This window comes from Dermochelys coriacea, chromosome 2 (genome assembly GCF_009764565.3).
Source record: "Dermochelys coriacea isolate rDerCor1 chromosome 2, rDerCor1.pri.v4, whole genome shotgun sequence".
NCBI classification, from domain to species: domain Eukaryota; kingdom Metazoa; phylum Chordata; order Testudines; family Dermochelyidae; genus Dermochelys; species Dermochelys coriacea.
Window position 1 is genome coordinate 230,760,235 of NC_050069.1, and position 144,179 is coordinate 230,904,413.

The 144,179-nt window shown below is 42.7% G+C and overlaps 1 protein-coding gene, 1 long non-coding RNA gene and 1 pseudogene across 3 annotated transcripts; 1 reads left to right on the forward strand and 2 right to left on the reverse strand.

Moving 5' to 3' along the window:
• Positions 1–15,437: 15,437 nt before the first annotated feature.
• On the forward strand, positions 15,438–16,849 carry LOC119851308 (annotated as a pseudogene).
• Positions 16,850–17,323: 474 nt separating this feature from the next.
• Positions 17,324–72,782, reverse strand: ST8SIA6 (ST8 alpha-N-acetyl-neuraminide alpha-2,8-sialyltransferase 6). 2 transcript variants are annotated; one of them, XM_038390941.2, is made up of 9 exons: positions 72,604–72,782; positions 72,086–72,193; positions 48,122–48,217; positions 41,472–41,558; positions 35,121–35,265; positions 29,921–30,033; positions 27,701–27,793; positions 24,984–25,456; positions 17,324–20,973 (listed from the first exon to the last, which is right to left on the reverse strand). In XM_038390941.2, the coding sequence occupies exons 1-8, from the start codon at positions 72,696–72,698 to the stop codon at positions 24,988–24,990; spliced, it is 1,206 nt and encodes a 401-aa protein (XP_038246869.1). In that variant the 5' UTR covers positions 72,699–72,782; the 3' UTR covers positions 17,324–20,973; positions 24,984–24,987. The 2 variants fall into 2 exon arrangements, with proteins under 2 accessions (XP_038246869.1, XP_038246876.1); XM_038390948.2 differs by lacking the exons at positions 41,472–41,558; positions 48,122–48,217; positions 72,086–72,193; positions 72,604–72,782 and adding an exon at positions 36,681–37,218.
• Positions 30,089–33,455, reverse strand: LOC122459017. Its single transcript, XR_006279428.1, has 2 exons — positions 32,798–33,455; positions 30,089–31,586 (listed from the first exon to the last, which is right to left on the reverse strand). It is a non-coding gene; the product is annotated as an uncharacterized LOC122459017 (long non-coding RNA).
• Positions 72,783–144,179: the final 71,397 nt, after the last annotated feature.

The window sequence follows — 144,179 nt, forward strand, 5'->3', positions numbered from 1 at the left end:
AACCCTGTTATGGTCTTGGCTTTCACAACATCCTCTGGCAAGGAGTACCACAGGTTGAATGTGCATTGTGTGAAAAAATACTTCTTTTTGTTTGTTTAAATCTGCTGCCTATTCATTTAATTTGGTGACCCCTAGTTCTTGTGTTATGAGAAGGAGTAAATAACACTTCCTTATTTACTTTCTCTACACCAGTTATGATTTTATGGCTCTATAAATATTTCCTTTCCACTCTTCCTACAACATTTTTTCTTCACTGATAACACATCTCTCCATCTTCATTCCCCACCACTATTTCATATGGACTCCCATGATGATTCCTCTCTGGTTTGTTTTATCACCAGTTTCTCTCCTGAATAGAAACTAGCTTACACAGCATAGACATCTTTCCCTCATGATCTCCATGCATAGATAGGAATACTATTTACATGTTTAACTCATACTGGACTGCCTTGGAAACTTCCATATGCATTCTTCATAGCAGTTATTGCTTACATCAGGGTCTCTCTCTTGTATAGTTGGGCACTTAAAGCCATGCACTCTCCTAGTCCATGAAACATCCAAACTGCAGTTCACTGATAGATTACACAGCAATTAATACCCACTCAGAACCAACTCTCTCTGTGTCTGGGGTCACCCTGCTAGCTCTCTCTCAGCTGATCTCTTGTCCTCTGGCTTTGTATGCAATAGCCTCAGCAAATCGCCCAGCTCCTCCAAAGCACATTCAGCACAATCAGCATAGTTACCTTGAGGCACACCTCAGTTCACACCCTAGGGAGTCACTTCACTTTAATGGATGGCAGTTTAGATGAATTTAGAAACAGCTATAAATTAATGTTTGCTGAGTTTCTATTTCAGAAATTTTTTTTTACTTTGGAAATTATCTATATTACAGTAAAACCTACAGGCCCTAACAAAGGCAGGTTACCTCATACAATGGGACCCGTTAAAAGACATAGTAAGAGATGAGATAGACAAAGGCTAGGAGGGAAAAGAGAGGAAATGACTTGCCGAGGGTCACAGAGTGGGTCAGTGATAGGACTAGACCCAGCTCTTCTGACTCCCGGTCCAATGACATGTCCCCAAGACCACTTGGGCTTCCTTTAAAGCCCCCTTTATTATTCAATGGTAATTACTGTACATTTGATGAAGAACAGTTTAGTTTTTACAATAATTCAATCTGGGACCACTGCAACCCATCCCTTCCACTTCAGGTTGTTGATAATGCCACAGCTAATCTTTCTACAATCCTTCTTGTACTATCCATCTACAATTTATTAAGCTAGGATGTTTAATTTTTAAAAAAATACTTCTCACTCCTGAAAGAAATGGAGATGGTAGTTATTGAGGGTCTTCTTTTGGAACTCTGCTATTCCCTGTGTCCCAGAGCCCAGGCTATAAGACATTATCGTTGTTTGCCTTGGTAATGTACTTATTGACCGGGTGGCGCACAATGATTGCTGTGCTGAGTGCCAGAGAATAAGAATTGGCATCTGGAATAGGGTTTTTCACCTGCAATGTGTGCACTGCAGCTATACAAACAGGGGAAGGAACAAATGGGGCTGAAAACACTGAGAAGACATATTCCAGTCCCCTGCACTGCACAGGGGTTGAATTTATTAATGATGAAGTGGGCAACTTCAGAAGCATTGAAGTTATATCCCATAGGAAGCTCAATTGTAAAGGGTGCTTCTTTGATAGGTCCAGAATGTGGAATCCAGTTCTACTTCAAAGACTTTGTGTTATCAAAAATGGAATGCAAACCATTTCCCATCCTAAACCAGTAACAGAACATAAATACGTACGTCTGGATACCACCAGCAAAGACACTGGGAAGGTAAGTGCTATGTGGTTATGACATGGTGAGGGAATACAAAAATAATTTCTGAGCAGGCTTCCAGATAGCTCTCACTGTAAGACTAGTAGCAAGTCAGGTACAGCTACACTTTGAACTGGAGGTGTGATTTCCAGTTCAGGTAGACTTACCTGCATTAGCTCTGATCTAGCTAGCACACTGTAGCCACTGCAGCGAGAGAGGCTAGCCATCCCCAGCTACCTACCTACTAGCCCAGACAGGCTCATACTAGGGGCCCCTCTTTCCTCCCACCGCATGTGCCACCACAGGTACATTTCTATTCTTAGAGTGCTAGCTTGATGAGTTACTACAGCTCCACTTCAGAATGTACACACACCCTTTGGGGCACGGTGCCCCTCTATATTTGTTTCCTCATATGGCTTTTCTATGGTGGAGGAGGTAATCAAGTGATGTGCCTGTGATCACACTGTGCTATTCCTTCTCCTTGTTTCCGAATGCTAAACTATATGAAAGAAAGCTTGAAATATATCAATATTTTCCTGCCATATCATCTCCAGCTAAACAATTTATGTCATTGCCACAGGGGTGTTTTATGAATGGGAGGGGAGGGGTTCCCATGACAATATGTTATAATGATGTGGACCATGCTATAAAATGTTGGTGAATAGCTTATTTTTGCACCATTGCACAGCAGAGCCTAACTGCATGAAATTCAGCGTCATTCACTGTATGCATCAGCTCCTCTCTCACAGCACTAAAGAGGCAGGTCTCATTATCTATTTTTTTAATCTCATCTCATTTATTATGTACTTTTGTACAATGGCTTGGGTGAAAGCAGAAGCCGGACTAGCTGAAGAGCTTACATCCCATGTAATCACCAGGGCATGGTGCGGCGGGAGGCTGTAGAGAAAGACAAAGAAGTCATGTCGGAAAGATAAGAGAGAATGGCTTGATCAAAAGGAGAGAGAAGCTGAAGCAGCATCTGTGAGAGGTGGCTCTAAGAAACTGTTTCAAGTGTGTATGCAATTGCTGTTACAGTGGTATCGTAAAATCGAAGGAGGAAAATTAACAGAAGCAGAACGCAAGGAATGATGATGAGAACATTTGAATGAAGTACTCAACGAACTAAAGGCAGCAATTCCATTTAATAGATACAAAGAAAGTGAAAAATTAAATGCTTCACTGTTAGAAATTTCAGAAGCAGAACTAGAGAAAGCAATTAAGCAGTTAAAAAATGGCAAAGTATCCAGCCTGATGTCTCTCTGTCACTGCGGCAAGGGCCACGCATAGGGCTGCTTATGCTAACCCTGTGCCACCACTCCCCTGAGGAAATGCCCCCTAGGGTAGTTGCTATGCTTTATGCTGCCAGCACAGCATAAAGTGGCTGAAATAGGGAACGTTATCTGCCCCCTTCACTTCTGAATTCAAGGTGGTTTTTGTTTTGATTTTTGTCTTTTGACACTATCAGCCCATTTCCACTGTTACCTTTTCTTTTTGTGAATACAGACGAACACGGCTGCTACTCTGAAACTTGTCATGAAACTATGAAAGCTTCTTGAGGAGCCAACTTGTTGTCTGTTTCAGGCACAGTCCGCTTAGTCTCCTTCCTTCAGTGCTTATGGCACCTTAGAGACTAACAAATTTATTTGAGCATAAGCTTTCGTGAGCTACAGCTCACTTCATCGCATGCATTTGGTAGAAAATACAGCGGGGAGATTTTTATATTATATATATATATACACACACACACACACACACACACACACACACACAGAACATGAAACAATGGGCTTTATCATACACACTGTAAGGAGAGTGATCACTTAAGATGAGCCATCACCAGAAGCAGGGGGGGGGGAAAGGAGGAAAACCTTTCATGGTGACAAGCAAGGTAGGCTATTTCCAGCAGTTAACAAGAACATCTGAGGAACAGTGGGGGGTGGGGGCAGAAATAACATGGGGAAATAGTTTTACTTTGTGTAATGACCCATCCACTCCCAGTCTCTATTCAAGCCTAAGTTAATTGTATCCAGTTTGCAAATTAATTCCAATTCAGCAGTCTCTCCTTGGAGTCTGTTTTTGAAGTTATTTTTGTTGAAGAAGGATAGCCACCCTCAGGTCTGTAATCGAGTGACCGGAGAGATTGAAGTGTTCTCCAACTGGTTTTTGAATGTTATAATTCTTGACGTCTGATTTGTGTCCATTCATTCTTTTACGTAGAGACTGTCCAGTTTGGCCAATGTACATGGCAGAGGGGCATTGCTGGCACATGATGGCATATATCACATTGGTAGATGCGCAGGTGAACAAGCCTCTGATAGTATGGCTGATTTGATTAGGCCCTATGATGGTATCCCCTGAATAGATATGTGGACAGAGTTGGCAACGGGCTTTGTTGCAAGGATAGGTTCCTAGTGATACCCACCTGCTGAAGTGAAGAAACAGATTGACAGAGCCAGAAGAGTACCCAGAAGTCACCTACTACAAGACAGGCCCAACAAAGAAAATAACAGAACGCCACTAGCCATCACCTTCAGCCCAACTAAAACCTCTCCAACGCATTCTCAGGGATCTACAACCTATCCTGAAGGACAACCCATCACTCTCACAGATCTTGGGAGACAGGCTAGTCCTTGCTTACAGACAGCCCCACAATCTGAAGCGAATACTCACCAGCAACCACATACCACACAACAGAACCACTAATCCAGGAACCTATCCTTGCAACAAAGCCCGTTGCCAACTCTGTCCATATATATATTCCGGGGACATCATCATAGGGCCTAATCACATTAGCCACACTATCAGAGGCTCGTTCACCTGTGCATCTACCAATGTGATATATGCCAGCAATGCCCCTCTACCATGTACATTGGTCAAACTGGACAGTCTCTACATAAAAGAATAAATGGACACAAATCAGACATCAAGAATTATAACATTCAAAAACCAGTCGGAGAACACTTCAATCTCTCCTGTCACTCGACTACAGACCTGAGGGTGGCTATCCTTCAACAAAAAAGCTTCAAAAACAGACTCCAAGGAGAGACTGCTGAATTGGAATTAATTTGCAAACTGGATACAATTAATTTAGGCTTGAATAGAGACTGGGAATGGATGAGTCATTACACAAAGTAAAACTATTTCCCCATGTTATTTCTGCCCCCCACCCCACCCCACCCCACCCCCCACTGTTCCTCAGATGTTCTTGTTAACTGCTGGAAATAGCCTACCTTGCTTGTCACCATGAAAGGTTTTCCTCCTTTCTCCCCCTGCTGCTGGTGATGGCTCATCTTAAGTGATCACTCTCCTTACAGTGTGTATGATAAAACCCATTGTTTCATGTTCTCTGTGTGTGCGTATTTAGATCTCCCCACTGTATTTTCCACCAAATGCATCCGATGAAGTGAGCTGTAGCTCACGAAAGGTTATGCTCAAATAAATTTGTTAGTCTCTAAGGTGCCATAAGTACTCCTTTTCTTTTTGCAAATACAGACTAAGATGGCTGCTATTCTGAAACCTTCCTCCAGTGCTTAATTTTTGCCAGGATTGAGCCCCGGCACCTCTGGGCTTGGCAGTTCATTGTCCCGGCACCTCTGGACTTGCTGCATCATGTATGAATATAAAATAAATTGCCTGAGCCCCAGCACCTCTTTCATTACAAATTAAGCACTGACTTCCTTCCCCTTACACTGGACACTTCATCAGTGAGCAGTTCTCACAATCAGTGCAAATGTAGGGTAGATAAGCACTCCTATCATACTGCTTTCTATAGCTTTGAGCCTGTCCTTTGCATTACCATTGTTATGCTCACTTGCCAGGTTTTACTACCAAAGCCTCCAAAATAATCCCAGTTGTGCTGTTATCTCTCTTTTTTTTGGTGCGGGGGTGGGAGGGGAGGGAAAGGGGTCACTTACAGAGGTAGACCAAAGGGCCACAGAAAATTTACCTCAATTACAACATAGCAGTCAATTGCTTCTTTAAAAACCTGCAAATAACTTTAAAAGCCCCCCAGAATCTTGCAGCGCTAGCAATGATTTTCTTTTCTCTCTCTCTCTCACTAGGTAGACTCTCTTCAACGCTGTGCTAAAGATAACATTTTATGCTAGCTTCCACAAATCAAGGGCTGTAGGCGCCAGTGCCTTGCCCTAATTTTGGCACTTTCACCTGTGCACAGTGAGTGTAGAACATCACCACCTGTTACAGAGAGTGAATACTGCTGGTGTGGCATTTTACACTGCCTTGTGCTCAGGTGCAAGTGATTTAGCTGTAAAGCTGTAGAAAACGAGGCCTTCAGAATCAAGTAGCTACAACAAAGAGCCACAACATAAATTATCTGCTGAATCAACACTTCCCCCTGCTAATACAATAATAATACCTGGTTTTTATGTTGTACTTTTCATCAGTAGATTACAGAACAAAATTGCTACTGTCCCTAGTGACCATTTTCCCTACCTTGTGCCTCATAAAATTTCTCTTAGGTCAGTACATTTTAATTCATTTCACTAAATGCCCCTCTTTACCATTTGTCTGTATTGACAACAGGTGAACAGCAGCAAATGCCTCTGAAAAGGAACAGTAGAAAAACACCACAGCCATCATGCAATTTAGTACCAGGAGATTTTAGCGGGGAAAGCTTTTCACTCTATGCATATGTGATACCGAAGTTCTGATGGAGACTTCAGTCCTGCAATTAGCTCTTTCTGCATACGGCCTCATTGACTCCAACAGAGGCCCATACAGGCACAGGGATCTAGCCATACAGAACTCGTTGCACGATTGGCACCTCAGGCCCAGAGCTGCAAAGGGACTTAGACGTGGCAATGCTGAATTTTGCAAAGTCTAACTCTTAGGCACCATGAAAATCACTGGAATCCATAAAGCCTGTGTTAGGCCCCTTGATTCCCTATACAATGCATGGGGAAAGCAGGCACCTAAGACGGTGATCCACAAAAGACAACTGATAGGTGGAGAGCTGCCTATGCTAGCCAGAGGAAGATGGCAATGGAAGATGTGTGTCCTAAGCTATACCTTTTTCAGAAAGTGAGGCATCTAAATCTGGGCTGTAGGGAGGTGCCTGTCTTTGTTAGTGAGCCACAACCATGGAACCCCTCTCCTGGAGTTGTGTGTTTCAGGCTCCTAAGCCATTTCTTGCAGACGTGATTTAGACACTTGGCTACCACAACACAAAGCTTGAGGGAGAAGAAGGCAACTTCCTTATTTATATACCTTAGTCCAGTGCCTATGATCTAGGACACCATGAGTCTATTCCCCCTTGTGCCTGGGAAGGGTAAAGGTTTTGAAGAGGGGTTTCCTACTTCTCTGATGAGAGTAACTGACACTGAACTATGGGCTATTCTAACATGGGGCTCTGTGTTGAACTATTAGTTGGGCCATAGAACGAGTGAGAACCTCTCCACAACCCAGTGATTAGGGCACTCACCTGAGGGGTGGGAGATCCCTGCTCAAATCTTTTCTTCTCCTCAGGCAGAGGGAGTAAATTAACCTGGGCCTCCTACATGCTGTGTCAGTGCCCTAACCACTGACTTAAAAATGATGAGAGAGGCAACCTCTTCCATCAGTTCCCCACCCACAATCATTTTGTGTGGAGCTAGGTGTACTCAGAGCACGTCTACCCGATCAGCCCCGTAGGCAGTAACGGATTTACCATGGCGCCAATGGCTCCATAGCGCTGGGCCCAAGCTCGGAAGAGGCCCCATAACACTCACTTCCTCCCTTCTTGCAGGGCTGCAGAAGTGGAGGTTCTGAGAGTGAGGAGCCTTGGAGCAGCAGGGATCCAGCGTGAGAGCTGAGAACCCATGGGGCCCTGGGAGCTGTAGTTCCTTGGCCAGCTCCCTGCCTATAGAGCCGGCCCTGGAGCAGGGAAGGAACTAGGTTTCCCAGCATTGCCTTGGCAGCGATCAATGGGAAAGGGAGTGGGGAAGCTGAGACCCTATTTGCTGCAGCTTGCCGTGGATGCAAAGCTGGCTGCTAGAAGGGGGTGGCACTGTGAATGGGGAACAAGTATGCCCAAGGAGTAGAAGGCTTTGGCCCAGATATCACCCTCAGAAGACTTCCCCAGACTGGATTAGGGATGCTGGTGTGACCTTGCCTGGCAGCCCCCAAAGAAGGAATTAAATGGACAGTGCACCTCTCTATCTGAAGCCCAGCAAGGGAGGTATGTGGATCCCACCAGAAGTTAAAATGAAAAGTAAGAGAGAGGAGGCTCTACTAGAGGACTTGGGCAGCTTTAGATACAGAACCAGGCACATAGAAGGATTTCCACGTCTGAGCCATGGAAGCAGAAATTGGCTTTTCCTTTCCAGGTTTATCTAATATTCAGAAAGGGAATCTAGCACCTGCCTTCCAGATTGAAACATCCTCAAAATTCAGGAGTGCTCAAATTCAATTTAGGCTGCTGCTATTTCATTTCTCCCAAATCAAATATACCAAATCCACTGTAATTTGCTGTAGAAAAAGTAGGATAAAATTGAGCAACAAATGCTGGCATTGTCCCAGTGCTAACTAGGGCTGAAATTGCTATTTTCAACAGCCATTACCTTTTTTTTAAGTTTTGCTTGTTTAAAAAGAAGACAATAATATTGCACTGGCAAATTCCCCACAGAAAAAAAGAGTGGAACAAAAGAATAACAAAGACTTTTCCTCATTTATGTAGGACAGTCTTATAATATGGATCCAGATATCCTCCAATCACACAAGCTGAAACTTGTTCCACTTTACTGCAGTTTTGTAACCATGCGAGAACCAGTCCTGTCTGTGTTCTGTGCACATCCAAAATTCCTACTGAATTCAGAAGTGCCTTGCTTTTGTAACCATACTACCCGATATTTTCAGCCTTTGTAAGCAAAGCAGGTTTACATTTAATAAGTGGGTGGGAAGCGTCTCAGAAAAAGTTAGGTACTGTAGGAAGTGTTGCTTATTCACTAGGCAATGTGAGACCTTCTCACAACAGTAAACCAATGCAGCATAGAATGCACTTTGCTCCTAGAGTCTAGAATGGGGTCCTCTGCTTCTATACACAGCCCATTAAAGACAATGAAAAGACTCCCACTCACTTCAACAGGCTTTGGACAGAACTGGTTATACACGGGGTAACTCCACTGTCTTCATAGGGTCCTGGTCCCACAGCAGGGAGGGCCATGTGAGCTGTTTAGGCAAATTACACCGTTTTTGCTTGTTTGTTGCCTAAAGATGTTTTGAAATACCTGGAAAAGAAAGAGGAAAGTATGATAATAATAAAGTTATTCCATTTGAAACCCTTATCTCATATGCACCTAATACCCAGGATTTCTCTTACTTTGCTAGATAAGTGACAATATGAATCAGTTTAGTGTCCCTGATAGGAAGAAAGCACAAAGACAGTGGTGCACATTCAGACCTAAGTTACTGTGAGTGTAATGGGAATACTTGCAAGGATCTGCCCCAAGTGAAATTTGAACTGTAAAGCCATAGAACTTTCAGGGAGGTATCACGGTTCTGTCACGTGGTTAAACACTTTCAGACCCATTTACAGGCTCCAGACTGAACAACATTTTAATTTTGGCAAAATTCTACCATCCATTATCCAGGTGGCTCAGTCGAGTGCTTTCTGTGCTACTCTGTTCCATACAGGTTCTTAGAGCATGTTCATCACCATAGTATCTGAGATAATGTGAGACCTTAATGTTCATATTCTTTTTCCTCATTCTTTCCAGTCACAGACTAAACAAAATAGCAGTGTGCTGGTTTCTATAGTTAAGACTAATTTCACACAAAGAAGGGACACCAACTTTTCTTCTTTTTTAAACAGGAGCTTAGATTCTGAGGGAATCACAAACTTTGTGGGAAAACTTGTTGACATACCTACTCTTACTTCTCTCTGAGGAGACTACAGAGACCTACTGCCCCTAGATTAACAATCCATCAGGTTTCATTACCAATAAGGGAGTGTTTTCAAAGATAGGTTTTAGTTAGCAAGCAGGATTATATGTGAAAATATGCCTTAAGGTCACAGCAGCTGAGAAACTGGCATTTGCATTTCTGAATATTTGGCAATGCTTTGACATCAGCATAGCAAATAGCATACCCCATGGTGCTCTTAGATTTCAAAATTAGTGTATGATATCTCAAGTCAAATGGCATCTCATCAGATAAACACTTCAGCTTGCTTAAGTGCCCTAAAACATTCTACAGAACTTTCTTTTTGATGCAGAAATGCATATCTGATTAGCAACGCCACATATAATTGGGACCTATTATTCTCTTTATTTCTCATGTATGCATCTTCAGTTGTTTGCATAACAGAGAAAAGAAATGGTTTGTTTTTAAACATTGTCAGAAACTGACAAAAATGTATCCTTTTCTTCCTAATTCTCTAGTCTGATTCAAATATGTTTTGGCAATTGCAGTTCAGTCCCTAAGAGGCTCTAGAGCAGTGGTTCTCAAATTGTTTTCATGGACCACTTGAAAATTGCTGAGGGTCTTGGGGGACCACTTAATGATCTTTCCAAATTTGTTTGTACCGTTAGCTAACTATTGTAAAGCACTTTGGATAACAGAACTATATAAAAAACCCACAATAATTAACCTTCTTTGTTCTAAAAATATAAAGCACACAACTCATATTTTAATATCAGTAGTCTTACCTTTCTAATGCGATGGATGTGGCCTCTCTCCCCTGCCATGGCAGCCCCCGAGCTGGGCTGGGAAGAAGCGGGGGGTCTCTCCCTCTCTCCCCCACTGTGGCAGCCCCCGAGCTGGAGTGGAAGGGAATATTTCCCCCACCACAGCAGTCACATTGCTGAGGCTGGGAAGGAGGGCCATCTTTCCTTGGCAGCTGCAGCCCTAGAGCTGAGGAAAGTCACCTCTTTCTCTGGCCATGGCAGCCCTGCATGTCGCAAATTCCCCCACTCCCTCTACTCCCCCCACTGGCCCCTCCCACCTACACCCTATTCTCACCAAGGCCACCACTTCACCTTCCATGTGTGTCTTCTCCAGGATCCAGGCACCTAATTTGTGGAGCCAGGCCTGCACAGCTTCACTAATTAACTGGGTGGCCCTTCATTGTCTTGTGTGCAGCCACCTCAGAGGACCACCTCGGACCACTATCTTCGGACCACCTGAATGGAGCTCCATCTGCAGACTACAGTTTGAGAACTTCTGCTCTAGAGGATAAAAGTTCACATCACAAAAGCCACACCCACGACACGTATATATTTGACCTGATTTTATAAAACAGTCAGATTCTATTTGAAAGGTTTCAGAGTAGCAGCCGTTAGTCTGTATTCGCAAAAAGAAAAGGAGTACTTGTGGCACCTTAGAGACTAACAAATTTATTTGAGCATAAGCTTTCGTGAGCTACAGCTCACTTCATCGGGAGCTGTAGCTCACGAAAGCTTATGCTCAAATAAATTTGTTAGTCTCTAAGGTGCCACAAATACTCCTTTTCTTTATTCTATTTGAAGAATCTCACAAATAGGTAGCATAGAAGCTAAATCACCTGCTGTTCTCTTAGACTGAAAGACAAGGAGTGTAAACTTTCCCTCTGAAATTCATCCACTTGATGATTGTTTTCTTGTATGTGCCAACTTAGAACTATTGTACCCTAGATTTCTATATGATCAAAAATGACTTTAATAAAGAAGCCATACTATTGTCTTACAGTACTTACTATGTGGGAACAAATGATACGGCTAGATTCTCGCTGGAAAGTATTAAGGGAGACTATGCTAGGCTGGGGAAGACGCTTAAGGAAATTGAGGCTCAGGTGATCTTTAGCGGGATCCTTCCTGTTCCTAGAGAAGGGCAACAAAGGTCTGACAAGATTATGACTGTCAACAGATGGCTTAGGCAGTGGTGCTATAAGGAGGGCTTTGGGATGTATGACCACTGGGAGGCATTCACGGACAGAGGTCAGTTCTCTCGGGATGGACTTCATCTCAGTAGGGAAGGAAATAGACTTCTAGGATCGAGGCTGGCACAACTGATAAAGAGAGCTTTAAACTAGGAATTGGGGGGAGATGGATGGGAGATGTCCAGAAAATCTCCACGCCAGATTTTAGCATTGAGAGGGAAGAAGATGAAGTAAGAATAGATACAGCCGTGGGTAGGAGAATGTATATAAGGAGTGAGGGTGGTGTGGATACTAGTCTAATAGGTTATACTGGATGTAGAATGACTGTGCCTAATAGGGTACAAAATGTGAGCGAGGCCAAACAGCAAAAATTAAGATGTTTGTACACCAATGCGAGGAGTCTAGGTAACAAAATGGAGGAACTAGAGCTACTGGTGCAGGAAGTGAAACCAGATATCATAGGGATAACAGAAACATGGTGGAATAGTAGTCATGACTGGACTACAGGTATTGAAGGGTATGTGCTCTTTAGGAAAGACAGAAACAAAGGTAAAGGGGGTGGAGTAGCATTGTATATCAATGATGAGGTAGAATGTAAAGAAATAAGAAGCGATGCAATGGATAAGACAGAGTCTGTCTGGGCAAAAATTACATTGGGGAAGAAAACTAGTAAAGCCTCTCCTACGATAGTGCTTGGGGTGTGCTATAGACCTCCGGGATCTAATTTGGATATGGATAGAGCCCTTTTTAATGTCTTTAATAAAGTAAATACTAATGGAAACTGCGTGATCATGGGAGACTTTAACTTCCCAGATATAGACTGGAGGACCAGTGCTAGTAATAATAATAGGGCTCAGATTTTCCTAGATGCGATAGCTGATGGATTCCTTCATCAAGTAGTTGCTGAACCGACTAGAGGGGATGCCATTTTAGATTTAATTTTGGTGAGTAGCGAGGACCTCATAGAAGAAATGGTTGTAGGGGACAATCTTGGCTCAAGTGATCATGAGCTAATTCAGTTCAAACTAAATGGAAGGATTAACAAAAATAAATCTGCAACTAGGGTTTTTGATTTCAAAAGGGCTGACTTTCAAAAATTAAGGAAATTAGTTAGGGAAGTGGATTGGACTGAAGAACTTATGGATCTAAAGGTAGAGGAGGCCTGGGATTACTTTAAATCAAAACTGCAGAAGCTATCGGAAGCCTGTATCCCAAGAAAGGGGAAAAAATTCATAGGAAGGAGTTGTAGACCAAGCTGGATGAGCAAGCATCTTAGAGAGGTGATTAAGAAGAAGCAGAAAGCATACAGGGAGTGGAAGATGGGAGGGATCAGCAAGGAAAGCTACCTAATTGAGGTCAGAACATGTTGGGATCAAGTGAGACAAGCTAAAAGTCGAGTAGAGTTGGACCTTGCAAAGGGAATTAAAACCAATAGTAAAAGGTTCTATAGCCATATAAATAAGAAGAAAACTAAGAAGGAAGAAGTGGGGCCGCTTAACACTGAGGATGGAGTGGAGGTTAAAGATAATCTAGGCATGGCCCAATATCTAAACAAATACTTTGCCTCAGTCTTTAATAAGGCTAAAGAGGATCTTGGGGATAATGGTAGCATGACAAATGGGAAGGAGGATATAGAGGTAGATATTACCATATCAGAGGTAGAAGCGAAACTGAAACAGCTTAATGGGACTAAATCAGGAGGCCCAGATAATCTTCATCCAAGAATATTAAAGGAATTGGCACCTAAAATTGCAAGCCCATTAGCAAGAATTTTTAATGAATCTGTAAACTCAGGAATAGTACCGAATGATTGGAGAATTGCTAATATAGTTCCTATTTTTAAGAAAGGAAAAAAAAGTGATCCGGGTAACTACAGGCCAGTTAGTTTGACATCTGTAGTATGCAAGGTCCTGGAAAAAATTTTGAAGGAGAAATTAGTTAAGGACATTGAAGTCAATGTTAAATGGGACAAAATACAACATGGTTTTACAAAAGGTAGATCGTGCCAAACCAACCTAATCTCCTTTTTTGAAAAAGTAACAGATTTTTTAGATAAAGGAAATGCAGTGGATCTAATTTACCTAGATTTCAGTAAGGCATTTGATACCGTGCCACATGGGGAATTATTAGTTAAATTGGAGAAGATGGGGATCAATATGAACATCAAAAGGTGGATAAGGAATTGGTTAAAGGGGAGACTGCAACGGGTCCTACTGAAAGGCGAACTGTCAGGTTGGAGGGAGGTTACCAGTGGAGTTCCTCAGGGATCGGTTTTGGGACCAATCTTATTTAATCTTTTTATTACTGACCTTGGCACAAAAAGTGGGAGTGTGCTAATAAAGTTTGCAGATGATACAAAGCTGGGAGGTATTGCCAATTCGGAGAAGGATCGGGATATTATACAGGAGGATCTGGATGACCTTGTAAACTGGAGTAATAGTAATAGGATGAAATTTAATAGTGAGAAGTGTAAGGTTATGCATTTAGGGATTAATAAAGGGAATTTTAGCTATAAGTTGGGGACGCATCAATTAGAAGTAACGGAAGAGGAGAAGGACCTTGGAGTATTGGTTGATCATAGGATGACTATGAGCTGCCAATGTGATATGGCTGTGAAAAAAGCTAATGCGGTTTTGGGATGCATCAGGAGAGGCCTTTCCAGTAGGGATAAGGAGGTTTTAGTACCGTTATACAAGGCACTGGTGAGACCTCACCTAGAATACTGTGTGCAGTTCTGGTCTCCCATGTTTAAAAAGGATGAATTCAAACTGGAGCAGGTACAGAGAAGGGCTACTAGGATGATCCGAGGAATGGAAAACTTGTCTCATGAAAGGAGACTTAAGGAGCTTGGCTTGTTTAGCCTAACTAAAAGAAGGTTGAGGGGAGATATGATTGCTCTCTATAAATATATCAGAGGGATAAATACAGGAGAGGGAGAGGAATTATTTCAGCTCAGCACCAATGTGGACACAAGAACAAATGGGTATAAACTGGCCACCAGGAAGTTTAGACTTGAAATCAGACGAAGGTTTTTAACCATCAGAGGAGTGAAGTTTTGGAATAACCTTCCAAGGGAAGCAGTGGGGGCAAAAGATCTATCTGGCTTTAAGATTCTACTCGATAAGTTTATGGAGGAGATGGTATGATGGGATTTTGGTAAGTAATTGATCTTTAAATATTCAGGGTAAATAGGCCAAATCCCCTGAGATGGGATATTAGATGGATGGGATCTGAGTTACTATAGAAAATTCTTTCCTGGGTATCTGGCTGGTGAATCTTGCCCATATGCTCAGGGTTTAGCTGATTGCCATATTTGGGGTCGGGAAGGAATTTTCCTCCAGGGCAGATTGGAGAGGCCCTGGAGGTTTGTCGCCTTCCTCTGTAGCATGGGGCATGGTTGACTTGAGGGAGGCTTCTCTGCTCCTTGAAGTCTTTGAACCATGATTTAAGGACTTCAATAGCTCAGACATGGGTGAGGTTTTTCATAGGAGTGGGTGGGTGAGATTCTGTGGCCTGCGCTGTGCAGGAGGTCGGACTAGATGATCAGAATGGTCCCTTCTAACCTTAGTATCTAAACCTTCAAACCAGGAGTTTGTCATATTTTCATTTAATTGCTGTTTTGAAAATGTTTAACTTTTCATTTTTTGAAAAGAGAAAAGCAGCAATGATTGATTTTTAAAAAATCTTTGCTTTCTTTTAACCAATCCACTAAAATAAAAAAAAGGCATTTCCAAGTTGTTCAAAACAATGAAGCAAAGAAACAAAGGGTATCCCCACACAGGAATGGAAAATATTTGCTTGTGGTCTGCAATTGCTGGTATTTATGGAACAGAATATATTTATATTTATTTATTGACTTGAAGTACAGTCCAATTTTCCCCCATTTCTAGCTCTATTTGAGAACCTCTGTAAATATACAGACCATTGATAACCTTGCAGTAGAGGTAAGTCTAGGGCATTATTAACCTACTGCACTAGAAGCAATGGGATTCACAGGACCACTGAAATATAACAAATGGAAGATTAAGATAGCAGCTCTGCACATATACACTTGCTGTGTGGAGAGAACTGACTATGAGGAATTCTCTCACAGGTGCCATACGCCCGATACATTGAACTCATGGTTTCTAGTAGCCCCACTTCATGTCTGTATATGTCTGGTACGAATGAAACAGGAGGGTGAAGCTGGGAAATACATGTGTCGCTATATAGTTCCTTCTATGTGGGAAGATGTTGAATAGCGTGGTAAGGTGATGGGGATTGATTCTGTTACTCTAAAAGACAGTGAGAAGCCTGACAAAATTTCTAGGCAGCTATATTTTGGTATGATGAGGGGATTTTGTCTGATGACCATGTACTGGCAGCAGCCCTTTGGAGAAACCTTTTCAATAAGCACCGAGGACCCAAGGCAGCTGGAACTGCTAGTGGAGAATGTGTGCAAGCAGATGCAGTACCTGGATGCTATAAATGGAGAGGATCCGCTACTGACTGGTGAAGTGGCTTGGCGCCCTCTTGTGGAGAGTAATGCCCAAAGCATCCTGAAGCCAACTTCCCCAGGGTATAATGATGAAGGACTCAGACCTTCAGCCAATGAACAAGGTGTTAAAAATCAGCTTGTTCCTAAAAGTGAGGTTCTTATTCTGTGGGGTACCCAAGTAGGGAAGGAATAAATATTTGCTGTTGAAAGAATATATTTAAATAAATAGCCTTTTTGTATTGATTTACAGGTTGGTAAACCTGACAGCAGTACTCTTGAATATTCTATCTGGGATTAGATGCTGCTAGTTCATTTGAGGAATGCCTGGCTGTTGCAGAAGTATAAAGTTGACCCTGTAGGTAGGTTCTGAGAGACAGTGTCCATCTTTTGAAAACCAAATATCTTACTGAAAGTGATAGCTACCTCAAGAACTGGGTTCTCTGCTCTTTAACTGGCAAGAGGGGAGCTGCTTCACACAGATCTGACATTACTCTTTCTGCTCCATGAAAAGTTGCTAAGCACAAGGTCGAGGTCTGCATGTTCTCAACATTGATATATCTCTAGCCTGGCTTTGGGGGACAGTCTATTTTTGCATTAAAATGCTTGGGAACTGGCTGAGAAGATCTTGAAATGATTTTCGATTTAGCCCAGGTTAGGGTCAGACTCTGACTGGCCCTTTGCACAGATGCACAAGGAGAGGTAGGTGCAAGGAGCTGGAGCCAGGGCCAGGCATGTCCACAGTCCTTGCTAACCTCCTTATGGGTACCAGCCATCAAGAGGGAGGGGACAGGACCATGGTAGGACTACGGCTGAAAGTCACTTTAGAGTCCTTATTGTTTCAAAATAGCTGTATCTTCCTGAAATGCTTATATTCTTTCTAGAGCTGTGCTCTAATGATTGCTGCAGTAGAGTAACATCTCAATGGTCTATTTGTGTTCTTTAGGGGATAAAACTATGCTCTACCCGGAAGAAGAGGTTCAAGACCTTTTCTAGTTAACATTTTAACTAGTTAAGCAGGCGACAGTTACCCCAACAGAATTAGTCAATGAAAACCTGCACCAAATAAATCAACAGAAAGTAGGGCTTTATTGCACAAACTAAAGGCCAACATGGGGTTTCTAGTTCAATGACTGTTTTTTTTAATAGATACGTCTTAAGGATAAGAAAAGAAGCACACAGGTATGTCTAACAAGTCTTTATTTCCAAACAGAAATTGCAAAAATATTCCATTACAGAACAATATGGAACTGGTGCAGTGTCCTAAGAATGCATCATAACTGTGAAACCAATGTGTTTTTGACATAAAATCATTAGACACTTAAAAACATAAAACAAAGTATAAATTAAAATCAACTGACTGATGTCTCAACAATACAACTTCACCTCAGTTTCCTGTTATAAAAGCAAGTGGTGATGCACACGTACAGTAGAGGGGCATTGCATGCCTCCTCCTAAATGCTAGACAGTTATACATTATACTGTACCATCCTAATATGCGAGAACAGACAATAACAAGTGTAGATCTTAAAGCATAAGAATGTGCAATGATAGATTTTTAAGAGACCTTTTTGGAAATAACATTAGCAGAGCCTACACTATCAGCATCATTTTTTCTGGTGAAATGCACAGTCCTAACCGCTCAAAGGATGTGTAATAACTAGTGTGATATTCACATATAAAAAAAATAAAAGTGAACCCAAACAATACACATTTTGGAGACATTGAAACTTCAGGCAAGGGACACAAGTTTTAAACCTTTCTGAGACCATAGTTATGTGTTATGATGCATGGAATTATCTTGAAAATGAAAATGTATGTTCACTTGTAAACTGAAATTAAGGGAGAGTGGTAAATGGGGAGATTCTAAACTACATGACAGTCTGTGCATCACATGGACTAAAACAAAAGTAGAGATGGTCTGTAAAGAAGCTTAACTCCTAAATCTGCTTCAACCAGTATCTGAATTTGCAACCATGATTTTGTACTTATCAGTTTTGCAATTGTCTACAGGCACAATTAATCTCACCAAGATGTCTAACTGATATGTACAATCAGGTAGCTGGATTTCAAAGAGCTAGATTCTGGAACTGGATCTACCCTATACACCCCTGCACCTGTGTCTATCACCTTGGATTCCACAGTGTGTGAATTCAGGAGTGCAGGGGTGCACTCGGGTGATTCAGTTGCAGATCAGGATGTTAGGTGACATTATTTGAATTCACAAACTATCCTTGCAAATGGGAGGCTAGGTTTTAAAATCTGTCCCTTAGTATGTCTGTAAGCGTTTTGTATTGGGTTATTCTGTAATAAACTGGGGGAGTCACAGGAAAGGCAAATTTGGGGGGGAAAACCCAAAGTTTTTTCCAATGGAATAATTCCTATAAATAAAAAGGCAAATGGAAGAAAGATTCTCTCACTTCTGAAACCACCAGGATAAAGAAGTCTCTTGGTGTAACATGGGTCTTTATTTGGTCTGACTTTTCTAGAGGAAGTAAATCCAGGAAGCAATTGTTCAGAATGACAGGTGAAGAATTACTTCATTAATGGAGAATTCAATGCGATAGTCTCAAAATTCTGCCATTGGGATGCATCACTTTTTTTTCCCCTTCTATTTCTGGAAAAATATTTTGTAACTTCTCGGTCTCATTCTAATAGAATTTAATTTAAATTAGGTATTTGATGTAATTAACATTAAGAATATAAATATAAGGGCCAAATATGAAGCAGTTATAAAAATGCATATATAAAATGTGTAAATTACAAAGATATTAAATATACTTCAATTTCACAGGAGTATAGGAATATTTCTATAACAGATAAAATTTAAAGAAAAAATAATAATTTTTTTACACTTTATTTAAACAGTCTTTTCCCCAATACTTTGCTCTCAGTTAAGCTCAATGATTGGAATATTTAATGTTTAATCTAATGTAGAATGAAGAATTAGTGTTATCTGGTCAAAGATGATATTTAGTAAACAAATATCTGAGATTTAGCAGAATATGTACAAAGGATAAAAAAATTATATATTTGGCTTGATCATTGAATAGACTTTCCACGAGATCATGGAGATTCTGCTGCTAGCAGAAACGAGTTATTAGAATTTTGTCCTATTCTATATTACAATCTGTGAGTAATAATGTGCAAAGGAACATCACTTCCTGTAAATCAAAAGCACAGGAGCAAAGACTCAGTTCAACTCCCACTAAAGTATCTAGGGCTCTTTCCAGTGGGGCCAACTTTGCCTCTGCTCTGGCCCCTATAATCTCCACTGGTGTTTAGGGACCATACAGGAGCCACAAGGGGCCAGAGGAGAACTGCTTCATCACAAGACTGGTATGGGGCTGTCCATACACAACCCCACCCCCATTCCAATCCCTGGCATAGGGCATGTGGCTTGGGGCAGGACACTGGAAGAGCTCTACTGGTGAGTCTTAATGGAATGCCTCAGATGTCCTAACTCCTTGGAAGATTTTATGCCTGAATGTCAGTGAGTTGCAGGAAGAAATGCCAAGGGTGACTGAGGTTTTGCAGTTGGTTTCTTTGGCTGACAGGTCCATTTTGTATGCGGACCGGGATGCACGTCTGGGGTGGAGGAGAAATGCCCATAGTGGTGTGCACTACCAGGGTTCTGGGAGGCACAGCATAGAATCTAGCCCATTGTCCTTAGCAGAAGTTGAACTGAACCAAGAAGAGAATACAATTAACTAAATTGGTTTAAAAAAAACAAACAAACCCCCACAACCACCATAGGCCACTGATCTTGCAAACACTTACACACATGCAAACAAGTAGTCCCATTACATCCATGAGTTTACTCACAGTGCACAAAATTAAACACATGGGTAAGGGCTTATCTACTTGGGGAAACTGACTAGTGGTATAACACCCTAGTGTGGGTATAACGCCAACAGATGCCCGTTGTCAGCGGGCAGAATCGAACGGAGGACCTCTGGAGCTCAGTGCACGAGCCTCTACGGCTCAAGCTAAAAGCCAACTGGCTGTTAGCTAAGGCTATAGAGCAGTCAGTCAGTCACAGTCTCTCTCTCCCCCCACCCCCCACTAGAGGGGACAGAACACCACACCCAGAAGGCGCGTAGGTTACATACTTCCCTTAGCTGAGGAAGCACGTCCTGAGCTTCAGACTCTTCTTCCGAGTTGAAATCCCGGAGAAGTCCCACTTGCAACACCGACACACCCTGGTTGTCGGCGGGCAGGATTGAACCTAGCATGAGCCTCTACTGCATGAGCTAAGCGCCAACTGCCTGTTAGTTAAGACTGTAGAGCAGACTCATTTTCTCTCTCTTTAAGTGGTCTCTGTGCCAGTAGAGGGCACGGGCACTCTATTGCAGAAAAAAGTCATTTTGATTGTGGAATAATTACTCTACTTAGTGGAGGAATTTGCAGGATCAAGGCCTTCAGTAGAAAAAGTTAATTGCCAAATGTAAACATCAGACCACAGAGCTAATAAATACACACTTTTGTCCACATTGTGTGAAATGAACAAAAATGTCAAAACATTTCAAAATTATAATAATTTGACAAGCAAAAATTACAAAATGTCACATAGTGGCACCATCTTAAGATTGTGCTTTGTTCAATTTAACAAATAGTCCAAAGATTTTCCAGATAAATTTTGTTTGCATAAACAATTTTGATCACAAGAAGTTCAAAAACATAGCAATCACTATGTCAAAAATCATTCATTTTTCTCCTTAAGTGTAAAATATTCCCAAATTATAATAGTGCATTATAATCACAAATCATCATATCAAATCCAATACCAAACTTCTGATATACACACAAATTTTCTCCTTTGGCATCACCACCCTGGAATTAAAACAAAAAACAACAAATGTTACTGTTTCTTGTACATAAGTAAACGTAAGTAAGTAAAGTAAGAAAGTAAACGTAAATAAAAGTAAACATCTATTCTGAGCTTGCTAATTAGACAAGAACAATTTATCTTCACCGGCATTATCATTCCCATTGCAGCCCAGATCCAGCATAGCACTTCAGCACATGCTTACCTTTAAGTGTGTGAGTAGTCCCACTGAGTTCACAGAGTTGACTCGTGAGCTGAAAGTTAAGTACATGCTGAAGTATGCTGGATCAGGACTTATATGCAGTACTATAGCAATGGCAGCTGCTGCTAAAGTTGCATGGCTCCCTAAGTTGCTACATAGTCTTCTCTAGCTTGGCTGGAAAGTCACATTATTGCTTGCCTTTTTATCAAAACTAGCTGCCTTTGGACCATCTGACTACAGCTGAAAAGCCCAACCCCAATTATTAGGCTCCACAATCACCACTGACCTCAAATATTCAAACTGAGGCTCAGATGAAGGCATATTCAGCTGTACCTTTCTGTCTGGCCCTACCTACTGAGGCTTTGCTAGTATCAATGATACCCATCCCCATCCTCACCAAGGAGCAGCTCAACTCCATCACTTTGCTCAGCCCCTCCTCTGATGGGTAGCCCAGTAATATTAACCTGCTTAGCCACCTCTCCTCCTCTTACCTCTGAGGTGGCTCAGTCCTCCCTGCTTCATTCCTGCTCAGCCACCTACCCCAGTGAGCAGCAGCTTAATGCTAGGTCAGACACCCCTCAGTCTGGAGCCAGTCTCCTTGTCTCTTTCTGGCAAGCAGAACATCTGGCATGTTTGCTTATCCAGATACTTGAATGAGGCTTCTGAACAATAGGATTTTTGCCAGACTAATTAATTTATCATTTGACTTTTTTTCTTGAAGCCAATTCTTCTTCCTGCTATTTCTATGCATGGAAAGGGGCTATTTTTCTCCTCTGGAGCCTATGTTTATTTGAATCCTCCAGGCTAATCTGGTTTAACCAATGAGCAAACAAGACTCTGCTCAACCACAGAGCCATAGCAAAAATGACTTAGTTATTTAATACAAAATAATCTAGATCAACTTTTTTGATACCAGGGACCAGCTCACTGCCTTCCTCAACTGTTTCAGGGAGATGTCAGGGACTGGTGCCGATCCATGGGCCAGTCATTGAGAAACACTTCTAGATCATTCTTTTAATGAAATTCCAGGATTCTGCTGGATCTCTCATTTTCTCTCTGTGAGAAAGTCTGCACGTATTCTAGTGCAAATACGTGTGTGCCTAAGGACGTGCATGCATGAGGATGTATTTAAGTAGATGGAGCTCCCATACTGCTCTGAACTGATTCTACACATACTAGTCATCAGCTGGTGGAAAATGGTGCTATTCCATTGACATCAGTGGATCTGCGTCAGATTACATGGCTGGAAGATTTAGCCCACAGTATGAAATGCAATCTTCCCCTCTTCCTGGGGTTTGCCTTTATGGGTGACTCAAGTTGCAATGGAAACGTAAGCCTCAGGCTAAGCTTTCTTCCTGACTACTCCTTGGGTTTCCTTGACAACACATCAGTAGCCCAAACCATAGTTTCCTCTCTCTAATTTCCTTCCCTTATCGCCAGGGTGGGTTAACAAACCACACCTGCTACAAGGATTTATCAGGAATCAGTTACCATCTCCCTGCAGGGTTCGAACCTCTGCTAAAAGGGTGGGTCAACAGGAGAATCCTGCCACTTTGCTACAGTATATGAGAGCATTGCTCAATTGAGGTCAACAAAACACAGTGCTCATTTACAGCTGCAGAGAGAGAACACTGTGGGCAAGATTATGACTGAAACCTCTGTGGGTGCCCCAAGGGGGAAGAGAGTCTAAGGAACCTGCCCCAGTTGCACACACATTCAGGGAACAGACCCAGACCTAATCCTTGTGCTTGCCAGAATGGAATATTTTTAAAAAAATTATGAAACATCTGATTTTTACAAGATCATTTTTCAATGAAAAAGCTTCATTAAAAATTTCAACCGTCTCTATAGTATATCTTAATAAAACATTTCACTTCTTTGTTGTTAAAGGATTAAATTCTTTCCTTTTGGAAATACAAGCCATTAAGTCAAAATTTCAGTGTTAGGGCAGTGCAATTTACTCCTCAGATTGTTTTTTTTTGCAGTTTACCGTGCAAATCTGGCCACAGAAATGGTTTTCAGATCCTCAATCTATCAAGCATTGACAGTGTTTAATTCAGCCATACATACGCTTTAGCTTTTTCGTGACTCCTATGTGCTCCATTCTGATGAAAAATTCATAAATGGCTTTCTATTCATTTTCCTAGCTGGCATAGTTACTATAATTAAAGTTATACGACATAGTTATCATGATGAATATTATATGAAGTGCAAACAGGGGAAACCGCAAGATGTAAAAAGCATAGCAACTGTATGTGTGATTACAAAATACATTATGTATTTCTCAACATTCCCTATATTCCATTCCTTTTTACAAGTTAAAAAGTATAACCTAGTAATGCGTGTGCACACGTGCACGCACGTGTAAGTGTGTACCTTCCCATCCCCCCATTCTATTAGGTATTGTAATGTTATGTATAAGCAATCCTCATTCTGTTTTATACTTTTGAACATGGGAAGATCTGAAACCACTGGAAGAAAATTGTGCTTATTTGGCTTGGCCCAGAAGTCTGAAAGTTTAAAAGGTAGCAATCTTATCGTTATGAAGCAACTGTGAAATATATATTTGAAAGTGCGTTTTCTAAATAGCACTGAAAACCATTTTGAAATAAATTTCACAGTCTAGACAGAAGAAAAAGTATTTCTTAGCTTTTGAACTTTCAGATTGCTGGGCAGTTTTCTTTTATACAACTTGAAAAATACTGGAGAAAGATTATATCAGTCCAATTAGAATACTATATTCAGGTCTCATTGTAAACCTATTTATTGGTGTTTGGACTCCCATCTTTTGGAGAGTCAAAGTCCTAGTGACTAGGAGTCATTTTGGAGAGTCATAGTGAGCAACAGTACTAGATGTTGAGCTGGAAATTTTGATGTAGCTGAAGGATATTGGCAGGTTGTGTTTTGTCAACAGGTCAAAAGAATCTCACAACCAAATCTTTCCACAGTCAACTGTAATTTGCACTCAGTAAATTGGCTCAAGATCTGGGGCCAAGTTCTGTGCTGCATCTCTTAGGATGCAGAACAAAGACGCAGCCCAGGCAAAGAGGGTGCAGTGCTTCATGCCTCTATGATTCTGGGATGCTCTGTGGGCCAGTGCAATCCCCAAAGTAAATTACAGCAGTCCCAAGAGCTGCTGTAACCTATGGCAGCTTCTCCACTTTCGTCAACCGGCTGCTCTGCAGATCAGAACTGTAGCAACACAGAGTACTGAACTCGCTCCCTCTCCTTGTGCCAACCTGGCATAGCCACTCTGCAGGGACATGTAAGTGGGGGGCAAAAGGTTCCATACGCTGCCTTTTCTCTGGGTGAATTTCTCCATGGACTGCTTGGCCCTTTTTATGGTCCCGTACACTGTTGGAACAGTGTAGAAAGGTTTAGGCAGCACCAGAATCTTACCTCTTCTCTCTTTCAAGTGGTAGAATGTGTTGGTCTTCAATAAAATAGCCCACTTTTAGTCAAAACAGGACACCTTGAGGAATCCATCACAAAACACAAAAGACTGGCGGGCACACATTTGGGGCAATAGAACGCTATTGATAGACTGAGTTGTGGCAATCGTGGATGGTGCTGCCAATCGTTCATGTATGCAGCAATGCACCCTTCAGAAGTTGACAATGTGGAAGAAAAAGTTGGAGTTGACCCAAACCTTTGGTACTGTACATGTAGGCAGAGCAGTCATTTCTCGCTCTAACTCTCATAAACTCTTTGGGAATAATGTGCATATATGGGGAACACCACCTGGTTGCAGAAAAGGCAGTTTTGCCCTGAAACTTAAACGGAAGCGTTTTATCTTTGAGGAATCTGATGTACCTTTTTAGTCTGAGTCACATTTACCAAACTGCAGCTTCACAATGCCCTTCCCATGAAGTTGGAGAATCTGGTTGTATTCTTTGGGCATCGCGTGGAAACCCGGCTTGGGCAGTTGGTTGTCATAATAGTGGTGACTGATTGGCATCTCCTCTGTGGTTTTAGAGAAAGGCCAGAAGCCATACAACTTCACGTTCTCACACAGTTCAATAGCAGCACTAGCAATCATAAAACCAGAAGATAATCTGTATGCTTTCACGCCCTTAGTTCTCCAGAACTGGGCTAGACTTTTCAGGTACCTGGGATGAAAAAATATCGCCCTCTGCTTTGCTCTGAACTCTTGTAGAGTGTGGTATACTTTGAAAGAAGCAGCTGTGTTGCTTTTGAAGGAAAACGCTGGCAATAAAAGGAAAGCATTTCCATAACTTGCAATGTTCTCCAGAAATGTCACCTTCTTTTCATTCAGTTTGTTGTATCTGTCAAATAAAATGCCTAGTGAACTTAATCAGTTTTAGAGGGAAAAATGCTTGAATTCAATATTCAACAATTTATTATTGCAGGCCAGATTTTCACAACTGCTTGAGCACGTAATCTGTGAGCACTATTACTGCCATTTAATCTGTACATGTAGTAACTGTAAATGATACGATCACAGTTTTGCATGTGCTGTTATGAAAATCTGGCTTTATATGAATTATTTAATCACCACAAATTCACTATGCAATTTACTTAATTTCACAGGAGTTGCCATACCAAATCAGACCTGTGGTCCACCTAGTCGAGAATCATGTCTTCAAAAGGAAGGTGCGAGAAACCGCACACATTTAAAAATGTGCACATTAGCATATACCTAAAAATCTTTATGCAAAGTAGTTACTACAAATGTGTGGTAGCTGCTTTACAAATGTAGGCTGCAACCATGCAAAGACTTGTGCATGTGCCTAACTTTAAGTATGTGAATAGTCCTCGGAGTTAAAGTTAAGCACACACTTAAGTCTTTGCAGAATCAGAACCGTAGCTGCTTTTTAAATACTACTGGACTGATTTTCCAAGCTGATGACACCCAAAGCTCTCACTGACTTGGCACTTCTGAAGATCAGACCATACTTCTAATGAATTGCCAGATCTCATGTCAAACTGTTGAGCTCTCCAAAATTCTGCAATATAAGAAAAATGGTCAAAGTGATTTTGCTTTGGGACTTTGTTTCAGCCCTGCAATAGTTTTTACATCTGTACTGTAAATGCCTTGAAAACACAGTTCATAACAGAATGGCTGATATAATTCAACTACAGCGTTGTGAGAAGAACCCCACACTTAGCTTGCTAATTAGAAGTGATTAAAATTAGAGCAGTTCTCTAGACAATCCTTTCCCTCTCCTCCTTCTAAGGCACTTACAGCTTTCCCTGAAAAATAAAATTGAAATGGCCAAATCCCAAAGTCCTGACTCATTTTTATTGAGTCCTTATGAAGGTTGATGCTGTTAACTTCAGTCGAGATTCGCTTGAATAAAAACCAGAGTAAAAACTTAGTGGAACATCGTGATTAAGCCCAAGAGCAATAAATAGCTTTGATAGCCACCAGTGAAACTACCTTCTTATGCCAAACCTCTGCTTTTGCTTTTACTTGCAACCCCATTGAAGTCAATGGGCAAAATTCACTGCTGGTATAAGCCATTAATACATCTCCATTTACATCAGTAAGGGTTGCAAGTGCATCAAAACGGAATTTATTCCAAAGACTCCGGCTATCTCCTTGATTCAATGACAAACTTCTTTTAGAGAGACAAGATAGGGAGGTAATAGCTTTTACTGGACCAACTTCTGATGTTGAGAGACACAGAAACTGGTCCAATAAAAGATATTACCTCACCCACTTTCTCTCTTTCAAATATCCAGGGACCAACATGGCTACAACAAAACTTCAGTTTTCTGTGTATTCAATTGTTTTCACCTCACTTTTAAGCTAGAGTCAATTTTGTCTGATTGGTCTGTTTGAGGAATACAGAGAAGACAAACTGTAAGATGCTGTAAGATTATTAAGCAATAAATATCAACATACCACACAGATTCATTTGGCAGATAAGCACTAGCTAGAACAGCTAATGGCCCAATGTGAAACTGAAGGTTATACAATAATTAGCAAGTTTTAATCAGACTTTTGTTGTTGTTTTCTTCCCAAGAAGGGGAAGCAAGCAAAATACTTTGGAGGGAAAAAAAAAAAAAAAAAAGGGAGATCTACTTTTGGTTGGATTCTTTAGTGTTCAGACAATGCATTATAGAAATTTAGGCCCCAATTCAGGAAAGCACTTGAGCACATGCTTAATGATAAATCCCATAGATGGACCCTAAATGATAGTCAATAAGCAATAAGCTCAGTTTTTTGCTTAAGGGCTTTCCTAAATCATGGCTATAATGCCAGCTTTAGAGAATGAATTTGAGATGAGAAATGCTGCTACTGCTCCTGGTTAGGAACATGTGGTGGGTGCAAACAGAGGCACTGCTAATCTCTGTATTGTTGACTAATTTCTGTCCAAAAGGACTTGTTTAATGGGCTTCCATTCACTTGTATGGTTTTTAGCTGGGAATTAAGGATCACTAATGAAGTAATCAGAATGCATTGCCCACTGCAATAGCTTCCCAAAGGGTTTAATAACAAAATCTAAAGCATGTCAAACAATTAAACAACATTACACAGGAACAAAAATTGTGGTGATACTTACTTCTGTGCTATGATACTTGGATTAACAGTCACGAGATTTGTTTTATTGCCAACATCTTTGCTAACACTTCCTGTGGTTGGGGGAAGGTTACACCTGAGATTTAGAAACAGTTATTTAAACAGAACCCCAGCACAAATGCCCTGCTGTTATTCTATGCAAATTCCTCGACTGCATCATAACATTTACATAATCACCTCCCTCTAAGCACCCGATAAATAAATAAATATTAATGAACCCTCACTACATTCCTGAAAATAAGTATTTAACCGGTTTTACAGACGAGTACACTGAGGTACAGAGTGTCACATTTTCTCCAAATCACACAAGTCAGTAGCCAAGCTAACAACAACCCAGGAAGTCCCACCTCCCAGTTCCCCTGCTCTAACCACTACACTATATCCTGCCACTATTTCCTTCCAAGATAAAGTAATGCAGCTCCTCTAAAGATTTTCTGTAGTTTTCTGACTAAAAACAGTGTGATTAATACTAAAGATGCAATTGGCATAGTGATATTATTGCCTGCATCAAAGATGAAAATGGAAAAAGGTGTCCAACTACTAATGCATTCCAACTACTGATTCAGTAGTAAATACTCAATTTCTATTAAAGGTAAAGAAGAAAAAGTTTTAGTCTGAATTATGTTTACCAACACTTATGTTCTTTAAAAACCTGCTACATTTAGGTTTAGCACTTCTATTCAAGCCAATCATCTAAATTAGACACGGGAAGGCTTCTCTTTTGTCTTATTTACAAGCACAGATGTAAGTCAAAAATAAGAAAGGTGACAAAATCCAGTGGAGATGGGTGTGGGCTAAGAGGCCTGCCTGCAAGGTTGTCGCTCGTTCACATATTAGAAAGTTTCTGGTGGAGAACAAAGTGGGAATTTTACTTCCACAACCTGGAGTGAGACTCAAAAGGAATCTCTGCCACCCAAGCTCAGACCCACAGTGTCAGGTGGGCTCGAGAGCCCAAGCTGCCACCCAAGCTGCAACATCCACACTGCTATTTTTTGTGTACTAGCTCAAGCCTCACTAGCCCAGGTCTGTCTACCCAGGCTGGGAGGCTTGCTCTCAGCTGCAGAACAGACATACCCTTAGGTACCTCAGGAGGCAGTTAGGTGCCTATAGGGATTTTCAAAAGTGCAGAGGTGCCCAACTCCTATCTTTAGGCACCTAAACACCTTTAAAAACTTTTCCCCTAAGCCTTGCTCCACTCAGCATTGCAAGGCCTAAAAACCTAAGCCCAAGGCCCCAATCCTGCAAAACATGTAACCATATGCTTGACTTTATGCCTGTGAGTAGTCCCCTGAATGTCAATTGGTAACATTTGTAAAAGTACCCAAAAAGTGACTTAGGCTCCTAAAACCAGTTTTCAAAGGTAGTTGAAAATGCCAATAAGGGCCTAGGGGATTTTCAAAAGTGCTCAAGAAGGTTAAGGTGCCTGGCATGAAGACTAAGGCAAGGGCAAGCATGTAATGTTTAATGCTAGCTTGGGTCACAATAAAAAAAAAAAAAATCTCTTCTCCTGATCAAAAGAAAAATACCCCTCAACCCTAAAAATACCCCTCAACCCTCAACTCCCAAACTAGAACACATCCAGGTTCATAGACTCAGATTTTAATGGCAGAAGGGACCATCGTGATCATCTAGTCTGACCTGCACATTGCAGGCCACAGAACTTCACCCACCCACTCCTGTAATAGATCCCTGACCTCAGGCCAAGTCACTGAAGACATCAAATCATGATTTAAAGACTTCAAGTTACAGAGAATCCATCATTTCCATGACCTGTGCCCCATGCTGCAGAGGAAGGTGAAAACCCCCCAGGATCTCTACCAATTTGATCCAGGGAAAAATTCCTTCCCCACCTCAAATGTGGTGATAAGTTAAATCTGAGCTTGCGGGCAAGATCCAGTAGTCAGACACTTGGGAAAGAATTGCTGGCATTCCCTGAAATCACAGGAGTGTGAATATATGTGCGCTTTTCTCTGCTTCTGTAAATTTCATTACTCTGAGTGCGTATAAGAAGAGAGCAGAGCAGAACATGATGCGTGGCTATTGTGTTGAAGAATGGGGCAGACAGGCTGAGAGGATGGGGAGACGGGGATGGTGGGCATGTGCACGCCCACTAACCATAGCACTTTGGTTTACTTTTTGGCCTACCAATCTTGACAGAGTCCCTTCAAGCACTCTAATCCCAATAGCGTTTGGCAGCTCTTACCTAAATACAAAGTCAGACTGATCGATTTCAGCTCCGCAACTGGAGTTTTTCAGAATGCCCCCATTTCCAACCACTGCACAGTGCTTAAAAGGATAGTCCAAAAGGGGTGGGGACTGAAAAGAACAAAAAGAGCATGAACAGAGTTTAGGGTGGGGTTTTTTTGGGGGGGGCAGTTCTAGTGATATGGAATCAGAACGAGAACTACTTGCAGGCTAACGCCAGTAAATTGCAGAGAACGCACACAGAATGCGGCACACGTCTGCCACAGTCAGAGGTAACAGAGGTGGAATGAGCAAGAATGGACTGAGCTGCTATCTTTGCTTTTAATAGTTTGGGGACGTCACTTTGCATTGTTAAAATTGAAAAAAAAATATAAATAACTTGCTTTGTTTCTTTTCTCAGAACATATTTGATATACATTTACCATATAACACTCCTGTTATGGACAGTATCCCCTAAGGGACACAGGGTATGTCTACACTGCAATGTAAGCCCAGGTTTAGCGGGACTCAGGGTTAGTGGGACTCGAGTCTACTGACCTGTTAAGGAATCCTGGGTTTAAGCATCTACACTGTTTTTAAACACTATGTTAAGACTTTTCTAACCCATGCTTCAACCTGGGGCTCTGGCATCCACACAGCTACACACAGACCTGAGCCAAACCAACCATATCCCAGAGTCACAAGTGCTGCTTTAGCCCTCTGACTGTGATGGACTGTGGGGGGGGGAAACTTTACTGCCCACCCTTCCTATTACAGGAAGTCTGAACAGCCCGAGCCTGCCGAGCAATCATTGTGGTTTGTGCATTCCTAATGACTGGAGCCAATGGCATGGAGGAGACACCTTCTGAAGAACTTCTCTTGCTTGTACTTTCACTTTTGTGCCAGGCAAAGCATCCATGAGGCACTGGTGGACATTTCAGCAGCATTTTCTGTCCCACCAAAGGTACCGAACGGATTTCCTGATGAAGTAGCAGGAGGAGTACCCTGGCATCGCAGACTCACACTGGCTGCTGCTGCTTGGTACAACTGGCATAGCCACTGATGCCCCATATGTAGACCAGAGCTTCTGGCACAGGGCCACGAGCACACTGTCATAAGACCTGGGAGGATCAGCAGTGGGTCCAAAACTTTTGCACGAAGCAAGCGACATTTCTGGAGCTTTGTGAACACCTTACCCCAACCCTCCCATGTAAAGAGACACAACTGAAGTCATCCTTGCTGGTCCAGAAGCAGGTTTCTATAACTGTCTGGAAGCTGGCTATTCCAGACTGCTACAGGTCCGTTGCCAACCAGTTTAGGGTTGGAAAGTTGGCTGTGGGTAAAGTGGTAGCAGAGATATCTGAGGCAATCAGGTGTGGGGCTCTTTGGTGGAGGAGAGAGTTTCAGCGAGGAAGCAGACACTTGCAAAGCAGTTCCTGGAATAGGAGCAGCAGCTAAGGGAGGACAGAGCTCAGAGAATGGTTTCAGCAATTCCTCCTGCCTTTTAGCATGCCGTTGCTCCAGGCTTTCATCCCTCTTTTTCTGGTACTGGACCTGCTGGTCTGCTGTGTCAAGAACATTGATCATAACTTATCATGGAAATGGTCTGTTTGGAATGGCCCGTGAGGGTATATCGGGCCATGGATCAATTCCTGATGAACAGCAGGCAGTAGAGGTGGAGTGGCCTGAAATAGGACAAGAAACAGAGGGTTAGTGTCTAAAGTAGCTCAGTGGAGGAGCACAGAATTAATTCTTGTGGAATCACAAGGACATAAAACAATACATTTTGAAACTGAACCGACATGTATCGTGAAGGGGATGCTTCAGTCCACATTCCCTCTGGCCACAGCCTGGTTATTTGCAGTTACAGCAGCATGGTTAAAATTACAACCAGTTTTCTGTTTTATAAACATTTTAATAACTAAGTGGCATAGGGAGCACGTATGTGGGGGAGGATAGTGCCCTTGCTGCAAAAGGCTTCCCCCATCATTTCAGGCCTTTCACACTTTGGAGGACATAAAACTCTTCTTGTGGTGCCCTATTGCCAAAGGGAGACGTTATTCCAAGCTGCTGGTGGGAAACCTGCAGTGTATGCAGCAGAAGTAGTCAAATCTATAGTGACAGAACAGCACATCTGTGAGTGGAGTGGGCTACTCAGCTACTGAGGTGGCCCTGGCAAATATACCCTTCCCATAGTGTAACTGCATATCTGGAGTTCCTGCTTCAGGAAAAAAAAGTTTTCAGCTATCAGTAACCAGGACTGGGTCTGAATCCATTAACAGGATGCTGTGTTAACTCACACATTGCTGTACCCGGTTATTGCTGCATGCAAGCATGCAGAACTCCACAGCCTTCTGCCTCCCTGCACCTACCACATTCTGGACAAAAACTGACACCCCACTTGTACTTGGGAGAAATAATTTGGTGACCCACTGACTGCATTGACTACCTATGACTGAAATGGACTAGATTTGGAAATGGAAAACTATTTTCTCTCTCTCTCTCTCTCTCTCTCCCTCCCTCTCCCACACACACTTTTCACTGTTTCCAGGTGGCTCCATAGAGCAAGGAGAAGCGATTACAGAATGGCAAATTTCAAGCCCTTACTACTGAAAGGAAAAACATCATGACCCTGACAAACATCTGTGACTACAGTGAAAATACCCTTTACAGCTGTTTATGATTGACTGTTCGAAATTCCCAGTCGCCATTTTGAACTCCACCTGATTGGAGGGGCGGGGGAGAGAGAAAGGGGACACCAAGGTGCTGTGATACAATCCACCATTAGCGAACACACACACTGGTAGCCAGGGCTGATCATAACTTGTGCATTGCTTCTAGAGCAGAAATCCCTCCCAATACTGTAATAAACTGTAAATCAGAGTCATAAACTTACCAGGCTCCAGGGTGGCTTCTCTCTCCACCAGGTTTGCTGTAGACTCAGCAGTGGGCTGTTCTCAGAGAGGGAGAAATCCAACAGCTCTTCTGAGTAGGGACCTTGAATTTGCCATTGATCCTGATGCACAGCCTCCTCTGGGATTGGTTTCATAAACAAGAACAGTCACTTTATGCACCTCTCTTGAAGCCTGCTGCTGGCTCTCATCAGTCCCCATCCTGGATTCAGGGGCCAGCTGGGTACCATCCCAGCTCACCAGGTTATCATCATGCATGGTTGGCTCCATGCTGGGTGCAGTGCCCCGCACACGGTCAAACTCCTCATAAGACATCCATGATGTTGGCAAGTTGCTCGAGATGTGGTTCTTGTCTCTGGTCTTCCAGTACTTGCTCTTCAGACTCTTACTATGCTCCCTGCACTGAGCACCCATCTAAAGCTGCCAGCTTTTTTAAAAGCTATCTACTGGTACACATGGTCATTCCTGGTACATTTGCTGAAGTTTACCGTTTTATTGGTCTTGCACCAGAGATTCACCAAAATTGGGCTGTGCTCCCATGACCATGAAGAAGCACGATTTACAAAAGTCTTGCCCTGCTCAGTCTCCATTGCAAACCCAGGAGGCTCTCTGATAGTGTGCTGGGAGCTTGGTGTTCAGAATAGAAGGGGTTAATGCTGAACTCAGCTGCTACCGTACGCCAAGCGGGGCAACTTTCATTTTCAATAGCGTCGACTGGAAATTGTTGAGATAGCAAGGACTAAGGAGGTTGGTCCATAGAATTGTGGGACACTTCTGGCAGACTCCCAGGACAAGACTGAAGCAAGGCTGCATCTACATTGTAAAGCAATAGAGCTTGAACCTCGAGTCCTGGCTTGACTTGTGCTCACACTCTGCAGCCCTGAGGGTCCTGGGACCCTAGGTCCATGCAATTGCAGTGTAGATGCAAGGGTGGTGTGTTACATTTGATCCTGAGCTTAAGCATGGAATTATACCCTTAGTGGGACCATATATCTAGGGAAACCTCCAGGAACTGCTACTGCCAGGGGGAAACTCAGGTGCCTAATGTTATCCTTCCCCTTTTCTGAGACTGGCTATGTGTGCTGGGAGGGAGAAGGAGAGAAACAATAGAGGGTGCCATACAGGAAAGCAAGAAAGTATGTGAAAGCTGGTAAATGCCAGTCCCTACAGAAGTTTTTCTCAAGAGAACACAATAAAAAGGCTTTGTCTGGAGAACAAAGGCACCTCTTTGATGTTGGAGAAAGAATTTGTTTTTTTGTCACTTGGTTTCACTGCAGAAACACATCGTATTTGCAGGAGACGGACCTGAGGCTAAACTAGTCTGGCTGGGATAGCAAGTGCATGTATATCTCTGGTATCTGCGGATATGTAGAAGGCCCGATTATCCTCTCACTTACCTGTTTTACACCACTGTAACTATCTACTTTAATGAAATTACTCCTGATTTACATCAGTGCGAGAGGAGGATCAGGTCCATAGTACTTGAGCATACATAAGAAGCTGAAGAGGTGTCAAGAGGAACCATTTGTCAGATACACTCAGGAAGGGAGAGGCACATGTGATCCAAAGGGCAATGTTCCTTTCTGTGCTCCATCCACAGAGGATGAGAGTCTCCAACAGTCTCTTTAGCTCAACCTGTAACATAGTCATGTTTTCAGTTCTAGAGAGGTCTGGTTCAGTTCCTGAGATCCATCACACAGTAACCAGGATTAGCATGGAATAAAAGAATATAAACCATCTATTGAAGACTGAAACTTTTCATAATCACCTGAAACTAGGTGTGAAAAGAGCAATGTTAATTTGCACAATGGCCTTCAGTCCATAGACCTGATCTGTTGCCCCTGGACTGGAAGTACTGCCGAGGCACATCTGGCTGCTGAGAGAGGTTGCAGTTTGCAGCATTCTGCAGTAACCCCTGTGGCTGAGCTGCCAGCGGGAGTTCATGGATACTAAAGGTACGTCTACACTGCATCTGGCAGCGAGCCTCCCAAGCCAGGTCCACTAGCGGGACTTGTGCAACTGAGTGGGCTTGAGAGCCCATGCTCCAGCCCAAGCTACAACCTCTACGCAGCTATTTTTAATGCACTGGTGCAAGCCCTGCTAGTACAAACCTGAGCTGTGGACCTGAGCTGTGAGGCTCTCTTCCCGGTTCAGCGTAGGCATATCCTAATAGGAGTTCCAGCCAGCCCCTCACCTTTGCACAAGAAAGTTAACAAGAAATAAGGAGAGAGTGTGTGTGGTGGGTCCATCCTCTGAAGAGCAAAATAAAACAGCTCTAGTTCTGAAAGATAAAGAAACTGTTCTTACCTCAGGCAGCATCCTAAAAATGTCCTCTGTGATGAGGAGAGTCTTTTTATTGTCCACCTCATAACTCATGTTACTTCCCAGTGCAGTATTGTTTTGAGAAGCAATAAAGTTGTGAACAGCATCACAGCAGGAAGCTAGTTCTAACCTGGAAAAGACCAGTGTAGCTAATGAATGATAAGGAGGTGGCAGAGAACTAGAAAAATAAAGTCTGTTTTTAATTAATTTAGTTACCAATAAAGCTGCGTGAACCTTTCAGAACGACTTCCTCCCCCCCGCCCCGACTTGCTTTATAACCAGTACAAAACAGCTCAGCTTTGTCAAGAAAGATTTTATGATTTGTGGCAAATCCAGGAACCCCTTCTTTTTCCTTGTTTTTCCACTCCCCCCCACCCTCCAGGAAAATAGGCCACAATCACCCTTATTATTGTTATAAATTAGTACTACAGAAGCACTGCGGCCCCATCAGAGACCATGGCCCCACTGTGCAAGGTGCTGTACAAACATATAATAAGAGTTAGTCCCTGCCCTGAAGAGTTAATCAGATTTCAGCAAAAATGTAAGAGGTGGGTGTAACAATCAGAAGGGATGGAGAGAGGATGTGGGAACAGCGAAAGGAAACACCTGGTTATGTAGCTCAGCTATTAGAACAGCTAGATGGTTGAGTCAATTAATTAATGATTAATGTCTTCCATCACTCAGCACAGTTCTGCTGTGCAAGATTTGGCAGATGTTAAATAAATAAATAAGATAGATATCTTCCGTGTTTGGTGAGAGAGAGAGAGAGAGAGAGAAAAGACAACACAGTCTGCAAAAAACATCTCATCAATAGGGCAGCCTCCATTTAAATGCCTTCTAGAAGGATGGTCTCTTGATTGTCCAACTCGTAACTCAGTTTATTTCTTCAAGGGGTGTGTGTAAATGCTAAGCAGTATTATTTTGAAAAGCAGTAAAGTTGTGAACAGCACCATCAGGACTCTGAAATCTGCCATTGATCCTGCTGCCCTTTGTCTTATTCTGGGATCCGATACACCTCACAATGCACCATGTCCATGATACTGGGGAATCATTTTGGCCCAGAACTTCAAAAGATACTTCAGAGCCTAATTCCCACCGAGGTTCTGGGCCTTTATCTTTAAAACCCTTTTACCTCACGCTTCCAGATTGTCAGCCTGTGGTCAGCATTGATATCCTTGGAATGTCAGACTGAAGGATTAGCGGATGCTGCACCTGGACACAATATGGGCTTCTCCCAAGCAGTAGAGGCAGCATTGATGTTTGTCGCTGATTGAGAAGGAACTTGGGCAGGAAGCACAGATTTTAAAGCCTGGGATCTTCAGCACAGTCCCATACCCCATGCATGAGTACGGGGGAGAGGGGGCGTTTATAAGTAAACAGATTCCCCCAGAAGTCCCAAATCAACTCTAAATAATTACTAAAATGAATAAAAAGCTATGTAAAAACAGTAAAACAGCTAAATACTATATAAAAAAAACTAACTATACACAATTACACTCTTTTTAAAAGGTGCATCACACGCAAGAGAACACGAATAGTTCTGACCTGGATCATGCAGGAGTGAAAAGGAACTGGAGATGTGGTCGGTCTGCTCCACCCTTTATTGCCTTGGACGAAACCATGAGGCGAGACAAGGGCGCATTCATTAATCAGCGGACACTACTTTCAAGTTCTCCAGCTCTGGACGCATGGTGCGCATGCGTCAATCTTCAGTGGAATACTATAGGGATCAGCACTCAAAGAAGAATTAGGTGAACAGTTCTCTGGTGTGCTCTTAGAGCACCACTACCCTTACTCAGAGCAGATAGTATGGTTACAAAACAGTCTGATATTGTCTAAAAAAAAAAAAAAAGTTTTTAATCCTAGTGTAAAGAATGTCTACAAGACCTTGTGCGCTGCTTAAGCCTGACTCAGCCCCTACTTCTATGGTCTAAGCAGTGAAAGGGGCTTTATTGGCCTCTCTGCAACGGGGTGATTTGTTTTTTTGAAGACAGTTTTTAATTGGAAATTTGAAACACTTGTCTAGAGTTGGACCATTGGATCAATATAATTAACTGTATTCTCTAAGAGAAATTATGAACACAATTAAATATTTTGGTGCTTTTAAATATATATATATATATATATATATATATATATATATATATATATATATATATAAAATTTGTATTTTTAAATTGAAAGACCAGCTGATATATTTACTTTTAAAAGTCTGATTTTTCTTAATTTATCTGAATTGTTGCTAACTGCTGACCCCCAGCAAAATGATGGTTGCAGTTGTCTACAACCTACCTGGATGCAGATTATCTTTCTGTGGAGAAAGCAGGATGTGAGGAGGCAATGCCCTCACAAACAGAGCTGTAGCTCAGGGAAGGACAGGGTCCTGATGAGGAACAAGAAGAATGAAAGTTGCAAGGAAGAGAGCCACATGTAGGGAAAGATATGGAAAGGAGGGCCAAAGGCCCAGAGTGGGTGCACAAAAATGGTGGAGAAGGCTGAAGTAGCTGTGAGGGAGAAGACATATGAGAACTCCATGGAAGGAAAAGTCTCTCAGTGGCAAAGCTGAAGGATACAGCGACCAATATGGAGACGAACCAGTGTGCAGTTAGCACTCAGATTCTGGGGAAAAAAGGATATTGGGAGAGTCTGCAAGGCAAAAGCTACATGAAAAGTTGTTAGCAACAGAGCAAGCATTACAAGTAGCCATAGAGACATGCAATTTCAGAAGGAGAAACTCAGAAACAACATGGAAGAGAGGGGTAAACTATTTCTCATGGTAGGTGATATGGAGCAAGGATGACCTGTGGAGCCAGCTCCAGCAACTCCAGAGGAGAAGGCATCCTCTGAGGGATGTGGTCTTTAAGGGGAGGGTGTGTGACTGGGTGTCCATCCCACTCAAGGCCTAAAGGGGTATATTAGGCCAGTTAACCTGTAGGTTGCATCTGGAGTGCTAAGGCCTGACTGCTGATGAAGGATAAAGGTCTGCAGCTTGAATTCCATTGACACAAATGAATAAAGCCTAAAATCATTAAAGCAAAGAAATTGTGAAGCTGCATCTTGCTCAAAAGAAATGTGTAGGTATTAAAAACCAATTATAGCTGTGGAGGTACCCAGCTGGGTTCTGTAGCTTGTTGTACGAACAATATACCTGTTACATGAAAAATCTTTGAAGAATGTTAATGCAGTAGTTAATATTCAGGTTACCTAGGGAACCTGAGACTAAAAACTCTAGATAGAGAAGCTGAGGGGCAGAAGCAATCCACCCTACAGTAGTTTCCAAACTTTAGGAATGAGCCTTCTGGGAAAAAAGCAAGGCTCTTTCACCCATCTCTTTTTAATGTTCGCTGATTCACTGTAATATCCAAGAAGAGTGAAGTCTTGGTTTGGTTAGAACAAGCGTAGATTGATGTAAATCTGTAAAAGGAGGAAGAATTCAGGTGGGCTTTAAAGCAGAGAGGTTAAGAGTTAGGCTAGTGAAGTTGCCATGCTTATGTTTTGATTGGTGATAAAGAACAAGGGGAATAAGGCTGAATCTTGAGACGAATGGTCTCATGGGAAAATATTTCTGATAAAAATTCATATGTAGTACTAAGTTCAGACACACTTTTCCTTACTTCCTCAGTCACTTGTCATCTGCATTCCGTTCAGCTGTGGTAAAACTGTATCACAAGATACTACAGCTCCTGGTATCTCTCTGCCATAGTGAGCTGGAGGACAGAATAAGAAGTAGGAACAGCTGTGGGGATGGATGATATACCCAAGCATGTGAAACAGTATGTCCCCCATTGGATGCACAAAGGCAATAACCAGAAGACAAGTGCCAGGTGTGCCGTGCACCCCAGTGGACAGTTTGAAGTTGGTGTAAGTGTTGTTAGCACAGTGTAGACAGACACCCTGAAATGGAGAGAAAGAACATGACACTTATTTACTTATGAGGCATGGGCAAAAATTCATCATACAAAGGTAGGTAGGAGTGGGTGTGTGTGTGATGTCCCCAAATTCTGTGAAAAGTCTGAATACCAGACTGCAACTCCCTTCCTATCCAACATTACACAATGTGGTGCTATTCCTCCCCTTCCTGGCTCAAAAAACATTTCACCAATCTCTTTGAGCTCTGTTCCCCAAACAACTCTGCCAGTACATCAATCATTTCTAAGCTGCTATTCTAGTTCCAGGTCTCTCTCTCAGTGATTGATAAATATACCAAAAAGTGTGTGGCAGGTTTTTAAGGTGCACACATTTAGTTAGGAAGCACTGTACTGAATCTTAAAGGAAAACATATTTCCTTTGATGTGCTAAGAGATCAGCACTTCTGCAAGACTCTGAAGTGCTGGAAGAGCAGGATATCTATAAAATTTTAATATCCAGCTTCTTGAAAAGAACAGGAAGGAGAAGAGATTGAGATAAAAAGAGAGGGAGTTACTTGAACACATACACCCCATGCATGATAATCATCCAGCCACCAAAACTTATAGGTCAGTGATCACATTTTATTTTGTGTGTGTATATTATGTATAAATTAGATAGGGGGAAGGGAACTTATTTCCTAAACTTTTAGGAATTAATACAACTGTTACAGTAAAAGTCAATGGGCCCAAATTTCAATAAGCCTACTCTAACTTAGCACTAGGGTAGAAGGCCATATAATTACCTTAAGTTTCCTAGAAGACTAGTGCATCCCAGAGTTTGCACCTCTGAATACTTCTGCCCTGATCTTTGCAAGCATGACAAAACTTGTGAGCCTTTGCTGCTCATTGTACATATTTCTGGTCAGGAGAGGAAAAAAAAAAAAAGACTACTATAGCAACAGTGAGAATGCTCATAGACTCCTCTTATGCTGTAACAAGACGACTGGATAGAAGGTAGCATGCTAGATTCTTCTGGAACTTATTCCATTTAAGGGCTAGAACAGGTGTGGAATGGGAGGTTCTGGTGGAGACAAGCCTGGAACAAGTCAGCCTGGAACAGGGAGAGGTTGCTCTGGGGATACATCTGTCTCACTAGCAGGGCAGAAATAGCTTGTAGAGTGGCAATTGGGCTGCTCTGAAGCGGCTCTCTAGGTAGTAGGCCATAAGAGAAAAGCATCAGAGCACAGTAGCCCTGACTCAGGCTGGGGAAACAGCAGATCACCACAGCCTCCCCTCCAGCTTGTTCTGCAGGCATATTATCCCTGTCCACCCTGAGTTATGACTGAAAGGATCTGAAATTAGCATGGCTGATTTTGCCTAGAGATGTGAACTTACATAGCTCCTTATTATGCTCTAACGCCTTTGCGCCTGAGGGGCCTGATTCAAACCCAACTAGAATCAATATAAAGACTTCATCGGACTTCAGTGGTCTTTGGTCAGGGCCTTAGCACCGTACACTGAATTGGCTCAGCTACAGGAACAGTGTTGGTTAGTTAACCAATGCTTCACGATCAGCCATGAGAGCATACCATTTCAAATTCTCCACAAAAGGATGTTTCTACCCCACACACCCAACAATTTTTCCTTAGCATGATGCAAATCGACTTTAGTCAAACTGGATATTAAAATCCCAGAGCTACCTAATTCTAGACAGCTGTAAGGTCAAATTTTTAATCATCTTGCCATATTATTGTAGAATAATGTGATTCAAGAGAGTTTTTCCTTCTTGAAAAATCAGTATTAGCAGAATGAAGTTGTGCTTCACTAAACCTGAAGTTGAGCATTTCTAACTGCAAGATCTTTGGGGCAGGGATTGTTACCCACTGGCCCTGATTCAGGAGAACACTTGAGCACATGCTTACTTACATGCAGTCTTGAACAGGGATGGATTTAGGCATGGGTTTATTTGGACTCTGGCTACAATGGGAACCCTAATCTAGCATCAATCCTGATGGGGACCCTCCAAGCATTTCTACAATAGAAACTATAAATAATAGTCTAGAACCTTGAATTAAGAAACATATTGCACATTTACAAAGCCTCTCAGATACCAGAGTGGCTGGCACATTAGAGATGTCTAAATAGATATCACTATGCGACCTCTTTTCATTTAAAATTGTCAATTTTCTTTATGGAGCTGGGAATTCTTTATTTGGCTAATTCTATAGATTATCCAATTGTTCACTCCCAAAATGTAGAGAAAATTAGAGAAACTAGATGTATTTAGCTCTTAGAATGTGCTCAGTGCAATACATAACACAGAAATAAAGACAGTCCAAGCTCCAGAGAGATAACAGAATCTTACAACCATGTACTACATACAAGAGGCACTGGTTTATTTGGTATCAATTTCCTGGGGAAGATCTGCACCACACATTTATAAAGCAAACCCTCAGATTGCTTTTTTAAATTAATAAAATTAAATTACCTAAATTTTGTATATTCTTCTGGTCTTCTTTTCCATGTGCAGTTCTGTATTTTTGTCACTATCTGAAGATAATAATCTTCAGAATACCTTTAAAAAAAAAGTATCAGAGGCTAGAATATATATAATATGTATTTAGTTACAGCTATAAATCACTCAATTTCTCAAACATTCAAGTGATATTTGTATTAATTTTTATGGTGCATATAAAAAAAATAAATCCCTTTGAGTTTCCATGACCCATTTTATCTCTTGGTAATACTATTATCCTCATTTAATTATTGTGGCCTATTAAACCATCTTCTTTTACCTCTTTGATACATTATTGAACTTCTATTTTCAGAATTTTTCAGTATACCTACAGGTTTAGAACTTGCATATTTTAGGTTCATTGGATCAATCAAATGATCTCAACTCAGCAGTCCAAATTAATATATAAATTTCTGCCTGCGTTATGCCTGAAAGCCTCTTTTTCTTGTATTCAAATGCTTTAAAATTTAATGATATTTTCAGACATAGCTGTTGCAAACCAAGTAGCCACCTTGCAATTCTCCTTTTATTCACTTCATAGATTCTTCCAAGATTAATTTTATTATCCAAGACTATCAATATTTAAACATGAAAGTTTGTTTGTAAAAATCTTTTAAGTAAAAATATCAAATCTGTATTGTATACACCACAGAATCAACACTACCAGGGCATATGGAACCAGAGGTTTTTGCATACGGTAAGGAATCTTTTAAAGAGATTTAAGTTAGTTCACAGATGAAATACTGCAGAACATTTTATCAAAAGAAAGGAGAAATTTTCTTCTGTTATGGATCTCTACTAGGACAGATTCCATTTGTGCTTTTTTTAAATGTACCTGGAACCTAATGGAGTTGTGTATATTTATTCCCTAAAAACAAATCTGATTTATGGTTTGTGGTTTTTTGGTTTGTTATGTGACTACTAATTTTACAGGACTTATCTCCAGAAAACCTGTACCCAGTGTTTTTAGTGAAAAGGATTATTTCTGGAATCACAAAGGGCAATTAGAGTGCCACGGTTTTTATATGCAAATGTTTCTGAAAATTGCATCTTTCCTTTTGTTTGCTTGAGAAAGGAACAGAAGTTGTTTACTGTGTAATGTTAACTTTCTGGTCAGGTTTGCCAGACTTCTAATTACTACCTATTTGCAAATGGAAAAAGAAAATGCAATCATTTAGGGCCCAATCTAAAGACCCACTGAGGTTTGACTTCATTAGGCTTTGGATCAGGTCTTTAAACATACACAGTGTAGCACACATGGTCTTGAAAAAAACATTTAAGTGCAATGAAACATGACATGTTTACCAGAGCCCCAGCTTATTAACAACCTCTAAGGAAGCCAATCATTTTTACTTAGCTGATTTTAGGAAAGCATCAGTTGCATAAAATGGCCTTAAGTACTGAAATCATATCTAATGCTACATTATGCTGCTTAAAAGGGAAGCAAAGGTAGATGTTTCTGTGTAGAAACTCTGCGTGCTAGCTTTGTTTTGGTTTTTTGTGCTGAAATCTATCAATAAATAACTTTATTAAGGAGACTAGGACCTAAAGAGAAATTGTATAACTTAAGGGAAAGACTACAAATACGACAGAAAAAAAAATTACTTGGGGCAATGTTATTGTGTAGGGAAAAACCTGTGAGAATCTGAAAGCAAATTCTTGCCTAAGGACAACTAGATGAAGATCACAGTCTTCAGTGAAAAAGAGCACTATTGTCAACTTGGGAAGAAATGTCATGGATTGACAATATTAGAGAGCTCAGAGAGCCATTAGGTATGCTGAGGAAAAATCAAAGCGATCACCACAATGCCAGTTCTAAGGCCTCATGAAGGACTTAACATAGGACTAGAAGGAAACTCCTGGGTCACAGAGTCCAGTGTCCTGCTGTCGCAGACAACCCGGTCATATAAACCCATTCGTATCAAGCTCCATCTTAAAACCAGTTAAGGTTTCTTGCCTCCACTATATGCATTTAGCTGTCCTTATAAAATGAAAGAGGCTTCTTAACTATATATTAATGAGTTATGTGCCTCTGTCTGGAAAAACACACCCCACAATATGCAGTCTTGCTGTGTTACTTACTGCCTTCTGCTGGATGGGATCAGCCCTGCTCCAGTACTTACAATCTCACTCACTACTGGCTGATTTACAGAGCACAATACAAGTTAAATGGTAAATGAAGACTTGTGTTAATGAAACTCTATGCATAGATGCCGTTTAGTAGACATTGTGCCTGTATATGCAGCCATGGATTGCTACAGCTCTCCTTTGCCAACTACTGGTACAGTGCCATCAGTATAAAACAGTTTATAGGCCCACAGGGCAGGATCTGACAAAGCCTACAGTGTCATGATTCAGACACCATTTTACCTGCATTCATTTTAACACTTTCTTTTCAGCTGCAAAAGCCTCTCTGAACACAGGCAATATTCAAATAGTTTTTTCTTTGGTTGGTTGGTTTTTGTGTTTTTAAAGAACAAACATGAAGCTCTTGGATTTGCTGCTGCTGGTTTCACAGCCTGGAAAACTTTTCTGTCAGTCAGAAAGCCTATCTGACCATCACCTGTTAAAGCGGCCACAAGGACTCATTTCTCAAATGGAGTGAATCCAAGATGGTGATAAAGGTTTCATTTCAAAGCTCTGACAGAACTGTGTAGATTCTGGCATCAAGTGATGGCCCAGGATATATTACCTCTTGCAGCGTCTGACAGTTGGCAGCACGTGGCCAATGATGCCAAAAGGGTTAGTATTTGGCTACAAAGGTGGGACAAGCTTGGGTAAGTTGGGCTATGGCAGAACGTGGACAGGGCAATAACTATTGCTCTTAGAACAGTGGGTCACACTTCCCCCTCCTGCTTTGGAGGGTCTATCACCGACATCCCAACCACTGCAATGACATGCCATCCTAGGAAACTCACTTGTGTTAACTGATCCCTCCCAACCAGGCAAGTGATTTTTCCCCCCTACGATGCCTCTCACTCACGTGCACGGGGCCCTAAAGGGCTTCAATTACTGGGGAATGGCCAGGATGCAATGTCTATTAGTACACAAGGTGGGGATGTTGGCAGACTATAAGTCTCCTGCACTGCAGCCTACAAGCTCTGGTGCACTAGTGGAAGGGCCACAGCCAGGAGTGGGTGATGAGAGCCCACAGGGAGAAGTTAGAGAAGGGAGACAGAAGTAAACTCCCCCTATGACATGCTGAAGCTAAGCACCTGCTTTCAGAAAGCATTCTTGCCAAATGAACTGGCCTAACGAGGGGCTGTGAAAGAGGAGGCTCTTCTAACCTGACAGTAATCTTGTGGGAAAGAAGCAGAGGGAAATGCAAGACAAGGGAAGGCAGCCTTGTGCCTTTTGATATTACAAAGCTGCCAAAAGAACTATCATTTTTTTGTTAAATCTTAGGAAGTGCCCTCAGGGCTTGCTGTAGAATAAAGATGGAAATCTTCCAGGAAACCCAGCCCTTCAGGCCATCCATCACCACCAAGGCATGCTTGGTACAATAAATACCTTAGTACTTACCTAGCATTTTTTATTTTCAAATCATTGGACAAATATTAAACTAGTTAATTTATCCTGGTATGTATCAGATTAGGAGGCTGAATTGTCCAGATTATTACTGAAGGCACTTTGGAATGGCAGTACAAATCACTGTTTACACATACTCCTTGCCAGAGTTAGATTCGAAGGGCAGTCAGCTATGAAAATTGAATTGCAGCACTCATGGAGCAATGCAATGCCTTGTTCCACAAACCCAGCTCCTCTTCCCACCTCCCCAGTTCATTATCTGCCTCCCCCAATCTGCACAGCTCCTCTTTCCTCAGCCACAGTGGTAGAATCAGCAAGTGGGAGGCATTAGCACTCTCCCAAGCTTTGTCTATAAACCAAGCCCCGAACACTTGAAATGCTGAAACAAGTCACTACTCCAAGTAGGTCATCCAGATCATCATCCAATGATCCCTCTTTCTGAGTGCTTTGATTGGCAAGCGTAAGGGGTAACAATGTTGACAGTTATATTGTGGTCACTAGGTTTCAGAGTTAACACATGTGAGGTGACTAATAAGGCCACTTTACACCTCACTTGGTGCTATCAGTTTAGGTGGACTGCAGACACAGCCCGATGTCACTGTATTGGTTTACACCCAGCTCACATTCTGAAGAATACCTATACAATCATTAGGGCTAGTGACCAGACCCTTTATAAATAATAAATAAAAATAATAATTAAAAAAAAGATATTCTGAAGCACAACAGGCAGGAAAAAAAAAACTCCAGAAAGAACTACTACCTGCTGAGTCAGCTACATCTATTCAGCTGTGGCTTCACTACTCTCCTTTCCGATTACCACTAGCTGGAAGGTAAGGTAGTACCAACACTTTAGTGCTTCTCCATCCACTAGAGAGGATGAATAGGCCTGGGAATACTCATCTGGTGGGAAGGAGCATCAGTGGGAGGAAACAAAGAGGAGTGCAGTTTTGAGAAAAGGACAACAACAAATAGGGTAGGTGATCATGAAATGATGAGTTCATGAGTCTAAGGAATGGTAGGAGGGAGAACAAAATAAAGACAATGGATTTCAAGAAGGCTGACTTTAACAAACTCAGGGAGTTGGTAGGCAAGATCCCATGAGAAGCAAGTCTAAGGGGAAAAACAATAGAAGAGACATTATTAAAGGCACAAGAGCAAACTATCCCACGTCGTAGAAAAGATAGGAAGTATGGCAAGAGACCACCCTGGCTTAACCAGGAGATCTTCAATGATCTAAAAATAGAGTCCTACAAAATGTGGAAACTAGGTCAAATTACAAAGGATGAATATAAACAACTAACACAAGTACGTAGGGACAAAATTAGAAAGGTCAAGGCACAAAATGAGAGTGAACTAGCTAGAGACAAAGGGTAACAAGAAAACATTCTACAAATACATTAGAAGCAAGAGGAAGACCAAGGACAGGATAGGCCCATTACTCAATGAGGGGGGAAAACAAACAAACAAACAAACAAACCAACGGCTTAATGACTTCTTTGTTTCGGTTTTTACCAAGAAGGTTGGTGGTGATTGGACGTCTAACATAGGGACTGCCAGTGAAAATGAGGTAGGATCAGAAGAGGTTAAAATAGGGAAAGAATAAATTAAAACTTACTTGGACAAATTAGATATCTTCAAGTCACCAGGGCCTGATGAAATGCATCCTTTTTAAGAGCAGGTTAGACAAACACCTGTCAGGAATGGTCTGGATAATTAGTCCTGCCTTAAGTGCAGGGGACTGGGCTAGATTACTTAGAGATCTCTTCCAGTTCTATGATGCTATGGTGAATCAAGAGAAGAGAAAGCCAGCGCAGCAATAGGAATGGGTGAAATGGTGGGAAGAGATGACCAAGTGCAGGGGAGTAGAGTGACCAAAAAAGTGGTAGAAGAAAGACTGAAAAGTCAGAGAAAATCTTGAAGTTTAAGACAGATAGGGGAAAAAGGAGGTTCAATCAGAAGAGGGGGGGGAAAGGCCTTGACTAGTGGGAGAGGTAGAATTAAAAAAACCTAGATGCAACCATTTAAAAATAAATTAAAATTTGACTGACGGAAAACACGGAAACTGAAAAAAACCAGGAAAAAGCAGCATCAAAATTTGGACAAGAAAAGTGTGGGATAGAGGCCAAAAAAAGAAAAAAATATATTTTAAAACTGATTTAATGGTGGTTTCCAATGAAGCAAAGTTTAAACATTTCCTGGCCTTTGACTGGGCATAGACTGATAATGTATTATTTTATCAAGTTTATATTTTCATATCATTTGTCCTCCATGAACAAATAAAAGGCCACGGCCATGATCTTGCAGATATTTAAGCATATGCTTTCATAGTATGTAATAGTATGGCAAGTGGGAGGGGGTGGAGAGATGGCATATTCAAAATTAATAGGTTACTTCATTTCCTGCACAGACAGGGGCAGAGGGGCCAAGAGGAACCTGAGCCAGGTTGATGTCAGAATCTATACTCCAGAGTCTACAGTGTCTACACTAGGAAAATACATAAAGGTTTTTTTTTTTGCACTGGTGCAGTTTCACCAGTGGCAGCCAATGATGAAAGCTGTAATGTAGAGGAGATGCTGGTGTCTGTCTATACAATGTACCATGGTGTCTGTCTATACAATGGAACAACTAGTCTCCTATGGGCAATACTACAGTCACTATAGGTAATTTAGTTTTTATACTAGCTCATTTCTAGACCTTTTCTGAAGAGAATCCACTTGTTGTGATTGTGTATTGGTTTGTAAGAATGTGAATCAGGAAAGAAAACCCCAAAGGAAAATGTGCTTCTCAGATTCTGTCAAGCAGATTTAAAACAAACAAAACAAACAAAACAAACCCTAGATTGAAGAAGAAATAGAAGTCTCCCTCTCGTTTTTAACTGTGAATGAGAAATCTTGTTTTACTAGTTTTTGTTTTCTTTAATTTAGACCAAAAATAAATCCAGTGGATGCTAAAAACAGCCAAACACTAGTTGCACATTTTCAGTTTGCGGTTTTATGGTTTTGCATTACTGTCAATGAGAATTATGTGCAAAAGATGAGCAGACGCTTCTTCTTCTATTTAAACCAAACATAGCAGAGAGCAAACCAAATACCTACCTTTTCTTCTTGATAGATGAAGACCAAATGTAGTCCTGCATCTCCTTACATTTTGAAGCCAGCTGAAGTTGGTAAACTGCATTTTTGTGAGTTGTTCTGTTGGGGGCGGGGGGAGAGAAGATGAAAATCTTCAAAAGACAGAAAACACTCTTAGCAACCCCACAGTTAATTTGCTGTGACAATGAGATTAATAACTGCCACAGATTCTGGAAAAAACATTACCAATGAAGTCTGAATAACTTTTATTGTGAGGTTTCTCTGCAGAAGGGGAGGTGGTTGTTCTCACCAGCAACAAATATGATTTAACATAATCTCAGATCATATCAATTGCCTTGTGCCAATTCCAATGTAAATCAGAAATGCAATTAAGAAAATAAATGGGACTCTGAAGCAGCTTGAACATTACATTTTGAAGATAAATATTTATTGTAAAAATATTTTAATATAACAGAGGGTGGTTTTGCAGGGCTGTTGCTAAAATGCTATACTCAGGAATAGCCTACAATGCAAAGAAAACTGGGTAACTCGGGGAGGCTACGTAACTGGATGTGAAAACTTTCATCTGTAGGTTGCTAGTTTTAATCTAGTGACCCAAGATTAGTATTTCCCCCTTGTTTTCCTCTTTGTTTTATAGGGCAAGATGACGTATAAAGAAAATGTAGTCACATGAACAACATTTAGTCACCTTAAATAACGGTTCTCCCTCCCCTCTGCCCCTGAACGTCTAAGTATGCCTCTTGCTCCCATGTTCCTGATAGACGGACCCGTTGGTTATTAAGCCTCTTTGGGTACGGCTACACTGTGTTTTAACATCCACGGCAGTGAGTCTCGGACATAGATGCTAGAACTAGGGCTGCTGGGGATTCATCACCATCCTTGGCTTGAAGTGGTTTCCATCACATACAGCGTTTACAGTTTTATTCAATGACTTTCAGCACCCCCACTATAAAAATCGTTCCAGCACCTATGGTCTCAGAGTCCGGCCTTTCAGATTCAGACTATGGCACTAGAAACAGCTGCACAGACGTTCGGACTCAGGATCTGAAAAATCACCCCTGGCTTCAGGGCCCAAGTTCCAGCCCGTGCCTGAAGGTCTACACAAGCTTCCTTCAGGGCCATAGCTGTACACCTGGGCTCTGAAACTCGCGGTTGTGGGTTTTCAAATGCAGTATAGACATACCCTTTGAGAAAAGTATCTTCTATTTCTCTTAGCTTCACTCTGGTATCCACGTTTTATATCAAACAGTATCCTCCTCTCTTGCAACATTTTTCTTCCCTCCGACGTGGAGGTTTTTTGCTCCACTGACCATAACTTCTCATTCTCTGCACCTACTCTTCCTCTTTACTGATTCAGTTCATACACTCAACGGACCAACATTAACTGAATGGGCTTTTGTAGCCAAACACTTCAAAACTGACTCTGTAAATTCACCTTCTGGCTAAATTATCCCCTTTAACGATACTAAATACATTTGCTAGATATAGGAGAAGATATTCTTATTCCAGCATAGAAAACCAACCTAAACAAAAATGACTCTTCTTAAAGAGTTCCCTTCTGTCACAGGAAAGGCCAAGACCCTGTCTCAATAGGCAACTGGAAGGAGAAAGGATCCTCTGTGCTTATTTCAGAGTAGCAGCCGTGTTAGTCTGTATTCGCAAAAAGAAAAGCAGTACTTGTGGCACCTTAGAGACTAACAAATTTATTAGAGCATAAGCTTTCGTGAGCTACAGCTCACTTCATCGGATGCATTTCGAACCGATGAAGTGAGCTGTAGCTCACGAAAGCTTATGCTCTAATAAATTTGTTAGTCTCTAAGGTGCCACAAGTACTGCTTTTCTCTGTGCTTATTGATACTGTATGAATTAATTAGATGAACACCCTTTTTAACAATCAGATAGTGTGGGCCAGATCCTTAGTTGTAAATCTGGCCCTTTGAATGCCCAATTTGTTCACCCCTACACCAAAACTCACACTGTGCAAGAGTGGCTTCATTTCTGGAGACTGTAGCTCTGACACTCGGAGCATACTTGCACAAATCATGGTTAAAAGGTGTGTAGCTTGTGCACAGATGCGGTGTCATTTGTTCATGACTGCTTATGTGCGGGTGCTCTCCTGAGCAACCCAATCCAGCTCTCAGAGTCACGGCAGCCAGGCCACTGCAGTGCATATGTACTCATATTCCAGTGATTAGGATGTCAAGGGCTTCGTACATTTCAGCCTCAAGGCTGATGAACCAGGAGCGCTGATGCTGTTCCTGCACCTGTGTCACCATCACTGGGATGTGCAGGGGCCCAATCCTGTCCTTGGGTGCACACCAGGCTCACAATGAAGTCCCTGGGAGGCCTGCGCCCACATATCAAAGTAGAATTTGGCATACAAATACTGAATTAGGGGCCAATCCTGCAGTTCGTATTCAGGCAGAACTTACTCAAGTAAGAATCACAGATCAGCCCTTACCAGACTAAGCAGGAGCAAAACAAACAAACAGTAACAACATTTTGGTACTAGGCTATGACAAGCACTTCTATGGCCAGGCAGTAGGACAGAGAGGGAGTAAGAAGCCTTTCCTCCTCCAGTAGGACAGGGCACATAAGGGCTGGGCAGAATTGCAACTGTTTGCCTGGAGACCACAGGAACAACTCACCAAGAAAGCTGCTGTGGTGGGGAGAGGGAGCATACGGCATCCCTAAGAGGGAAGTCACAGACTGCACTTCCCCCTGGACAGAGAGAGCGTTCCCCCAGGAGTACATCCAGGGTTCTCCTTGGGGAGCTGCAGCTCTGCACACACCTTTATTGGGGACTATGGCAAAATTCCACAATCTAGCTCTTAGATGTCCTGTATAGCTAACCCCCCCCCCCCCCGCAAAAAAAACCCAAAACCCACGACAGACAGACAGACAACAGCTGGTATTACTTGTTATCAGCTCAGTGGCTGATTTTGGATACGGTTTCTTAGGTTAATACTTCTTTTGGAAGAGTGGCATACAAATATAAGGGCAGCAGGTTTTCAGGGCACTGAACTCAGTACAGTATGTATATAATTGATGATAAATGTTCTGTCAATACAGTTCACACACACAGGTTTATGAGTGGGTTGAAGGTACAAAGAACTAAAGGAGGTCCCTTTTTTCCTGGCTCTCATAAGAGCTCTGCACACATGTGCTTCAGCAGATTTTGGTTAGCCCAGATTTATAGATGTAGATATTTCTTTCAAAAAACTCAACCAGAATGACACCACGGAAAAATAAGTGAATACACTGTTCTCTTTTGTTTCTGTTCCTGCTCTGGTTGCTAAAAATTATTCTTATATTGCAGCAGTTCAAAGCACAAATGGGAACACAGTCTATGATTAATTATATAAAAAACATCTTGAAAAGAGAAATATTATCAGCCAAATGCATGCTACTGGTGCAAACGGTCATGGCTTATAACCAGAGATATAGGACTGGATGGAAGAGTGAAAAGGAACTGTGCTAAGGACAGATCTGGGAATATTCAATAAAACCTTGTGATTCATCTACTTGTTTGGATGTTATCAACATGAAAGAACATAGTCAGAAGTGTTAGGACACTTACAGCATATGAGGGGGGAAAAGCTGCTTCTCCAGAAAGAAAGGGGAACATTACATCTCCCAGTTGCAATGTAGTCTCCGGCTTGAATAGACATACATGAGCTAGCTCTGCTCAAGCTAGTGTACTAAAATTAGCAGTGTGGCCATGTCAGCACAGGTGGCAGCTCGGGCTAGGCACTCAGGTAGGGGGTCAGGCAGGGTTGTACTCAGGCAGGCTAGCTAATGCCACTACCTATGTAGCCATGGCCACACTGCTATTTTTAGCACACTAGCTCGATCAAAGCTAGTGCAGGTATGTCTACCTGAGCTGGAAATTACACCCCCAGCTGCAACATAGACTTGCTCTGAGTTGTTACTCTACCTCTGTAAGGGAGCACTTTTTAGGCAGACATCCTCAAAAGTCAGCCAAGGAGAACTTAAGACATAGGTGCCACTTGTCATTTCAGTTAAGCAGGTGTAAATCAGAACCTCTTCCATTTATGTACATGGAGTTTAAGTCTGATCAGCCTAATCAGGCCCATATCTGTTATATACACCGACTGTTTGTATCCACAGGCACACAAAGCATTAGCCAGAGCAGCCTCGGAGTTCAAAACAGGACAAAAGTGATCTCCAAATACAGAAACACACACAGCCACAGAGGATCCAACAGCAGTTGTTCCTTTTTACACGAGACTCTCCTTGTCACCTGCCGACAGTGGTTTTTCAGAGATACGCAAAAGCCAATGATAATAAAATCGGTCATACTTTGCATTAGTTGGTTTCCACATAAAGTAAGGCTGGTTCAAAGTTACAAACTCAGTTGATACACTGCCATTGGCTTGTGGCTAGTACTTAAATGCTTGTTTGAAGCCTGTTCAAGCAAGTTCTGAAAGCTGGCCTGCTAGGTTTCCTGTCCAGAAGAAATCACCCTCTGCCAGGTCAGAAAGTGGATCTGATCTGGCATTGTGTCAGGCAGACTGACCATCTGAGGCACATCCCATCATAACATTAACACATCACTATGCAAGAACTGATGTTCTTTCAAGGAGCGAACTTCAGCTCTATGCAGAGAGAGCCAGCATGAGGGCCTGGGCCCTATGTGGTCCCACTTAAGCCTTGCGGCCTTTGTGCCGAGCCTCTGCTCAGGAGTGATCTTCACACTTGAGCGAGGAGCCACGCACACAAAACCAACCTTAGTTTCCATATTGCTACATTTCCTGGTGCTAGTGCATATATTGCATGAAGTTCATTGGTCCCAGCAAGAGCTTTTTGACTAGATCATTGGCCTGCTTTTACGTTATAGCACTTGGACCAACAGAAAGAAATGGCCTCTAAATGACAGCATGAGGCTTTTACTTTTTATCCTTATAATCCACTCTCGTATTAGGCCACCAAAGATACCTCTTCCGCATGTATTTTGTTTATAAAGCATGCATTCAAAGCTCATGGTGCTGTACAAAATTTTAAAACAATGGAAGTCTATAGGTCCCAAAGCCAATTTTAGTATTATTGCTTGTATAGCAGTGGCTCCTAGTCACAGAATGGCTAAAATTACTCCTGTTTCGCCATCAGAGATACCTTAATTCCCAAAATAGTAGGGGGTTTACACTGGAATAACTACAGTCTGCAAGTGGCATTTCAAGATTCTATTGCACTATCCAGAGATGTGCAGATTTCTGACTGGAACAAATAATTTAGCCAGTCAGTAAACGTTTCATGGTATGACTAACAGAGATTATCTAAAAATTGCTTGGCCTAGTGAACAGACATCTCTGGCTAATACTTAGAACTGTGCAAAACCAACTTTTCTGATGAATTGGAAACTAAGCAACAATCAAGCTGGTTTTATCCAGGACTAAGGCCAAGTTCCACAAATCTTTCAACTGAAACTGTGGCTTAGGGCAGAAACCATGCAATATCCAGAGGTTTTAACCTTAAACCAGAGGAAACTTGACCATTTCATCTGAGCTTCCCTTTGAGCTTTTAGGTGTGTTCAAACCTTATATCAAGCCTCAAATCTAAATTCAATCGGCATAAACCTAAACCATTTATATAAATCATACAACAGTTTTCCTAGAGCTTTCAGACCAAATTCTTCCTGCCATTACACTAGGGATGAACTTGACCCTGTGTATTTTAAATTATAATACCATTAGGAGATTAGCATCACATATGCTGTATTTTTTGGTCGTTTCCTCATCCATGTCTCTCTCACAGAGGACAGACCACTGCTGCTTCTTAGGCCTTGTCTACATTACAGGGGAAATTCAATCTAAGCTAAACTAAAAATTCACATAATTTTAGTTACGTTAAGAACGTAACTCAAATCGCCATAGCTTAGATCTACTTACCGCAGGGTCCACACTACGTGATGTTGACGGGAGACACTCTCCCATTGACTCCCCCTACTCTTCTCAATCTAGTGGAGTACACGAGTCGATGGGAGAGCGATCTGTGGTCGATTTAGCGGGTCTTCACTAGACCCACTAAATCGACCGCCAATGCATCCATCGCTGCTCGTGGATCCCACAGTAAATGTAGACAAGCCCTTAGACTGCAAGGTCTTTAAGACATGGACTGTCTACACTTTTGTACAATGCTTCGCACCCTGGGAAGCTCATTCTGATAGATTATATTATATTAGTACCTCGAGGCCCCTATAACAAAGATTTAAAACTGAATCAATTCTAGTGGAACTCGGCTAAGGTAGCGTTTCCCAAGCTGGGGGGGTACCTCACTTTCCGCAGGAGGGTGTTGAGCTGATAGGAGGAACAGCAGGGTTGGGAAAAGCTAAATGGATCCTAGATTGCTCAACAGAAGTATGCTCCTACAAATGTGGATAAAGGCATCCGCCCTCTTTTAGGCCTCTAAAATGGCAGGCCACAGAAGCAGTTTGTGTGTACAGGTCCCTGGCCCAAGCGGCTTTTCCCTGCTCCTGTGGCAAGAGCACAGACAGCCTTAGCCCACAGTGGGCATCTTACCTCAGTCAACATGTAGCCTTGGGGGGGGGGGGGGAGGAGGGGGAGGAGGTGGGAAACATAAGGCATGGGGAAAGGAAGAGGAAAATCAAAAAGTAAAAAATAAAATTAAGATAAATAAAAGCAAGGAAAGGACAAGAGAGAGAAAATTGACAGGAAAAAGGAAATATGGTAGCAAATGTACCACAGTATAGTGTGACAAGACACTGAAGGATGAAGGTATGGGCTGGCCCATCTGCAAATCCACTCCAAGAAAAGGCTTCAATACAAAATGGTTGGAAACAACGGGGATAAACAGTAATGAAACTGGGTGGGTGCCTGTCCCCGCCTCCTTCCACCCCTCTCCAGGAGCTAGGACCGGGAGCAGGGCCATGGCTATGGACAGGTCAGGGGCTGGGAATAGAGCTGGAGGCGAGGATGGGAGAGGAGCCATAGCTGAGCTGCAGTGGAGGCTGGTAGCAGGGCCCACAACTAGGTACAGAGGTGAGGCTGGGGATGGGGCCAGGGCTGCAACTGGGTGGCACTCCCTTTCTGCCTCCCTTGGGGGCTGGCCTGGGCCTGGCAGTGCCCCCTTGAACATTCCTCCACAATTTGGGGACCTCTGGTCTAACCTGTTCTTTAAAATATCCAGAACCCAAAACCTCCCTTGGAAGTTTAGTCCAGTATTTAACTATCTTTGTAGTTAAAAAGTTTTTCCATTATCTAACCTAAATCTCCCTTGCTGAAGATTAAACCAGTTATTATAGAGGGTGTGAATATGGAGAATAATTGATCAGTCCTCTTTTTATAGATTCATAGATACTAAGGTCAGAAGGGACCATTCTGATCATCTAGTCCAACCTCCTGCACAGCGCAGGCCACAGAATCTCACCCACCCACTCCTATGAAAAACCTCACCTGCGTCTGAGCTATTGAAGTCCTTAAATCATGGTTCAAAGACTTCAAGGAGCAGAGAAGCCTCCCTCAAGTCAACCAGGCCCCATGCTACAGAGGAAGGCGAAAAACCTCCAGGGCCTCTCCAATCTGCCCTGGAGGAAAATTCCTTCCCAACCCCAAATATGGCAATCAGCTAAACCCTGAGCATATGGGCAAGATTCACCAGCCAGATACCCAGGAAAGAATTTTCTATAGTAACTCAGATCCCATCCATCTAATATCCCATCTCAGGGGATTTGGCCTATTTACCCTGAATATTTAAAGATCAATTACTTACCAAAATCCCATTATCCCATCATACCATCTCCTCCATAAACTTATCGAGTAGAATCTTAAAACCAGATAGATCTTTTGCCCCCACTGCTTCCCTTGGAAGGTTATTCCAAAACTTCACTCCTCTGATGGTTAAAAACCTTTGTCTGATTTCAAGTCTAAACTTCCTGGTGGCCAGTTTATTCCCATTTGTTCTTGTGTCCACATTGGTGCTGAGCTGAAATAATTCCTCTCCCTCTCCTGTATTTATCCCTCTGATATATTTATAGAGAGCAATCATATCTCCCCTCAACCTTCTTTTAGTTAGGCTAAACAAGCCAAGCTCCTTAAGTCTCCTTTCATAAGACAAGTTTTCCATTCCTCGGATCATCCTAGTAGCCCTTCTCTGTACCTGCTCCAGTTTGAATTCATCCTTTTTAAACATGGGAGACCAGAACTGCACACAGTATTCTAGGTGAGGTCTCACCAGTGCCTTGTATAACGGTACTAAAACCTCCTTATCCCTACTGGAAAGGCCTCTCCTGATGCATCCCAAAACCGCATTAGCTTTTTTCACAGCCATATCACATTGGTAGCTCATAGTCATCCTATGATCAACCAATACTCCAAGGTCCTTCTCCTCTTCCGTTACTTCTAATTGATGCGTCCCCAACTTATAGCTAAAATTCTTGTTATTAATCCCTAAATGCATAACCTTACACTTCTCACTATTAAATTTCATCCTATTACTATTACTCCAGTTTACAAGGTCATCCAGATCCTCCTGTATAATATCCCGATCCTTCTCCGAATTGGCAATACCTCCCAGCTTTGTATCATCTGCAAACTTTATTAGCACACTCCCACTTTTTGTGCCAAGGTCAGTAATAAAAAGATTAAATAAGATTGGTCCCAAAACCGATCCCTGAGGAACTCCACTGGTAACCTCCCTCCAACCTGACAGTTCGCCTTTCAGTAGGACCCGTTGCAGTCTCCCCTTTAACCAATTCCTTATCCACCTTTTGATGTTCATATTGATCCCCATCTTCTCCAATTTAACTAATAATTCCCCATGTGGCACGGTATCAAATGCCTTACTGAAATCTAGGCAAATTAGATCCACTGCATTTCCTTTATCTAAAAAATCTGTTACTTTTTCAAAAAAGGAGATTAGGTTGGTTTGGCACGATCTACCTTTTGTAAAACCATGTTGTATTTTGTTCCATTTACCATTGACTTCAATGTCCTTAACTAATTTCTCCTTCAAAATTTTTTCTAGGACCTTGCATACCACAGATGTCAAACTAACTGGCCTGTAGTTACCCGGATCACTTTTTTTCCCTTTCTTAAAAATAGGAACTATATTAGCAATTCTCCAATCATTCGGTACTACTCCTGAGTTTACAGATTCATTAAAAATTCTTGCTAATGGCCTTGCAATTTCAGGTACCAATTCCTTTAATATTCTTGGATGAAGATTATCTGGGCCCCCCGATTTAGTCCCATTAAGCTGTTTCAGTTTCGCTTCTACCTCAGATATGGTCATAGCTACCTCCATATCCTCATTCCTATTTGTCATGCTACCATTATCCCCAAAATCCTCTTTAGCCTTATTAAAGACTGAGGCAAAGTATTTGTTTAGATATTGGGCCATGCCTAGATTATCTTTAACCTGCACTCCATCCTCAGTGTTAAGAGCTCTTAACACATACAGAGATGTATCAAGTGATCCCTTAGTCTTCTTTTCTCAAGACTAAACAGCAGCAGTTTTTTTTTAGCCTTTCCACATAATTCAGATTTTATAAACTTATCATTTTTGTTGCTCTTCTGTGGACTCACCAATTTGTCCACATCTTTCCAAAAATGTGGAGCCCATACGTGGACACGGTATTCCAGCAGAGGCCTCACCTGTGCCAATTATAGCAGGACAGTTACCTCATTGGTCTTACATACATCATTCCTGCTAAGACACCCGAGAATATTAGCCTTTTTTGCAATTGCACCAGATTGTTGATTCATATTCAGTTTTTTTGTTCACTTGAACCCCCCCCCAGATCTTTTTCAGCAGTACTACCACCTCACCAGTTATTCCCCACATTGTATTTGATTTTTCCTTCCTAAGTGTAGTAGTTTCCACTTGTTTTTATGAAATTTCATCTTGTTGATTTCAGTACAATTCTCCAATTGGTCAAGATTGTTTTGTAGTCCAATCCTGTCATCCAAAGAGCTTGCAAGCCCTCCAAGCTTTTATAAGCATACTCTCCCCACTCCATTATCCAAATCATTAATGAAAACATTCAATGGTACAATATACATCAGAAAGCCCTGCTGAACACTACTACATATGCTCTCCCAGACTGACCGCAAACCATTGGAAAAGTACAGACTTTCAATAAGTTGTGCTCCCATTTTATTTCTCTGGTTTGCTTATGAGAATGTCATGTGCCATTCTGTCAAACACCTTCCTAAAAATCAAGCTAGATCATGTCTACAGTTTCCTCCCATCCACTAGGCCAGTAACCCTATCAAAGAAGAAAATTAGGTTGGTTTAGCATGATTTGATCTTCAAAAAACTATAGTGGTTATTATTCTCTAGGTGATTTCATATTGACAGTTCAATAATTTTTTCCAATATCTTTACAGGTATCAAAGTTAGGCTTTAACTGGTTTATAACTCCCCAGGTCCTCCTCATTCCCTTTCTCCAATCTTCTGGGACCTCATCCATCCTCCAGGACTTCTTGAAGATTGTCAAGGTTCCCTCCCCACTCTGAACTCTGGGTACAGATGTGGGGACCCGCATGAAAGACCCCCGAAGCTTATTTTAGCAGCTTAGATTAAAACTTTCCCAAGGCACAAACTCTTTGCCCTTGGACGGTACGCTGCCACCACCAAGTGATTTAACAAAGAATCAGGGAAAGAACTACTTGGAGTTCCTATTCCCCCAAAATATCCCCCCCAGTTCTTGCATCTCCTTTCCTGGGGAGGCTCAAGAATTATATCCTAACCAATTGGTTACCAAGTGATCACAGACTCAAACCCTTGGGTCTCAGGACAGATAATCGCTAATGGTTCAGAGATTGCTTCAGATTGTTTTTTTTTTTTTTTTAAAGTATCGTAGGGTGAATTTCATTCAGCCTTGCTGACTTGAATATATTCAACTTGCCTACACATTCTTTAACCTCTTCTTTTCCTATTCTAGCTTGTGCTCCTTCCCTCTTATTGTTAATATTATTTGTGTCAAGTGCCTGGCCACACCTTTCTCGTGAAGGCTGAAGCAAACAGGCATTAAACACCTCAGCCTTCTTGATATCGTCAGTTATTAGCTCTCCTTCCCCCTAAGTAGTGAACCTACATTTTCCTTCATCTTTCTCTTGCTCTTAACATATTTAGAGAGCCTCTTCTTAACACCTTTTATACCCCTTGCTAGGCGTAACTTATTTTGTGCCTCAGCCCTTCTGAGTTGCTCCCTATATGGTTGGACTATTCTTTTGACCTTATCCTTAGCAATCCATCCAGGTTTTCACTTTTTGTAGGATTCCTATTTTCAGGTTATTAAAGAGCTCCCGATTGAGTCATATTGGCCTCTTACCATTATACCTATCTTTCCTTTGCATAAAGGATAGTTTGCTCTTGTGCCTTTAATATTGCCTCCGAGAACTATGAACTCCCTTATGTCTTGATTTTCTTCCCATGGCAACTTACCCAGCACTTCTCTGAGCCCTGGTCTACACTACAGGGTTAAGTCGAATTTAGCTGCGATAGGTTGATTTCATAATGAATGCATCTACACAAGCAAACCCATTCCATCAACCTAAAGGGCTCTTAAAATTGACTTCTGTACTCCTCACCGGCGACGGGAGTAGCACTAAAATTGACCTTGCTGGGTTGAAATTGGGGTAGTGCGGACGCAAATCGACCTTACTGGCCTCCGGGAGCTATCCCAGAGTGCTCCAATGTGACTGCTCTGGACAGCACTTTCAACTCCGATGCACTAGCCACGTACGCAGGAAGAGTCCTGGGAACTTTTGAATTTAATTTCCTGTTTGGTCAGTGTGGCGAGCTCAGCAACTCAGGTGACCATACAGTCCCCTCAGAATCGCAAACGATCTCCATCATGGAGCTAACAGGAGACACTGGATCCGATTGCTGTATGGGAAGAAGAATCTATGCAGGCAGAACTCCGATCAAAAAGAAGAAATGCCTATACACACACACACACACACACACACACACACACACACACACACACACACACACACCCCCCAAAAATCGCACAGAATATGAGGGACAGAGGCTACAATAGGGACACACATCAGTGCCATGTGAAAGTCAAGGAGCTCAGGCAAGCCTACCAAAAGGCAAACAGTCACTCTGGGTCAGAGCCCCATACATCCCGCTTCTATGATCAGCTGCATGGCATTCTAGGGGAGGAGAGGACCCCCCCACTGTCCGTGGACACCTGCAAGGGAGGAGTCTTACACAACATGGAAGAGGATTTTGTGGAGGAGGAAGAGAATACGCAGCAGGCAAGCGGTGAATCCGTTCTTCCCAGCAGCCAGGGCCTTTTCATCATCCTAGAGCCAATATCCTCCGATGGCAGGATCCCCAACCCTGAAGGCGGAGAAGGCACCTCTGGTGAGTGCACATTTGTAACAGGGTTTAAAAGCAATAGTGTTTAATGTTTGATTTGCCTTGAAGACTTGGGATGCATTTGCGGCCAGTACAGCTACTGGATAAGTCTGTTACCGTATCTGGGGATAGAGTGGGAATCCTCCAGGAACATCTTCATCAAGCTCTCCTGGAGGTACTCAGAAAGCCTTTGCAGAAAGTTTCTGGGGAGGGTTTCCTTATTTCATCCTCCATGGTAGGACACTTTACCACACCAAGCCAGTAGCCTGGAATCATTACAGCACAAAGCATGGCAGCAAATAGTCCTGGGTTTTGGTCACATTCAGTCTATATCTTTCTGTGTTAGCCTCAGGAGAACGATATTCATGGTCACCCGGTTGAAATAAGGGAATTTTTGTAAGGGAACAGTAAAAGGACCCCATTCATGCTGGGCTGTTTGTGCTTGGTTAAAAGGGATCATCCCTGAGAATAGCCACACAGCGGGGGGGAGGGGTGAAGGGATCATCCCAAATAGCCACACGGAAGGGTGGCAGGGAGATGTATGCTGCACATCCACCTGAAAACCGCAGCCCCTCCTTTTAAATGGCAAACCCAACTGGCATTGCTTTCTATGGGAAAGGAGGGTGCTGCAGTTTGAAAAAAAAATAAAAAAATAAAAAATTCCCACCTGATATGAAGGCATTAGAAGCCAAACCTGTGTACCCTTTGGTTTACCATGGCTGCCTGGAAACCAAATTCTGTTGCCCAGCCATTGTAATGTGTCACCATACCGGCAGGCGCTCAATATAAAAAGCAAAATGTGACCTTGTACCTAAAGCATATGTGCTGTCTGCTGTGAATTGCTTGTTTCACTGTGAAAGAGTCTCCTTTTGTTCTCAGAAATGTATCATCTTAAATGTTACTCTCCCTTTTTATCCCCCCCACAGGTGCAAATGTTTCTATGCTCCCCCATCATCTCTGTCCCTGAGGTTATCACAGATTAGAAGGTGAAAAAAACCCCACACTTGCAATGACATGTTTTCCGAGCTCATGCAGTCCTCCCACATGGATAGGGCACAGCTGAATGCATGGAGGCATTCAGTGGCAGAGTCCAGGAGAGCATTAAATGAGCACGATGAGAAGAGGCAGGATGCAATGCTGAGGCTAATGGGGGAGCAAACGGACTTGCTCAGGCGTCTGGTGGAGCTGCAGGAAAGCCAACAAGAGCACAGACCGCCGCTACATCCACTGTACAACCGCCTGCCCTCCTCCCCAAGTTCCATATCCTCCTCACCCAGGTGCCCAAGAAGGTGGGGTGGGAGGCTCCGGCACCCAGCCACTCCACTCCAGAGGATGGCCCAAGCAACAGAAGGCGGTCATTTAAACAGTTTTGATTTGTAGTATGGCTACAATAAGTAATGTGGCCTTGTCCTTCCCTCCTCCCCCAGCCTACCTTATCAGTTGTCTCCCTCCCCCCCAGCCTTTTTTTTTTTTTAAATTAAGAAAGAATGCATGGTTTCAAAACAATAGTGACTTTATTTCCTTTGCCAGCTGTGATCGAAGTGGGGGAGGGTGGTTGGCTTACAGGGAATTAAAATCAACAAAACATACACAGCTGTTACACCTTAGCCTGGCCAGTCAAGAAACTGGTTTTCAAAGCCTCTCTGATGTGCAGCATGCCTACCTGTGCTCTTCTAATAGCCCTGGTGTCTGGCTGTTCAAAATTGGCAGCCAGGCAATTTGCCTCAACCTCCCACCCCATCATAAACCTCTCCCCCTTACTCTCAAAGATATTATGGAGCACATAGCAAGCAGTAATAAACAAAGGGAATATTGGTTGCGCTGAGGTCTAACCTAGTCAGCAAACAGTGCCAGTGAGCTTTTAAACATCCAAAGGCACATTCTACCACCATTCTTCACTTGCTCAGCCTATAGTTGAACTATTCCTTACTACTGTCCAGGCTGCCTGTGTATGGCTTCATCAGCCCTGGGACCAAGGGGTAGGCTGGGTCTCCAAGGATAACTATTGGCATTTCAACATCCCCAGCGGTAATTTTCTGGTCCGGGAAGTAAGTCCCTTCTTGCAGCTGCTCAAACAACCCAGAGGTCCTAAAGATGAGAGCATCATGCACTTTTCCCAGCCATCCCATGTTGATGTCAGTGAAACTTCCCTTGTGATCCACCAGTGCTTGCAGCACCATTGAGAAGTACCCCTTGCGGTTTATGTACTGGTTGGCAAGGTGGTCCAGTGCCAAGATAGGGATATGCATTCCGTCTATCGCCCCACCACAGTTAGGGAACTCCATTGCACCAAAGCCATCCACTATGACCTACACATTTCCCAGAGTCACTACCCTTGATAACAGAACATCAGTGATTGCATTGGCTACTTGGATCACAGCAGTCCCCACAGTAGACTTGCCCACTCCAAATTGATTACTGACTGACCAGTAGCAGTCAGGTGTTGCAAGCTTCCACAGGGCTATCGCCACTTGCTTCTCAACTGTCAGGGCAGCTCTCATCTTGGTATTCCTGCACTTCAGGGCAGGGAAAAGCAACTCAGAGTTCCAGGAAATTGGCCATACGCATGCGAAAGTTTCGCAGCCACTGGGAATCATCCCATACTTGCAAGACTATGCGGTCCCACCAATCTATGCTTGTTTGCCAGGCCCAGAATTGGCATTCCACTGTATCAACCAGCCTCACTGCTGCCATGATGTCCCAATTGCCACATCCCATGCTTTCAGGAACATCTGTGTCCATGTCCTCCTCACAATCGTCCTCGTGCTGCCATCTCCTAGCCAGGTTCTGCACATACTGCAGTATAATGCGCGAGGTGTTTACAATGCTTGCAACAGCAGCGGTGAGCTGAGCAGGCTCCATGTTTGCCATGCGATGGCGTCTGCACGAGTAACCCAGAAAAAAGGCACAAAATGATTGTCCACAGTTGCTTTCGCAGCGGGGGAATGGAGGGGAGACTGAAGACATCCACCTGTGAATGTTTTTGCACCATCAGGCATTGGGAGCTTAATCCAGAATTCCAATGGGCAGCGGAGACTGCGGGAACTGTGGGATAGCTTTCCACAGTGCACTGCTCCGGGAGTCGTTGCTAGCCACGGTAGTGAGGACGCACTCCGCTGACTTAATACGCTTAGTGGGGACATACACAATCGACTGTATAAAACTGATTTCTAAAAATCAACTTCTATAAAAATCAACCTAATTTCGTAGTGTAGACATAGCCTTAGTTTGTTAAAGTCTGCTTTTTTGAAATCCATTCTCCTTATTCTGCTGCTCTCACTCCTTCCTTTGCTTAGCATCATGAAATCTATCATTTCATGATCAGTTTCAAGCTAGTTGCCTTCCACCTTCAGATTCACAAACTATTCCTCCCTGTTGGACAAAAAATAAGTCTAAAATGGCTGCCTTCGCAGTTACTTCCTACACCTTCTGAAACAAGAAGTTGTCCCCAATATGTTCCAAAAAACTTACTGGACATTTTGTGTTTTGCCGTATTACTTTGTCAACAGATATTTGGGTAATTAAAGTCCCTCATTTCTACAGGTCATGTGTTTTGCATTTCTGTTATCCACCTCTTCCTCTTGATTTGGTGGTCTATAGTAGACCTCTGACAGGATGTCACTCCCTTTTTTCTTTCACTTTTATCTTCACTCAGACTTTCCACTGGTCTGCTTCTTACCTCCTTCTGAACCTCAGAATGAGCATATATATTCTTGATGCACAATGCAATATCTCCTCCCTTTTTTCCCTGTCTGTCTTCCTTGAAAGCTGTACTCCTCTATACCAGTATTCCAGTCTGACATTTCTCCCACCAAGTCTCTGTGATGCCAATTAAGTCATAATTTATCTTATGTACTAATACTTCCACTCCTTCACATTTCTTCCCCAAAATGCAAGGAGTATGGGGAACAAACAGACACCACTCACACCACGTGGTTCCTCCTGCCACATTCCCAGCAAGTTAAAACCATGGTCATGACTCCTAGCTGACCAGGTCCCCCACAGGTGCAGGCAGAGGAATAGCTAGCAGTAGCATTGGCAATGTGCCATTTTTCTCCCATTGGAGGTTCTCCCTTGTAGAGTACCAAGTTAAGAGGGAGAAAACAAACCCATCTACCCACACTCTCTCCATCCGCTGGGAGCTCAGCTGGCTAACTCCTTTAGTCTCCCATCTGCCTTCATCTTATCAGCAAGATCTGTGCTTTTTAAGGCCAGGGCTCCCCTCCCCACACACACACACAGCTGGAATGGGTGACTCACCCCTTCTCACTCAGCCCCTGCTGATCAGTGGCCTATCCAAAAAACTCCATTGCTCTCACTTCAAACAGCCCTACTCGAAATCAGATGCTCACCCACTTAACTGCAGGGCAACCAAGCCCAGGCAGACAGACAGTCAGCAACTAAGCCTAGATTTCACATACACCAAACCAGCCCAGTGTCCTACCAAACTCAATGGCATGTTCCCAGTCTCTCCCCAACCCAGGTCCATATAGCACAGAGACTTATTAACTATATGTAGTTACTTATTCCCCTAAATCAAATCAATAGCAATAAGAGAAGCGCTCCTGAGATAGTCAGCTAGTGAGTAACCTCCCTTAGTCTCTTGGGTGCCTTTGTCTTCATATTACTGTATACGTGCCTCTTTCGACCAGATTTGGCTATTGAAAACTGGCAGCCTGTTTGTGAATATTCGTGTTTCTTATCTTCTCCCTTGTAGACACATTTAATTTTGAATCTTTCACGGTGTGTTAGTTGTGGTTATTAGAAACCAATAATCCACTCTTCCATAGTAAGGGTGTTATTAAACTGTTAACTCTGCCACCAAATTTAAGTGAATTTGATAATGAGAATACATTGATGTTTTTAAGGTTCATGACACTTTGATTAATAAGGCAATACACAATCTAAATGCTTTGTGAAATGGACTGTAAAAACTACTTTATCAAACCACAGGAGCAACTATTTGCCTTAGAATATTAATAATGGTAACTGTGTAAAAGACTGATCTTTCACTCCTTACTCAAGGAAAATTCCCATGAAACTTTAGCTTGGATAAGTAATGTTACAGCAGGTCCTAAATATCCTTGGCACTTGGAAATTTGGTAGTCTTCTGTTGCATATGAACCAGTGTCATATTTAGTATCAGTATCTTTTCTTTATAAAATCCATAAACTATGGAGAGAACATGGCAAACAATATTCGCAGTCTACTAGACTAGTGAAGAGAATATAATAAGGTAATAATACACACTCAACAGAATGACAGACAACAACAATTTCACTTTGGCTAGATGGACTGGAAGAGGCTGAGAAACCCCTCGGTGTCAGAACATAAATGTGTCCTGGCAGTAGCTTACAAGAGAGCTTCTATTCATTTAGACATAGCAGATACACTCTGTATGTCCTGGAAATACACTTCAAGTGTGTCTGCACATATCATTGAAGAAGGAAGTTACAAAACATTAAGACAGCAGAAAAATTAGTCAGCAAGGGTGGCAGCTCTGCTTATCTAAACTGCAGCTTATTATTTGTATTACTAGGTTACGATTCATAACCTTGGTAATCAGCCTATCCCACCACTCCACTGATACCAATATTTTGACAGAAGAACGTACTGGATTCTATAGCATAGTTCACTATTATCACACTATAGTTTATTCCCTAGTCCTGCAAAACAATCTGTTGTTTTATTGTAGCAATCTCCTGTTATTGTAGAAGGGACAAAAATGGAGAAAACAAGGCTGTGATATGATGCATTAATTAATTCTAACTTATCCTCACTGCAAACCTCCTTTCTCCCTGCTTACTCACAGCTCTTTTAACACCTTTACCAATTATCCGACCAACCCAACGATGCAGGTCAGGTTTGTAACAAAAACTTTTCTGTCAAAAAGATAATGATGCTCAAGAAAATATTAAGAGGTGCTTTAAAATTTGTGCCACGTAGCGAGTGGTTGCTGCCCTGTTATCATTTCTATTAACCTAAATCTCTGAATTAGTTGTGTTTTGAGAAAGCTGTCTTCCCCTCCTCCTGCATGGGCTGATCTTATTTATCTGCTTCTTATTCTAAAAAGAAAAGGAGTACCCGTGGCACCTTAGAGACTAACAAATTTATTAGAGCATAAGCTTTCGTGAGCTACAGCTCACTTCATTGGATGCATTTGGTGGAAAAAGCAGAGGAGAGATTTATATACACACACACACACAGAGAACATGAAACAATGGGTTTATCATACACACTGTAAGGAGAGTGATCACTTAAGATAAGCCATCACCAGCAGCAGGGGGGGGAAAAAGGAGGAAAACCTTTCATGGTGACAAGCAAGGTAGGCTAATTCCAGCAGTTAACAAGAATATCAGAGGAACAGTGGGGGGTGGGGTGGGAGGGAGGGAGAAATACCATGGGGAAATAGTTTTACTTTGTGTAATGACTCATCCATTCCCAGTCTCTATTCAAGCCTAAGTTAATTGTATCCAGTTTGCAAATTAATTCCAATTCAGCAGTCTCTCGTTGGAGTCTGTTTTTGAAGCTTTTTTGTTGAAGTATAGCCACTCTTAGGTCTGTAATCGAGTGACCAGAGAGATTGAAGTGTTCTCCAACTGGTTTTTGAATGTTATAATTCTTGACGTCTGATTTGTGTCCATTCATTCTTTTACGTAGAGACTGTCCAGTTTGGCCAATGTACATGGCAGAGGGGCATTGCTGGCACATGATGGCATATATCACATTGGTAGATGCGCAGGTGAACGAGCCTCTGATAGTGTGGCTGATGTGATTAGGCCCTATGATGGTATCCCCTGAATAGATATGTGGACAGAGTTGGCAACGGGCTTTGTTGCAAGGATAGGTTCCTGGGTTAGTGGTTCTGTTGTGTGGTGTGTGGTTGCTGGTGAGTATTTGCTTCAGATTGGGGGGCTGTCTGTAAGCAAGGACTGGTCTGTCTCCCAAGATCTGAGAGAGCGATGGCTCGTCCTTCAGGATAGGTTGTAGATCCTTGATGATGCGTTGGAGGGGTTTTAGTTGGGGGCTGAAGGTGATGGCTAGTGGCGTTCTGTTGTTTTCTTTGTTGGGCCTGTCCTGTAGTAGGTGACTTCTGGGTATTCTTCTGGCTCTGTCAATCTGTTTCTTCACTTCAGCAGGTGGGTATTGTAGTTGTAGGAATGCATGATAGAGATCTTGTAGGTGTTTTGTCTCTGTCTGAGGGGTTGGAGCAAATGCGGTTATATCGTAGCGCTTGGCTGTAGACAATGGATCGAGTGGTATGATCTGGATGAAAGCTAGAGGCATATAGGTAGGAATAGCGGTCAGTAGGTTTCCGATATAGGGTGGTGTTTATGTGACCATCGCTTATTAGCTATTCAGGGGATACCATCATAGGGCCTAATCACATCAGCCACACTATCAGAGGCTCGTTCACCTGCGCATCTACCAATGTGATATATGCCATCATGTGCCAGCAATGCCCCTCTGCCATGTACATTGGCCAAACTGGACAGTCTCTATGTAAAAGAATGAATGGACACAAATCAGACGTCAAGAATTATAACATTCAAAAACCAGTTGGAGAACACTTCAATCTCTCTGGTCACTCGATCACAGACCTAAGAGTGGCTATACTTCAACAAAAAAGCTTCAAAAACAGACTCCAACGAGAGACTGCTGAATTGGAATTAATTTGCAAACTGGATACAATTAACTTAGGCTTGAATAGAGACTGGGAATGGATGAGTCATTACACAAAGTAAAACTATTTCCCCATGGTATTTCTCCCTCCCACCCCACCCCCCACTGTTCCTCTGATATTCTTGTTAACTGCTGGAATTAGCCTACCTGCTTGTCACCATGAAAGGTTTTCCTCCTTCCCCCCCCTGCTGCTGGTGATGACTTATCTTAAGTGATCACTCTCCTTACAGTGTGTATGATAAACCCATTGTTTCATGTTCTCTGTGTGTGTGTGTGTGTGTGTATATAAATCTCTCCTGTTTTTTCCACCAAATGCATCCGATGAAGTGAGCTGTAGCTCACGAAAGCTTATGCTCTAATAAATTTGTTAGTCTCTAAGGTGCCACAAGTACTCCTTTTCTTTTTGCGAATACAGACTAACACGGCTGCTACTCTGAAACCTCTCCTTACAGTGTGTATGATAAACCCATTGTTTCATGTTCTCTCTCTCTCTCTGTGTATGTGTGTGTGTGTGTGTGTGTGTGTGTGTGTGTGTGTGTGTGTGTGTATGTATATATAAATCTCTCCTCTGCTTTTTCCACCAAATGCATCCGATGAAGTGAGCTGTAGCTCACGAAAGCTTATGCTCTAATAAATTTGTTAGTCTCTAAGGTGCCACGGGTACTCCTTTTCTTTTTGTGAATACAGCCTAAAACGGCTGCTACTCTGAAACCTTCTTATTCTAGTTGGTCTTGAAATCAAGATTGCTGCTACCAAGAAGGGAAGAGGTTGGTGTGAGACAGTAGGTGTGGGGAAGGGATGTCTGATTAATAGCAATGGAATGATAACTTTAATAATGGAGAATCATAAGGAAGATTTCCCTGATGTTCTTCTAACAGTGAGATGTATTAGACTCTGAAATAATCTCCCAAGAGAACTGGCAGAATCCCCATTGCCTGAGACTGCAAAAATTAGACCAGGCAAACCATTAGAAAAGTGTCCTGTAGGGAATAATTCTGCATTTTTTAGGGAGATTGACTAAGTGATCCAATAGGTCTTTTCCATATCTACCTTCTATATCGGGGTGGCCAAAACTTACTGGTCCTCCGAGCCACATGACAATCTTCAGAAGTTTGTGCCTGCTGGGGCTTGGAGCTTCAGCCCTGTGGGAGGTACCAGCCAGGACTCAGGGCTTCAACCCTGCTCCTGCTGAAGCCCCGAGCTCTGGCAGGTGTGTCCCGCTGGGCACCAGCCCTGAGACACCCCCCCCCCCAACCCTGCTGGACAGAAGCCCCTACCCCACCACCCTACTGCACAAGCTCCCCTCCACCCCTGCATAGGTGAAGAATGGGGACGGGGGAGATGTGGAGGGAACTGCGAGCCGCACTTTAGTGGTAAAAGAGCCACATATGGCCCACTAGCCACAGTTTGGCCATCTCTGTTCCATACTCCTGTAGAAAGTGGGGTGGGAAGGTGAGTCCACAGTAACAGAGTACACCGGCCCTTTAAAACTGAGGAAGGGAGTCTCCAGGGCCAGTACTGCAAAGACAGTTGTTGTGAGTCTCCCCCAGAGACAGTGATAATCTGCATGGCTGCTTTGGGCTGTGTCTGCTGCATTTATGCGAAGAGTCTGGATTCCCAGCAGGAACATGTGCAAGGAAGAAACCCCAGGGAGAGGTCATGTTCTGTTTCTGGGGTTTGATTCAATACTTTAGTTTGGTTGCCTTTTCGATTTTACCACCAGACTTCTGGGAAGGAGTTCTCCAGAAGTATGCCTAGGAAAGAGACACATGCCACTTTGGGGAGAGGTCATAATATTCGTTTTTAGAAGAACTCCATCATGGCCCTCTAGGAACAGCCGTTGGCTGCATCCAGCATCCTTGAGGCCCCTAACAATAATCTGACTATCAACACTTGCTTTACAACTGAGATTAAAAGCCTGTCACTGGTCTTCCCACATGCCTCCTGTCCCCTCTATTTCTTTGCTCTGGTTGTGACTGTGCTAATAGCAGGTTAAAATTAACTAGATTCCCATTTGCCGAAGCACTCCAAGTCTGCCATCACTTCGAATTCAATGCGACTCCATTGCTTAGCACACAGAGTTGAGTGGCAGGAAAGCATAAACACAGAAACTAGCGGGGAAGAGGAAGAAAGCAACAAAAAAACAAAACAAAACAAAAACAAAAACACACAGCAGAGTACATAAAGTGGAGAAGAGATAGAAGCAACAAATACATAAACCTCAACAGAACAGAGAGCATGCTGACAAACCACTTACTAGTAATTGAGAGCAGGAAGGAATGAGAAAGCAGACAGAGGGAAAGAACACAGAAAAGGGAAACACAAAAGGTGTTCACACAGACTGACCATATGCTCCACATTGTCAGCATTACATATTTTGTTGCAACTAAACTTTAAAAAACCTAAGACATTTGGAACATCTAAATTTGGGGGAGGGGAGAGGGGTTCCTTGGTAAGAAATATTGAATGAATAGTAGGACTATCTCAATTTGTATTGACTGGGGGAAAAGCTTTGTAGTTTGAATGAAAAATTTCAGTTAGACTCTTTGGGTGGAATCCTGGCCCCACTGAAGTCAATGGGAGTTTTGCCACTGACTTCAATAGGGCCAAAATTTCACACTTCAAGTTTAAAAGCCAATTGCTAAACTCTCTCTAAATCATTGCGTGGCTCTTTGGTCACTGTACCTGTTTATATATTATACACATACACACATGCTAATTAGAACACCTGTAATGTTAATATGGATAAATTAAGTAAAAAAAAAAATAATGAAAAAAATTCTAGATAGTACCAGCTTTTGAATGACCCTAATATATCAATTCTGCTACCGTTACCCATGGTGAGTAGTACCTTATGCTGTGAGCATTCTGGAATGACACCAAGTGGCAAAATATGGTTCTTGGTTATAAAAACATTCAAGCCCTGCACTTATTAAAATGACTCCCCCCCCCCCGCCAGCTTATTTTATTGACTATACCCTTATCAAACATTGTGATATAAATTAATGGACATGATAACAAGCATCTACAAAATGATTCAGAAAGAGCATGGCACTTGGGACTAAACCACGAGACTACATTTGGAAGAAGATGCTACTCAGTGTGAGTAAGGGATTTCAGAATTTGGCTCTAAGCTTATGTATTTTAAAGGAAAAATCCACACTATGAACAAAGTGTGTGAAGATGATTTAAAAAAAAAATAATAATAAGTGAACCACCCTCAGACAGACCCACATTTTGAAGGGGAAAAAAAAAATGCTCAGAACAAATTATAAAGCACTCTTTGCTTTGCTACACGAAACCAGCCACAGATTGACATTTGATGATACCTAGTATGGAGCAGTCCTTTTATTACACTGCAAGCCAATTTTCTTGTTCTAATATGCTTTAAACATCTTTCAATCAAGGCTTTATAAAAGCAAATGGAAAAGGAGTACTTGTGGCACCTTAGAGACTAACAAATTTATTAGAGCATAAGCTTTCGTGAGCTACAGCTCACTTCATCGGGTATGCTCGAATAAATTTGTTAGTCTCTAAGGTGCCACAAGTACTCCTTTTCTTTTTGCGAATACAGACTAACACGGCTGCTCCTCTGAAACCTGTAAAAGCAAATGACAGGTTTCACAGTAGCAGCCGTGTTAGTCTGTATTCGCAAAAAGAAAAGGAGTACTTGTGGCACCTTAGAGACTAAAATTTATTAGAGCATAAGCTTTCGTGAGCTACAGCTCACTTCATCGGATGCATCCGATGAAGTGAGCTGTAGCTCACGAAAGCTTATGCTCTAATAAATTTGTTAGTCTCTAAGGTGCCACAAGTACTCCTTTTCTTTTTAAAAGCAAATGGTAACTATAGGGAATTATTTCTGTATAGAGCATGCCTACCGCAATCACAAATAATATGAATACTAAATAAGAAATAAATAGCCTGTACCTGTTCTCGGTTTGAGTAGCAAGCTGGACAGACGTCAAAGGGGACCCGAGTTCTCTCAGCCCTTTAGGTGCGACATCAGTAGCCGATCGCGTCTCCTTCTGCCAGCTCCTAGTAAGCAAGAAGGGAAATAAAGTTGTCAAACACTGTAATGAAACGTTACCATGCGTGAGCCGCTCCCGCTCCATGCGTCGTTCAGACACTGCAAAGCCTCCGAGCCAGAATAGCTCAGGAAGAGCCGAGCGAACGCTGTTCTGCTGTGGTGGCGGCCAGCGTATGAAGGGGACGATGAAGTCAGACCCCCCCCCCCAGCTGCATTTCAGAGGCTACAGTATCTGATCTCGGGAATCCCACCTCCTCCTGGTATGGAGCCCACCGCCCACCTTCCAGCCAGGTATCGATATCATCCCCGCTGCTGCCGGCTTCCCGCCAAAGCCAAAAAACTCCGCCCCACGTACACTCGGGAGCGGCCTTTCAACGCCCGGATTCTTTTGGCTTCAGCCCGCGGCAAGCCTCTCTACCTGGGGCTGAGGGTCCCGTCCGCCGTGAGCCAAAGGAGGCCCGAGAAGAGAAGCAGGCTGCCGAGCATAGCGATGAAGGCAAGGACTGCCCGCATCTCGTGACCGCCCGCAGCAGCGGCGCGGCGAGTCTGAGCGGGAGCAGCGCCCGCTGCAGCTAAGCCGGCCCCATGGTACTTAAGGGAGGCGGCGATAGCAGCCACAGGCTCTCTCTGCTCCGCTCCGCCCCGCCCCACCCGGGTCCGCTGTGTGGGGCCCAGTGCCGCCACCTCCCGCAGCCCCTGAGCTCAGCCCACCCCGCCTGAGGCAGCCTCCTTTCTCCCCCGCAGCCCCCAGGGGCTGCACGGCAGGCCCGCTGGGGGGGGGGGGGGACAGCGAGGGAGGGCACCCCGGCCCTGCGCCGCTTCAGCTCCCCTGGGCAAGCCTCAGCCCCCTGGCGGGAGGGGCGGCATCTCCCAGGCAGGGGTCCGGGCACCTGCCAGCAGGGGGAGCCGGGGCGGGGGGGATGCCAGCTGGCCACCGCAAAAATGCCAGGCGGTCAGGGCGCCTCCCCGCAGGGCACTGGCAGGGTAGGAGAGCTGCCCCTGGCAACCTGAGGGCCGGGCGTGCGTGTCTCGCTGCCCTCTTCCAGCAGGGCGAGGAGAAGGGCCACTTGCACCTGAAGGTGCTGGGTAATGACAGGAAAGGACGCTAAAGGCCTGGCCTCCTCCCAGGTGCCCCCTCATGGCAGCCCTGCAAGTGGCCCCTCCCCTCAATCAAATTCAGGGTATATAAACAGCCCTTTGTGCAGGGTTAGTTTATTAGCAAAATGCTCACTACCGTAGACCAGAACGCCCCCAGCACCCTCCAAATGGTGTAGTCAGCCCACCAGTCCAATACCCAACACAATGCCAGTATCTCACCACACCTCTCCCCAGCCCCTCTAGCTGGGGTATCTCTCTCCCCTGCTTCCTTCTGGGGTAGGATTCCAGCTCCTGCCTGGAGAAAACAGCTGGCTCACCCCCGCTCTCTCTTCCTTCACTGATCTCAGCCCTCTCTGGCCTGGCAAAGTTTGTAGGTGACCCCCTGACTGCCTTCCACTTTCACCAGCCTGAACTGGCTCCACTGCCCACCCTGTGAATTCTCACCCCTCCCTCCTTCAGGGGCATCCGTTCGCTGTAGCTCTCAGCTGAGCTCTGCTCTTTGTCTCAGCTCTCTTTAGTCTCCTTTGTAATCCCCAGAGTCAGCCCCACCTTCCTCATTGCACCAAACAAGGGTGCTCCTGGTGTGGAAGAGGTGCACTGAGCTCAATTTCATGAACTGGGCCAGCTTCCCAATTACAGATGCCATGTGTCTAAAATTAAAGTGGTTCTTCTTTAAAGTAACTGTACAGAAGTGCTATAACTGCTACTAGCACTTAAGCCATTGACATGCAGACTTATTTCCTGGTACCCTCCGGCAACCTGATGTTCTTCTCCCCAGGTTCCATGCAGATTGTTATTAGGGCTGTCAAGTGATTAAAACAATTAATAGTGATTAATTGCACTGTTAAAGAATAATAGATTACCATTTATTTAAATATTTTGGGATGTTTTCTACATTTTCAAATATATTGATTTAAGTTACCACACAGAATATAAAGTGTACAGCGCTCGCTTTATATTTTTATCTCTATGAATTCTCAATGAAAATTGAGAGTACAAAAAAATAACTGCACTCAAAAACCAAAACAATGTAAAACTTTAGAGCCTACAAGTCCACTCAGTCCTGCTTCTTGTTCAGTTAGTCACTCAGACAAACAAGTTTGTTTACATTTGCAACAGGTGTTTGCACTGTTGTGGCTAAAGATTCATATGCCCATTCATGCTTCAACCACCCTTCCAAAGGGCATGTGTCCAGGCTGATGACAGGTTCTGCTTGATAACAACCCAAAAACCATGGGGACTGATGCATGTTCATTTTCATCACCCGAGTCAGATGCCACCAGCAAAAGGTAGATTTTCTTTTTTGGTGGTTCAGGTCTGTAGTTTCTGAATTGGGGTGTTGCTCTTTTAAGACTTCTGAAATCATGCTACATCTCATCCCTCTCAGATTTTGGAAGGCAATTCAGATTCTTAAACCTTGGGTAGAGTGCTGTAGCTATCTTTAGAAATCTCATATTGGTACCTTCTTTCACTTCAGATTTGACAAAACACAAAGTTTCTTAAAAACAAACATGTGCTGGGCTATCATCCAAGATTGCTATAATATATGGCAGAATGCGGGTAAAATAGAGCAGGAGACATACAATTCTGCCCCCAGGAATTCAGTCACAAGTTTAATTAACGTTTTGGGTTTTTTTAAAATGATCATCAGCAGCATGGAAGCATGTCCTTTGGAATGGTGGCTGAAACATGGAGGTATATGAATATTTAGCATATCTGGCCCATAAATACCTTGCAACCCCAGCTACAACCATGCCATGCAAACACCTCTTCTCACTTTCAGGTGACATTGTAAATAAGCGGGCAGCATTATGTTCCTAAGTGTAAACAAACTTGTCTTATTGATTGACTGAAGAAGTAGGAATGCGGCGATTTGTAGGCACTAAAGTTTTACGTTGTTTTTGGGTTTAAGTGCAGTTATGTAATCAAAAAAATTTGACATTTGTAAGTTGCAGTCCCACAACAATGAGATTGCACTACAGTACTTGTATGAGGTGAATTGAAAAAACAAAAGAAATGATATAATTTTTATGGTGCAAATATTTGTAATAAAAATATAAAGTGAGCACTGTACATGTATTCTGTGTTGTAATTGAAATCAATATATTTGAAAATGTAGAAAAACATCTGAAAATGTTTAATAAATTGAACTGGTATTCTATTCTTTAACAGTGCAATTAAGAGTGATCAATCAAGATTAATTTGAGTTAATTGTGTGAGTTGATTGTGATTGACAGCCCTAATTGTTATCTTTTTCATTTTAACTGTTGTTGTGTATTTTGTGCAGGCATTTGGAGACCAGAAGTTACTAGTAGGTAGCCCACTGTTACGGGGTCCAGTTTTTGACTGGAAAGTCTGGTCAAAAAGGGGACCTGACAGTGTCCAGTCAGACCTACAGACCAGACACTCAAAGTCCAGTTACTGTGGGCGGGGGAGGCAGGGAGGTGCCAGATCACCCATGCCAGCTCCCACTGCAGCCTCCTACCTGTGTTGGGTAGTTGCAGTTCCCAGCTCCAGCTCCACAGGTGAGTCCCTCCTGACCTGGGAAGGGGGAAAGGAGGGGAAAAGCAGAGAGTGATGGGAGAGGAACCTTGGGAGGAAGAGGTGGGGTAGGGCCTCCAGGGGTTGGGGGGAAGAAGAGGTGGGGCAATGGATGTTCCTGCACCCTTGCTGGAGTGTCTGTTCTTTAAATAATTACCAAGTTGGCAACCCTACCCATTGTAGTGACATGTCCTTTACTGCTAACCCATTGTGGCCTATTAGGCCTCTTAGTCCTTCAAGCATGCAGGTCTCCCATTTCTTGTTTGTTATTGCTGTTGGTAGGAGTTTACAAAATTCCCTTTAAATAAAATAAAAGGCTACAGGGTGGAAGTAATGTGGTATTATACCACCATGGGTATATGATTATATATGACATAACATGTTAATCATAATGTAACCCCCAAGGAGATTACATAGATTTCTGGGACCCTGTCTGCTGGCATCTCAGGGAGAGGCATGCTGTCCCGGGTAGGGAGGGGGAGCTAAGGCAGACTCAGAGTTTGCCCGGCAACCAATCGGGAGTGAAATGCCCTTCCCAGGGAGTTCGGGAAAGGGGAGAAGCCATTTTTGAGTCAGTCTGGAGCCAGCCAGGGTAAGGGCAAGACTGGCTGTGTGGGGAGCTGGTGAGTCCCAGGCCTGCATTCAGGGTTCCCCCTGAGAACTGGCCTCTAGAGACCTGAAAGCAAGATCCCTCAGCTGGGCTTGTCCTTCTCCACTAACTGTTCTCAGTTTGTAGAGTTTTGCTAGGAAACTTCCCCAGCTAGGCTGAGTTAACCCTCCAGCTCCCTAGGTGAGACCAGCCACCACATGGTCAGTGCTGCTCTGTCTGCTAATCCAGGGCTGCTGCAAGGTGTGTGCGCATGTATGCACGCTGGGCTAGGAGACTACAGTTTGGATTTTAGTGCAGTTGTGTAATCTGCACCTTGAGTTCTGCACCCCTTTGTGAGGAGGGGAAATCCTGGGACTGAAGCAGCCCGATTCCTGCCTGAAGAGGATCCCTGCCAGCAGAGAGCAGCCCCTCTGCAGTGACTGAGGAGTCCAGAGTCATCTCTGAAACTGAGGATCATTCATGGAGTTTGGGAGTACACCATCTTTTAGTCAGTCAGGGAATTTGTTTTGGGGACCCCCTACTCCCTGAACTGTGTCCTCAAGCCAGGGAGGAAGGGTTTGGGGATTTTATAACCTGCTGCATATTAAGCAGGTGGACCAAAATTCCACTTGTGAGTCCTTTGGGCTGTACTGAACCCAGTCAGCTACACTGCTAAGCCACTGCAGAGAAAAAAACAAACAAACAAAACACAACTTTGTGGTTATAGTTCATTAAGGGCCCCAACAAATTACAGGTACCAATGGGACACTAGTTTTACATTTGCTACATCAAGTCATGTGACTGGGGAAAGTCACAGGTATTATCAGTGTGGGCACCGGTGACCCTAAACATAGGGTTTTACCCTGTAATGTTATATTTGTTTCTTGTTTAATATAATTTGAATATATTGTATGTGTTTGTTATTTCTTGGAAGTCTCCAAACTATCTGGCAAGTACGTGGGGATTAACCTGTGGTTGGAATTTTCCTCCCAAGCTGCCCTGGTGACCCTACCAGGAAGGAGCAAGCAGGGTGGAGGTACTGCCAAATAAATTCATAGGGAATAATAAAGACGATACACCCTGTTGAGTGGGTGGCAGGATCCAGAAGAACCCAGACCTGTCCATCAGAACCTGTAAGGAGATTGGCATTAGAGAAGGTAACTGGGTGGAGAGGGGGTGCTACATGGGATCCCAGCAGTGCCTCCAATCTTTTAAACTCAGTCCTTATATACACCCCTGCTGCCTTCCTGGAAAAGGAAGTATCTGTAAATTCCAAGTATGGATAACCAGAAGAGGCTTGTAACTTGGTGTGAGCTGGAGGGAATTGACCCTGAACACCACTTCCTGCTCACTAATGTACCCACTGAATGGGAAGTTTGGCAATCTTCAATTTGCCTATATCAGAGAATGGGGAACCTGTGTGGTTCAGAGTCAGATGCAAGCAAAAGGGGAAGCTACTTTATCCCTTCTTGTAGAGGGCAAGATTATACTGTCTACTGTAGTGACCGTCCATGTAATTCTGCCACATGGAGACAAGGAAGCATGAAAGGTGACCATACAAGCACAATCATGTTTTCCCTCCCCATCTCCCACACCATCTGAAGCTATCAGTTTTCAGTTCAAATTGGGGGACTTGACTTCCTTAGTTCAGTCAGTCTTTCCTTACTGCCCAAGGACTCTTGGGAAGTAATCCTATGCTTCCTCCCAGTTCTACAGACCAAATAATTTTTGCTATGGGACAAGCAATAGGGGAGTCCATAAAGACAGCATATGAATCAGGCTCTTACAGAAAGTTAAAGTTCTTTTCAGGCATTAAATCAGTGTCTGTAGGGGAAGATGACTGACATTGAGGCATCAACTAAATCAGATGCAGGAATGACAGTGTAGTGAGGCTGAAAAGAGGAAACGTGACAAAGCCTGCAAGGACCTGCAGGCTATGTAATCTGTGCATTAAAAGCCATCAAGCCTGTTGCCACGGTTGATGACTATCTCTCGGCGATGGAGGATGCCTTTGGGAGCCTAGAGACAGGGCAAGACCCCTACTTTAAATTTCAGTCGTGTTGCCAATAGCCAGGAAAAAAAATCCCACAAAATTTCCTATCTTCAGAGATTGGAACCATCCCTTCAAACAGTGCATCTGCCTTAAAGGCACTGAGAGGAGCCAGGAACACCGAGTACGACTGGGACAGGTTGTACGAGGTGCCATTTATGACAGCTTTATAATTATGAAATTGGACAGTCCTCCAGAATTCCATCAATTGCTGCAAGAAGTCTAGGGGAGGAGGGGGGCGGGGTGAGGAGAACAAACTGTTAGAGAGAGGAATAAGAACTTGGTGAGCAGGACCATTGCTCCTAACAAACGGAAGAATGACCCTTTGAGGTAGTTGGTGGTGGACAGACAACAGCTTAAAACCCTGACAGCATAGCTCACTGAATTTATGACAATTAAGATGCCTCAGGGGTCACCTAGCGAAATTCTTCTACCAACTTTGACAGAAAGTACTCTCCTTTTTGCCCAGAGAGAGGGGACCCCCAACATAGAACCTCTAAAGAAAATCTTGGTGACCCTCCCAAGGAGCAAGAAATTCTGCTACTGATGTGGTGCGGATGGGCACATTTCCACCCAAAGTGACAACCGAAAAAACAAAGAGAATGTAACAACGAAAGAGGGAGCTACAGGGAAACTCCAAAGGATCCCAGTAATGGAGTATACTGGGAGCCATTACAATCAAAGCTCCACTATGTTGTGTTGTGAACAGCCTTCCTGAAGCCCATTCCCAGAGGGATTGATAGGCCCAGCAGCGGTAGTTAAAGTGATGGTAGAAGGGATTCCTTGTAGGGTCCTTGCTGGACTGTGGATCTCGGGTCACCATCATTAGATAACTCCATCGGCAATTTCTGCCTCAAGTGAAGATCTATCCTCTAGAGGAATTGGCAATATGGGGCTTCAGCAATGCTAGTTACCTGTACGATGGCTATGTACTAGTGACTCTAAATTTTCCTGCAGAACTGGCTGGATGTCTCCAGGATTGAGATACTCTGGCTTTGATTTGGCCTGAGATGCAAAAATTCTGATGGCATTCCCATATTGATTAAAACCAACAGCAACATGTTCCAGTCTTTGGCCACTCTTTGTGGTCATTTGGGCCAGAAGACCCCAGGCATGGTTCGCCCTCCATGGCAAGAGCTGACTCCGGGCTCATCCGTGACGTATTATGACCATGATAGCTCTGTCGATAAGTCACTAGGAAAAGTTGTAAAAGTATCCAAAGCTGTTTTGTCCATACCCCCACATAGTGAGATTGACTTGAAAGGAAAACTTAAGCAGCAAAAGTAGTAGCCTTCCTCATACAGCTATGATGGAGAGAACCTGTCTGAACCATCAGACCACTGGAGAGGTTTATTGTCCTTACTATGGATGGAGAAAGCTGGCATTATGGTAAGAGTAAGAAATAAAACCAACCATCCCATAGCCATCAGGAAAGAAATGGTGTTGGCACAATTTTATAGGGTCGAAAGTCTCGTGAGCTCTGCAACTGCTGCCAGAAAGCCCTGTAAGGCATTGGATCCTGATCTTTTTGATTTTGGTGATTCTCCTGCATCTCCCAGTTGGAAAAACCAGTTGAAAAAAAAACCTAAGGTGTTTTCCACTGAGGAATGGGATGCGCCATTAATGTGGAACATACCATTCATTTGGAAGATGACAGGCCTTTTAGGGAGAGGTCCCGAAGACTGGCACCTGCGAACACTGAGAATGTGAAAAAGCATATCCAAGAACTATTGGAAGCAGGAATAACTTCTGAATCCCATAGCCCCTATGCATCCCCCATTGTGGTGGTGCAGACTGTGTGCATGTGTGTGTGGACTATTGCACACTGAATAAAAGAACCATCCCAGATCAATACACTGTACTCAGGGTAGATGATGCCTTAGCTTTCCTAGCAAGAAGCAAATGATTCTCTGTCTTAGATTTACAAAGCAGCTACTACCAGATCCCGATGAGCTCTGAAGAAAAAAAGAAAAACCCAACTTTCATTTGCCCTTTGGGATTCTACCAGTCTGAGAGGATGCCCCAAGGTATCTCAGGAGCTCCTGCTACATTCCAGCATTTGATGGAGAAAACAGTGGGGGGATATAAATTTGTTAGAAGTGCTGGTGTATTTGGATGACTTAATTGTTTTGGGGAAAACTGAAGAGCATGAAGCTTGACTAACAAAAGTGTTAGACTGCCTGGAAGCTAGTGGGTTAAAACTGTCACTTGATTCAAAACAGTAAAATACGTAGGCTATGTTGTGTCAGCAGAAGGTGTGTCAGCTGACTCTGATAAGATTAAGGCATTAACCACCTGGCCTATACCCAAAGACCTGAAAGCCATACAATCTTTCCTAGGCTTCTGTGGATATTACTGCCAATTTGTAAAAAAAATTGTTCTATTGTGAGACCGTTCACCAATTTGACACTGGAATACTGCTGCCCCCCTGACCCAACATGGAAGAAATCACCCCAGCATAAGCTTGTGAGTCCTCCTGAGAGATATTTCAAGGTAAATGAGCCCTTTGGGGACCCTTGAACTGAGAAATGCAACACGTTCCATGCCCTTATTAAAAACTCACCACTGCACCAGTGTTAACCTTTGCAGACCCTACCAAGCCCTATGAACTGCACATAGATGCCAGTCTTGATGGATTAGGAGCACTTCTCTATCAAAATTATGAGAATCAATGAAAACCCATGGCCTTTGTCAGTCGAGGGCTGACTGCATCTGAAAGACACTATCCCATGCACAAACTTATGTTTTTAGCTCTCAAATGGGTCATTGGGATCAAACTTCATTGTTATCTATACAAAGCAATCTTTGTAGTAAAAGCAGATAACAACCCACTTATGTGCAGACCACAGCTAAACTAGATGCTACTGGTCAGCGATGAATGGCTGTGTTGGCTGCTTATGACTTTAAGCTGCAGTACTGTTCGGGACAATGCATCTGCATTGGTATGACCCGTCGCCTCATAACCCACTTGAGGAAGAGTCTGAGTGGATAAAAATGCCTTCTCCTGCTATTCATGCCACCTGCAAGACTATAATAAAAAAACTGCAGTCCCCTTATGCAAATGAGGAAAAATATGCTGACACACTGGGGTTATCTGACAAGGCTATACCTACAATTTATGCAAACCTCGTTGGACTAAAACTTTTGAATTGCCCCAGTTAACTCTGACTGAATTGAGAAGAGCTCAGTGAAAAAATTCAGAACATTGGGCCTGTGCTGGAAGTTGTGGAAAAGGGTGAAAACCTCATCTCCAAGACTAACTTTCCCCCCAACACAATTCTTCTCTTAAAAGAGTGGGATTGTTTAGTAATCAACAAAGGCTTGTTATTCCAAACCATCCAGACTATAAGGGGCCAGGTGTGAAAACAACTGGTCTTACACCAAGAATACCAGGAGATGGTGTTGAAGTCTTTGCACAATGACCATGGTCACTTGGGGGTTGTCATAAATATAAAGGGAAGGTGTAAACACCTTTAAAATCCCTCCTGGCCAAAGGAAAAAACCCTTTCACCTGTAAAGGGTTAAGAAGCTAGGATCACTGGCACCTCACCAAAATGACCAATGAGGAGACAAGATACTTTCAAAGCAGGTGGGGGGGAGCAAAGGCTCTCTCTCTCTCTGTCTATGTGATGCTTTTGCTGGGAACAGAACAGGAATGGAGTCTTAGAACATGGTAAGTAATCTAGCTAGATCAGAGTTAGATTCTGTTTTGTTTAAATGGCTGAGAAAATAAGCTGTGCTGAATGGAATGGATATTCCTGTTTGTGTGTCTTTGTAGCTTAAGGTTTTGACTAGAGAGATTCTCTATGTTTTGAATCCGATTACCCTGTAAGGTATTTACCATCCTGATTTTACAGAGGTGATTCTTTTACTTCAATTAAAATTCTTCTTTTAAGAACCTGATTGCTTTTTCCTTGTTCTTAAGATCCAAGGGTTTGGGTCTGTGTTCATCTATGCAAATTGGTGAGGATTTTTAGTCAAACCTTCCCCAGGAAGGGGGGGGTGTAGGGTTTGGGGAGGAAAGACATTTCCAAGCAGGCTCTTTCCCTGTTATATTTGTCAGACACTTGGTGGTTACAGCAATAAAGTCCAAGGGCAAAAGGTACCTTGGGGAAGTTTTAACCTAAGCTGGTAAAAATAAGCTTAGAGGGTTTTCATGCAAGTCCCCACATCTGTACCCTAGAGTTCGGAGTGGGGAAGGAACCTTGACAGGGGTATACAAGACTTTGGAATTGGTCAGAGCCTGGTTTTATTGGCCCAAAATGACAGCAACTATGGAAAACCACTGGAAACAGTGCTCTTGGTGTGTTAAGCGAAAGACCCTGCCAAAAAGAGGCAGCTTCTATGGTGAAGATCACTACAAATGCACCCAATTGGTGTGCATTGACTTTTTGTCACTGGAGTCCGATTAACAAAAAATTAATAACCCACTCCGCGCCTCCCCCCCCCCCCCCCCAACTCCAGTATACTGGTAGTTACTAGCCATTTTACAAGGTATTCCCAAGCATATCCCACAAAAGACCAAAAAGCCAGTACAGCGGCCAAAATTTTATGGGATAAATTCTTTATACATTATGGTTTCCCTACCCAAATCCATTCTGATCAGGGAAGAGATTTTAAAAAGCAGACTAATTCACAAACAAAAACCCTGGAAATAAGGAAGTCCAGAACCACACCTTACCATTCTCAGGGAGGTCCACAACCTGAGAAATTCAGGCAGACTTTGCTAAACATGTTGGAAACTGTGCATCCAACCCAAAAGACCCGATGGAGTGAGCAGGTCAGTTATCTTGTGTATGGTTGTAGCAAGTTGATGACTCACCAGTGCAGCACCTCCTGCTGGTTATCTTGGGAATTAGCTCTTTCCAGCCTCAGAGCACCCTTTTCAGGTCAGTGTCTCACCTGCTGCTGGCCCCCATGTCCTCTTCCAGACCTCAGTACCCTTTACCTCAGGTGCTACCCCACCATGCTCTGGGTCTCCCCTCCTAGGGGAACCCCTAACCCTCTCACCCACCTTACCTCAGTGGCTACTGCCAGTTGTCATCTAGCCCCCACTCACTGGGGCAAACTGCAGTCTGTCATGGCCATTCATCATTGGCAAGGAGGTTGGACCAGCTGCCTCGCTTTTTCCTGGGCTGTATCTCTGTAGCCCCAATACCTTTGACAGGCCTTCAGCCTGGGGAGTTTACCAGGCTAGAGCTCCCTACCTAGCTCCCTTTTCTAGCACTGCTCCACCTCAGGTACTTTCCTCTCCCAGGCAGCCAGGTCCTTCTCTTTCCAGCTAGAGAGAGACTCTCTTGGCTCCTGGCTCACAGCCCTTTTATAGGGCCAGCTGTTGCCTGATTGGCGCATGGCTCCAGCTGTGGCTGCTTCCTCAATCAGCCTCGCCTTTCACAGTCTCTGAGAGACTATTGCAATGGTCCTACATTGCCTGGTAGGGACCTCTTCCTGTCTGTTTTTCCTTTGCCATCCGTCTCTTATATGTCTTTACTGCTGCCTCTGCCTTCCCATTGCTTTGGGGGTACCTAGGAGAAGAAGTTTTGTATTCTATTTCCCATTTGGTGCTGGATCATTTGAATTTTGCAGCAGTATACTGTGGTCCATTGTCTGAGCATAGTTTGTCAGGTATGCTAAACCTCGCAAAAAGAAGCCTTCAGTTTCCTGACCACAGTTCTTTCCTGAGTGTCCTCCAGGTAGTCCACCTTCCAGAAATTGGAGTAGTAATCATAGAATCATAGGACTGGAAGGTATCTCAAGAGGTCATCTAGTCCAGTCCCCTGCACTCATGGCAGGACTATGTATTATCTAGACCATCCCTGACAGGTGTTTGTCTAACCTGCTCTTAAAAATCTCCAATGATGGAGATTCCACAACCTCCCTAGGCAATTTATTCCACTGTTGAACCATCCTGACAGTTAGGAAGTTTTTCCTAATGTCCAATCTAAACCTCCCTTGCTGCAATTTAAGCCCATTGCTTCTTGACCTATCCTCAGAGGTTAAGAAGAACAAATTTTCTCCCTTTTCCTTGTAACAATCTTTTATGTACTTAAAAACTGTTATCATGTCCCATCTCAGTCTTCTCTTCTCCAGACTAAACAAACCCAATTTTTTCAATCTTCTCTCATATTTCATGTTTTCTAGACCTCTAATATACTGAGCACATGTAATTCTTGTCATGAACAGTAAACAGATCTGTTCTGAACTTTTTCCAACGTTGGGCTGGGATTTCATGGGGCTGTAGAGCCTCTAAATCTGTTGTTGATCACTATAGTCTCTGCATACCTCACACTGTTTCATGTATGCTTTCAGTTGGGCAATCTTGCCTGACCAGTAGGTACACTTCTTGGCTCATCTCAGGATTGCCTCTATATCTAGGTGTGAAGCATGGATCTGTCTCATGATGTCAACTCTTAAATCTGGGGGAATTACTGCTCAGTCCACTTTAAACAAAATCCCATCTTGCATACACAGCTCATCCCTCATGTGGTGGTAGGGGGTAACCTCCTGTGGCACTTGCTCCTAGCAGTCTGGTCAACTCTGGAGTATGAATCATTTTACTGCCTGTTGTGTCCCGTCTTGTTCAGTGCTTTGTTGGATTGCCTGGCACCTCCCATCAGAGATGCCAAGGCATTGTTGCATGTTGATAGACGCTATTTCCTGTTCCACAGACCCATCTGTGTTGTACTCAGGAAGAAAAGGAGTACTTGTGGCACCTTAGAGACTAACAAATTTATTTGAGCATAAGCTTTCGTGAGCTACAGCTCACTTCATCGGATGCACTCAGGAAGGTATGCCCTGCTCAGTGTATCTGACACCAGCAGAGAGAGACTGTCTGGGCAGTATCTTACGCCCATATCATGGTACTGCAGTCTCAGTAGCACACATGATAGTGTCTTGGGTGCACTCAGCAGTTGCTTGTTCATGGTGGCTTCTAATGGCTTGTGATCAGACTGCACATCCACCTTGCGCCCAGAGGTGAATGGATGGAATCATTCCAGGCCAAAGAGCACAGTCAGTAGCTCTTTTTCTAGTTAAGCATTTCCCCCTTTCTGTGCCTGTCAAAGGCTTTACTAGAAAATGCTATGAGCTGCCTGCGACACATCAGTGCTGCTCCTAAGCTTCCTTCCAAGCATTACACTGTAGCTCTAGCTGCTCCATAGGGCATATTTAGGACTGGTGCCTTGCTTATGATTTTTTTTTTTACTCCTTTCAAATGCCTATTCTTAGGTCTCTAACTATTCCCATGCTGCTTCATGGGGTGTTAACTGTCTGAGAGGTTTACATGTTGCTAACAGGTATGTGCAGAATATGGAAAGACAGTTACCCATCCCTGGACTCTCTTCACATCCTTTGGTCTGGGCATTTCCTTAATATCTCTCAGTTTATCAAGATCCTGCCAGAGTCCCTCAAAAGTCAACAGATGTCCAACATAGGGAACCTTAGGTCTCCTCAGCTTCCCCTTGCCTGCATTCAGCCTAATATTCTGCTCCCAACACCTGGTTAGCAGTTGTCACAACTTGATATCATGGTCCTGGATTGTCTCTTCCTTACCATCATTGTAACAGGGTGGTATTCCCCCTAAAGGCCAACAGCCCTGAGGCCAGCCAGCCCTGTTTGATTATCAGACCCAGCTGGGAATGATTCAGAGAGTTCAACTGGGAGGAAAGCTATAGGAGGCAGGTTGACTCCTAAGGCAGGCTGGGGGATAGTGTGAGGAGAAAGGCCTTGGGAATCCTGCAGAAGACCCTGGCTCAGGTTAAAAGACTCGGTTTATATGTGAAGCTTATGCTGAACTACTTTATTATGTTTGAAGAATAAACAGTATCCTGAAGGAAGGGCCTGAACAGACTTTGGGTGTGGTTTTAGTGCTTCTTATGTAAGGAGGAGTGAAATAGGCCACCAGGCCTACAATCTCCTTCTACAATTTGTCATCAGCTACAATTGTGATGCCTGAAGTCCCTCTAATGCCTGGCACAGTACTCAAAGACTTAGCAGCTGTTCAGTGTTTCAGGTAATTGATCCTGGCAACAGCATCTCATTATCTTATCATCCTTTTTCCTCATGAGAGAGTAAAAAAGGCTTTACCTTCCTTTTTTCATTGATCCCCCTATACTCAGCTGTGTATACAGACTCAATTCTTACTTCTGTGCTTGTGCAAGGTTCTTTGTCTGGCAATCTAGCATATGATTTCTGGTGGTCTGAGTCCTTCCCTATTGCCTGTTTGCTCTGCTTATAGGTGCTGTTTATTTGCCTGTTAATCACACTCTCTACCTTGCTGTGAGTCTCTGACCACTGCCACAATGTTTTATGTACCACATACTGGGTAATACCAGGAAGACTCCATGCTTGTAATACTAAATTGCCTCTCTATTGAGAGAACTATTTACAAAGGTGCTGCAGCTGGCATTGAAGCCATGTGCAAACAGAGTGACTTCTTGTTGCTCCTCTAAACTTTTCCCTTCTGCAACCTGTGCTCCTCCCTTCAAGTTCCATGCAGGTTGCTCAAGAAAATATCTCTGGGGCAGATACACCACCAGTTCCATTCCTGGTATCTTCCTATGGGTTGAGACACAGAGATGGTCCCTCATCCGCCCACTTCCCCTGCTCTTCCTCACATCTGTGATCATCCTCCACATGCTCCCCTCCCACATAGTTGCTGACCCCAATTCCATCCCTCCGCCACTTAACTATCACTCCTCTATTCCTTCTCAGAATGGCTTCCCCACTCTTTAAATTGCTCCTCCCTTCAGTGAGCTGGGAGTGTTTTGGAAGATGGAGAGTGATGCCTGTGGGGGGCTAAGAGGATGAGATTGGGATTAGATAAGGGCTATGGTTGGGAGCAGAGTACTCCTTAGAGACCTCTAGGTACATGTCTCCCACACTCTCTGTCCCCTAGTTATGATGAGAGGGGCACAGAGGGTGAAGGGTGATGGAAGACTTGTATCTAAAGATGTCTTGGGTGTGGTGACGCTAGCTGTGCTCCTGGCAGCTTCTCCATTCAACGAATCCCCTGTAGTTCCCTGGCACAGAGTCCTACTCCGATGAACCACAGGACCTTTGTCAAGGCAAGAAGGAGCAGAACCATGTCTTTGGAGCCAGGAACATTGGGATGGGACATAGAAAGCGGGTTTTTGCTAGTGGTCTCACCTGGTTCTGCAGTGCCTGGTTGGCATCAGGCACTAGATTTCAGCATGCACGGTCCAATGGATTCAGTTCTCTTTCTTTCTGGCCTGTAAGTGTTTTGCTACAACATGGCACAAAGTGTTAGACTTGTGGAGCTCTGATGAACTCTTATTTGTAGGCTGTTGTAAACCAAGAACCTCTTGTCTAAATCATTTCAAATGTCCAGAAAAAGTCTGCATCAGCCCCAGACCTCTCCTGCCACTTTTGAGGATGACCGACTTTTCTTCTTTGTAGATTTGAGAGAGAAAGAGCCCAAAGCAGGCTTATAATTCAACTGTAACTATGGAGAAAGTACCATGACTTCACGATAAATACTGGTATATAGTATAGTAGCTGGGCATGAAATAGTCACAGCAATTGTGGAACAGCTGGAATTTTGAGACATTTTTGTTGGGGGTTTGAAATAGATCCCCTTTTTGTACACTTAATATAACAGCAATGGACACTATATAAGAATCTAGGGCTAGGTCCTATAACTGCACCCTTGTAATAGCATATAGAGTACACTTGTGATATTACTGACATAAACTGTGACCATATAGATCATTGTTGCAACCAAGGTCCTATACTTGCACCAAATCTTGTACAAAGGAGGTCAAGTAAGGTGTCTATAGAAAGGTTGTAATTTGCTGGTTATGATTATGCTGTCTGTATGTGTGTATCATTTTTGTATTTGAAGTTCTGAATTGGCTATTTATTTGTATCTCAATGTGTTTTGATTCTAAGTAGCATCAGTGAAACATTTGGTCAGTTTCTTGAAAAAGGACTATTCTGAGTAAGTGCCCAATCAAGAAACACTTAAATGACAATGGACTTTGGGAGACACCAATCCACATCTGAGCTTTCTGGGGAACATTTACACTAACATGTAAACAATGGTGTCGGCCTGCAAAAAGCTGAATCATTCATGGACATGTGATTTGCCCAGGTTGCTACAAATTCCATCTTGTTCCTGTGATTTTGCACAGAAGAACAAAGGAATTTCCACACACAAGAGAGAGAATATAAAAGGCCCTGGAAGCCTCTCCATTTTGTCTTCAGCTGGCTCAAGAAATGGCATCTCCACCCCAAAGAGATTCCTGAAATAAACTAGAACAAAGGACTGTAATTACAGGTGTGTGAGTGACTGCTGGACCCAGGCCATAAACCGCAACATTGGTTTGAAAAGGATTGGGCTTAGACTAGGAAGGAGTCCAGTCTGTGAAAGAAGCTTATTGGAACATCTCTGAGGGTGAGATTTACTTGTATTCAGTTTCCTACTGTATTAGGCTTAGACTTGCATGTTTTGTTTTATTTTGCTTGGTAACTTACTTTGTTCTGTCTGTTATTACTTGGAGTCACTTAAATCCTACTTTTTATATTTAATAAAATCACTTTTGCTTATTAATTAACCCAGAGTAAGTAATTAATACCTGGGAGAGAGAGATGCACAGCTGTTTGATCCATCAGTGTTATGGATGGTGGACAATGTATGAGTTTACCTTATATAAGCTTTATACAGAGTAAAACAGATTCATTTGGGCTTTAGGCTCCCAAAATGACTGGGTGCTGGGAAAGTCCCTCTTAACTGAGAAACCCCTGGACGAAGTGAATCTTAGTTTCAGTGAACTGCAGTTTCAGTGTGGTCCAACCTCTGGGTCTGTGCTGAAGCTGACTGGAGTGTCTAGTTCAGCAAGATAGGAATGGAGGGAAAGCTTCTCTGTCAGGGGGATTTGTTCTCAGTGGTATCCTAGGCCATCTAGTGACAGTCTTGAGGGAGTTTCTGTGACTGAACCAGTCACAACACCTTCCTATTTTTTTTTCTAGGTAATTGTGTGCCCACTTATTAGCATTTTTTGGTGCAATCCTGATTTTTTCAGGGAAGAAGGCTGACCAAATAATATTTTATTAAATTTTCATTCGTATCCTCACTGAAATATTTTCACCTGCAATGCCACTCTTCCAAGGTCTTAAATATTTCTGGCAACTAATACATGAGAAAAATAAGTGACGGCATCAGTATTTTCAGTCTCAGTCTAACTTTAAGCATTCAGTCTATAATATTGATAGAGAACTGTTTTTTACTTCTGCCATTTTTACCAGGTCGATTAGCTAGTCTATGCATCATTTTAAGGTTCTGTGAAGAGAGACAAAATTATGAATTGTGTCTGCATCAGCATTTATATAATGTTTTACATCTTCAAAACACTGTGCACACATTCATATATTAATTCTCACAATGCCTCTATAAAGTAGGTGTGGCACTTTTTGGGGTTACTTGAGGTGTCCACGGTATATCACTAGGTCCTGTTTACAGAGTGAGGGAGCCTTGTCTGTGTCCATTAGGGGAAACCCTCCCCAGCTGGTTGCTGGCAACACAAGCATTCTGCACAGGGATCCACAAGCCTCACTCTGTCCCAATGCAGGGCTAACAATTTACACACCGTGCTTTGTTGCACTCGATTGCCCAGTCCTATCTTCTGGATGTCTGCAATGCACACTGATTAGCTGCCTCTGTGGAAGCACAGTGTGCTGCTTTCACCTCAGTTCAACACACTTCTTAGCACAAGGCACTTGGATGTGTCTGCAGTAAAACCAAATTGAAATTTATTTAAGAAAGCTTGAGATAGAGATTCAAATAAAAGCACATATAAGGGTTGGGAAACATAAGGTTACAAGTAAAAGAAAAATATAAAATGCAATCTATAGCCTTGTGTCCACTACTTCAGGAAGCTGGAATTCACCTTTCATGAGACATGTTCCCTCCACTCCCGACAGAGCCTCTCCTTTGTAATGGTAAAATCTTGTGCCTTTTCTTCTTCTCTACTACAGTTAGAGACTGTTGTTTCTCACCCTCTGGATCCCCTGTACAGAGACTCCTCTTGTGGTTCTTTTGTCTTTGCAAATCCTCAGGCCTGCAGAGGTCCAGACAGTAAACACAGGGCTGGCTCAGATGTGTCAATACTGATTGAGTTCTCCCTGAGGTCCACCTCATCTCAGGTAACCAGTTTCACTTCAACGGTTTTGAAACCTAATATTCTACATATCTCTCAAACTATTTCCCATACAAATGTAAGCAGGGTCTGAATGGATTCTCTCCTTACAGCTAGCTGGGAGGGGGAGAGACTTTGGGTGTGTTTATGTAAATACAGTTTGCTCTTGCTCTGTTTAGATATTCAGCAGATAGAGCAGTGTCAAAGTGATCAACTTTGGCTGGTGGTGGGTTACAAATCGCCTCCCTACTGAATGTAGGGATAGTGAAATATGGTTATCAATGTTGTAATTATTGTAGGAATACAAGGAAGCAGGACTGTGCTTAACCTGTCCTAAATGAGAGGGTCACCCTCAGTTGAAAGGACCTTGTTAAGCCAGGGGCTTGAATGCCAGAGCCCTGTGAAAGTAAGAGGAGTGGGGACAGGTGTCCCAGCTAGGAAGTTACAAACCTGCTCTAAGGGTTCTGTCTAGATTGGTTTAACCTGCTCCTCCCCACTGTTCAAAGAAAGTACTAAATAGGTGTCATTAGGAGCCTCTCTTGTTATTTTAAAGGCTCAATCACTGAAAGCTGAGATCACTTGAGATGGGGCAGTGTTTCTGCCTAGCCTGCAAAGAGCTGAAAATCACAGAGACTGATGTGCACCGGTCATGGCAGAGAGGCAGGTGACTGACAGTTGACTGATGAACAAGTAGCTGGTGAGGTAGAGACCCAAGTGAGTGGCCAGCTAGTGGAGAGGCTCAGTGAGTGGCCGGTGAGTGCCCAAGCAGCGGAGCGACCAAGGTGCCTCCTTACCCCCACCTGGGGGGAAGGTGAGCTCTGCAGATGCACATTTGAACTCTGGGTCTGCATTGACCAAGGACAGCAACTGTGAGTGGGGTGCAGAGAAGGGACAGGCACATTAAAGGGACTTTTGGGTTGCTGGACTTAAGAACCTGAGGGGAAAAGGACACTGCCCAACTTACTTGGGGGTGGGTCTTTTGCTTCTGGTTTATGTTTATGAACCCTGTTTGCAGTGTTTTCCCAAATTAATGCTGAATTACTTCCCTCCTTTTATTAAAAGTTTCTTTTCTACACTCAGACTGTTCTTACGAGAGGGGAAATATTGCCTCTCAGAGGCACCCAGGGGTGGTATGTAATTTTCCCAGGTTACTGGGTGGGGGCTGGAACCGGTTCTGTGGTGTTGTATCAATGGAAAGGAACCCCTAGATATTGAACCCGGCCCTGGTTGCTGCTGGCTCTGCCTGGCAGAAGGGTTACACAAACATCTCACAATAACCATGACAATTAGCTAGTTCTTAGCTTTTGGCAGAGACCATGCACATCCCCTTCAGTGAAATGTTGAGAAGATGGTCAGACACAGGGTACTTTAAAAAATACCCCCAGGAGCTGTTTCCTCCTGTGACTGGTTCACTACTGCTGAGTGGTTTCTCATTCCTGACCAGTTGCAGAATCCTGCTTTATAATACAAACTGAGCTGTACTGGGCATGGTGGAGGAACCAATGAGCAGACATGTATATACTTTCTTATTGAGGGAAAAGGTGTAGGGTGCCTAAGCTTTGATCTTTGTAGAAAGTTGTCTTATTTTTATACTTCCACTATTTTTGAGCTTCCTATAACGATGCTGTCTTAATATTTTGAGGCTTTTGCCTCTTTAAGCTTTCAATTGGAAGTTGATTAAAATCCTCAAGGTGTGAAAGCCAGAGTATGTCAGGGAAGATGAAAGTAGATAGGATCTAGCAGCCATATTAGCTTTTGATGAGAAGGAATAAACTTGGCTTAACCTAAAGCTGTATTGTCTGTCTGGACTGTGCTGTACAACCAATACAGGACTCTTCAAAACTTTGGAAAGCTTGGTTAACAACCACTGAGAGAGCAAAATTTTTGTGACTGTGTTGAGGCCAACTGTCATAAATGGACACACTTTAAAATCCACTGAAAAGAAATGTTCTAATGAGACTGATATTACCTTATATGTATTGCTAATTACGGGCCTGAACCTTCCTGGGTATGCCTCTGTCACAGTAAGTACTATCCCTGTTTTACTGATAGCAAGAAAGCAGAGAGGTCAAGTTACTTTCCCAAAATGGGAGTCAATGGCCATTCCAAGATTAGGACTCAGGAGTTTCTAGCTGTCCCTTAGCCCATGCTGTGTCTTCATTAAAGTTGACTGTGACACAGTAATCTAGGGGAATCTCAAAGTGTGGCCTGCTGGTGGTGTGCAGAGAACTGGTTGGTCACATGGTACTGGATCTCCTCTGTATTCCCAGCTGCTAAATCACATTATAAAGCAGTTTAAAAATACATTAAATATTTTCCTAATATTGCTTTTCCATGTAAGCAATTCTGTAGTTGCCACAGGGACAATCTATATAAATAGATGGTTGGAGCAATTGGGACTAAAGTCCCTAAGACACGCTTTCTATTAAGATGTAGCCCACTCTGTGACAAAGCCTGAAAACCCCTGGTGTGAGGTGTATGTTTATGAGACTTAGTATTAGGATATTGCAGTGTAGTTCATTACTGCAAGTGTATTGTTTTGTGGTGTGGGTGGGTGGGTACGTGGTGGTGGGGTTTTTTTTTGTTTGTTTGTTTGGTTTTTTTTACAAATACCCAGTTGGAACCAAATAGATTTAGTTGTACTGAGAGCACAAAGGGACTTGGTACAATGGGCAATAAACAGTAAGTCTATGATATACTGGCTGCCAAAATTCAGAAAATCCAACTGCCAGAGACCATCGAATGAAGGGGCAAAACATGTAAACTCTCAGCCTGGGAACATTTTGGTTTTGCTACAAATTTTCAAGAAACCTGTTTGATCATTTTCCAGTGGCTTATCTGGGCAGGATTTTGTGTCCTAAAATGTAAGAATGAATTTTATTTAAAAAATAATCATGGTTTTATAGTTATTAAGGACCCCAGATCCTATTGGGTACTGAAGAAAGAATATAAGTATCCAAATTACTGTGGTTTTCACAGTAGCTCAAATAAGCCCCATTTTGAGAGCTCATCTTGCACACCAGGTGAAGGCCTAACCCTACCGGCTGCTGAGCACCTCCCAAGAGGTGTAAAATAAAAGAGTTGAGGCTGCTCAGCATCTCTGGGGATGTGTTCAGCACTTTGCAAGACATTGCCTCCCTGGTTTTATCCAGCAGCTGTGAATCTCAGCGTAGGTATTGCTTCCCCTGTATGATACAGTATGATCCTCACTGTTGAAAATTGACTCTGACCCTTAGGTGTCAGTTTTGTAGATTTGTAGCTGGTCCCTATGCTGGCTGGGAAACTGTGGTCCACCCTTGTACAGAGTCTGGTGTAGGCAATTCAAGCACAGCATGTGGGTGGCAGCCCAGCCCTGACTCTCAGGTGTTTGCAACCCAACTGTGTCGACCGCCTTCCCATTAAAGTCGTCAAAGCCCATATGGGAGCACAAGCTTGCCAAGCAACACCCCTTTCTGCCAATTGTCACACCAGGTCCTGAGTCAAGAAGGGAATCTCATCTTTTTGAGCAGAGCAGAGCAACACTTGAAGACTATTGGCAAAGTCCCTGAGTGTCTCAGTAGGTTTTTAGGCCCGAGCAAAGAGCTTTTTCAACTGTTCATCTAGGATCAAGGGCTGTAGGATAAATATAAAATTAAAGAATTAAAATTAGCTTAGGTTTGGTAAGGAAATGTATATGTCTTGTAAAGAAAGGTCTTAAAAATAATAAGTGATAAGGCCAGAAGCAATAAAGTAGGGAGGATGCCTGGCTCAAATAATAACTAATGAGATAGGGGAAGTTTCTAAAAAGAAGTCATCCAATGGGGTGACTGCAGATGGTGTTAAATCAAACAAAGATAATCTGTTTCAAAATGTGCCAACATGGCCCTTCCCCAACCCACACAGTTAAAGCCTGTGTCAACCCGGGTTCAATGGGAAAACTGTTGGACAACAAGAATGAGGGGAGCAAGGGCCTTGGGGAAAAAAAGGAGTTAGTAAGTCATATCTGGATTAAGACTGGAAATGATGGTGAACTGTCTCTGATTATTAGCTGAAGTCAGTAATTAGGAGTGATGTCCTTTGTTTGTTAAAGGATATATAAAGTCAGCTCTTAAAAGTTCATTGCTAATACCTGCCTGACCATGCTGGAGGCGATCAATAGGTATGGCCCTACCAAATTCATGGTCCATTTTGGTCAATTTCATGGTCATAGGATTTTAAAAATGATAAATTTCATGATTTCAGCTATTTAAATCTGAAATTTCATGGTGTTGTAATTTTAGGGGTCCTGACCCTAAAAGGAGTTGTGGGAAGGTCACAAGGTTATGTGTGTGTGTGTGGGGGGGGGGCATTGTGGTACTGCTACCCTTACTTCTGTGCTGCTGCTGGTGGCAGTGCTGCCTTCAGAACTGGGCAGCTGGAGAGCAGCGGCTGCTGGCCGGGATCCCAGCTCTGAAGGCAGAGCTGCCAGCAGCAGCAGCACAGAAGTAAGGATGGCATAGGATGGTATTGCCACTTGCTTCTGACTGCAGAGCAGGACCCTTAGTCAGCAGCCGCCACTCCCCGGGCACCCAGCTCTGAAGGCAGCAACGCAGAAGTTTGCGTGGCATGGTATAGTATTGCCACCTTACTTCTGCTGCTGGCAGGGTGCTGCCTTCAGAGTTGGACACCCGGCCAACAACCACTGCTCTCCAGCTCCCAGCTCTGAAGGCAGCGCAGAAGTAAGGGTGGCAATACTGTGACCCCCCCCAAAATAACCTTGCGACCCCCCCCACCCGTCTTTGCAACTCCCTTTTGGGTCAGGACCTCCAATTTGAGAAACACAGGTCTCCCCTGTGAAATCTGTATAGTATAGGGTAAAAGCACACAAGACCAGATTTCATGGGGAGAGACCAGACAGTCCGAGAAGCTTTTTTTATGCCCGTGAATTTGGTAGGGCCATACCAATAGGGGGTCTAAGCACCTCTGGGTTTAGCCCATTTGTAAGTATCTTGATCAAATGCATACTGTTTGAATGTGGTAAATTGCTTATTATTTAGGCTTTTTAGGCATGTTAATACAAACTTCATAAAGGACTTTGGATTTAACAATGGAATTTATGGTGAAAGTAGTGTTTGGGGGTTTCCCTTATTAATAATTTCAAATATTATTAACTCCTCCAGGGGCCCATAAATCCAATCCAGCTGCTTATAATATTTTTGGTGATACTCTTCTGGTCATCAGACCAGGTCTGCACCTCCACTAGGGTGGCTCCCCTCATCTGGGCTGACAGGATCCCTCACTTCTGGTACTCAGGGAAGCTATACATGTTAAATGTGGATTCCAGCCCTGCCTGGAAAGCTGGTCAGGTCATCCTCTGTAAACCTGGTTAACCGTAGGGACCTGACGTGGTATGTCAAAATCATTGGGGCTGAGCAGGGTGGCAGGAGGTGGGCTGGGCTGGAAGGGGTTATGGGAAAGTCTGTCTAATTGAAAGATGTTCCTGGTGCTGCAGACATGGTCCCCAGGGATCACTACCTAAAAACTCTTCAAATCCTATTCATAATGCCACCTGTCAGGCTGGGGATTCCCAGAGTTGGGAAAGGGGCCCAGGTCCCAGCTGCACACCTCTGCACTGACCCTCCCTCCGTGGTGGAAACAGTTAAGCAGGGTATTTGCTCCAGGTGTTAACAATAGAATGACACTTTTATCTAATCCAGGTAATGCCAGGAATAGACCTAGGTGAGAATCTCTAGTAGGGTTACAGAGTATACAGCAAAACAGCCCTCCCCACTCCCTTCTAGACACACACAGAGGCTGTGCCCCACACCAGTGTAATCCCACCCTCCCACCCCCGCCTTTGGGTCAGTCGAACCTGAGCATGCACTCTGATGCTGGTGTGCAGTGGGACCCCAGAACAGTGAGTCCTGTTCTCTGGTCTCAGCTGTCCTGTCAGCTCCAGGCTGAGTGTTTATTCAAGCCCCCCTTTGCAAGCAGCTTGGTCTCCTCCAAGCAGCTCCCTCTGTGTTCTAGCTCAGGGTTCATGCTTCCTGCACCTGCTTCTTCCTTTGTTTCCTCTCCTCTGTGCCAATTTTCCTGGGCTGGTCCCCGTGCTGCTCCCTCCCATCCTGTCTGCTTGTTCACTCTAACCCTCCCAAGGGTCAAAGTTAATTCTGTGTTCTTGTTTTGGAGTGGCAACCAACCAATTAGTTTTGTGCAGAGTAGCAGGGAGGGGGGAAAATGGGGAGAAAGGAAGGGACAAATTTTCTGCCCTTCTCCACAGATACAGTACAGTCTTCATTGAATCACTGCTTAAAATTGATTCTGATCTCTATATTTCAGTTTTGCAGATTTGTACCTACTTCCAGTATAATTGGCTAGCTAACATCCTCCAGTGCCATCCCCGTAGTGATCCTGCACTGTAGCAGACCCTACTTCTCCACGCCCAGCCAGGCACCCTCCAGCTTAAGTGAACTTGAGGCCTTGTGAGTTCCAAGTTCCACGAAGGTACAGAGGAGTGTTCTGAAGAGGGAGGGGCAGCCGTGGTGAGTGGAAGCTATTAAGCTATGGGAGAAGAGTTGAGTCCATGCCCTCATCCCATTCAAATGCATTCAGTGTGACTTCTTCATTGAACTGCAACTCCTTCCCCTGCGCAACCCATCCCAAACCAAGTTAAGGAAAAAAAAAAAGTTCCTGGCTGGGAAATGGGGTCTCCCCAAGTGCCTGGGAATGAGTAGTTCATTACTAGACTTTCGCTACACACCTCACAAATCTGCAGTATTGTTAACACACATTTACAGCATCTACTGCAAGAATTCAAAACAAATTTTGATGCATACTGTGAATGCAAATTAAGAATGACACAAACACTCATCCAAATCCTAATGGGCTAGTGACAGAGTGTCAAACACAGAGGCAATTATTAAAATACGGGGGGGGAGCATATTAATCCTAAAAAAACATATTCAGACAACATTTACTGGTCATAGCTCCCTGTGCAGCTTTGTATGAAGAGCACAGCACATCCGAACTGGGAAACTAACAAAAGCTGGGGCGGTTTAGCCACACAGTGGGGTCAATGATTGCATTAATTCCCTCAAGCGTAGCAAGGCCCTTAATACACTTCTCCTCCACCCCACCCCTACCTCAGTGGTGTGGATCAGACTATGCTCATCTCCAAGTCTGTAGGAAAAAATTAAATTTAGGTTCATATACTAGCCTCGATTTGCATGCAAACCATTTGCTGATCTGGACGGGACTATGAACTATGAGTGGCCCTTCAATACTTTACTCTGATGGATTGCAGTGGGCAGCCAGCATCATTTGTGTTCATGGGATCCTGAAGCCCACATGATGGGAGGTGGGAAATCTTCTAAGTAAACAGATGAAGTGTCCACTGCTGTTGATACACTGTCCAGTTTCACAAAGAAAAAGTGGGACCCTTGGATTAATGTTCTGTTCTGAAATGTAATGATCACTTGCAAGTGCTGTTGACTTCAATGTGAGTTGTGGGCTCTCTGTGCCCAGCCCCCTATGGGACCCTTAGGGCTAGCAGAAGTGATGAAACAGTCCAGTATCCTTTCTCTGTTGGTGCTCTTCTAGTTTCCTCTTGTTGTAATTCATTTAGGCCAAAAAATAAAGCAAGAATGCAAGTTGATGACATATAGAGGTCAGGGTACCTTGTCAGTATTAGAAAGAGTGAAATGACAGCTATAATACACCTCATCATTAGTGCATGTGGCTGTTGAATCTGTAACAAGGAAAAATGAGCCTCTCTCTTTGTGCTGAACAAAATGAATTAAATGCTTTCATCAAAAAGTTAAAAACAGAACAAACATAATTGCCAAGACTTCAGGCTAATTCTGTCATCTGCACAGGAATGAACTCCACCTTCTACTCCTTTTAGTTCAAAAGGACAAGTACCTTTGAAACATATGGTACAAATATTAGTCCTGATTCTCTACTAACTTGCACCTTCTATAGTCATTTACACCTGGGCAAAGTCATTGTAAAACACTGCCAGATCATGGTGATACTGTTTTGCACCAACCCTGCACAACTGTAAATTACTGTGGTCCCAATCCAAGGAAGGTACTATTAACTTCAAGGGGCTACTACCTAACTTTAAGTATGTTATGTGCTAATGCATCTTGCTGATTTGGGGGTCTAAACCAGGAGAATCAGGCCCTTTGACGCCATCGGACAAAATATATACTTGTTTTTTTAACTTCAGTACAGCTACTCAATTAGACATGAAATACCAATGTTGAGACAGAAGAAAGGAAGGCCACACACTGGAGGGAAAAGCAACAATAAAAGAAACCTCAGAGGACGTATTGAAAAAGGAAAACCACCCAGGAAAAGAGAAGGAACCAGGCAGATCTCCAACCCTCAATGCTGTAACATTATAGAGAACTCAGCTGAAAGTAATTACCTTTGTTTTATTTCAGGCTCTTGCTGTACCACATGCTGGGCTATTTGTAAAGTGAGACTGAAAACCTCTATCCCAAAATAGAAATATCTGGACAGTATTTCAGGTACCAATGGGTCACACAGTGATTTGTGAGGAGGGGTCTGTCAAAATGCATTTGGCTGTCAAATAAGTATTCAAAAGGTCATTTTCTGTCTGAACAGTACTGATAATAAGAATGTGTCCTTCATGCAGAAAAATTAATTTTAGACCCAAATCTGTTGTTGTAAGCAATTCTCTCCCTCCCTCCCTCTTTCTTTCCCCTTGAATAATACCCCAAAGGCACTCTGGCCCCATAGTGAGCTCATTTGGTATGGAAATATAATTTTGTCTATGATTCACACATCAATTAAAGGGGACAATTATTTTAAAGCGTTACTTTCAGCACTTTTTCCACAAAATATCTTGGTATTTTGTTCCTCTGTGACAAACCCTGCTGATCACGCCACAGTTCTGACTCATTTTCATTAGTATCTGTAAACAGACTCTGTAATTCTCCCAAGGTGTACGTGAGATGTAAGCAAGAATTTCTCCTTTAGTCCTGATATTGCTACTTAGCTATCTATCTCTGTCTCAGTGGCTTGTGCTTCCAAAGAAGGCACACTTTGGTGTATTATTTATTATCCAGCACTTTCAGTGTTCTGGGCACAGAGAACTAAGGAATCTAGCACAGGAGGAAATCAAATAGAGCGTGTCAGACATAAATGCCAAGCCAACAGGAGGGATCAATAAATACTGACGGTGTTATTTTACTATCATACATAGTGAGTCCCAGGCTGCAAAACGGGATCCTTTGCACTAATGGCAGTGAAATTAGCTCCAGTTCCCCTTTTCTTGTGATGTGATATATTTTTCTCTTGTTGTGATTCATATAGCCTGACTTCAGCTTCACATTTTTAGCAGTTTTTATGTACTTTATGGTTATGAAAGGCTACTTAGGGTATTATTTGATCTGAACAATTCCATGGAAACCGAAGGTGATTTTTGGTAGAATTGTTAAACAGAACTTTGCAGAATCAGATCTCCTGTGAAAATCAAAAGTAATGCAACTACATAACTACTAGAGCAACCGAAGAACAAACTGAAGCTGTTCCCCTTTGTATCAAATGCCTGAATGGTCATTGGCCAGAAAGAGCAGGAGAATAACTCTATAGCTTGCTGGTTCTGGGCCCTTCACTGCTAGATGAGAGGCCCATGTTCACATTTTTGCTCTGCAGTAGGGAGGAATTGTAACTTGGGCCTCCCAGGTGAGTGCTTTAATCACCATGTTAAAGATTTTAAGGGAGCTGACCCCTCCAGCTGTTGGTGAATCTAGCCCTTAATGTCCCTTGCTTTTTAAAAGTACCTGGAAACGAAACAAAACACTTTGTTTCTGGTTGAACAAAACATCTTATTCAACCCAAAATGAAATGACAAACTGGATGAACTGGTTTTGTTTGTTTATTTGTTTTTGTTTTTGCCAGAACTATCAGTAAACCCAAGCAAAAAGTTGTTCACCTTCCTCTAGTCAGTTGTAACATGTGCAGCAACAAGATAGAAGGGTCCACCCCAAATGATTTGGTGGCTAAGGGGGAGCAGTTACTTCAGCATTCATGTGAAGTCAGTTCATAGACTCTAAGGTCAGAAGGGACCATTACAATCATCTAGTCTGACCTCCTGCACACTGCAGGCCACAGAATCTCACCCACCCACTCCTGTAACAAACCCCTAACCTATGTCTGAGCTACTGAAGTCCTCAAATCGTGGTTTAAAGACTTCAAGGTGCAGAGAATCCTCTAGCAAGTGACCTGTGCCCCACGCTGAGAGGAAGGCAAAAAACCCCCAGGGCCTCTGCCAATCTGCCCTGGAGGAAAATTTCTTCCCAACCCAAATATGGCGATCAGCTGAACCCTGAGCATGTGGGCAAGACTCACTAGCCAGACACCCAGGAAAGAATTCTCTGTAGTAACTCAGATCCCACCCTCTCTAGTGTCCCATCACAGGCCATTGGGCATATTTACTGCTAATAGTCAAAGATCAATTAATTGCCAAAATTACGCTATCCCATCATACCATCCCCTCCATAAACTTATCAAGCTTAATCTTGAAGCCAGATATGTCTTTTGCCTCCACTGCTCCTCTTGGAAGGCTATTTCAGAACTTCACTCCTCTGATGGTTAAAAACCTTCGTCTAATTTCAAGTCTAAATTTCCTGATGGCGAGTTTATATCATTTGTTCTTGTGTCCACATTGGTACTGAGCTTAAATAATTCCTCTCCCTCCCTGGTATTTATCCCTCTGATATATTTATCGAGAGCAATCATGTCTCCCCTCAGCCTTCTTTTGGTTAGGCTAAACAAGCCAAGCTCTGAGTCTCCTTTCAGAAGACAAGTTTTCCATTCCTTGAATCATCCTAGTAGCCCTTCTCTGTACCTGTTCCAGTTTGAATTCATCCTTTTTAAACATGGGAGACCAGAACTGCACACAGTATTCCAGATGAGGTCTCACCAGTGCCTTGTATAATAGTACTAAAACCTCTTTATCCCTACTGGAAATACCTCTCCTGATGCATCCCAAAACTGCATTAGCTTTTTTCATGGTCATATCACGTTGGCGGCTCAAAGTCACCCTGTGATCAACCAATGCTCCGAGGTCCTTCTCCTCCTCTGTTACTTCCAAGTGATACGTCCCCAGTTTATAACAAAAATTCTTGTTATTAATCCCTAAATGCATGACCTTGCACTTTTCACTATTAAATTTCATCCTACTTTTACTCCAATTTACAAGGTCATCCAGATCTTCCTGTATGATATCCCGGGCCTTCTATATATTGGCAATATCTCCTAGCTTCGTGTCATCCACAGACTTTATTAGCACATTCCCACTTTTTGTGCCAAGGTCAGTAATAAAAAGAGTAAGATTGGTCCCAAAACCGATCTCTGAGGAACTCCACTAGTAACCTCCTTCCAGCCTGACAATTCACTTTTCAGTATGACCCATTGTAGTCTCCCCTTTAACCAGTTCCTTATCCACCTTTCAATTTTCATATTGAGCCCTATCTTTTTTCCAATTTAGCTAACAATTCCGCATGTGGAACCGTATCAAATGTCTTACTGAAATTGAGGTAAATTAGATCCACTGCATTTCCTTTATCTAAAAAATCTGTTACCTTCTCAAAGAAGGAGATCTGGTTGGTTTGGCACGATCTACTTTTTGCAAAACCATGTTGTATTTTGTCCCAATTACCATTGACCTCAGTGACTTTAACTACTTACTCCTTCAAATTTTTTTTCCAAGACCTTGCATGCTACAGAACTCAAACTAACTGGCCTGTAGTTATCTGGATCACTTTTTTTCCTTTCTTAAAAATAGGAACTATGTTAGCAATTCTCCTTCAATAGCTCAGTCATACTGTACAACTCCTGAGTTTACAGTTTCATTAGAAATTCTTACTAATGTGCTTGCAATTTCATGTGCCAGTTCCTTCAGTTTTCTTGGATGAAGATTATCTGGGCCCCTGATTTAGTCCCATTAAGCTGTTCAAGTTTGGATTCTACCTTGGATGTGGTAATATGTACCTCCATATCCTCATTCCCATTTGTCATCCTACTATTATCCCTAAGTTCCTCATTTGCCTCAGTCTTTAATGAGGCTAAGTATTTGTTTAAATATTGGGCCATGCCTAAATTATCCTTAACCTCCACTCCATCCTCAGTGTTTAGCGGCCCCACTTCTTCTTTCTTTGTTTTCTTCTTATGTATATGGCTATAGAACCTTTCACTATTGCTTTTAATTCCCTTTGCAAGGTCCAACTCTACATGATTTTTGTCCTTTCTCACTTTATCCCTACATATTCTGACCTCAATAAGGTAGCTTTCTTTTCTGATCCCTCCCATCTTCCACTCCTTGTAAACTTTCTTCTTTTTCTTAATGACCTCTCTGAGATGCTTGGTCTACAACTCCTGCCTTTGAGTTTTTTCCCCTTTCTTGGGATGCAGGCTTCTGATAGTTTCTGCAACCTTGACCTGAAGTAATTCCAGGCCTCCTCTGCCTTTAGATCCATAAGTTCTTCAGTCCAATCCACTGCCCTAACGAATTTCCTTATTTTTTTTTTAAAGTTAGCCCTTTTGAAATAAAAAAAAACCCTAGTCACAGATCTATTTCGTTTATCCTTCCATTCAGTTTGAACTGAATTAGCTCATGATCGCTCGAACCAAGGTTGTCCCTTACAACCATTTCTTCTATGAGGTCCTCACTTCTCACCAAAACCAAATCTAAAATGGTATCCCCTCTTGTTGGTTCAGCAGCTACTTGGTGAAGGAATCCATCAGCTACCGCACCCAGAAAAATCTGAGCCTTATTATTATTACTAGCACTTATCCTCCAGTTTATATCTGGGAAGTTAAAGTCTCCCATGATCACACAATTCCCATTAGTATTTCCTGTACCTCATTAAATACATTAAAGAGGTCTCTCTCCATATCCAAATCGGATCCCGGCAGTCTACAGCACACCCCAAGCACTATCCCAGGGGAGGCTCTAGTAGCTTTCTTCCCCAATGTGATTTTTGCCCAGACAGACTCTGTCTTATCCATTCCATCACTTCTTATTTCTTTACAGTCTACCTCATCATTCGCAAAAAGAAAAGGAGTACTTGTGGCACCTTAGAGACAAATTTATTAGAGCATAAGCTTTCGTGAGCTACAGCTCACTTCATCGGATGCATCCGATGAAGTGAGCTGTAGCTCACGAAAGCTTATGCTCTAATAAATTTGTTAGTCTCTAAGGTGCCACAAGTACTCCTTTTCTTTTTGCGAATACAGACTAACACGGCTGCTACTCTGAAACCTCATCATTGAAATACAATGCTACTCCACCACCTTTGTCTTTATTTCTGTCTTTCTTAAACAGCACATACCCTTCAATACCTGTAGTCCAGTCATGACTACTATTTCACCATGTTTGTGTTTATCCCTATAATATCCGGTTTCACTTCCTGCACCAATAGCTTTAGTTCCTCCATTTTGTTACCTAGGCTCTTGGCATTAGTGTACAAACATCTTAATTTCTGCTGTTTGGCTTCGCTCACATTCTTTACCTGATTAGGCACAGACATTCTACCGCCAGTATCACCTATTAGACTGTTATCTACACGACCCTTCCTCTTTATGTCCATTCTCCTATCCATGGCTGTATTCTTTCTTTCTTTGTTTTCTTCCCTCTCAATGTTAAACTCCAGCGTGGAGATTACCTGAACATCTCCCCCAAATTCCTAGTTTAAAGCTCTCTTAATCAGTTGTGCCAGCCTCCCATCTTAGAAGTCTATTTCCCTCCCTGCTCAGATGAAGACCATTCTGAGAGAACAGTCCTCTGTCCATGAAGACTTCCCAGTGGCCATACATCCCAAAGCCCTCCTTATAGCACCACTGCCTGAGCCATCTGTTGATCATCATAATCTTGTCACACCTTTGTTGCCCTTCTCTAGGAACAGGCAGAATCCCACTGAAGATCACCTGAGCCTCGATTTCCTTAAGCATCTTCCCCAGCCTGGCATAGTCTCCCTTGATACGTTCCAGCGAGAATTTAGCCATATCATTGTCCTTCATGTGGGAACAAATCAGGGGATTCTTTCCCACTCCCCTTAGGATCCTCTTCAGCCTCAGGTCCACATCCCATATCTTAGCACCCGGCAGACAGCACACCCTTCTGTTCTCTGGATCGGCTCTGGTTACAGGCCTGTCTATCCTTCTCAATAAGGAGTCCCTAGTCACGTTGACCTGCCTTTTCCTGGTGATGATGCAATTCTCCGGTCTATCCCCTGTTCCCTCTGGCTGCAAGTCCTCTCGATTCCTATTGTCTCTGGCAATCCTCTGCAACCCATCTCGTATCCTCCTGGAGCTCATATTTGGTGAAGAGCTCCCTTGACTCTTCCCCTCTTCCTATAGGACTGCTTCTTTTCTCTTCTTCCTTGCCCTCTTACCTTCAGTGACCACCTGCTGTGCCCCCTCTTCATTTTCCAACTTCGCAAACCTGTTCCTGAGCTCTTTCTCCTTCACTAGCCCATCTTTTCCTCTGCCTGGTTCTTAGTCACATGCTTCCACTTTCCTCACCCTCAGAGTTCTTTGGTCCTGCTTCCATCTGCAAGTCTGAGCTTTTCCCTTCAGCCTCCTCATGTCTTTGCTCCATCATCTGCTCTAACCCCCTTCTAAACTCAAGTAGAGTTTCTACCTGTATCTCCAATCTTCGGATCTGTTCTTCCATCAGCTCTATCAGGCAGCACTTCATGCAGATGAAACTCTTTTCAGGTACCGCCTCCAGGATCATGTACATGATCCGCAGCTTCCACATCCAGTCCTCTTCAATGCGTTTTCCACTGCTTGGGTCACTACCACTGCTGCCTCTGTATCTGCCATAGCAAATACCTTCTCCTCCAACAGAACTCCCACTCAAACTCTCCTGTTTACAGCTCTGTTTGCTGGCTCCTGTGCTGGTGCAGCTGTGTGGAGCAGTATTGCATCTGTAGGTATCTCTGTCAGCCTCTCCCCAAGTAAGACGAACAGGGCATTCACCTTCCAGACTGTGGTGCTAGCAGTAAGCCCAAGAGCTGGAAAATTCTTCTGATTCAAACACCAATTAGTATTAACTGCAATGAGATACTTTTTTCATTTGGACACCTAGTCACTTAGAATTAGACTGAGATCACCAACTTATTTCATGGAGGGCAGAGAACAGAGCTGACTTGCTGATGAAAGGTTCTATAATTCACTACCAAACCCATAAGTCGTTCATACCTCTAAGAACCCAGTGATTTGCCTGAACTGCACATTTTGATCTCTAAATCACTAATTCTAGTTGCACACCAATGTACCTTGTGCATCTCTATCTCAAAAATCCATTACACCGTGTGGTCATATGCAAGTATTGGATCTTGTAAGATATGTAATGACAGTTGCTGTGCTCCTAAGATTAGAATGTGGTACAGTGTTGTGTGCCAAGATCTGAAGCAAGATAATCTGAAGGAAATTAAAAAGCATTGAATAATTTAAAAATGTGACATTGATTTATTTGTTCAGATACAGTGTTCTTTGGGAAGCTAGCAACACACTGTTATAAGACAAATGTTTTACAATTTAATTACTACTGGTTTGTATCCAAATTATAAAACTTGTTTTAACGTATACTGGCAGCGTAATTTACATGGGCATATAAATTAAAAAAAAGTAATTTTAATAAATTTTACAATATGTCATTTCAAACAAAGGAAAGGAAATGTGTATGTCCGGATGAACTCTCAACATGTAAAAATAGGGTAGTTATACTGCCAAATCTTAAAAAGCAAATTTGTGGAGAGTAGGGTGTTGCATGATTTTGGTGATTTGGTAAAGGGAAATGGAAATGTTCACTTTTTGGGCACCAGTGTGAATCCATAATCTGGAAAGTAGTGACTGGAAATATTGAGTAATCTATGGGAAAATAATTGGTGTTCTCCAAACTGCATTCTACCAATTCATTTCGTATCACTGAAGCCACCATCCTAACTGACTCCGATAATGGCTGTCAGAGCAGATCAGATGAAGACTGGATAAACAGAGATCACAGATGGGGATTTTCATCTTCCCCCCCTCCCCCCCCCCAAGAAGTGGTCTCCCCGATCAAGGCGAAGGAACATTGAAATGGTAGTATAAACTGGCGGAATGACATATCAAATGTATCAGAGGTGCAGTCAAGCAAAGGTTTGTCCTCAAGGGAAAATTGTTTGTAATCCCAGAAAGCAAAACAAGTGAATATAACCAAATAAAGAGACAGTAATAGAAAACTTCCTCAGCCTGTGTTTCAACCCAGTCTTATGATTCTGAGAACATAGCATGATCTGTCCATCAGCTTTCTCCCATACCTTTCATAGCAGCAACCAGTCTATAGTCCTTCTCCCAGCTCCTCTGCAACAGCAGGGGGAAGCTGAGCGATGGGAAACTCTTTGTTCCCTGGGGATGAAGTAGTGTCCCTGCAATCTGTCATAGGCAGACTGGGCATCTTGCAGTGCCACTGAAGTTTTGTGGAGAGTATTTCAGCTTCCTGAGCTATCAATCTGGAACCTTTGGATAGCTCTACTTTCACTCAAAATCTCAAACTCAATAACCACCCAATAATGGTAATTTATGTGTCAAGTGCTTATTACCCAGCTCCCGTTGGCTTCAGTGGCTGTTGAGGGCAATGAGTACTGTAATGGGGTGGACTGCATGAAGCCTAAGGGGACTTAGGGAACCATTTCAGGGTTGTTGGTCTGACAACAGGCTCGGTCTGGCTGAACCTGGAAGGGGAAGGAAGACTGAGCCAGAAGACAAGGCTTCTGCTGAGCACCATACGATCTCTGTGGATGACAGGAGTGTGGGAGATTGGCATGAACTATGGGTCTACTATGATAGACCTTTTGTTGGGGACACTGAGAACTATTTTGAATTACTTTGGGCAACTGGCCTATTTTGGGGGGGCGGGCCTGGTGGTAGCCCAAAGAAAGACTATATAGTGCTCCCAAGGGAGACTGAAGAGAGGGAGAGCCATGTGGAAACAACTCTGGCTGCATGGAGGCACCTAGTGAATGGTAAGTCCACTACAAGTACGTTGCTCAATACCTCACAGCTTCAGGCATGAGGGAACATCTGCTTTAGAGCTGGTAATGACACCCTTTTGGAAGCATGAACATCTGTCTTTACTCTCTCGAAAGAACATTTCTATATTTTTGTTTTTTATTTCCTTGATGTAAGTTTGAGATACTTGTTGCTGTAGTTTACATGGACTATTGACTGCCATCATCTCACTGCAGCACAAGCAATGTCATCCATTTCAATAGTGCTGTATTTATTGGCTGAACGAATGTGTTGTTGGATAGGCATGTAAGCTATTGTACATATATTTCAGTATATAGTGTACATAGAGCAGCATAAACAAGTCATTTGTACTGACTTCACTAGTGCTTTTTTATGTAGCCTGTTGTAAAACTAGGCAAATATCTAGATGAGTTGACATAACCCCTAGGAGCACACAAAGGTCTTCCAGGGGCATGTGTACCCCTGGTTGAGAACCACTGTTTTAGATTGTATAATAGCAGCAAACTTTTAGGATAAAGTAAGGGTGCAGTTATCTTACATAGCGAAGCGTCCCTATGGGCCACAGTCTTCATTGTAGGTAACCCAAATTCTGCTTTGCATTGGGCCAGGCATGATGACTCTAAGCTATAATGGCAAGTTGCTTGCACATAAATAGTTACTGTGGACTGGAAAGGTACCTATTGTACTATAATAAAGGGAGAGACCAACCTGTAGAGAGACCTTTGCCTTGGGGCTATTTCTACAAGTTAATTGGGAAATAAAGTCAAAGATCCTTTCTTTACTCCATTCCAAGTTCTGGTTTACCTGCCAAGCTATTTAACCTATAACCCCCTGCTTCAGGATTTATTATCCGCATCTATACCATCACAGCCTGGGTTATCTTATTTAATTTATTTATTTATTATTTGTATTACTATAGCACCGAGTAGCCCCAGTCCTGGTAAGACACATAAACCAAATAGGGTTAGTTAGTCCTGATTAGTAATTGGCCTGAAAACTTCCAAAGAAAATAAAATAATAGGATCATAGAAGTGTAGGACTGCAAGGGACCTCGAGACATCAGCTAGCCCAGTCCCCTGCACTCAAGGCAGGACTATGTAATAATTAGACTACAAATACTATTAGAAATGGTGGTGTAGGCAAGTCAGTAGTTAACACTCTGAGTACTCAGAACTAATGCTCAGTAGAGTATTAAGGGTCACTCTGCTGCTTCAGCTACCATATTTTGGATGAAGACAGAACCAAAGCTTGAATCATGTGGAGTCATTATATCCCATGGCATTTTATGTAAGAATAAGAGGTGAAATGCTGGCTTCATTGAAGTCAATGGCAAAACGCATGTTGATTTCAGTAGAGTTAGGTTTTCACCCATCCTGTGTCCTGGCTAACCTGCAACATGGGCCCAAATCTTGTAATCCTTACTCATATGAATAATTCTTGTTCATGCAATGAACAATGATAGGCAGTTAGGTAAATACGCTCTGCCTACCTCAGTTTCCCCAGCAAAGTCAATGGAAGTTATTTTTCACTTGTCTTCCATTTTGCATGGCATTTCGGGCTCAGAAGGGCTGTCACATTCTATCCCACATGTTCCTTTATGATACAGTAAGGGTGGAATTTTTACAAGCACTCCCCTAACTCTGCCTCCGTTGAAATCGATAAGAGTTTTACTGTTGACCTCAGTGGGGGCAGAATTAGGCCAACATTGAGTGCTCTTGAAAATCCCATGCCCCATGGGTGAGTGAGCCATATATAATCACTTTGAAAGGTGCTTTGAGATCCTTCACATTCTAAGATATTATCAAAGGGTATAATTAATAGACAGTATTGTTATTCCTCATGGCAATTATGCTGAAAAGGTCACAAATTAATTTTTAAAACTCTTGCCCTCATTTTGGCAATTCAAATAATAGAAATGCCATTCTCCTCCATTACTTTGTCAGCAGATCATTGAAAAGGACCTAGGAATGAAATCTTTAATGTGCATTAGAAATGAAAATCTCCATTAAATATTCATTTTAATAAGCATTTTTCCCACAACAAAAGGCCATACTTCCCTAAATTGTTCTGAATGTACTGAATCAGTAAAATCTCATTATCTAATGCTGAACATGCCCCTTGGTGAAAACAAACTATTGCAATTCTTATTTGTACTGTGCCACAAATGTGCAAGGTGATTACAACAGATAACAAATGCTGAACAAAGACCGAAGGCCCTAGCCCCAAGGATTTAAAATCTAAAAAGCACAAGCGGGTGCAACATAAAAACACTGCAATACAGAACTCAGTTCTTGGTGGCTATTGCAGCTGGAATGCTTCCCTGAACAAATAAACTCTAACAATTTTAAAAAATGACCATGGTTGATAATATTGTAAAAAATCTTTAAGCTTAAACATATATGAAAGGATCCCTGCAACTTCTGGAAACCGAATTAAACCAAATTAAACATCTGCTGGAAAGCCAGAAAGCTCTTCCTAAAACCCTCCTTTGAACCAGCTTCAAGGACTTTGGCTTTTCTGTGTTTTATGGGCTAATTTTCCAAATGTTTTTATTTGATTAATTTAATTCAATTAAATAAGTAGAAATGTTAAAAGCTTTAATAGCAAACAAAACATTCAAAGCTCTTAATTTAGCAAGTTCCTCTTTAATAAGGAAGTAATGTTTAAAGGGACTTGTGATTATGAATTAATTTATTTGTATGGTAACAAAATACATGATGATTTTTTGGCTGCCTGCAGTGTACACCTCTGTGCTCCTCCATAATATACTATTTTCTCAAAAATATTTATTGTAGATCCTGATAAGTTTGAAAAATTAAACTCTTTCCACATGATTTCCACAATGCGTATTCTGTTCTTAATTTGAGCAGAATAGACGTTCTTTGAGAAGTTATAGTCACTTATTTTATGTTCTATGTAAGTAACTATTGTTCCCACACACATCCACTAGAACTTTATATCTACCTGTGACAAACTGATAGAATCTATCACATTAGAATTCAAGGACAAATGGTTTACTTAGACTCAAAGCGTAAATTAGATTAATTAAATTAAGTCCAAAGTAGACTGCAAAGAGTTACAAAAGTATCTCATCAAACTGGGTGATTGGGCAACAAAATGGCAGATGAAATTCAATGTTAATAAATGCAAAACAATGCACATTGGGAAACATAATCTCAACTATACATACAAAATGATAGGGTCTAAATTAGCTATTACCACTCAAGAAAACAATCTTGGAGTCATCGTGGATAGTTCTCTGAAAACATCCACTCAGTGTGCAGCAGCAGTCAAAGAAGCTAACAGAATGTTAGGAGCTATTAGGAAAGGTATTGCTGATAAAACAGAAAACCTTATAGAACCACTATATAAATCCATGATATGCCCACACCTAGAATATTACATGCAGTTCTGATCATCTTAAAAAAGATATGTTAGAATTGGAAAAAGTACAGCAAAGGGCAACAAAAATTATTCGGGGAATGGAATAGTTTCCATATGAAGAGAGATTAAAAAGTCTGAGACTGTTCCTCTTGGAAAAGAGACAATTAAGGTGAGATATGATAGAGGTTGATAAAATCAGATGCGGTGAAGGCTAAAAGTCTAATTTGGTTCAAAAAAGAGTTAGCTAAATTCATAGAGGATAGGTCCATCAATGGCTATTAGTCAAGATTCAGGGATACAACCCCACGCTCTGGGTGTCCTAAGTCTCTAACTGCCAGAAGCTGGGAGTGGACCACAGGGGATGGATCACTTGATAATTGCTCTGTTCTTTCTCTCTGAAGCATCTGGCATTGGCCACTGTCAGAAGACAGAATATTGGGCTAGACAGACCATTGGTCTGCCCTAGTATGGCCATTCTTCTATTCCTTAGATCAGGGATGATTTCCTCTCACATGGGCAGGGTTAAAACAATAGCCATATTTGGGATCAGGAGGACACCATTTTTCCTAGGGCAAAATATCAAAGAATGGGATGAATCAGTGTTGCCAACTCTTCTGAGTTTACCACGTGGCTTTTCATTAATTTTAGAGTGCAAATTGCACAAGTCCCTGATAACAGGCTCTTTACTCAGGCAGCTACATAAAACTTCTTATTGCGTATGAGATTGGTAGGCCACACACAGAAACTTGAAAACTTTAATTGGAATGATTTGGATATTAAACATAAGCATTAGCATATAGAAAATAAATATACAGAATATAACAACCCCCTATGTTGACATGCAGCACTGTGGAGATTGTTGGAAACAAAGATATAAGGAAAAAGAAAAGGAGTACTTGTGGCACCTTAGAGACTAACAAATTTATTAGAGCATAAGCTTTCGTGAGCTACAGCTCACTTCAAATGCATCCAATGAAGTGAGCTGTAGCTCACGAAAGCTTATGCTCTAATAAATTTGTTAGTCTCTAAGGTGCCACAAGTACTCCTTTTCTTTTTGCGAATACAGACTAACACGGCTGCTACTCTGAAACCAAAGATATAAGGAAGCAGTATGTGGAGAACATCATAAGTGGGATATTATGATCCAGGTTGTCACCATTTCAACCCCACAGTGAAGGAAAATACACTAGAGGTTAGAACTTACTTTGTACCTCTTTTCTCTATACCCATAAGTCTGGTGACCATATTTAGATTACTTCCTGGCCTCTTGTCCATATGTGGCATTCCAAGCAACCATAACTGGGATGCCGATTGCTAACACAGGCTATTTGCGTCAATACACTTCTCAATATTTCTAACATATTAAGGAAGTTAACCTCATGGCTATATGTTACAAAAATCCCTTAGAAATCCATTATTTTCACTTTTTTGAAGTTTACTTATTTATATCTAAAGTACATATTGCAAAAAACCCCTGTAAGCTCATAACCTAGGTCACATGCTCATGCTAACTTACAATAACTGCTCATGCTAACTGCCAGGTCTTGCTAGGCTCTTGCTTATAACAAAGCCCATTTCCAAAAGCATTTTAAATCATATTTTCCCCTACTTGCATAGTAGCATTTCCTTAAGCACCTGATCTTATCCTAGCATATAATACAAAATTCTCTATATAAGGAATTCCAAGATAAGGTCAGGGGTTAAAGGTCAACACACACATCTTGTGATACTTGGTTTTGTCCCAACTCCTGGAGTCATGTGATTATATGAGAATCTGAGCTTTCATCTGAAAAAAATATCTAAGTGTCTAGCCTCCATGGTTGCATGAACAGTTTGAAAATGTGACCCATAAAGGCTCAAAAAATTAGAAGGTAAATTAAGAAAAAAAAATTTTTTCTTTAAATTTCATGAATTTTAAACAAATCTCATGATTTTTGAATGCTTGGGATTGGTAATACTGATTAGTTTTCTCCTTCCTCTGGAGCATTAGGGGGTAGTGAATCAATTAAGACCCAGGGCCAGATCATTTGCTTCATTGGGGCAACTTTACACCACTCCACCAGTGCAAAGCAGCTGGGGTTCTCTGGGGGCCAAGTACACACCAACCTGAATAGGTGAATCCTCAAGTGGAGTTGAGCCACTTTACTAACTCCTGCATCACCTACTCCTTCCTGCAGCTAGGGCCTGTTGCTGTTCAAGCAATCCCACAAGCTGCCCTAACTTGCACCTGGAGGCTGGCTTAGCCGCCCCAAGACCAACTGGGAATCTGCCACAGCTGAGGATCCGACTGAAACGAAATGAATCCCACATGATCTTTCCAGCTACGTGGACTATTCCCACATAGGGGAGAATGGGGCCCTATAACGATAACAAAAACTTATTACTCCTGGATTCTGGGTGACTCCTTCATAACCACAAGTGCTATACATTCTAATCACCATGGTATCTCAGGACCTACAACATCTTCTAGGCAGAGAGGAAGATGGCACTTACTATATTTTGGTATCTCCAGGTGTGTGAGAGTCTAGCAAATTTGACCAACATTTTCTATTTAATAGAAATCTGCAAAATTAATGCCATTCCCTTTCCTGTTCATATACTTTCAACATGCATTTTCATTTCAGTCCCTTTCATTATTCTCAAGAGAACCTGAAAATCATTTAACTAACCCAGCCCCAGCTTCAGCTAGTCCACTGGCCATGATGGCAGCAAAGAGTCATGTTGTTGACCAACAGCATAGGAAGGGCTCACACTGATAGTTTGATATTTATAATTACATTTTATAATCCTGGCTATTTTTCCTCAAAAGTAATTTGGATATATTTTTTTCATTTAAATCATATAGCACTAGATTTTTACATGGGCTTCAGAGCAGCTTCTAATTTTATAGGTGCAGTTTTGAAGTCACAATTCCTTTTACTTACATTCTTGCACCTGCAAACTGTGGACTCAAAGGATAGGATTTAATACCTCTTGTTTTGAGCTGGCTGGAAAATGAGACATGTTTCCTGCAATATATAAAAATCTCTTAAAAGAAATTCATGGAATTTCTGGGTTTTGGATTAAAAACAAAAATATTTTTCACATTTTCAGTTTTCCAAATAAAAAATGGTGGATGGAAAACATTCAAAAAAAAGGAAGGGTTTTTGTGAGGAGGGGGGGAGAAATCATTTTGAAAGAAGTATATTTTTCATGGAAACTTTTGTTTCAAATGAAGATTAGCCAGCTCTACTCTCATTGCTTCATTGTGTTGACAGAATTAGAGGCTAATTTTTAAAAAAATAGCCTCATAAAGGCCACCTTTATGCACCCATTTGTTTTAAACCGAAATTTCAGCTTTTTTTTTTCCATAACAGGAACACACAAGTCCCCATTATAAAGATGAAAAATGGTGGGGAAAGGAACAGTGCAGATGCAGAAAATGCATGGAAAGGGGTTTTGGTTGTTTTTTTTGGGGGGGGAGGGAAGGAGTCTCAGTTTTTAAATTGATACATAATGTTGAACATGGTAATATTTTTTCACAACAGACATTCACTGGGAAATATTAAAAGCTAATCCTACAGTGTAGGCATCCAAAGTATAAACCAATGTATCAGCAGAATTTAATATAGGCACAAAACTGTGAGCTGCAGACATGGTTTCAACTAGATAGAGCACATTATTCACCACATGCATGCTTCTTATCTTTCTAGAGGTTAATTGTCTGTATCACACTAGCTATCCATACAGACAGCTCTACCCACCAGTATTAATGAGACCTGAATGTTAACCTACTGCGCAATTTATAACTTTCTTTGCTTGGCAACTGCAGCGTGAATTAGAATGCAGCAAAAAGGATGACTGGTCTGTGCATTCTGCACGATATGTGACTTTGAGCCACTTCCCAAGTGTCTTTGGGATCCAATGTGCCAAGGCTGCTGCATTCATATTATTTTTGGTAGCGTACAGGCTGCTTACATCTTCTGAAAGGACAGAGGACAATGCACAGAAGACTGATGCTGTTGAACTACCCTGGTAAAAAGGAAAGGAAAGGGACAGCATTGCACAAATGGCAGAGTACATGAAAGAGAAGGTGGCTTGGACATCCCCTTAACACGTTAAGCATTGGTCATTACTGGAGAAAGGGTTACAGACTCTCTGGACCAGTGGCCTCATATGGCAGGGGAGGCCAAACTTAATGACCCTCCAAGCCACATAGGACAATCTTCAGAAGTTCAAGAGCTGGAACGCACCTGCCAGGGCTTGGGGCTTCAGCCTGCTCCTGCTGAAGCCCCGAGCCCCATCAGGCATTCCCCAAGACATCCCACCCAGTTGGGCAGAAGCCAGAGGCAACATGTCACATGCCCCCCTGATTTTTGCCAGGGTTTGCTGGCCCTGTTTGGTCAGCCCCTTCCCTGCACAGTAGCTGCTGGAATCGGCAAGCTGTGCGCTGCAGCTGTAGGGAGAGGCAGTAGCAAACAGCTGGGAGTTGCAGGGAGGGGTTGCTGAGGGTAAAGGGGCCATGCCTGGGGCAGGGGGCATTAGGCATTACTCAAGCTGTTGTGGGAGGTGAACCTTTAAATCATGCCCCACTTCAGCAGGCACGAATCATCTCTGGCAGAAGCCCCTAGGCCCAATCCTGCCACAGGGCAGAAGCCTCCAGCTCCTTCCGACCCCAGTCTGATAGATGGAGAATGTGGGAGAGTGTGCAGGAGCCCTGAGAGCTGCACTTTAACTATAAAAGAGCTGCAAGCAGCTCAAGAGCTGCAGTTTGGCCATCCTGTCATATGGCATGAAAAATTCTATGCTCCCAAAAGATATTCTTGCCATCAAAACTTCTTTGCACTGTGGATTATTTTATGCTCCATTGTATATTCCCCTTCATTCATTGCCTACAGATTTCATAGCCTCATATGAAGAAGAAACATCCCCATGCTCAAGATGGCATGGAGCTGCTCTTTGTGCCATAGATGAGTAGAAATATAATGCCTCACAGAGCTCCCAAAGAGCACAGCTGCTGCACTATCCTTTCAGGGGGAGTTGTATGTGTTTCCCTCTGAGCCTATTCACTTAGCTGGGGCAGATGCAGATGGGGATAACATCAGTAACAGATTAGGTCAGTGTCACATTCTGGGGTGTAATCTAGATCAAGTGAGGGTTTGTCATCACCTGCCCCCAACCTTGGGTGCCTCACGATGCTTTGCTGTTGTAGCTCCCAACCTGGGCTGCTCACAAATAAGCTACCAGCATGTAAGGCACACCCTGAATGCATAGCTTCAGTCCTGGTCCTGCAGTTCTGACCCCAGCAGCTTGTCAGCAACGCTCCAGTCACGCTCTGGCTTCCAGCAGCTTTGGTTAGCACTTGCAGGGTGACTCCAATATACTCCCAGTCCCTGATTGTCCCAAAAACGTGTGTTCTGCACAGTCCAGCCCTCTCCTGGACACCTCAGATATTAAAATTCATTGGCCCTGTTAATGAGTAAATATTTAATAGTTTGCTACTTTAACTGGAGTTACCAAACTGTTCAGTTTATACACAGCACTGGATTGGTTTAGATAAAAAATAAAACAAGCAAAAGCAGAGAGGAGTTGGAGTGAATTCTGATATAAGAGATAAAATTAGAAACAGTTACAAGCAAATAAAAATGAAAACATGCATCTAAAAGTCTAAAACTTAATCTAGCAAATTTTGGTTCAAGGCTTTTTTTTAAGATGGCCTTTCTCACATGTAATCTTCCAGCAAGATGGTAACCGATCCTTTCCTTGGTCAGGATCTCTCCCAGAGGACCAATGGTGCTGGTGCCTTTTTCTTTGGAGGTGAAAGAGAGAGAATGTGGGGTTCTCTGCCACTTTCTTTTATAGTCCAGTGAACATTTGAAGTGGATTCTTCTGAGGGTTACCCTTCAAAGTAAAATTTATTCAAACAGTAAAGGAGGAGACATGGAGTCTGGTGGTAAAGGAGGCTCCATGTTCTTTCTTCTCACCATGTTTGTTGAAATGCAAATTTGCTTTGTCTCCTGCCATCTCTTCTCCCTGCTGTGTTGAGGAATCTGTTTATTACTTATATGTAAATTGAGGTAAACACACATTCCTTTGTTTAGGATAGACCTATATAACAACTTTTGCCTAGGCAAGACAGTGTGGTTTTGAACACGTGCTACTATCATCATAGGGGGGATTTCATAACTTTACATGTAATATTACTACACACATTTCACCATGATATTATTGACCAGTGAGTTATTAGTTTTCAAACGATACCTCAAAAGGCACATTTTGTACAAAGATTATTACAATAGCATGTAAGGTGTGAACATGGAGGCGCTTTTGGTTACAGTCACAGATCTCTTTTGAGCTATGAAAATTGAAAAAGGATAATCAGACACAAGACAGTAAAAATATGTCTGGTTTCTACTCTACTAATATTCCACAATTTCTTCAATACCTGCTCCTTATTTTAGATGGGGCATCTTTTCATTGTCTTGGATATTTAACTGGTAGGCACAACAATTCATCAATGCTGTAGGCCACATTACAGAATGAGCTCTTCCAACACATCATAAAGAGACTGTAACAAAGCGTTAAGTAACTTTCAACTGGAACATGCCAGTGTATGGCAATAACGAGAGAACTTAAAACTGTATGAAAGCATTGAAAAATGTCCAAAGGGAGTGTCAGGATAAGTAGATCAGGAGAATGACAACAATATTTGAAAACCATTATAATAGAAAAATAAAATGCTATAAAAGGATGGATATTTTACTAGCACTTAAAAAAGGTAATGAAATATTGCTATACTGCTCCAAGTCTTGTGGAAGAGTCTAATAAACTAGAGGAACTATTTATAGATGCTGCAGATTATGTTAATTTGGCTTCTCCTGAGATACAAAACCATCCTTTGAGAGCTTTTACAGTAAGAGAAGGAAGAGAGGAAAAACAGAGCAGTGATAAAGTTATGATACAAGCTACTGTTATTATAACAGATTATCAGAAAGGGAGCAGGAAACAGTGATATACCATTCATCACTTTAAGGAAAGAGTTGCTGGTCAATAACCCAATGATGGGTAGAACTGGTAGCATTATTTACTGGGAATAAGTTAACAGAAGAATGCAGTTTTTTCTCTGGAGTTGTTCCCACAATAATCCTGATTGCTCACATTTTATTTGTTATTGTTTGCTCATAGAGCTAGGCAGACACAAAATATATTTTTAAATGTTGTTGTTGTAATGGGTTACCCCCCCACGCTCTGGGATGCCACCTGATATATTGGGGTACCACTGAGCCCTTCTGCTCCACCAGCTCCTTTATACTGTCCTGCTGAGCCAGGCCCTCAAGGCTCCTCCAGCACACACAAAGGAAGGGACCCACCCAGCTGTGGAAAGACACAGACAATGACATCAGCTCTGCATGGGAAGACTCAGCTAGGGAATTACCCAGCAATCAAGTGCACACCCTCTGTGGGGTGCAAACCACAAACTGCATTATCTAGTTTAAGTTTATTGAAATTCGCCTCCTCCCTCAAAGTAGAGGAAGATATGCACAGCTTCCCCACCCCCAGGTTCTGAATTCTACAAATTGGATTTAGAGAAAACAAAAACAAGTTTATTAACTACAGATGATAGATTTTAAGTGATTATAGGGGATAGTAAACAGATCAAAGCAGATTACTGAACAAATAAAACAAACATGTAAACTAATCTTAATACACTAAAGAAACTGGTTACAAGTAGTAATTTCTTACCCTAAATGTTGTTTTATGGCAGATTGCAGAGGTTCTTGAAGACAAGTTGCTCTTGCTTGCACCTTAAAATTCCAGGTATTTCTTTCATAGGACAGATACCTTTTCCAGCCAAGGCTGAGTCCTCCCCCCTTCCCCTGTTTGTCTTTGTTTCTTAGATGTTTCAAGCAGTCATCCTGGGCGGGGATTCGGTGAAGACTGACCCCAATCATCTCATTCTCCTGTCTTAAATAGGATTTACATATGACATGAATCCTTTGTTTTCCAGTTTGGTTCCTCCTTTGCACCCCTCATTGGAAAAATACGAGTATTTTATCATGGAGTCCAGTACTAGGTGACATGATCACAAGACCCTGCAGTGTCAAAGCAGCCATGAGTCAAAGGCCATTTGTAGCATCCCAGAAAGGTGGGAGATTAGCATCTTCAGAGACCTATTGTTCTTCCTAATGGCCCATCCAGACTGATTGCGTTCTGTCTGGTGGGTGTTCCCCAGGTGTAAACCCACTTGTAATTGACACATAGTCAATATTCCTAACTTCAGATACAGAAATGATACATGCATACAAATACAATAATCTTATTCAGCAAATCATAACCTTTGCAATGATATCTCTCAGTGTAAAGGGATGTACAGGTTGCTGGGATGTACACATTGCTGAAAAGCCATCCACATATAAATCCCTAGAGAAACATTCCTTGCCAGCTTCCATTCTCTACTGCAAAGAGGACCTACACTCTGTTTTTATTTTAGTATTGTTCCAGAGGGAAAAATGCTGGATTCATTCTGGTAGAACACAGATCAATGTATATGCCTTTACTTAAAATTTCTCACTATACTTAATACTAAGTGACTGATTTTTCATTGATGCAGCTAGGCAGAATTGGATTAGAAAACGGTGACATTTGTAAATGTATCCAATTAGGAAATGATTCAGTAGTTCCAAGGAAAGGAGCCAATTGTGAAAGACCATTTGCAATAGAATATAGTTCTATATTTGGAATCCTGAAGCCACCCTTTTGTTTTATGAGCTTCTAATCTTTCTATTTTAACTGTTGGTGTTTTCCCTTACCATAGGAAGAATTTTGATCATGTACTGGATTCTTCTAAAGCAGTTGGGCAGATTTTAAGTTGCAGTTTTCTAAAAGGGCTTATCCTCCAACGTAACTATGACCGTGCAAAGTTCCACTGAAGTCAGTAGGATTGCACAACGATGCAAAAGTCTCTTTTAGCAGAATGCACTGCAGGATCAGAGCCTGCATAAAGCAAATAACCAGCCACGCTGCTATCACTTTGATTACTTGAGTTTCAACTCCCAGCGTATTCATTCGCTCTAGTTAGTGACGTGGCTATTGGAGATGTATAGTCTCATTTTCTAACAGTCTGTTTAATAGCACGTCTGAACATTTTATGCCCCTTGGTAACCACCAGAAATTCAATTTAGCGAACAGGATAATTAGGAAAGAGCTCAAACAAAGGAATTACCTTACTTTTTTGCCAGTATGTTTTGTCCCCATGAATTCTGAGTTTGATTAAACGAGCTGTGGCTTTCTCTGGCTTCAGCCATGATCCTGTGTACATGTAGGCAGTTACTTAATGGTCAGCACATGATTAGTCCTATTAAAGTCATTGTCATACGTGCATGGATGTTGAAGGATCGGGGCCTTAATTAAGAAAAGGAAATCATCCATGTTATTAAAATGCCTCCTTACGGTCCAATCGCCTGGTCACAGCTCCAGAAATTCCTAAATATTTTGTGAAGAAATTAAATTAAAATGAAATTTTAAGCTCATTTCAGAATTTTAATTTTGAACATTAAACATCTGTCTGTTAGAGCCTACAGTTTTCACACAGGAAAGGCTGCCAAAAAAATCAGATACCATTTAACTTAATTTTTTCTGGTTTCATTTCCTCCACAGTTTCCAGGCTGTTCTGTGGCAAGCTGATGGCACCACCACATGGTGCAAAAAATTGAAGCTGCCTTTTGATACTCTACTTGAAGGGAGGTTTATGGTAGTTTTTCTCAAATAGGATTACACTGTGACAATCTATGAAGAGGATCTCATACGCTGTTGGCATTAATATTAAGTAGTTCCAGGTCTTCTCTCTGACATCTGCAAATTGCTGCTTGCTTCTCTGTTGTCATTAAATGGTCCCAAATCTCCTTTCATCTTAAAATTGCTACCAGCTTTTTTTTTCTTTATATTGCTTCTGGCTTGCCATAAGACAGCTGCAGCGGCACAGGAGCTAGCAAACAGAGCTCTAAACAGGGGAGTTTGAGTGGGAGTTCTGTTGGAGAAGAAGGTAGTTGTACTTGGTTTTGTATTTTTAGTATTTGTATTTATTTGTGTGTGTGTGTGTAGGGGTTTTGTGCTGGGAGAGCAGCTGAGCCTGATTAGGGGGTGGGGCTTTGTGCTGAGAGAGCAGCTGAGCCCTGCCTAGGGGGTGGGGCTTCTGACTAGGGGCCCTATAAAGGTAGCCAGCCAGTCAAGCAGCAGTACAGGAGCTAGCAAACAGAGCTCTAAACAGGGGAGTTTGGATTGTGGTGCTTCTTTGGGGTTTGCTTTTGCTGGGGGGTTGTGGTCTTTTTGGTGTGGCTTGTGTTTCCCAGATTAACAGGATTTAAGTGGGAAAGAGATGACAGATACAGAGGCAGCTGTGGGAGTGACTCCTGCAGTGAAAGACACATTGAGGATGACTGGATGTGGAAGCTGTGGTATGTACATGATCCTGGAGGGGGGAACCGGTAAGAGTTTTGTCTGCATGAAATGCCGTCTGATAGAGCTGATGGAGGAAAAGATGCGAGGTTTGGAGATGCAGGTGGAAAGTCTGGTTGAGTTTAGGAAGGGGTTTGAGCAGATGATGGAGCAAAGATATGAGGTATCTGAAGGGAAAAGCTCAGACTCATGGATAGAAGCAGGGCTGGGGAATTTTGAGGGGAGACTAGATGAGGAAAGAGGTCAGTGGAAACATGTGACTCAAAGAACCAGGCAGAGAAAAAGATGGGCTAGTGAAGGAGAAATAGAACTTAGGAACAGGCTTGCAGAGTTGGAAAATGAAGAAGGGGCTCAGCAGGTAGTTGCTGAAGGTGGAAGGGTAAGGAAGAAGAGAAGAGAGGCTAGCCCTATAGAAAAAGGGGAAGAGTCAAGGGAGACTACACCAAATATGAGCCCCAGGAGGATACAGGATGGATTGAAGAAGATTGTAAGGGAAAATAGGAATGGAAAGAACTTGCAGCCAGAGAGAACAGGGGAGACACTGGAGAATAGCACTGTCACCAGGAAAAGGCAGGTCTATATGATCGGGGACTCTTTATTGAGAAGAATAGACAGGCCTGTAACTAGAGCTGATCCTGAGAATAGAAGGGTGTGCTGTCTTCCGGGTGCTAAGATACGGGATGTAGACCTGAGGTTGAAAAGGATCCTAAAGGGAGCGGGAAAGAATCCCCTAATCATCCTTCATGTGGGAACAAATGATACGGCTAGATTCTCGCTGGAAAGTATTAAGGGAGACTATGCTAGGCTGGGGAAGACGCTTAAGGAAATTGAGGCTCAGGTGATCTTTAGCGGGATCCTTCCTGTTCCTAGAGAAGGGCAACAAAGGTCTGTCAAGATTATGACTGTCAACAGATGGCTTAGGCAGTGGTGCTATAAGGAGGGCTTTGGGATGTATGACCACTGGGAGGCATTCACGGACAGAGGTCAGTTCTCTCGGGATGGACTTCATCTGAGTAGGGAAGGAAATAGACTTCTAGGATCGAGGCTGGCACAACTGATAAAGAGAGCTTTAAACTAGGAATTGGGGGGAGATGGATGGGAGATGTCCAGAAAATCTCCACGCCAGATTTTAGCATTGAGAGGGAAGAAGAAGAAGTAAGAATGGATACAGCCGTGGGTAGGAGACTGTATATAAGGAGTGAGGGCGGTGTGGATACTAGTCTAATAGGTTATACTGGATGTAGAATGACTGTGCCTAATAGGGTACAAAATGTGAGCGAGGCCAAACAGCAAAAATTAAGATGTTTGTACACCAATGCGAGGAGTCTAGGTAACAAAATGGAGGAACTAGAGCTACTGGTGCAGGAAGTGAAACCAGATATCATAGGGATAACAGAAACATGGTGGAATAGTAGTCATGACTGGACTACAGGTATTGAAGGGTATGTGCTCTTTAGGAAAGACAGACAGAAACAAAGGTAAAGGGGGTGGAGTAGCATTGTATATCAATGATGAGGTAGAATGTAAAGAAATAAGAAGCGATGCAATGGATAAGACAGAGTCTGTCTGGGCAAAAATTACATTGGGGAAGAAAACTAGTAAAGCCTCTCCTACGATAGTGCTTGGGGTGTGCTATAGACCTCCGGGATCTAATTTGGATATGGATAGAGCCCTTTTTAATGTCTTTAATAAAGTAAATACTAATGGAAACTGCGTGATCATGGGAGACTTTAACTTCCCAGATATAGACTGGAGGACCAGTGCTAGTAATAATAATAGGGCTCAGATTTTCCTAGATGCGATAGCTGATGGATTCCTTCATCAAGTAGTTGCTGAACCGACTAGAGGGGATGCCATTTTAGATTGAATTTTGGTGAGTAGCGAGGACCTCATAGAAGAAATGGTTGTAGGGGACAATCTTGGCTCAAGTGATCATGAGCTAATTCAGTTCAAACTAAATGGAAGGATTAACAAAAATAAATCTGCAACTAGGGTTTTTGATTTCAAAAGGGCTGACTTTCAAAAATTAAGGAAATTAGTTAGGGAAGTGGATTGGACTGAAGAACTTATGGATCTAAAGGTAGAGGAGGCCTGGGATTACTTTAAATCAAAACTGCAGAAGCTATCGGAAGCCTGTATCCCAAGAAAGGGGAAAAAATTCATAGGAAGGAGTTGTAGACCAAGCTGGATGAGCAAGCATCTTAGAGAGGTGATTAAGAAGAAGCAGAAAGCATACAGGGAGTGGAAGATGGGAGGGATCAGCAAGGAAAGCTACCTAATTGAGGTCAGAACATGTAGGGATCAAGTGAGACAGGCTAAAAGTCGAGTAGAGTTGGACCTTGCAAAGGGAATTAAAACCAATAGTAAAAGGTTCTATAGCCATATAAATAAGAAGAAAACTAAGAAGGAAGAAGTGGGGCCGCTTAACACTGAGGATGGAGTGGAGGTTAAAGATAATCTAGGCATGGCCCAATATCTAAACAAATACTTTGCCTCAGTCTTTAATAAGGCTAAAGAGGATCTTGGGGATAATGGTAGCATGACAAATGGGAAGGAGGATATAGAGGTAGATATTACCATATCAGAGGTAGAAGCGAAACTGAAACAGCTTAATGGGACTAAATCAGGAGGCCCAGATAATCTTCATCCAAGAATATTAAAGGAATTGGCACCTAAAATTGCAAGCCCATTAGCAAGAATTTTTAATGAATCTGTAAACTCAGGAATAGTACCGAATGATTGGAGAATTGCTAATATAGTTCCTATTTTTAAGAAAGGAAAAAAAAGTGATCCGGGTAACTACAGGCCAGTTAGTTTGACATCTGTAGTATGCAAGGTCCTGGAAAAAATTTTGAAGGAGAAATTAGTTAAGGACATTGAAGTCAATGTTAAATGGGACAAAATACAACATAGTTTTACAAAAGGTAGATCGTGCCAAACCAACCTAATCTCCTTTTTTGAAAAAGTAACAGATTTTTTAGATAAAGGAAATGCAGTGGATCTAATTTACCTAGATTTCAGTAAGGCATTTGATACCGTGCCACATGGGGAATTATTAGTTAAATTGGAGAAGATGGGGATCAATATGAACATCAAAAGGTGGATAAGGAATTGGTTAAAGGGGAGACTGCAACGGGTCCTACTGAAAGGCGAACTGTCAGGTTGGAGGGAGGTTACCAGTGGAGTTCCTCAGGGATCGGTTTTGGGACCAATCTTATTTAATCTTTTTATTACTGACCTTGGCACAAAAAGTGGGAGTGTGCTAATAAAGTTTGCAGATGATACAAAGCTGGGAGGTATTGCCAATTCGGAGAAGGATTGGGATATTATACAGGAGGATCTGGATGACCTTGTAAACTGGAGTAATAGTAATAGGATGAAATTTAATAGTGAGAAGTGTAAGGTTATGCATTTAGGGATTAATAACAAGAATTTTAGCTATAAGTTGGGGACGCATCAATTAGAAGTAACGAAAGAGGAGAAGGACCTTGGAGTATTGGTTGATCAGAGGATGGCTATGAGCTGCCAATGTGATATGGCTGTGAAAAAAGCTAATGTGTTTTTGGGATGCATCAGGAGAGGCATTTCCAGTCGGGATAAGGAGGTTTTAGTACCGTTATTCAAGGCACTAGTGAGACCTCACCTAGAATACTGTGTGCAGTTCTGGTCTCCCATGATTAAAAAGGATGAATTCAAACTGGAGCAGGTACAGAGAAGGGCTACTAGGATGATCCGAGGAATGGAAAACTTGTCTTATGAAAGGAGACTTAAGGAGCTTGGGTTGTTTAGCCTAACTAAAAGAAGGTTGAGGGGAGATATGATTGCTCTCTATAAATATATCAGAGGGATAAATACAGGAGAGGGAGAGGAATTATTTCAGCTCAGCACCAATGTGGACACAAGAACAAATGGGTATAAACTGGCCACCAGGAAGTTTAGACTTGAAATTAGACAAAGGTTTCTAACCATCAGAGGAGTGAAGTTTTGGAATAGCCTTCCAAGGGAAGCAGTGGGGGCAAAAGATCTATCTGGCTTTAAGATTCTACTCGATAAGTTTATGGAGGAGATGGTATGATGGGATAATGGGATTTTGGTAAGTAATTGATCTTTAAATATTCAGGGTAAATAGGCCAAATCCCCTGAGATGGGATATTAGATGGATGGGATCTGAGTTACTATAGAAAATTCTTTCCTGGGTATCTGGCTGGTGAATCTTGCCCATATGCTCAGGGTTTAGCTGATTGCCATATTTGGGGTCGGGAAGGAATTTTCCTCCAGGGCAGATTGGAGAGGCCCTGGAGGTTTTTCGCCTTCCTCTGTAGCATGGGGCATGGTTGACTTGAGGGAGGCTTCTCTGCTCCTTGAAGTCTTTGAACCATGATTTAAGGACTTCAATAGCTCAGACATGGGTGAGGTTTTTCATAGGAGCGGGTGGGTGAGATTCTGTGGCCTGCGCTGTGCAGGAGGTCGGACTAGATCAGAATGGTCCCTTCTGACCTTAGTATCTATGAATCTATAAGAAGAATATATCATTCTATTTTTGCAATGTGACAGTAATTTAGAGTGGCACTGCAATTTTAATTAATGGCTTGTGATTGAAGTATGAAGCTCAGAAATCCATTATTTCAATTGTATGAGAGCGCTGCTGGCTTCCTACTATGCCATAAACACCCAAGTTTCCACTATTTGAATTATAGGTTTCTTTGTGAGCCACTTAGACATCGATCCTGGCAATTTACATAAGAGGTAGAGAGGGACACATTAACACTTATTAAGAAGCACAATTTTGTTCAAGTTACAGTGGAGAAGTCTACCACAGAAGTCATTGTATTGCCCTCTGAACTTCATTTTCACAACTATGATGTTAGCGATATTCAGTCGGTCATGTGATCTGACTGACAATTTCATAAAGTACATTTTAATAACTTTTATATGATCTGCCAGTCCATCTTATCTCCTGATTTAATGGGGAAATTATCTTTACAAACTTTTTCAGGATCATTGCAAACAGTGGGCACGTCTCCCTTGCGGGACACAGAGGAAGATTCAGGGGGGCATGCAGAGGGGCCTGGGCAAGCTCCCACAGGGGGCGGGGAGGGAACATCACCCAGCTCCAGCCCTAGCCCCAGCCTCAGATCCACTCCACCCTCTGTTCCACCCCGAGGCCAGCTCCGCCCCCAAATCCAGCTCCAGACACAGCTCCATGCTGCCCCTGATCTATCCCAGCCCAGTTCTGCTCTCATTCCCGCCCTGCCCCCCAGGCCAGCTCCATCTCTAGCCCCAGCTCTTCCCTCATCCTCCATTCTGCCCCCAGTTCCGCTTTCAGCCCAAGCTCCTCTGCTGAGCCAACTGTGCAGTAATGGAGGTGGGGTGTGGACAGATTCCATTACTGATGACAGGGGGGCCAGAGAGGAAAAGTTTGAGCACCACTTCTATAAGGGGTATAGTCTGCCTGCTAGTGGGCACGACTAGTCCTCTAGCCAGCTAGCGTGTGTATATTGAGAGAGAGAGTGAGAGTGTGTGCAGTCAGCAAGATGGGCTAGCCAATGAAACCCATTGATTCTCTTTGGAGTAGCAACGAAGGGCATTGAGCCCTGACATTGAAATACCCTGCCAGTAGAAAGGCTCTTATACCATACCCACAGCTCCAAGCAATATGGGCAAGATTGTACACATCGTTTTTAACATTCTTTGGCTGAAAGGTGCCAAATGTCAATCATCAACGGATAAGTGACATTTTATCAGTGAGGTTATTCCTAGAAGAAGAACATATAAAATGTAGATATGATTAGAAAGATATAGTGCTAGAAACCATAAGCAAATACAATACAAAGATTGTTTTCAAACCAAAATTTTGAATCATATCTTAGAAAGTTAGGGAGGCCTTACATCTTTATAGTTAGGGTGACCATACATCCCTGTTCTCCTGACTTTTTTGGCAAAACTGGGCAACTGATCAGTTGGAAAAAGCAAATGGGACAAATGCCCAGTTTTGCTGGGGGGGGGCATGGAGAAACATTGGGGGGCGAGTGGTGACATTTGGGGGAGGGGGACAGGATCCTGGCTGATATGTCTCTGCTATGCCCTGCCCTGCCCCTGCCAATTAGAGAGTGATCAGGTGTCATGTGCTCACTCTGCAGCCCAATTAGAGGACAGTATGGTCAGGGCCCTAATTCAAATTCTTCTCCAGTGGGGCCATGGAGCTGTGACTAGTGGGCCCCAGGTCCTCCCGGGCAACCTGGCGGCTAAGTGCCCAACTGGGTCCCGCAGTATCTGCTTGTGCTGGGGCACCTAGTATGGCACAGCTCCTGCTGCAGCCCCCTTAATGGTCCCTGGAGCCCCCACCCCAGCCTCATGTCTTCCCCATCCACCGTCCGTTGGGGTTGGTCCCCCTGCTGCCTTAGCTGGCTTCTTTCCCTCCCCAGTCTGCCTCCAGGTGCCCTCTTCTGCCACATTCTGGTAGGGGTGCCATTTAGGGAGGGTGTTGGTGGGCACCTGACCCCCCCTGAGTTTCGTACCGCTGGCCAGCAATGACCCCGTCCTCCGCTCCTCTCCCCCCCCCCGGCCCAGTCACCAGCCAGGAATTGCTCCCCCCCCCATACCAAAATCTGAAATGGCAGCCCTGTATCCTGGCCTTCCTACACCTTCCCAGGGCTGCTCTCTGGAGTGTTCTTGAGCTCTCCCACTACCTAGAGCTCCTTTCTGCTTTTCCAACCCCCAAAGGGGCATCACATTGCTAACTTGATCATGGTCCAGTAGCTTCACCTCTTGGCTCCAAGTCCAAAAGTACTCACACTCACACACTCGCATGCTGCTTTGCTGCCCAGATCCCAGCCCATACTCATTCCTCTTCCCCCCCCCCATCTATGCTACTTGGCTCAACTGGGGGCACAGAGGAACATTCACAGGGGCATGGGGAATGAGCAGCAATGCCAGGCAGCTCAGGCCAGCTCCATCCTGTTTTCAGTTTAAGGAAATATGGCTGGCCTACTTTTAGTTTTTGTAAGGTTTCTCAACAAAAAACAAAGTATGTGCAATTAATGTTCAAAGGGAATTGTAATTGGTTTATCTGATTATATATTATTTGTATTGCAGTAGCACCTACAGACCGCATGTGCGAATAGAGCTCCATTGTGCTAGAAACCATAAACAAATACAATACAAAGATTGTTTTCAAACCAAAATTTTACTGGTAGTATGTTATGAATTGTTATAACCTGAATGAGAAAATATTTCTAGGATCTAAACAGCTACTTTGGTGGGGGAGGAGCAAATAAACAAAACCCCCCAATATTTCTTTTTCCCACAAGTTACCATTCAGCTATATCCAGTTTTCATGATACACCTATAGGGCCACAAACTCAGCTATTATAAATCATCTGAAAATTCAATGTTAGAAACATACAAATGGCCATATGGGTCAGACCAATGCACCATCTAGACCTGTGTCTGGTCTTCTGACACTGGACATTGCCAGATGCTTCAGAAGGCGTGAACAGAACAGGGCAATTACTGAGTGATCCATCCCCTGTCATCCAGTCCCAGCTTCTGGCTGTCACATATTTAGGGATGCCCAGAGCATGGGGTTGCTTCCCTGAAAATCTTGGCTAATAGCCATTGATGAACCTGTCCTCCATGATTTTATCTAGGTTTTTTTTTTTTTTTTTTGAACCTAGTTAGATTTTTGGCCTTCACAGTATCTCCTGACACTGTGTTTTACAGGTTGACTGTATGTTTTATGAAGAAATACTTCTTTTTTTTTTGTTAAAAGAAAAGGAGTACTTGTGGCACCTTAGAGACTAACAAATTTATTTGAGCATAAGCTTTCATGAGCTATTACCAGCAAGGTGGGGGGGGGGGGGGAGAAAACCTTTAGTAGTGATAATCAAGGTGGGCCATTTCCAGCAGTTGACAATGTCTGAGGAACGGGGGGCTGGGGGAGGGGAATAACATGGGGAAATAGTTTTACTTTGTGTAATGACCCATCCACTCCCAGTCTCTATTCAAGCCTAAGTTAATTGTATCCAATTTGCAAATTCCAATTCAGAGTCATCTTCATAGCTCATCTTAAGTGATCACTCTCCTTACAGTGTATATGATAACACCCATTGTTTCATGTTCTCTGTGTATATAAATCTCCCCACTGTATTTTCCACTGAATGCATCCGATGAAGTGAGCTGTAGCTCACGAAAGCTTATGCTCAAATAAATTTGTTAGTCTCTAAGGTGCCACAAGTACTCAGTCTCTTTTTGCGAATACAGACTAACACGGCTGCTACTCTGATTCCTTGTGTTTGTTGTAAACCTACTGCCTGTTTTCACTGGGTGACCCTGGGATGTATTTTGGCTGAGATTGTTAATGCCACCCATGAGAGGGTAGGTTATCAGCATCTCTTAAACCCATAATGTTTAAGTGCCTGCAAAGAAACAATCTTTCGATGATGGCAATCTTATTAATTTTCACTCTGCCTCCAATCTTTCCCTTTGAGAATGATTATTGAGAAGGTAAGAGTAAGGCAACTTTGAAGTCATGTAAAATTTTCAGATCTTTTCAGTCTAGCTAAGCCCCAGATACTGCACTGGTTTTACTGTTCAGTTATCTACTCATAGCAGAGGACAAAGATTAGGTGTACACTCTGATTCTTGCAGTGTAGGCAATGGTACCAAAACCTTCTGACAGCAGCATTTAGTTGAATTGCTAGCTGTCCACAGCTATCACCTGGCTCAACTTTTTTCATTTCCAGCCATCCCACAAAGTGGTTAGGGACAACTGCTCATCTGTCTCAAGCCGTTTCTTGTGCCAGGAGCTGAAAGGGTCTGTTTTGTCACCCTTCCTGTTCAGGTGAACGTAATGCTGGTATGCAAAACAGTAAGATGACTTAGGCTGCTATGCCATCCGAATGCAGATGATGCACAACTTCATCTCAGTTGCATCAGACTCAGGCGGCAAGATCTGTTTGCGGTACAATTGTCTGGCTAAAACTGAAAAGTAGATGACAGTGAGGTGTCTAAAGCGCATCCTGGCTACTGAGTTGAAGGAATGAGCTTGCTGTCAGTGGAGGAGGAATTTTAGCTCCACTATTAGGAGTGTTTGCTCAAGAAAGAAACTCACAATTCTGAGTGTTTTGGGCCCTCCAGCTCCTCAAGTCACAAGCTGTATCAATGTCCAAAGCCACTTTTTTCAACCTTCATCTGGTTAGACGTTTGCCATATTAACCACAGCAGACACAACACACTAGTTCTTCAACAACAGCACAGCTTTCCATTTGTTTCTGACTGTAGTCTTAAGCAATTCTAAGTTGAGCTCTAAAGCCTTTGAGGGTTGAAATCCAGCAATCTGACAGACTCGTTAACCCTGTGAGCTGCCACAACATTTAAATTAATCTCGACACTTATGCTAAAATAACTGAATTTAATCCTCTAGCTGCTGATGGTAGGGCATTCTCAGTGGAGAACCCTATGTTCCAGAATTCACTTCTCCAACTAGACCTTGTTTGCTGACCATTAGGGTACAAGACAAGGCTCCTCTCTTTTCTCAGATTGTCACATGAGAGTGGCTTGTTGTAGCTTGTTGTGGGGCTTTGCTTAGTAGTATCCACAATACATTTTTTGTTTAATGGAGATCTCTGACATCATCCATTATGAAAGGCTCTATGTATGCTGCAGCTAGAGGGAGCTTTATCCAGCTCTCCTTGATTACTATAGCAAGCAGCATACCCTCAATTGACTGAGAAGGTAGGTAGGTTTTTTCATGGATGTAAGATCAATAGACCAGGCACCAGATTTGTAGCTGGTGTAAACTGGCATAGCTCCTTTGACTTACATGGCACCAATTTACACCCAGCAGAAAATGATAATGAGGGCCAATACTTTCCCATCCCAGCTGGGCTTTAAATCTTTTTCCACAGTATTTCCATTATGGTCATATCCAGCTGAGGTGAAACAAGGACATGTGATCATTTTATAAGGTAGCAATCAAACTGTTTATAACCTCCAAGGGAGGTCAAAACTGACCAGTAGTCTGGATTTTCTGTTGGTTTCTCATAAATAATCTATTATCCTTCATTTATTTTGATTTTTATACTCATTCCATAAACATAAGCACCTAGACTTTGCCCTTGATGTTCTCAGACCCATTTTAAAAATACAGTTATAGAAATAAACTGCCCAACATAATATTAACATATATCACAACCTAGCAGCTGGAAACATTTAAAGATTGTTACGATCTCTCAGTGAAGTCCTTCTAAACCTTCCCAACTATGAAAAACAAAATGGGCTTTGTAGCATGCCCTGAAAGTCAATAAAATAGGATTACTTCAGACAGGGAAGAGGTGAGGAACATGCACATGGAGTACCAAAACTGTGGGGCCTTCACAGAAAACATCCTGCCAACTGCTCCCTTTCATTTTTTCAACTGGGCCTCCAGCCTAAGCACCTGTGCCGATCTCAATTGTGGAAATATTGCACAGAGAGAAAGGTGGTCTTTGAGGTAATTTGGTCTCAGGCCATTGAGGGCTTTAAAGGTCAAAAACCAACAACTTAAATTCTACCTGGTTCTTAATAGGAAGTCAGTGTACATCCAAAAGCCCTGCTCTTGTGTGGTTCCAGTAAAACATATCCTATAACAAGAGAGCTACCAGGTTCCACACCATCTTACATTTTCAGATATATTAGAGCTGGGCTGAACATTTTAAACTAAATGCTGGTTCAGAGTTGTCTGTGATGAAAAACTCTGCTCTGAGGCTGAGCAGGGACTTGAAACTATGTCTCCCACATCCCAGACTTCTCTTCCAACAAAATGACCAGAAATCCCTGGACCCAAATTATCTTCTTGAATTGAAAAGCTCAGCAATGACCATTTCAACATAATTCCATTTTTACAAACACTTTAGAAAGGTTTTGACTTTGTCCCACCTCAGGTGGAATAAAAACAGGTTTCAGAACTTCTGAAAGTTGCTGTGAAGCGGAATTGTCATCCTCCACACTGCTCTATTAGAGAGGTAGCTCTATCAAGGAACAAAAGCAAAATGAGCAAAATACAGTTTCTGAAACCCTTCCTGGGTGCAGAACTTTTCCAATGTGGTATCAAGAAGGACTTCATTTCCCCTGCAGATCCCCCCCCCCCCAGGAACTCGGTTTTGTTCATTTGTATTCATTTAAAATGTTAATAGGTGGCTGCCAATTTTCTAGACTTGAACTCACTTTTTGAAGTCACTGCAGCTAAGGATGGTGTTGCTCATCCAAGTCAGTTCTGCGTACTGCTGCCAGTTGCTTCGCCACTCCTGTCACCCATAACTTCATCTTCCGTGAAGCAAAATGGACAAGGAAAAGTGCTACAGTTTGCAATGGCACAAAGCTGACAAAGGGTGGAACAGTATTAGGCAGCAAAGACATGAAAAATGTGTTCTATCTGGAGCAATCACTTTACAAAACCATAAATCCAAAAAAACTGATAGATAATTCTTTTCCAGCAAAACTCTTTCTGAAGGTTGTCCGTGTCAGAAAAGTTATTCTATCCTTGGCTCAGAGATGTATTAACATTTCCAGATGCTGAATTTGCCATAATTTTTGGCAATTGAAAAAAACAAAGCACAAATCAAAACTGGACAAAAACATAAAAATCCAAGATTTTTATCCTATGGGATATAATCTGTAGGTTTTGATTCAAATGCAGCTCTAGACTTTACTGAAAGTTTTCACCATTTGGGATGGGACAATGGTGATGGTTTTGGTTTTACCAAACCTATGGGGCTTTTTTTAACTTAAGGTTTTTGCTTCATGAAACCAACTTCTGCTCATTTTGCCCTCAATTTAATTTGATGTTTTTTTCCATAAGGAAGTTTAAGTTGTGAGCCAAAGTCTCCCTGGTGAATATTAATGTAGTGCAATCAAGTCAACGAAGCTACATCAGAGCTACAGCAACTGAACATCTGGCCTCTATTTTAACTATTTTATTTAACCTGTGCTATGCAAACAATTAAAGATTTTCATTTGAAAGTAATGGTTCAGACCCGACAAGCCTTTAATATGAGACAAGTGTATTAGGTATTCTGCAGTGGGGACCAGAGGAGAGGTAGGTGGCATAAATTTCACAAAAGATCAAGTAATCAGGCTTTGTAATGATGGACTGTGAAGCCAATTCAAATTAAAGCAACCCCCCAGCTGCTCCCTTGTGGCCAATATTTTATTCTATGAACATTAATACCAGCCACATCTTAACTGCATCAATAGCTGAGAGTGCTGGGCTACAGAACCCCTATAAACATGGTTCTATGGCATGGCTTCCTCCCATTGTGACTTTCCATGCCAGTCTAGGTAGGGCAGATATTCTGCGTGGGTGCCATTCTTGAAGAACAGACTGTGCCAGGACTAAATGGTGCAAAGGGCTTTGTGCTGGCCCCCTCAAACTACACATGAATTTCACCCTGGGATGAATTGATAATTTTGCAACAGCAACATATGATGACTGATAAATGTACAACAATGGTGGTGTTACACCAGAATTTGACATTCCTGCATGTTACCCTAGAATTTGACAATACTGCAGTCAGCCATCTTGTGTGTTCAGCCACTGCCAGCTGAAAACCAAACATCACATAGCTAGGAAAATCTTCAGCCCTGAGAGGCAAGGCCAAATAACTGCATATTTGTCGTTTTGCTATCAGAATGGGTGGTTGGGACAAGACGTGAAGGTTCCATTAAAATAGAAGGAATGTTTGGACAACAATCTTGGTTTTAGGTGCCTCTAACATGTAAATGTATTGTTATGATTAGAACTGTTTTGATACGAGATAATGAGTAGTTTTGTTGAAAGTAGGAGAATTAGTGACCCATTAGAAGTCACTATAGGTTATATTCTTTGTTTGAGATTAGCTATAAGAGATTAGGTGAAAGAATTTGCTTTGGAGCAGTCCGAGGAAGCTTTCTTTGGACAAGGATCTGATAGCTAAGCGCCCCACCCGCTAGACAGAAAGAGGGCCCCCCTAAAACCTGGTCTCTGATCCCTTGAAACCATTTCTTGAATTTAGGTAAATATAAATGTTTTGAAATGCTTTAAACCTACTCTGTGTGTGTGTGTGCACACACTGAAGATCTAATAAAAGAGTACTTTTAGTTGAAATTATTTTTGCTTGTGCCAATTATTTATCAGACAGATAAGCTGTGTCCCCATTGATTTATTCCTGACACCGACTGGAGAGAAACAATAAAGTTAGCACTACTTTGGGTTCTGAAAACCCTGAGTAACAGTGGGAAGAGATGTGGGGAAATATATTGTTTATAAATTGAAATACGGGGAAAATATCCATGAGAAAATTAAGAACTAGCATAGTGGTGGCAAAGAATGTTATCATAAGATATGGTCTTCTGCCACTAAATGAATACTAAAGCCTTTCATTTTCAAAGCTGGGGTCTGAAGCTGTAACAACATTACCATTATGTCATTTTGACAATTAGTGGATGCAGTAAAATTACATAATTTTAGCTGATAGATGTGGTGCAGTAGAATGATTGTTCCTCATTGGAACATTATTGCCTGTTTACCCCATAAAAATATTTGTTACACACTCTGGGGTGATAGAGAATCAAAGTTTGATAAGATCCCCAGACTCCCTTCAAATACAAAATAATTAAAAGGAGCGGTTGGCTATTGCACCCTTTGGAGGACTTTCTTATCCTGGTACTATGACAACATGAAGATACAAATAGTCCGAGTTCATACCAGGCAAGTCAGCAATGGATGTTATCTTTACATTAAGATTGCTTGTGGAAAAATATAGAGCAGAGAGGAAAACCTGCACATAGCATTCATTGATCTTGAGGAAGCTTATGACCATTATTCTGATAAGTCATCTGATGGTGTCTGAGAATGAAACCGATACCTGAAGACTATATCAAACTTGTACAAAGGTGCTGTTACTGCAGTTAGAAGGCCATGGTGAGAAACTAAATGGTTTGCAGTAAGAGTCAGAGTACATCAAGACTTGACACTAAACCCCTTTGAGTTCACTTTGGTGCTTGATGCACTTACAAAAAACATCCAGAGAGTGGCATTCTGATGCATGTTTTTGTTTTTTGGGGTTTTTTTTGCAGATAATGTAGTGTTTGTAGGGGACAGCAAAGAGGAGGTGGAAGGTTTAGAGAGATGGAGATGCGTACTTGAAAGAAATGGCATGAAAATCCGCAGAAATAAGAGTATATGGTCTGTAGATTCAATTATACTTGCAGGAAGATAATGGGACTGTAAGTCTGCAGGGACCAGAGCAGTCAGCCACCACTACCACAACGTACAGACTCTTTGTACATAGGTTCAATAATACAGGATAATGGTGAACCCAACTATGAACTTATAAGCAGAACAAGAAAGGGATGGACTAAATGGAAAGAAGTGAACAGAGTGATCTGTGATAAACATTTGCCTATCAAATTGAAAAGTAAGATCTACAAGACTCCTAATTAGGCCTTCACTTTTGTATGGCTCTTCAGGGTTGCCAGCCCTTGAGTCTCCAGGAATTAAACACAAATCTTCAGGAGACTGCTGAGAGCAACCTGGGAGATAAAACATAGGGCATTCGGAAAATGAATATTGAGTGTTGAATCCGATTTATACACTAGTCCAGCCGGTGTTTAAAATGCCATGGTAATGTGCATTTGCCTGCCCAACAGTTGCACTGTTCATGCATTTCTTTACCTAGTGTGGCTGCAACTTATGTCATGACATAAAGTCTGTGCACCATAACGGATTTACACATGTATGCGGGCATGTTCACGTTTAGCCTATGCTACACTGAAACTGTCTTGCACTTTCAAAAAAAGAGAACAGAAATGGATGATGGTGAGGGCTTTTCAAAACATAGCAGCTCTGAAGATAACGTAAAAAAGAAAAAGTACTATTGTTGTTACAGTGACGACTAGTGACTATAAAAACTGGCTTTGCAAAGTCGATGAATTTACAGCAGAATGCATTTTGTGTCATCAAGCATTTTCCATTAAATCCATCTAATCAATGAGTTTTTGCTGTGTCTGCCATTTTCTAATGGTATGCTATTTTATTTTCTGTATTTTTAAATAATGGAATTAACTAAGGCACACATGCGCACATAAACACAAACATTTAAACATGCATTAAGAAGCCAAGTAACCTAAACCCAATCTCGCTATTTAAAAATAAGATTCACATTAGAAATGGAGGTTTTTAATATTGTTTATTATGACATATGCTTAAACTGTGGAAATTATAATTCATATGTCACGCCTTGTTTCAACCAAAGGCAAAATGATGGCTCTGTAGTGAATGAGTTTTAGAATACAGTAGGACAGTCATTAAGGCCATTACATCATGTGATGAAACCTCCTGGAATAGATCCAAACAGAGTTGGCAACTCTACTCTGAATGCTGAGCACTGAGGTAGACAGGAGCAGATCTTGAACACACTGGAAATACAAATGTCAAGATGGATGCTTGGAGTTACAAGGATGAAACATGTTCAGAATGAACAAATTAGGGGAAGTATGAAGATGGCACCAATTGTAAAAAAGATGAGGGAATCCATGCTTAGGTGGTTTGGGCGTGTGATAAGAATATATAGGAAACAGGATGTTAAACTTAGAGGGTAAGAGAAAGATTGGAAGACCCAAAACTAGAAGAATGTATCTTATGCAAAAAGATTTGATTAGCCATGGAGTTTCCAAGGAACTACTTTAAGGCAGACTAGAATGGAAAAGAAGGACTCGAAGAGCCAACCCTAGATGGCACTAAAACTAAAAGAAGAAAAAAATAATCCAAGTTCCATGGATGACGGTGCTAGATGGCTAGTGCATGGACTTTGTTTGCTAAAGTTTTAATATAGAAGTAGGAAAGGATATGACAGATCTTTGCTTTGTACATGGATCTATCAATTGGGATTCACACAGGGAGAAGAGCGGGCCTGTTTGTTTTTAAATTAAAAAGTGTGCCTTTGTTTACACTGTGTAGCTTACTTTTCTTAAGGTTATGCAGGGCATGCAGCCTTTTCAAGTCGCTTTTCTTATTTACTGTTGTTTACTAATACACCCAGAACTTTTCCAATCTCCTTCAGCCACAGCTACTCTGCTTCTACTGTCAGCTACTGAAAACCCTGTGGTGCTCCCCATTCCATCTACAGAGATTTCCTTTTACACTATGAACTTGCTTCCTCTCCTGCTGTCAGTGGTGCCTGCAGGGTTTTGTATATTTTTCTCCAACATGGTGCTTTTTTCAAAATACCCATGATGCTTAATTGTGAAGACAACAGTCTCTCTCTTACATCTGTGCTATCTCAGCACTTGAGATGACACAGATTGCAGCGAATTATGACAGCAGCTAACAACGCTACATGTCGGGTTCAGTCTGCAAACATGCTATGCGTGGGTACATTTGTTGGCGCATAGGGAGTTATCTGTGCAATTTCCATTAGCATTAATGGGAGTCAGGTGGCTAATCCCTTGCAGAAATATATATGATATATCCCCCTCAGCATGGAGGAATCACTGACCCATTTCAGCACAGAACCCTTTCACAGCGGATGGAATCTATACTACTTTAGTGGCCTATTTTCTGCCGAATAGTATTTTTATAAATAATGGCATATCATTTTCTGAGGAAAGGTCCAAATTCCTAAATTATCGTGGGTTGCTTGTTCCGAGACCTATTAGTAGCTAATACAACTGCCTCCAATGTAGCCTTTCAACATGTTACAGAGATCTGTATTACTGCTGTCACAGAGTCCAGAACAGCTATTCTTTCACTTATTTCTGGATATTCTGATCAGTTACATGTATGTCTAATGAACACATGATTGTAAAATACATGTGCCATGTTCAACATTTAGGGTCATTGTGTTGAGCAGTGTTCACTGGTAGCATCACCTGGTCATTTGGGTACTAGGTCTTTACTTGCCCAGCCTCCAATGTTACTGGCCCCTGTCACACCCTGTGGCATCCTGTCTTTTGGTAGGTGTTGACTCGACCCACTGATCAGATCACCACTTAGCCTTATCCCTCTCCAGAGCCCCCAGGAAGATATTAGGTCCCATGCCCCCATGACTGGGGAAGGAAGGGATCTTCAGTCTGTGGGTGTTCAGTCCCAGCTGAGGAGTTTTCAAAGTCTTTGTCCTCCCCTAGCTTCCTAAGCAAGAGTGTGGGTTATTCTCTTCTTTATAACAAGGGGGGTTGGTAGGCAAGCCCAAGCCCTCAGACCACCGGCCTCCAGCCCAGGCAATAATGTCCAGCACACAGCAATGCCTTAAGGCTGTCTCCCTGGGCCACTTTTTACCATTCAATCTCTTGCCAAAGTCCTACAGTTTGCCTCAAAGTAGAAAAAGAAAAGATGATAATTGAATCTTCAGCACCTCTGGGCTCAGCAGGCAGACTCTATCTCCCCAGGAAAGGTTTTTGAAATGTCCTTCTTCAGGAGCTCTCAGGATAGGTCACTCTCACTGTCCTATCAGGCCCTTTCTGAGTTGACTGGCTCCCGTTTACACTCCACCTCCAACTGGAGCATGCTCTGCATGTGGGTTGGGTGGGGTCACCTGGCACAGAGTTGCTCTTTAACCGCTTCAGTTCTAGTGTGGGGTTTATACACCCATCCCAGTCACAATTGTGCATGTGAAGATGGACCCAGCACTGCAACTTTCATTTCAATTTTAAGGCACTTCAGTGGTTGTCTTCCAGGATAAATCTGGTCATTGCTCATGCTATTCTATTACTGGCAATAGATCTGTTTAGACAGATGGGTCTTGCACTGTGCCCTAAAAGTGGCAAGATTCATGCTCATCCTGGTGCTCATCTATGGTGATGTAATGCACTCCACAACTGAGCTCCCTCTACTGAAAATGCCTTGTCTTGGCCTGCAAGAGTTTCAGCTTGGATCCCCCTGGATCAGTTGCAATTTCCCAGTCAAATACAGGTAACATGGCAGAGGGAGGAGGAAGAAAAAGTTGAGCAGGTAGTTTGGACTTCAACCATTACAGATAAGGACTAGAAGTTTAAAAAGACCAAGGCATAGGGAAGCAGCCAGAATAGAGTGCACTGCTGTGATGTGTTCTCATTAGTCACCCTTGTCTAGCAGGCAGGCAACCGCAGTGGGTTAAACAAGATGTAGCTTAATAGTCAGACCTGGTAGAATTCATTACCATCACCAGCCTCCAGGCTGGATAACTGTAGCTGGTTCTACATCAGAGGAAGGGCTGCAGTCTCCTAGCTCGCCACTGTAGCATATATATATACTGTTACTTTATTGTGGGGGCCTTAATGATGCACTGATGCACCTTGGTCCCTCCTTCACTTTGCCTGTCTAGGCTCCTGTGGGTTGCAATGCTTTGGTCTAATTTCAGTTATTGGGCTTAGTGTGCGGGTGCTGGGTGGTGTTGGTGGTCCAGGATATACAGGAAGTCAGACTAGATAATCAAGTGGTCCCTTCTGGCTTTAAACTCTATGTTGCTATCCAGGTGTAGCAATAACCCAGCAAGACCTCTGAGTCTGTGTGCTACTTTGACAAGTAGGAGACTATAGCCCTCAATAGAAGAGGATATTCCTAGTTCTTCAAAATGTCCTTCTCCTACTAGCATAATCTCAGTTCTACCCAGATTTAGTATGTGCTAGCTCCTTTTCAGCCATATTCTGATTTTCCACAGGCACCAGGACAGCTGGGAAATATTTTCTGCATTTGCTGAGAAAGAGATGTAAAGTAGAATGTCATCAGCATACTGATGGTACTGCAGCCTGTATGGCATTTTGCAATCACTCCAACTGGTCCAACATATGTTGACGTAAAGAACTGCTGAGACTGAGCTCAAAGGAACTCCACAGGTTAAAGCTCTCTAGGAAGTGAAACAGCTGGGATCTGTTCGGAAGAAATGGGTAGAGCAATTTTTTGGGTTGGTGGCTGAACCAAAAAAAATTGTTAAAAGATCACTTTGGAGTGGAATGAAATGTTTTGTTTGTATGAGGGTGTGACATGACCCAAAGTACTGGGACCCAATCTGAACTGTTAGACAGCTGTGTCCCCTTAATTCTCTAGCCTGGGGTGTCTTTTACACTTCTGTGCTGTCAGAACATCCACTCCTGGCTTGTTCACACAGCCTTCAGCGTGCAAATTCGCTCCTAGCTAAAAACATGAGAACTCTGATCAGTCACTCATGAATTACGTACAAGATGACACCTGAAAATTCTTAGTCCCAGCCTTGTCTCCCCAGAAATGTGCATCTTGTACTGACAGTACTGTTCTGAGCAGTACAAGCCCATAGAAAGTTCATCATTTCATCAAAGGAAAATGATAATGCACCAGCCTTGTTATCCCAAATGGAGTTTCCCACACACTCTAATCCAAACACATTGGTTAAGATAAGATAAAATATTTCTGTAGTTAATAAACTCAAGTGATTATGAGTGATGATGAAGAAAAGAAAAGCTAATGCCTAACTTAACAAACTAAGTAAATTTAAAAGCAAAAGGTTTTAATTTCACCATATGCTGCAGTAAATTTCACAGGCTGGGTCTCCTTTCAGGCTGGGACCCCTTCTCCTTAATTCAGTTCTTTGAGAGTCGATGTCATGAGCAGAGATGAAGAGGAGAGAGATGAAGGAGGAGAGAGGTGAATTGGAGGCCTCTGTATCTCATTCTTATACCACAATCCCTTCTTTGAGGATTACTCTTCCCCCTCCTCCTCCGGGGTGCAGGCAACAAGTAGTCTCTTGTGGATGTGAGGGTTGAACCATCCCTTTAATGAAGTGTAAAATTCTCATTCACACCTTCCTGTTGCTGAAGAATGGCTGATTAAGTGATAGCCCACTTGAATTTCTTGATACTTGTCTGGAGATGCCAGTGTGTCTTTGTCTCTGAAAAAACTGGTTTGGGCCTGCCTTTTTAAGGCTCTGTCTACACTGTACTTTCGTCATTAAAACTTTTGTCCCTCAGGGGTGTGAAAAAACACCCCCCTTAACAACAAATATTTTAACGACAAAAAGCACCAGTGTAGACAGCGCTTTGATGGCGGGAGATACTCTCCCAGTAATGAAGCTACCACCCCTTATTGGGGGTGGTTTATTTTGTCATCAGTAGAGCTCTCTCCAGGTGACAAAGAACATCCACACTGCTTACCTTACAATGGTGCAGCTCTTGCAGTACAGCTGCACCACTGTAGGTGCGCAGTGTAGACATAGCCTAACTCTGGAACATGTTACGGCAATGATACACAGTAGAATTCTATAACTTTACATACAAGTTGATACACATATTTTACAAGTACAATAATGTTCAGCAGATTATTACATTTCAAATGATATCTCACAAGGCGTACTTTGTACAAAATGTATCATAGTCTTGTAAAAGTGGTGAACATAATAGTATAGACTATCAGAGGTTTGTTTAAAACATTTTTTTAAAAATCAAGAAATGGAAATAAAATTCAAAACCGAAAGTTATTTCAGTCAAAACAACAAAATATCTCATTTTGAAAGTGTTGAGACGAAACATTTTGACTTTCTGAAATTCTTTTGGAGGTGGGAGAAAAAATTGGTGAATTCAATGTGACTTTGTGAAAAGTTTCAGTCAACCCAAATCTGCATTTTTCAATGAAAAATGTTTCATCTGAAAAATTTCACCCAGACCTAAAAATGAGCAAAGCCAGATTAATATGACTGCTCATTCCAGCAAGACCACATAGGCAGCCTCCATAACACCTGATGACTGACATGTCAAGTCAATAATAAATCCAGCTGATCCATGTGCATTAGTGTCAACCTCTAACCATTGCCCCTGTGAATAAGTAAGTTATCCAACAAGTGCAGCTCATTGCTGTTTTCATTCCATATCCTGATCTGAAGCCTGGCTGGATGATGTCAAATTCTTTGGAAAATGGTGAGCCACTCTCGTATTAAAAAAGAAAAAAAATCACTTTGCCCAAAAAGGGGAAAATTGATGATGGGGCATAATTTAAAAAGAAGAAGCATCTTTGATAGGCAGCATTGCCTACTGGATGAGACATTGGAAAGGGACTCAGGAGACCTGGTTTCTAATCTTGGCTCTGCTGGTGACCTGCTGGATGATCCTGGGCCAGTCACTTCAGGCCAGATTTTCAAAGGTAATTAGCCACCTAAAGGAGCAAATAGATGCTATGGTGGGGCAAACCCCTCACCCCCCTCCCCGTGAGAGTGGGCAAAGGCAGGCCAGAAAGGCTGCACAAAGTGGCAGCCAATCAAGGAGGGCCTGTTAGAGAACCAATTAGGGTTGAAGAGGTGGCCAATCAGGGCCAGGCTCAGCCCTATACAAAGACTGCCCATGAGTGGAGCAGTCAGTCTCTTCCAGACTTCTAGCAGGGAAGGTTAGTCTCCTGAGCAAGGAGACCAGCACCTAGGGCAGGACAGCGCAGCGCAGCGCAGCGCAGCGCAGTGCAGTGCTGGGCAGACTCAGGGGCGCATAGGAGAGCTCCAGCCTGTTACCTGCCAGGCTGCGGGCCCTGACCAGAAGGGCCTAGAGAGTGTAAAAGGGTCAGAGGGGAAGTGACCCAGGGAGAGCAGACAGATGAGGGGAGAGAAGGAGGGCAGGGAGGCTGTTGCTAGAGGATCCCTGGGTTGGGATCCAGAGTAGTGAGTGGGCCTGGGTCTCTCCCCTGCCCCCCTTATCTTGCACCTGGCTGTGGGAAGTGGCCATAATGGACTGCACCAGACCCCTGAGGGAAGGGATTAGACTTTGGGTGTGGTTGGCCACTGTGGCAGGGGTGAACCAGGAGACTGATGTTAAACCTGCCCCTCCTGCCCCCGGAAGGGGGTGAGCAGGACTAAGGGGCACTGCTTGAGGGCAGTGTCCTGAAGAGGATGTCGTTGAGCGGGGAGCAACACGGGTCCAGACACCAATGGAGGGCGAGAGATGGATGGGACACCACTGGCAGAGGGCACTCCACATGGACTGAGCTAATTCCAGGAGTCACCAGCGGGAGGTGCTGCGGTGGTGAGTCCCAACGCCATGACAGATGCCCAGAAGGATTTTCCAAAGCACTTATGCAGACTATCTGCCTATCCGCATCATTAGGCACCTAAATATCTCAGAAAATCTGGGCCTTAACCTGTCTGTGCCTGTTTTCCCTGCTACTTTTTTTGTCTCATCTGTTTAAACTGTAAGCTCTCCAGGGCAGTGATTGTCTCCCATGTTTGTACATCACTTAACATAATGGAGTCCTGCTTGTGATTGGGTGTTTCTAGGTGCTACTATAACAACAACAATGTGCATTTACATAGTACCTTTTGAATAAAGGATCTCATCACTCAATTGCTCAGACATCAATTAGTTGTTTTTTTTTCCCCAGAACACACCAGTGAGGTCAGAATCATCTTCATTTTACACCTGATAAAAATGAGCTCCCCACCCCCGTTAAGGGCCTGATGGCCAAAAATGGCCAGCTCCCATGACCTTTCACTACTCAAAACAATTCTGGTTGTGGAAATCGTGCAGAAGCTATGGTGGAGAAGGTGCCAGTGGTGTTAGATAGCTGTAGGGTTCTATCGGTCTTTAAATCATGGTGGTCCCACATCTGGTCAGTAATTGCCACCAAGGGGCTCTCAAAACCCATTGGATCCAAAAGTCTACAAATCCCCATCAGCCCATTACAAGAAAGCATTAATAAGTAAAAGTTTGTGTTATCTAATTGTACTGTTTGCCCTTGTATCTTTGCAGTAAGGACCTTTCTAGTTACTGATCACTTCTTAAACTCCTTTATG

Coding starts and splice junctions, on each gene's coding strand:
- ST8SIA6 (XM_038390941.2), bottom strand. CDS start 72,698: ATGCGGGCAGTCCTTGCCTTCATCGCTATGCTCGGCAGCCTGCTTCTC. Junction 72,194..72,603: donor GACGGGACCCTCAGCCCCAG/GTAGAGAGGCTT, acceptor CTTGCTTACTAG/GAGCTGGCAGAAGGAGACGC. Junction 25,457..27,700: donor CCAAGTATCATAGCACAGAA/GTAAGTATCACC, acceptor TTTATTTGACAG/ATACAACAAACTGAATGAAA.